This window comes from Salvelinus alpinus, chromosome 9 (assembly GCF_045679555.1).
Source record: "Salvelinus alpinus chromosome 9, SLU_Salpinus.1, whole genome shotgun sequence".
NCBI classification, from domain to species: Eukaryota; Metazoa; Chordata; class Actinopteri; order Salmoniformes; family Salmonidae; genus Salvelinus; species Salvelinus alpinus.
The window spans coordinates 62,041,719-62,145,631 of record NC_092094.1 but is presented as its reverse complement, the minus strand read 5'-3'; the positions used below and the strand labels follow the sequence as shown (position 1 = coordinate 62,145,631).

Sequence of the window (103,913 nt, the reverse complement as noted above, 5' to 3'; positions counted from 1 at the left end):
TGGCGATCACTATTGCTTATTCCCATCATCTGGTATTTCCTTTGCGGTACCTCAAACTTTCAAGATTACCAGCTGAGATGAACTTCTATCAGTTGATTTTACTCCTAAAAGTACTCCTTTAGGAGTTGATTTTACACCCAGAGTTGATTTTACTCCTAAAAGTACTCCTTTATGGGTTGATTTTACACCCAGTTGATTTTACGCCCAGGGCCCGTATCCCCAAAGCGTCTCAGAAAAGATCATAAACATTTTTTAAGACTAAAAACTTCCAGCTCAGAGTAGGCTTTAGGCTGATGTTTAGACACTGCTGAGACAAACTCTGAGCCAGGAGTAAAATCAACTCATAAAAATGTATCACAGCTGGTAATCACGACAGTTTGAGGTACCGCAAGGGAAAAATAGTAATGACGACCATTGACATTGTTGCAAATTATGGGGAATAACCAATCGAGATGAGGCATCGCCGGCTGTGCATGCTTCAGTCAACCAAGGTGAATGTGACTGTCAAATGTTGCAATGGTAAAACGTTTAATAGAATTTTCACCTGCCACAATCAATTTGCCAACTTTAACCAATACTGATGGATGTAAAAAAAAATATATATATATTATAGTACCATTATATAAAAATGCTCGTCTATGGAAGCATTTAGCTGCCAAAACTCAATTGGAAACGCAAATGGAAATATTATAAATCAATTTCATTTTTGCAATTTCTTTTCCTAAATGGGTTTGCACTTTTTGTGACCAAAATTCAAATTGAAATGCAAAAAAAAATATTACATTATAATTTTCATGATTGAGTATGCATAATGAAGGCCAATTGGAAAAAGAAATAGCAAAAAGGGTGTTTAATATTTCATATCCATGGTACTAACCAGTACAACACTGACACATTTAAAACTACATTTAAATGATTAAATGACAAATAATGTCTCACGTTTGCCATGTTATTTCCTAGTGACAGCATGAATTGTGACAAAAATAATTGCAACTGATAATTATTTTCCATACTGAGTGGTTTAATGGTTATGGGCTTAAAAAAAGAACACCTATACCAAAGATTTTTTATAACTAACCCAAGACAGACCACTAGGAGCAAATTAATCATAGTGGGCAGAACAAGCAAGGAGGCGTGCAGAGCAAAGCATGAGCTAACGAGAGTCTATTGGTGCGTTCTAGGATGTATTTGCATATTTCCTTTAGGGAACGCCTACTTTGTGAAGTGCGCGTTTGCAATAACTCAATTCGTCCTTGCACACATTCTAAACAACACCATTTTTTTTTACTTAGGCAAAAAGTAAAGTCGACAAAACTAAGATTTGAAAACAGAAAACTGTATTCATCTTTGAGAAAATTTGCAGAACGTCCATCTCGTTCCATCTTCTCATGCTGCCGGCCAATGGGCTTTTCTTACTACCATATTTGATAGTGGGAGGTAACGCCAACCGGATGCTTCACATTTATACATCCGGTGAAAGATCTTTCTTATTCTTCTATCTGTGCCGGTACCATGTCAGATATAGAGTTGAAATGTATTCAGTTTAGAGTTTGCATCCCAATATTACACTTTATACAGTGCAGTCGGCAAGTATTCAGACCCCTTAACTTTGCCCACATTTTGTTTCGTTACAGCCTTATTCTAAAATTGATTTAATAAAACAATTCCCTCATCAATTGACACACAATACCCCATAATGACAAAGTGAAAAAAATTACAAATAAAAAACAGAAATATCTTATTTACATAAGTATTCAGACCCTTTGCTATGAGACTTGAAATTGAGCTCAGGTGCATCCTGTTTCCATCATCCTTGAGATGTTTTTGCAACTTGATTGGAGTCCACCTGTGGTGAATTCCATTGATTGGACATGATTTGGAAAGGCACACACCTGTCTATATAAGGTTCCACAGTTGACAGTGCATGTCAGAGCAAAATATCAAGCCATGCGGTCAAAGGAATTGTCCGTAGAGCTCAGAGACTGGCTTGTGTTGATGCACAGATCTGGGGAAGGGTACCAACAAATGTCTGCAGCATTGAAGGTCCCCAAGAACACAGTGGCCTCCATTATTCTTAAATGGAAGAAGTTTGGAACCACCAAGACTCTTCCTATAGCTGTCAGGATCAGGATCAAGGCAAAGATGAACTGTGCAAAGTACAGAGAGATCCTTGATGAAAACCTGCTCCAGAGCACTCAGGACCTTTCAACAGGACAACGGCCATAAACACAAAAGCCAAGACAATGAAGGAGTGGCTTCGGGACAAGTCTATGAATGTCCTTGAGCCCGGACTTGAACCCGATTGAAGACCTCTGGAGAGACATGAAAATAGCTCTCCATCTAACCTGGCAGACTTTGAGAGGATTTGCAGAGAAGAATGGGAGAAACTCCCCAAATACAGGTGTTCCAAGCTTGTTGTAACGGCGTTCCTCTCTCTCTTCATAAGAAGAGGAGGAGTAGTGATCGAACCAAGGCGCAGCGGGTTGTGAATACATGATGATTTTTATTTTAAATAAACAAAACGAACAAACACGAAAACGAACTATACTTGAAAATGATACAAAATAACAAAACGAAAGTAGACAGACCTGAACAACGAACTTACATACAACGTGAAGAACGAAATGAACAGGAACAGACTACATAAATGAACAAACCGTAAACAGTCCCGTATGGTGCAAACATCGACACAGACACAGGAGACAACCACCCACAAACAAACACTGTGAACAGCCTACCTAAATATGACTCTCAATTAGAGGAACGCCAAACACCTGCCTCCAATTGAGAGCCATACCAGGCAACCCTAAACCAACATAGAAACAGACAACATAGAATGCCCACCCAAACTCACGTCCTGACCAACTAACACACAAAACTAAACAGAAAACAGGTCAGGAACGTGACATAACCCCCCCCTCAAGATGCGTACTCCGAACGCATCACCAAAAAGTCCAGGGGAGGGTCTGGGTGGGCATCTGACCACGGTGGTGGCTTAGGCTCCGGGCGTGGTTCCCACCCCACCATAATCAATCCCCGCTTCCTTAGCTTCCCCACAATGACCACCCTCCAAATAACCCCACCTAAATTTAGGGGCAACACCAGAATCAAGGACAGCTCTGGGACAAGGTAGTTCAGGACATAGGGATAGCTCAGGACAGAGGGATAGCTTAGGAGAGAGAGGTAGCTCAGGATAAAGAGGTAGCTCAGGATAGAGGGGCAACTCTGAATTACTAGCCGCTTCTGGCTGAGGGACAGCTCATGGCTGACTGACGGCTCTGGACGCTCATGGCAGGCTGACGGCTCTGGACGCTCATGGCAGGCTGACGGCTCTGGACGCTCATGGCAGGCTGACGGCTCTGGACGCTCATGGCAGGCTGACGGCTCTGGACGCTCATGGCAGGCTGACGGCTCTGGACGCTCATGGCATGCTGACGGCTCTGGACGCTCATGGCAGGCTGACGGCTCTGGACGCTCATGGCAGGCTGACGGCTCTGGACGCTCATGGCAGGCTGACGGCTCTGGACGCTCATGGCAGGCTGACGGCTCTGGCTGCTCATGGCTCTCTAACGGCTCTGGCTGCTCATGGCTCTCTGACGGCTCTGGCTGCTCATGGCTCGCTGACGGCTCTGGCTGCTCATGGCTCGCTGACGGCTCTGGCAGCTCATGGCTCGCTGACGGCTCTGGCAGATCCTGTCTGGCTGGCGGCTCTGGCAGATCCTGTCTGGCTGGCGGCTCTGGCAGATCCTGTCTGATTGGCGGCTCTGGCAGATCCTGTCTGATTGGCGGCTCTGGCAGATCCTGTCTGGTTGGCGGCTCTGGCAGATCCTGTCTGGTTGGCGGCTCTGGCAGATCCTGTCTGACGGGCGGCTCTAGCGGCTCCTGTCTGGCGGACGGCTCTAGCGGCTCCTGTCTGGCGGACGGCTCTGTAGGCTCATGGCAGACGGGCGGCTTTGCAGGCTCATGGCAGACGGGCGGCTTTGCAGGCTCATTGCAGACGGATGGCTCAGACGGCGCTGGGGAGACGGATGGCTCAGATGGCGCTGGGTAGACGGATGGCTCAGACGGCGCTGGGTAGACGGATGGCTCAGATGGCGCTCGGGAGACGGATGGCTCAGATAGCGCTGGGGAGACGGATGGCTCTGGCCGGATAAGGCGCACTGTAGACCTGGTGCGTGGTGCCGGAACTGGAGGCACCGGGCTAAGGACACGCACCTTCATACTAGTGCGGGGAGCAGGGACAGGGCACACTGGACTCTCAAAGCCCACTCTATACCTGGTGCGTGGTACCGGCACTGGTGACACCGGGCTGAGGGCAAGCACATCAGGATTAGTAGGGGGAGAAGAAACAGTGTGTACAGGGCTCTGGAGACGCACAGGAGGCTTAGTGCGTGGTGCCGGAACTGGAGGCACCGAACTGGATACACGCACTATAGGGAGAGTGCGTGGAGGAGGAACAGGGCTCTGGAAATGCACTGGTAGCCTAGTGCGTAGTGTAGGCACTGTAGGTACTAGGCTGGGGCGGGGAGGTGGCGCCGGAAATACCGGACCGTGCAGGCGTACTGGCTCTCTTGAGCATTGAGCCTGACCAACCTTACCTGGTTGAATGCTCCCGGTCGCCCGACCAGTGCGGGGAGGTGGAATAACCCGCACCGGGCTGTGTAGGCGAACCGGGGAAACCATGCGTAAGGCAGGTGCCATGTATGCCGGCCCGAGGAGACGCACTGGAGACCAGACGCGTTGAGCCGGCCTCATGACACCTGGCTCAATGCCCAATCTAGCCCTACCAGTGCGGGGAGGTGGAATAACCCGCACCGGGCTATGCACACGTACAGGAGACACCGTGCGCTCTACTGCGTAACACGGTGTCTGCCCGTACTCCCGCTCTCCACGGTTAGCCTGGGAAGTGGGCGCAGGTCTCCTACCTGCCCTTGGCCCACAACCCCTTAGCCCCCCCCCAAGAAATTTTTGGGAGTTACTCACGGGCTTTTCGGGCTTCCGTGCAAGACGCGTCCCCTCATAACTCCGGTTCTTCAACCCAGTAGCCTCTGCTCTCCTCAGTGCCTCCACCTGTTCCCATGGGAGGCGATCCCTTCCAGCCAGGATCTCCTCCCATGTGTAGCAACCTTTACCGTCCAATACATCGTCCCAAGTCCATTCCTCCTTCTTTCGCTGTCCCTTACTCCGTTTACACCGCTGCTTGGCTCTGGATAGGTGGGTGGTTCTGTAACGGCGTTCCTCTCTCTCTTCATAAGAAGAGGAGGAGTAGTGATCGAACCAAGGCGCAGCGGGTTGTGAATACATGATGATTTTTATTTTAAAGAAACAAAACGAACAAACACGAAAACGAACTATACTTGAAAATGATACAAAATAACAAAACGAAAGTAGACAGACCTGAACAACGAACTTACATACAACGTGAAGAACGAAATGAACAGGAACAGACTACATAAATGAACAAACCGTAAACAGTCCCGTATGGTGCAAACATCGACACAGACACAGGAGACAACCACCCACAAACAAACACTGTGAACAGCCTACCTAAATATGACTCTCAATTAGAGGAACGCCAAACACCTGCCTCCAATTGAGAGCCATACCAGGCAACCCTAAACCAACATAGAAACAGACAACATAGAATGCCCACCCAAACTCACGTCCTGACCAACTAACACACAAAACTAAACAGAAAACAGGTCAGGAACGTGACACTTGTAGCGTCATACCCAAGAAGACTCAAGGCTGTAATCGCTGCCAAAGGTGCTTCAACAAAGTACTGAGTTAAGGGTCTGAATACTTACTGTACGTAACTGTTTTATTTTTTTACATTTGCAAAAATTCCCAAAAACTGTTTTTGCTTTGTCATTATGGGATATTGTGTGTAGAGTGACGAGGGGAGAGTAAAAAAAAACTATTTAATCAATTTTAGAAAAAGGCTGTAACGTAACAAATGTGGAAAAGGCAAGAGGTCTGAATACTTTACGAATGTACTCTATGTGAACATGCTTGTCAACAACTTTGCAGTAGTTTTTTTAGTAGATACGGGTGCTGAAGTCACTGCATTGCCCACTTCTTATGCAAAACATATATTTACTGAGTACACTGGCAAGAAGATGAGAGCAACGGGGGTGGGGGGCTGGGGGAGACAGATTTGAAACAGACCAAACCATTATCAATTTCTATTGATCAATTAAGATTGATGCAGGGGTGTGAATAGGCTCCTTTGAACAACCTATTTTAGGCCTTGATGTTATTATGCAACTTGACTCTACACATCTCTGAAGGAAAGGTGACGTGGCGAATTAGATAACTGCAGGGCTCTACAGTTCAGAACCATCCTATTTGGACTACAGAGAAAAAGGAGTGTGGAATTTTGGATACGGAACCAGGGCGCTTCACAGGTGTTGCCCCACCGTGCACAAAACAGTATCCCATCATCAAGGAAGCTATGGCCGCTACTAAAGAAGTGATTCAAGATCTATGGGACATGGGTATTGTTGAAAAGACACATTCTGCCTCTAATAGTCCGGTATGGCCAGTGAGGAAATCAAATGGTGACTGGCAGGTGACAGTGGACTACAGGAATGCAAATTAATCTCCACGTTCACTCCAATGGTGGCCACGTTCACTCCAAACCCTCAACCATTTTTTTCCTCTTTGTCACCTGGTCACTCTGTGTTCTCGATCATTGATATGGCTTTCTTTTTCTGTGGATAGTCAACAGTACCAGTGGACTAGGACTCCTATGGGCCTTCATAATAGTCCTTCGGTTTACCATCAAGCATTGCATCGACATCTCCAAGATCTCCCTCCGATGTCATCTGTTTTCATACTATAGGCTGATGATATATTGTCGGCGTCACAAGATGAGGCAACACATGCCAAGGACCTAAAATCACTGTTTGACCACTTGCATGCCAAAGGCGATAAAGCTAGCCCTGAAAAAGCCCAACTCATGCAATCACAGGTTATCTACCTCGGTCAACTGGTCTCGCAGGGAAAAAGATAGCTGACACAAAGTCGTACTGCCGCCATACAAGCCGCCAAGGAACCCACTACTATTAAAGAACTCAGCTCCTTCATGGGCTTGTGAAACTACAACAAATGCTGCATGGACTCCTTTTCCGAAATTGCACAACCCCTTAACGACCTCCTCGAGGGAGACCCCGATTCAAAAGACCTTGTAGTCTTCACGGAAGAACAGGAAGAGGGTTTTGGCAAGCTTAAACTAGCTCTGTCATCAGTTCCGGCTTTAGGTTCCGACTCAGGCCAACCGTTCACCCTCTTTGTGGCTGAAAAAGATGGCACATGACCTCAGTGCTGACACAACACCATGGTGATTGTCAGAAACCTGTAGGCTACTATTAGAAGAAACTAGATGATGTGGCGATGGGATGGGCCCTAAGGCACTACATCTCAGTTCAAGAGGCGTCCCTGGTTAGAATCCAGGCTGTGTCACATCCGGCCGTGATTGGGAGTCCCATAGGGCGGCGCACAATTGGCACAGCCGGGGTAGGCTAAATGGGAAGGTCCTTATCAAATTTGGCTCATACTGTAATGAGGTCAGCAGTGAAAGTCCTGGGCAAATCATGATGGATATATGTCATTCATTGCAAGGTTGTCAGGTTTTTTCCCCCCTTTTTCTCCCCAATTTCTTGGTATCCAATTGTTAGTAGTTACTGTCTTGTCTCATCGCTACAACTCCCGTACGGGCTCGGGAGAGACGAAGGTCGAGAGCAATGCGTCCTCCGAAACCCAATCAAACCGCACTGCTTCTTAACACAGCGCACATCCAACCCAGAAGCCAGCCACACCAATGTGTCGGAGGAAACACCGTACACCTAGCAACCTGGTCAGCACGCACTGCACCCGGCCCGCTACAGGAGTCGCTAGTGCACGATGAGACAAGGATATCCCTACCGGCCAAACCCTCACTAACCCGGACGACGCTAGGCCAATTGTTCGTCGCCCCATGGACCTCCCGGTCGCGGCCGGCTGCGACAGAGCCTGGACTCGAACCAGGAGTCTCTGGTGGCACAGCTAGCACTGCGATGCAGTGCCTTAGACCCCTGCGCCACCCGGGAGGTGCAAGGTTTTCAATTTTGATGACAAAGCGGAGCCTGGAGAATAAAGAACTGATTAATTAGCAATCGGGGGCCGATCTCGGATGAAAAAGCATAGTAAGTCAATCAGAACCTGTTAAGCTTCTATGTTGTACACCGCAGTTATCAAATTAGGGATATCTAGGTGAAATGTCAACCTACTTTATTTGTTGCATATATAATCAGCACAAGATGTTTAGAGGTCTCTTTTCCGACGATTCCATACGAGTCAGACAGAAGGGACCGTGCTGCACGATTGCTAAGATATTTTTACCTGTGAATAAACTGCCTTATTATACAAATATCCACCTCGTCCTATGTCTCAACTTGATCTCCTGTCTCCAGTAAATGTTTTATCAACAAAACTTGGTATGCAGAGGATGGTTTGTTAAAACCTTTGAATTCGGTCCATAGAAAGTTGATGAGACAGGAGACGAGTTGGAGAAAGATTCCAGAAGGAGGGGTGACCTGTCCGCAGGAGACATCGGAGATTCAACTCACCCAGGAAACTGATCAAAGAGCTCGAAATTAAAAGGTAAGCAGAGCCTGTTTAATCAAAATCTGTATATTGTATTATAGCCAATATCTAAATTGAGATCAGGAGTACTGGCGTGAGTATGAATTGCTGTGAAATTTATGTGAAATTGTTTAGAATCTAAGGCATTGTGTAAAGATATCTAAGTAATAATAGGTCAAAGACTTGTTCACATAGTCTGGCACTAGTCGATATGTTGATCGACTAGATGTACAGTGAGGAATAAGCTTTATAAGGATCCATATAGTCGGGCCATAGGTGAGAGTTGACCACCTAGGGATTACCGTGAGGACTCCACAAAATAAAAAAAAAGGGGATTCATATAGTCGGGCCATAGCTGATAGTTGACCAGCTAGGGGTTACCGTGAGGTAGCCACAATTAAAAGAAAGGATTCATATAGTCGGGCCATTGCTGAAAGTTGATCAGCTAGGGGTTACCGTGAGGTCTCCATAATTAAAAGAAAGGATTCATATAGGCGGGCCATAGCTGATAGTTGATCAGCTAGGGGTTACCGTGAGGAATCCATAATTAAAAGAAAGGATTCATATAGTCGGGCCATAGCTGAAAGTTGATCAGCTAGGGCTTACCGTGAGGAATCCATAATTAAAAGAAAGGATTCATATAGTCGGGCCATAGCTGATAGTTGATCAGCTAGGGGTTACCGTGAGGAATCCATAATTAAAAGAAAAGGTCCATATATTCGGGCAATAGTTGATTTGGCAATCAATTAGGTGTTACCGTGAGGACCCATAAAAAATAAATAAAAATAAGATTCATATAGTCGGGCAATAGATTGATCAGCTAGGTGTTACCGTGAAGAGTCTAATGTGATATTGTATGTTCAAGTTGTGTTAGCAAATCTGGGCCTAGCGGGAATGGCATTCCATTGGAGGCATCAGCAATAAGTCTGAGCTGGACATTTCGAGATTAATGGTAGAAGGTATTAAACCTGAAACTCTCCAAATCAATGTGAGTGATTGAACGTTCCACGAGACCGATTGCTACTAATTATTGTTATGCTAAATTGAGGCTGTGTTGAAAGTGACCGCCGAGTCAAAATGTTTAGGCCATTGTGAAGCTACCGCGCTGAAAGTTGACTTGATTTTTTTCCCTCTTGTGCTGGTGGTTTTGCCTTAAGGACTAGAAATCATTTGATAATTATTCTAGAAGCGCTAGGATATACTAATATATTGTCCCAAAAGGACACGTTTGAAATACTTTGGGAAAGTATTTAATTAATTAGTTGAATATGTGATAATAATATTTTTTTAGAAAAATGAGTCCTAGAATTAATTAAATAATTATTCTAGAAACGCTTGAATTTACTAACATATTGTTCCAAAAGGATATTGCCGAAATACTTTGGCAAAGTATTTAATTAATCGAAAAAGTGAAAAACAATAATATCTTTTGGGAAAAAGTTCCTAAAATCTTTATTCCAATTATTTTAGGAGCGTTTGAATATACTAATATATTGTTCCAAAAGGATATAGCTGAAATATTGTTGGGAAAAAAAGAAAAAAAAAAAAATAGTATAGACCCAGACATAGCTTAACGACAAAATGGCCACGACCACCGTCCCCAAACACAAATTCAATGAATACTTAGATCAGAGAATAAAAGACAGAGCAGGGGGGAAAATTCAGTATAAAACAATAAAAAAGGTGTGGGAAGAAGTGAGGCTAAAATGGACATAGGCAGGTTACCTTAGTGGAGCTGCCCCATCAAAAGGGCAACTCCTCACTATGGAGAAAGAATTAGAGGAAGCAGTGAAGGAAGGGATAGAGAGTGAAGTTGAAAGGAATAAGAACCACTTATTCAAAAAGGAAGGTACAAAACATATGGAGAAAGCAGAGGCAGAACTAAAATTAGGCACGTGGGCGATTGAAGAAATCAGAAGGGCACTCCCATACAGAAAACCTGACATGATGGGGGTGGTCACTGGAGCCCCAACTGACACCAAAGAGGGCATGTCCAACAATAATGACGCCCCACCTACCACCACAGCCGCCCCATCGGCCCCAACCCATCTATACCCAGAACTGCCACAGGGAGAGAAAATAACACCACCTCCCTATTTTCAAAATCCATTTACCCACCTCCCTCAAAACCCTTTTCTGACCCCTGCGGTGGTACAGGCACCGGTGTTTGTGGTGCATGAAGGACACCTAAAAGGTAGCATGACTTTGGGGATCCAAGAAGGGCAACTCGTGTGTGAAGAGAGGCCTGATCATCGAGAAAGGGAGGAAAGGGATAGAGCGTACACACAGGGACGTGGGGGGGGTTCGAACCCCGCCTCACTACAGGGACACGGTGGGTCTCTACCAACCTACCCACAAGGACGGGGTGGTGGGTCTCAACCAGGCCCTTTGAAGAGAGAAGACAGAGAGCTGATTCAGTTTTCTTCCACTCCAAACCCAGACTGGTTTAGAAGCAGAACACGGGGGGATAGTCAAATAGTCACTGAAGGGTCATGGTCGCCACCAGGACAATGCTCCTCTGGGGCCTCATTAAGAGGAAACCACAGCAAGGACGATGAAGGTGAGAACAGATTAGGACAAGATGAAGAGGAGGTGGAGCGAGACATCAGGGACTCAGTGGCACTGGCCAAATCTATGTTAGAAGATGCTGAACGTGGAGGGGGCTCATACCATATAGAAGGGGTAATGTTGGGGAAGGTGACGGATTTGGTCGAACCTATCAGACAGTCCGTACGTCTCAGGGAACAGAACAGCAGGGGTGTCTCGTCCAGGGCAGACTGGGATCCCCAACATGGTGGACGGGGAGGGTCGGAGATGCAGATGCCGTTGAGGCCCACTCCGGACGGAGGGCATGAAGAATACCAACCCTGGAAAATGACAGACCTTACCACTTTGATGGAACAATTACCCAGCCTGCATGGGGGTGCCTCTGCATGGCTCCTTCAACTGCAAACACTGACGTCAGGTCTACGGCTCTGTCTAGGTGACATGAGGGCCCTTCTGGCTAGAGCAACAGACCATACCACCATGAGTGCTCTGATAAGAGATACAGATCTTGCCACAGCCCCGGCTGCACTGGCCCAGGAAGACTTCCGAGCACAATTGTGGGCAGTGTTGAGAAGGGCATATCCCACAGAACGAAACCATGCAACCCTTTCATCATTCACCATCAATCCAGGGGAACAACCGGCAGCCTACCTCGACAGAGCGAAGACCACATGGAGAACTGTTCATGAAGAACCATATGACCATACTGGCACCACGGTCAGCATGTGGAAGGAGATGGTGGTGAGCGGTGCTCCAAATGAGGTCCGAACTAAACTTAGGGCCACGGTGGGGTTAATGGCACTTCCCCAGGCTCAGTTCAACTCCCATGTGCATCACCACATCACCCAATACAATAAGGATAAGGGAGGGGCTGAAACACAAGTCCAGTCCCTACAGGTACAACTTTTGAAACTACAATTGAAAGAGGCCCAGAAAGGAGATAAACCGAAGAAACAAATGGTGGCTGAAGATCAACCAGACATCTCACAAATCATTGAAAAAACGGTTTCACAAATGATACAGCAACAACAACCACCCATGGCACCACAGGGACCTCCCATGCCAGCACCCGGGATGGAACAACCTGTCCCGATGGTAGCCCAACCATACTATTACACACCACAACCAGGCTATCCGTCTACATGGGGACAACAACCAAGGAACACTGGACCCTGGGGGAACTGTTACAATTGTAAGCAGACAGGACATATGGCTCGTCAGTGTCCATACCCAGTGACAGCGGCCCAAAACCAGTGGATGGCGAATAGGGGACGAGGATACGCCCCGAGACCGAGGGGAGGAGTCCGACCAATGATGTACCAACCACGTGCGGCCCTTCAACCCGCATACAACCACCCGAATCCAGACCCAAATCAGCAGCCACCTCCTCCCTTCCAGGGCATGTCAGACGAATATGCCCCATGGCCCTGAAGCTGCCCACCACCACCGGACGGGAAGGGGGGCCAGCACTTCCCCTTACACACAGAACCAACAATCCTGTGTGAGGTGGAAGGAGTGACCCACCAATTTCTTGTAGATTCAGGGTGTACATACTCTGCTATAAGATCCCGTCAACCACTCTCTTCGGAATCAATACAGGTGGTGGGGGTATCAGGAACACCCGAAGCACAACATAAAACCGTTCCGTTGCTCTTCTCCTGGGGCCCATCCAATCTAAAGCATCAGTTCCTATACTGTCCCAATTGCCCAATCAACCTCCTTGGGAGAGACCTGTTGTGTAAACTGAAATGTTCAATTTACCTTACTGAAAGGGGCGTGGAGGTCTCCATTGATCCCATTCCCTCAACACCGGTTCACCCTGTTAGGGTGCTGATGTTACCCATCATCCCAACCCCTGGGTTGTCAGCAACACAAGAAATCTATTGGCTAAAATGCATGGAGACAGGTCCTGGGACTCCAGAGGTCCAGTTTAAGTTCAATCAACTGAAGCCACAGATCTATGCATTACACCCATACAAAACCCCGCAAGCTGGAATCCACTGTACACTGAATGTGACAGAAAATGACGTGAACACATACACCGATGACTGGGATGAGAACATGATGCACCTAACGCCATCCATCAGGTGTTGCACCATTGTGTGTGGACAAGAAGGAGTAGCAGCACCAGTCATCTTACCACCTCATCTGAAATCCTGGTACCTACTAGGGGAGGAGTCGGCTCCCCATGTTACACTGGCGGTGGGAAACGGTTTCGAAGCAAGAAGCCTGGGCCCTATGATCAGACGAGCATCTAAACTTCAGTGGGAACCCACCCAGACACCGGGGATACAAAAGGCCACCACTGAAAACATGTGGAGGTTCATGACTATTGACACTGAAGAACACTGTCTTCCGGAACGACTTACCCTGCCAAGACACCATGGTAAGCCATACACTGACCACCCATCTACCAAAGCATTGATCTCCACCATAGATGAAAGTATATGGACTCACACCCCTTTTGATGTGGGCCAACTACAGGTGGAACCAGTCACCATCACCCTACTAAATCCAGATCAAATACCTATCTACCGAACTCAATACCGTTTGAAACCCGAACAGACCATGGGGATAAAACCGACCATTGATGGGTTACTGAGAGCACAGGTTATCTATCGAACTGTATCTCCATGGAACACACCGATCCTACCAGTGCTGAAAGCTGGAGGAGAAACATACCGGATGGTTCAAGACTTCCGAGCAGTAAATGACGTTACTGCACCGATAGACCTACCTGTCCCTGACCCTCACATTACTCTGAGCAATCTGTCACCAAAACACCAATACTTCACGGTGGTGGATCTGGCTAATGCTTTCTTTAGCATCCCACTTGATGAAGCCTCTCAGCCACTCTTTGCTTTCACATATGAACATCAACAGTACACTTATTTTGTTCTTCCACAGGGTTATAGGTGTTCACCCGGAATATTCAATCACATCCTTAAGACACACCTGGCAGAGCTGAAAATCCCAGAAGGTGTGATACTGATCCAATATGTAGACGACCTTCTGCTGGGGGCTCCCACTTCTGATCTCTGTCTACAGATGACAAAAACGTTACTGGACTTCCTTGCTGTCAAAGGATACAAGGTCAAAATGAGCAAAGTCCAGTCCTGTCGCAGAACTGTCCTTTTCCTTGGCAGAGAAATCTCGGGAGAAGGACCAGGACTCTCTAAAACCCACAGAGACTCGATACTTCATCACCCACGCCCCATCACTGTGTCGGGAATGTTGTCTTTTCTTGGCTTGACAGGGTACAGCCGAACACACATCCCAGACTACACTGCCAGAACGGAGCCTCTGAGAGAAATAGTGCGAGAGGCGGGACCTAGGAACCTACACTCATCATTGACCTGGACTACTGAAGCATCAAAGGCTTTTGCACTCTTGAAAACAGATCTCTCAGTGGCAGCAGCCTTAACAGCACCTGACTACAAAAACAAGTTCCATCTGGATGTTTCTGAAAAAGAAGGATTTACATCATCCATCCTTTTCCAGAAACAAGAGGGGGAGAGAAGAGTGTTGATGTATCACTCCTCCAAACTGGACCACATTGAAGTGGGACAAACCACATGCTCCAGGTATGTGGCTGCAGTGGCAAAAGCTATTGAAAAAACAGCCCACCTGGTAATGTGCCATCCATTGGAAATCCACACCCACCATGGGGTTGCAGCATATCTGATGAGCAAAGAATTCACGTTCAGCGCTGAAAGAAAAACAAAAATCCAGAATAAATGCACACAATCACACATCACTTTTGTCAACACTGACAAAAACATGGCAGACGCACTCAATGCTGAAGAAGGTCTACCCCACTCCTGTGCAGAAAGAGCTGCACAAGAACTGAAACTGAGACCTGACCTGGGGAACGAACCACTCACTAACCCGGACCTATGGTTATACACAGATGGATGCTGCTATAGAGGAGAGGAAGGGAACATAGCAGCATACGCAGTGGTACAACAGTTTCCAGACGGGTCACACGTGACCTTGGAATCTGCCATCATCCCACAACCTGCATCGGCCCAACTGGCAGAAATCATAGGTTTAACACAAGCTTTGGAAAAGGCTGAAGGAAAGACTGTAAACATCTACACCGACTCAGCGTATGCTCATGGAGCAGTCCACACTGATGGACCACAATGGGTTAGACGCAACTTCACCACCACAGGAAACCTTCCAATCAAACACAAGGCACAGATGGAAAAACTGATTAAATCGGTCTCACTACCTGAGAAGGTGGCCATCATGAAGTGTAAAGGACACCAACAACTGAAAAACAGAGTCAGCGAGGGAAATGATGCAGCTGATAAAGCAGCCAAGAAAGCTGGCGGATACACCCCGAGACAAATGGTACTACAGATCCAACCAGCTCGGACTGAGCTCACAAAGCAACACATAAAAGAACTCCAGTTCACAGCAGGACCCTATGAACACTCAGTATGGGGACAGAAAGGGGCCACCAAGGGACCTGATGAACTGTGGAGATGCCATGATGGCAGACTAGTGGCCCCAGCAAACCTACAGTGGGGAGAACAAGTATTTGATACACTGCCGATTTTGCAGGTTTTCCTACTTACAAAGCATGTAGAGGTCTGTAATTTTTTATCATAGGTACACTTCAACTGTGAGAGACGGAATCTAAAACAAAAATCCTGAAAATCACATTGTATGATTTTTAAGTAATTAATTTGCATTTTATTGCATGACATAAGTATTTGATACATCAGAAAAGCAGAACTTAATATTTGGTACAGAAACCTTTGTTTGCAATTACAGAGATCATACGTTTCCTGTAGTTCTTGACTAGGTTTGCACACACTGCAGCAGGGATTTTGGCCCACTCCTCCCTACAGATCTTCTCCAGATCCTTCAGGTTTCGGGGCTGTCGCTGGGCAATACGGACTTTCAGCTCCCTCCAAAGATTTTCTATTGGGTTCAGGTCTGGAGACTGGCTAGGCCACTCCAGGACCTTGAGATGCTTCTTACGGAGCCACTCCTTAGTTGCCATGGCTGTGTGCTTCGTGTCGTTGTCATGCTGGAAGACCCAGCCACGACCCATCTTCAATGCTCTTACTGAGGGAAGGAGGTTGTTGGCCAAGATCTCGCGATACATGGCCCCATCCATCCTCCCCTCAATACGGTGCAGTCGTCCTGTCCCCTTTGCAGAAAAGCATCCCCAAAGAATGATGTTTCCACCTCCATGCTTCACGGTTGGGATGGTGTTCTTGGGGTTGTACTCATACTTCTTCTTCCTCCAAACACGGCGAGTGGAGTTAGACCAAAAAGCTCTATTTTTGTCTCATCAGACCACATGACCTTCTCCCATTCCTCCTCTGGATCATCCAGATGGTCATTGGCAAACTTCAGACAGGCCTGGACATGCACTGGCTTAAGCAGGGGGACCTTGCGTGCGCTGCAGGATTTTAATCCATGACGGCGTAGTGTGTTACTAATGGTTTTCTTTGAGACTGTGGTCCCAGCTCTCTTCAGGTCATTGACCAGGTCCTGCCGTGTAGTTCTGGGCTGATCCCTCACCTTCCTCATGATCATTGATGCCCCACGAGGTGAAATCTTGCATGGAGCCCCAGACCGAGGGTGATTGACCGTCATCTTGAACTTCTTCCATTTTCTAATAATTGCGCCAACAGTTGTTTCCTTCTCACCAAGCTGCTTGCCTATTGTCCTGTAGCCCATCCCAGCCTTGTGCAGGTCTACAATTTTATCCCTGATGTCCTTACACAGCTCTCTGGTCTTGGCCATTGTGGAGAGGTTGGAATCTGTTTGATTGAGTGTGTGGACAGGTGTCTTTTATACAGGTAACGAGTTCAAACAGGTGCAGTTAATACAGGTAATGAGTGGAGAACAGGAGGGCTTCTTAAAGAAAAACTAACAGGTCTGTGAGAGCCGGAATTCTTACTGGTTGGTAGGTGATCAAATACTTATGTCATGCAATAAAATGCAAATTAATTATTTAAAAATCATACAATGTGATTTTCTGGATTTTTGTTTTAGATTCCGTCTCTCACAGTTGAAGTGTACCTATGATAAAAATGACAGACCTCTACATGCTTTGTAAGTAGGAAAACCTGCAAAATCGGCAGTGTATCAAATACTTGTTCTCCCCACTGTATGTCCAGAACTAATACGAGAAGCTCATGGGCCCACACACGAAGGCAAACTAAAGACTTTACAGAAGGTGTCCCACATCTGGTGGCACCCACACATGAAAGACATGACAGATTTATTTTGTGATGAATGCGGCATTTGTGGTAGCCACAATCCAAAGAAACCATATCAAACGCCCATGGGTTCATACCCAGTCCCTAACGCTTGTTTTCAGGACATCAGCATAGATTACACTGACATGGGGCTAGACAATGTGACAAATGGGAAAAGGTACCTTTTGGTAATGGTAGACAGGTTTTCCAAATGGGTCGAGGCAATACCAACAGCAAGGGAGGATGCAAAATCGGTCATTAAGTGGCTGCAAACCGAACTCATACCAAGGTATGGGGTCCCCAGGCAAATCCGATCCGACAACGAGTCCCACTTCAGTAACCAACACCTAAGACAGGTGGAGGAAAGATTTGGTATTGTGCACAAGTTTGGGTCAGTGTAGAAGCCCCAATCGCAGGGCCTCGTGGAACGCTCAAATCAGACCCTTAAGGCTAAGATAGCTAAGGTATGTGCAGGTTCGAAGTTGACGTGGGTCGAGGCCCTGCCCCTGGCATTGATGGCCATGAGAGCCTCGCCAGGTGCAGGCACCCATCTCTCTCCTCATGAGATAATGACGGGTAGAGTCATGCCTGGTCCACCAAGGGAGGGAGGTCATATGCCCGCCCTTGATGTACAACAAATTGTAATGTCTGAATATGTGAGAAAACTGACGGAACTTTCTGCAGCTCTCTCCAAACAGATTCACAAGGTCCAAGAGGGGGAGCTGACGGGAGATCCGGCACCACTGAAGGTAAAAGTTGGTGACTGGTGAGGGTGAAAGTCCACAAGAGAAAGTGGCTAGAACCCAGGTGGACTGGACCGTACGAAGTGAAGGAGGTTACTTCACACTCAGTCCAGGTCAAAGGTAAATCGGGCGCACCTTGGCATCACCTTACACATTGCACACCAGCCCCAACGCCTTCCAGAACTCTGACTGAAGTCAGGGCCGATTTGGCTAATCTCAATTCGACTCCAACCAAACAAACCTTAGTTGGTGAAAATGGGACGCCAGCCCCAGTTTCCACGAACTAAGGCTACTCGCCTAGGACCGGGATATCTCAATCCCTGGGAGAAACTGGGAATTTCAGGTCCCTTGTTTGTTATTTTGATTATCATTACTGGAGTGTCCCTAGGAACTTTCACATGGCTTATACAACAGCTCACACATCCACCCCTCTCACATCTTACAACTACTAATGTCACGTCCAACATTACCCTCGATCTCACCAGTCCCGCCATACACAAACGTAGCACTACAACCACAGACCAACCCTGCACTCCAACAGAGGTCAGAAGCACCACCTTATGTGTACCCGCTAATGTGACCACCACCATTACACTGTCTTGGGGGTTATTGGGAAAAGCTAGGAATGGCCTGGGAGGGCATGCTCTGGAGTACACCAGATTTAACTGGTATATGACAAGAGGGGGGTTTCAGGAGTGGTCATGGAAGAGCCTGGTCGCTGAGACTGGTCCTGACTGGTCCAGTTATTCATTAGGGCAAGCAGTTCTTATCTGGCGACAAAGATTGTCACTGACTAGGACTGGATTGCATAATTGGGGTCTATCACTAATTATCCGACCAGGTACTGGGACGGGTTGTCAGGATTTTATACTAGCACCACATGTAGATTCTAGCGAGGATCTACTCTACTGGCCAGTAAAAATCTGCATTACACAGCAGGCTCAGCCCTCTGCTATACTGACCGATTTACTGTTTTAACATCTAAGGGGAAGGGTGATTGGGGTCCTATTAATATGGTCACCACTCCTACCACCCCTGATGATACCATTCTTACTGCCACCGGAATCTCAGGTTTCTATAACAACTGGCTCCTATTGACCGAACAAGCAGCTAACATGACCCTGCAAAGCTGCGTCGTTTGCATGGGAGCTAGGCCATTGCTCCGCATAGTCCCAGCCGCTATTAGCAGAGACTGTCTAATGCCCCTTATGGACAAAGACAACCCACCTGAGAAGTGTTCACAGTGGGACGCTGTGTATCCGGTAGTCACCACGGTGGTCAAGAAACCGATATTTTCCTCCAGTGTGGCTAGAGCTAACTTCACATGCATAACCATGACAGGTGGAGGGACATTGTTGGGTAAGCTCCCTGATAGTTGGTGCTTGTACACTCACATGCTCACGGCAATCTTTAAACCAGTGTCTAGAGCTGATGTGTGGTGGTGGTGTGGGGGAACTAGTCTGTTGGACAGACTTCCCCACAATGCCACTGGTACCTGTGCACTTGTAACTCTTCTGTTGCCCATCTCTGTTTACCCCATAGGCGTCCAAGATCTGCTCACCCGTATACAAGCTCTGGGTCCTGAATATTGGCCTTACAGGACCAAGCGCACGGTGGGCCCTTCTGCTGGGGACCCAACTTACATTGATGCAATTGGAGTCCCCAGGGGGGTACCAGATGAGTATAAACTGGTTGACCAAGTAGCCGCGGGTTTTGAATCATCATTTTGCTGGTGGTGTACAGTTAATAAAAATGTGGACAGAATTAATTACATTCATTTTAATGTCCAGAAACTGGGCAATTGGACTCAACAAGGCTTTGAGGCGGTCCATGGACAATTGGCAGCTACATCCCTGATGGCATTTCAAAATAGAATCGCGGTTGATATGTTATTGGCAGAACGGGGGGGGGGGTCTGTGCCATGTTTGGTGAGCAGTGTTGTACTTTCATTCCCAACAACACAGCTACGGATGGGAGTCTGACTGTAGCATTGGAGGGACTTCGTACCCTTAATGGTAAGATGAAACAGCATTCTGGAGTGGACACTTCTATGTGGGACTCATGGATGGATGCTTTTGGTAAATATAAGACGCTGGTTTCCTCTATCCTAGTATCTATTTCCGTTTTTGCGGGCATTCTTGTACTTTGTGGATGCTGTTGCATTCCATGTGCGCGCACGCTTGCTAGCCGTGTTATCACTGCCGCCATAGACCCTAATCAGGAAAGGGCCCAAATGTTCCCATTGCTTGATGATGGGGAAGCTGGACCTGTCTATCTATTTGAGGACTAAGAAACTTTTATGTCACGTCTCTTGTGAGACGTGAAGAGGGGGAATCAAAAATTTGTCTTCCTACAAATTTTAACTAGTTTATTCACGTCTATGAGACATGAAGAGGGGGAATCAAAAATTTGTCTTCTGACAAATTTTAACTAGTTTATTCACGTCTATAAGACGTGAAGAGGGGGATTTGTAAGAAATTGTATTAGATACTGGTAACTTGTTTTAACAACTTCTCAGCACTAGCTATACTTGACACAACATGCACCCATCCCCCACTATACCCCCACACTTCGTACCCTTATAATAACCACAGACCCACACACACTCCCCTCCCCCATGAACAGGCCCCTGTTAAAACAAACGCACATGCATTCTGCTCGAGGTTGAGACTCTAAGACAAAGAACTGTGTTAAGAGCCAATGGAACGTCGACATCAGGCCTGGACAGGACTACCCACGACCCAGATCGACCAATCGGAAGGCCAGACTACAAGATCAACCTACTTTATTTGTTGCATATATAATCAGCACAAGATGTTTAGAGGTCTCTTTTCCGACGATTCCATACGAGTCAGACAGAAGGGGCCGTGCTGCACGATTGCTAAGATATTTTTACCTGTGAATAAACTGCCTTATTATACAAATATCCACCTCGTCCTATGTCTCAACTTGATCTCCTGTCTCCAGTAAATGTTTTATCAACAGTATGTTACATTGAAAGTTGCTAATATTGTGTTGATTCATCACAATCCCCACAGCAAAGGGAAATGTTTTTTAACACGTTTTAGTGTTAATAACTAAGAGGGAAAACTCTAGAAAGTTGAGTGATGTTCCATCTTGTGGTTCTCTGCGTGGTTTCTTCTGTGTGGCAGTCCCGGGGAACTGCGTCTGCAGTTTAGAGTGAACATTGGTGAGGGAAGGGAAGTGGTGTCTATGGCTCTATTTCAACTTCTAAGAGGAACAGGAATAATGAAGCTAATTTAATGGCGGTGTATGCACTTTAAAAGTTGGATGCGATCCGCCATCCCAAAGAAGAAGAAGCAAGAGCAGCACGGACCCTGAGGTAAGATGGCAAGATAGATAGCGAAAGTGAATGTTGGGTTCGAATCAAACAGCACGTTGAGCAAAGTTGAAGACAAATGTTCTAAATGGACAACAGGAGTATCAAAAACTGGAACAAAAAGGGAATTGTATAAAATTGGAGTGCAGGATAATGAATCGCTTCTTGTTGGGATGCGTTTGCTGAGTAAGGACGCATATGTGGGAGACCCGTTTCAGGTGTTGAAAATGGTGAAGTATGCATTGGGATAAGTCTTTCAGTGACCAGGAGCGGTCTTATTTAGATTAATTGTATTTCTGAAGAACAGAAGAAGATTGCAGTGAGCCTCAAAAGAATACGAGCAACAGAAGTTTTGTGTTTTGAACTTCGGAGTAGAGCACCCATCAGAGTCATCTCAGGGGTGACGACGGATGTTCAGGTTGAATACCTGAAGAGAATTCCGGTGTAGTGGTGCCTGGCATCTGACCTTCTGGGTGAATGGAGAAAAATAAGAAAGTCTGTCGGTCCTGTGGTTTTTTGATAAAGCGCAAATACCAACGCATGTGAAACTTGGTTATGTAAGATACGCTGTAAGAGCTTTCGTCCCAAAACCATTGCGGTGCAAGAACTGTAAAGAATTTGGCTTTGTTTCAAGTATGTGCAGACGGACAGAGTATACTGAAGAACTGTGTGTAGAAGGATGACGGTGTTGCAATTGTGGTGGGGATCATGATCCTGAGTTCCTGGAGTACTCTGTAAGGGTGAAGGAGATTGAGGTGGCAAAAGTTAGAGCGGTCAATCGAATCTCCTATGCAGAGGTGATTAAGATAATTGAGAAAACAAGTGATGCTAATGAAGATATGGTTGTGGACGCACGACAGCCTGTAGTAAATGTTTGCTGCCAGTCAAAAGATAACCTTGTGTGTTAAAAATGTGGATTTTGTGGCGTTCATTGCCACAGTTATAAACTGTATAGCATGAGTCTCAGAGAAGTCTAAGAAACTGGACATTATTGTGGCTGTGGCGGCAAATCTTTTGGGACTTAATTAAGGATTTTACATTTGAAGACTTGCGAGGAGTACTGGCGCCAGAAGACCTGCCCTCCCAGGTTCCCCTTGAACCTATGTAGGGATCAGATCTGATTTAGTTCATTTATTTTTTTGTAGTTTGGTAGTTTTTTGTTAGTTTGTTTAGTTTTTTTGAGAATCTTGTTTCCATCCTGCACAGTAGGTGGCAGGATGCACATTAACTTGTGCGATTGCCAATTTACCGAAGAAGACCTTGCTGGGCTAAAGATCAACCATCTCTCTTTGCACGTTCAGCTGAAGGCAACATTGAAGTTCTCAGAATCCCAAATGCACGTCCAGAGTGATTGAGGAGAAAGGATTAGCCAGGGGAAAAGGACTGCCCTCGAGAGGGCAAGAACAAGATGTACAGTATGTCAGGAGAAGTGCAGTATTATCATATTGAGACCTATACTTGGAATATGGTGGAGGAATGGAGGGAAAACGAGAGGCAGAGGAGGTCGAAGAAAGATAGTGAGCTTGAATCGGTTAAATATGGAGGAAAAAAGGGATATGTTTTGTTAAAGAAGAATGGTAGAAAGTGTAAGCAGAGTGAGCTGGATTGAAGACAGCAGGAGAAATGGAAGTGAATGAGGGCGAAGTATCGGAGGTGGTAGATGTGAAGTTCTCGAAGCCCGAGGTTTGCACCGAGAGTCAGGATAAAGACGAGTCTGTGACAGTAGGAGTGCATTTTTTGGAAAAAGTGAGCCCTTGCCTTTTGGCTGATCCATTTGTAGTTTCAGGGTTGGTGAAAACAGAGTTGGGTGCTGTGGAATCGGTGAAGGTATCCAGAAGTGGTCTTATGATAATTGTTTGTGATTTTGCTGGTCAGAGGGAGCAGGCACTCTGCGTTAAATAAATGGGGACAAGAGGTGTAAAGGGCGCCATTGAAAGGAGTGATTACTGGGGTAACTGTAGGTGTGAAAGTTGACCAACTGAAAGGGGAGGATTCAGTGTTTGTGATGCTTGTTGTTTGGTGCAACGCAGACAAGGTGACGTGATTGGTGAAACAGAAGAGTCGTTGTCTGTTCTTTTGAGTTTTGATGTTGAGTCTGTTCCTGACAGTTATGTTAGGGTATATAACGTATACTGTTCAAGCTTTTGTGCTGAATACATTACGTTCTTACAGGTGTCAAGCTTATGGGCATGTGGCAGCAGTGTGTAGGAGGGAGGTTCCTAGGTGTGAAAAATGTGCAGAAGGGCATGAGACGAAGGAATGTGTGGCATTGGGGGAAGTAGTGGTATGTGTTAATTGTAGGGGTGCCCATGGGGCTGAGGATCAGAAATGTCCGGTGAGAGAGAGACAGTTTGAGGTTTCCAGGGTTAGAGTAGTGCAGAAGTTGTCGTATGCAGAGGCAGTGAATAGAGTAGAGGAAGATGGGGGAGGGATACTGAGAGAAGTGATGTGAGTAGTCAGTTTAGAAGGATAGACCAACAACTGATATATGCTTCAGTAAGATTGGATTTTTTTGCGTTTATAGCAATGGTTATCAACTGTACTGCAGGGATAGAACGTAAGTCGTAGAAAATTGAGGTTGTGGTGACCGCTGCAGAGAGGTATTTGAATGTGTGAGACTTGACATCAGAAGAGTTACAGGTTGAGTGGTGGTGTTGGCCTCCAGTAGAACTTGATATATTTTAATAGTGGAGTGGTGGGTTTTTAGTGAGTGTAGGTTTAGATGGTAGGGTATTTGTTGATTTTATTTGCATAAAAAAAATACCTAGCTTTTTTTAAAGCAATGTATAAGGGAGTTGTACTCCAGTCTAGTAGGTGGCAGAATGCAACATTTATTGGATGCCAACCGCCGTTAAACCTCATCGAAGATCGTCAACACTGGGGCCCCACAAGGGTGCGTTCTGAGCCCTCTCCTGTACTCCCTGTTCACCCACGACTGCGTGGCCATGCACGCCTCCAACTCAATCATCAAGTTTGCGGATGACACTACAGTGGTAGGCTTGATTACCAACAACGACGAGACGGCCTACAGGGAGGAGGTGAGGGCCCTCGGAGTGTGGTGTCAGGAAAATAACCTCACACTCAACGTCAACAAAACAAAGGAGATGATTGTGGACTTCAGGAAACAGCAGAGGGAGCACCCCCCTATCCACATCGACGGGTCAGTAGTGGAGAAGGTGGAAAGTTTTAAGTTCCTCGGTGTACACATCACGGACAAACTGAATTGGTCCACCCACACAGACAGCGTTGTGAAGAAGGCGCAGCAGCGCCTCTTCAACCTCAGGAGGCTGAAGAAATTCGGCTTGTCACCAAAAGCACTCACAAACTTCTAGAGATGCACAATCGAGAGCATCCTGTCGGGCTGTATCACCGCCTGGTACGGCAACTGCTCCGCCCACAACCGTAAGGCTCTCCAGAGGGTAGTGAGGTCTGCACAACGCATCACCGGGGGCAAACTACCTGCCCTCCAGGACACCTACACCACCCGATGTCACAGGAAGGCCATAAAGATCATCAAGGACAACAACCACCCAAGCCACTGCCTGTTCACCCCGCTATCATCCAGAAGGCGAGGTCAGTACAGGTGCATCAAAGCAGGGACCGAGAGACTGAAAAACAGCTTCTATCTCAAGGCCATCAGACTGTTAAACAGCCACCACTAACATTTAGCGGCCGCTGCCAACATACTGACTCAACTCCAGCCACTTTAATAATGGGAATTGATGGAAATTATGTAAAAATGTACCACTAGCCACTTTAAACAATGCCACTTAATATAATGTTTACATACCCTACATTACTCATCTCATATGTATATGTATATACTGTACTGTATATCATCCACTGCATCTTGCCATCTTTATGTAATACATGTATCACTAGCCACTTTAAACTATGCCACTTTATGTTTACATACCCTACATTACTCATCTCATATGTATAGACTGTACACTATACCATCTACTGCATCTTGCCTATGCCGTTCTGTACCATAACTCATTCATATATCTTTATGTACATATTCTTTATCCCTTTACACTTGTGTGTATAAGGTAGTAGTTGTGGAATTGTTAGGTTAGATTACTTGTTGGTTATTACTGCATTGTCGGAACTAGAAGCACAAGCATTTTGCTACACTCGCATTAACATCTGCTAACCATGTGTATGTGACAAATAAAATTTGATTTGATTTGAAGAAGAAGAGTTGGGGGGGTTTTGGGGAAAATGGAGGAAGCGAATATTCTGTTTGAATTGGATGCCGTGTCGAGTGGAGAGGAGAGTAATAAGAATTAGATTACAGTGGCGAATGCAAAAGGAAATAAGAGAAGTAAAGTGGAAGTGGAAACTAATAAATCCAATAGTCTTTTTTTTGGTTGGAATAAGGGTGTGGGGTCAGTAGTGTTACCTGGGAGATTCGTTTGAAGTCTCTGTTAAAATGATGGATGCGTTGGATGAGGTGGTGTCGATGAGAATAAGGTGAAGTGGGCAAATTTTGTTTTTTGTGTTTCTATGGAAAAGAAGGAGCGTGCTTTGCGCCTCGAAGTTGTCCGATTGGAATGTGTGTGGATCTTCAAAGCAGGGCGCTTATCAAGGGTGTTATCTCTGGGGTGGTTCTAGAAGTAAATGCAAAGGATATACATGAAGATTTTGATCAAGTGGTTGGTACAAAACGACTGATGGCGTGCGGAGGCCCACTCCATCCATTCTATTGTTTCCTGAAGAAGAGTCTCTCCCTTCTCACATGTATTTGGGTTAAATGAGATTCCCTGTGATTGCCTTCATGCCCAAACCAATGCAGTGTGATAAATGTCAATTATTCCGTAATGTGTCAAGTGTATGTAGATGAGAGGAGTATTATATGCCAGCTGAGCCTAAAAGCTTCAATTGTGGTGCCACTGAATTTCTGAAGTGTCATGTTAGGGTGAAGGAGACTGATGTGGCAAGAATAAGTGCTGTCCAGAATGTCTCCTATCCAGAGGCAATGAGAAGAGTGGAATAAAGGTGTTACGTTGAATAAGTAATGGTAGTAGGAGTAGAGACACAAGTTGATGTTCCTTGTCAATGCAGCGGCATTGCAAGGAATCTTGTTGAGGAATGCTCCACCCTCACAGGCACCTGAGCCTGTGTAGGGATGTGACCGAAGGAGTTGGTTGTTTTTGATTTATTTTTGTATTATCTCACCAGCAGCATATCCCCCTGCATCCCACTGCTGGCTTGCTTCTGAAGCTAAGCAGTGTTGGTCCCTGGATGGGAGACCAGATGCTGCTGGAAGTGGTGTTGAAGGGCCAGTAGGAGGCACCCTTTCCTCTGGTCTATATATTTTTTTATCCCAATACCCCAGGGCAGTGATTGGGGACATTGCCTTGTGTAGGGTGCTGTCTTATGGATGGGATGTTAAATGGGTGTCCTGACTCTCTGTGGTCACTAAAGATCCCATGGCACTTGTCGTAAGAGTAGGGGTGTTAACCCCAGTGTCCTGGCTAAATTCCCAATCTGGCCCCCATACCATCATGGTCACCTATTCATCCCCCCTCTCCCCTGTAACTATTCCCCAGATCGTTGCTGTAAATGAGAATGCGTTCTCAGTCAACTTTCCTGGTAAAATAAGGGTAAAAAAATAAATAATCTCGGGTCCCTCTTCCCGCAATGGAATATATTATTTTTGTTTTGTTTCAATACCCTGTACAGTAGGTGGCGGCAATACGTCAATAGATGTAGTCTGCCATAAAACGTTCAACAAGAAGAAGACCCTGAGGTAAGGGAGCAGAATTCGCCAGATAGCTACGTAGCTATTCTCATTGGATTTAGTTATTGTTTGTGTTTCAACACGAGGTATTGAACAGTGAAATGGTAGAAACTGTCAGAGGCGTGTTGCTAGTGTTAGAAGTTACTGTTTGTGACATTTGATTGTTAGCAACAAATGCCTGGCTAGTTAGCGAGATTCCCACATGTCATGTTGGTCGTTGAGTGGGGGCATTTGACTAAAGGAGAAACACGCTTATATGAACAGGTTTTTTCCGTCGTGGACGACTATTAATATTCGTCGTTTGGTAGTGTTTTCTGTGTGTGACGTTAGCTGACTAACTACTTGCTGTCGTGTTACCTGGTTTTTGTTGGCCATAAAATCGGTTTCTGAGGGGCAGCATGTGAACATGCTATCAGCTAGCACGCTAACGTTACTGCTAGCTAACGTTTACTGTCAAATAATTGTGGCACCGCCCAGAGTTATTTGTGTGGATGATATAATTGTCTAGCTACGCTAACAGGTAGGCAACTAATGCGTACAGACAGAAAATGTACATTTCGTTGTTTTGAGGATCTGGTAATACGACATTTCTCTGTTTACGTCGGACCGTGTCGCGAATAATCTTAGCTAACTATTGTAGGTACGCTAGCAACGTAGCATGTCAATCTCTCATTCTTGCCAAAGGCAAGCATAATGCGTGATCTAACTGCGCTCTTGAGGCTTGTTGTGTTCTGGTTACTGTAGCAAGCTAGTTCATTTTGATTTCACAATACCTATTAAGGCCGTCACTAACTTTACATATTCGATATCCAACCAAACAGCAGATCTTAGCTAAATTAGCGTGTCAACTGACAGGCTTGTTTGTTTACTGACAATAGGCTTGCCAGGAACTCTTGGTAGTAACGTTAGCTACGTTAATTTAACATAATGCTAGCAAAGTTACCTAACCATTACTGTTGCACTGCCTATGAACTTAGTATTAACTACCTATCATTCCAGTTATGTTGCACACAAGCATGCCTCGTTTATTAAGAGCATAAATCACTTAATTCCCAGATTGACCCCTGTATCTATTTTGCTACAGAGCAGAAGGAGCTGTTACGATGGAGGCCAACAAAGCTGAAGGCAGAGGTATGTTCTGTGTGATCTAATGTGGTGAAGGAATATGGCAAGTATCTGCTCTGCCCATGTAAGACCAATTATATTACTCATAATCGGTTTACATCAAGCGTCTCAAATCAGACGACACTTGCATTTTCAATTGTATGAAAGTGAGGATTTGAGGAGGATACAACATCTCATTTTAAAATATAAAATGATGAAATGAAGATGTAGGAATTAAACTTATTTCATAAGAATGCAGCCAGCCATCCGGCTGAGTTAGTTGAACCTCTCATCTTGACTTTGATGGCTGGTTATGGAACAATCATGTCTCAATTTGCCATCTGTTTTATCTGACAGCCTCTGATCTAGGCTGTCATAGGGTCATTGATTTTCCTGCACTGTACCGTGCCAACCGTACCTCTGCACCGTGCCAATTGTCTGTCACCTCTGGAAGACAAATACATTTTAAAAGCATCATTCAATTTAATATCTGCATAACATGCCTCTTAGTTGGATGCTGTGGAAATACTTTGTATTTTTCTTCCTTTTGATAATAGCTTTTCAGATACCCTAGGATGTGAACATTGCCACAATAAGTGTTACTTTGAGATTGCTTTGTACACTCAACCCTTTTTCAGGAACATAAGACTCGCTCTTTGTCAGAGTTAACAGGAACTTGGTGCCCTGTGTTTATTTGTATGTGTGTGTGCTTTGCAAATAAGTTCACAACACAAACTGAGCTATTGGTTTAACCCAAGTGCCTCCTTGCCCCACCATTAGATCACTCCTTCTAAGCCTCAGCTCATTATTTCACAACAGACTATTTTGCTTGTAGCATCTCACTGTTTTATACAGAAGTCATGGGCCATGTAATATTTAGTCACGAGCAGGGCTATGATAAGATTGAAAGAGGTATGAACAATCATTCTCTGCATCTTTGCTATCATAAAGAGGGCATTTATTAATATAAATGGGAAGCAAAAGCATGTTGGATCAGCACAAACTGCCAGTCATTCGTCTTAGGCAACGGACAGAAGAAAACGGAATGAAACAGGGAGGGACTGCCTAAACCTGTCGGATTTGAAACACACATTTTCTTTTTCCATCGCCAAATATTTACAAATGTTTTGCATTGTGGGACATGATGAACACGACCCTGGTCACAGAGCTGCTGACATGTTCTTATCTTGATAGCTAGCATCTAGAGATCTGACTAATGGAACATTTGTAAAGGTCCAATGCAGCCGTTTTTATCATAACATCAAATCATTTCTGGGTAACAATTAAGTACCGTATTGTGATTGTTTTCAATTCAAATGGCCAAAAAGAAATGTAGTATCTTAGTAAATAGCAATTTCTCGGGTAAGAATTTGGCTAGTACTGTCTGGGAGGGGAAAACTGAGAACCAGCTGTTATTGGCAGAGGTTTGGAACTCTTTCTTATTGGTCTATTAACCATCCCACCTAAACAGGCTGAAATTCCAGGTGGTCTTTTCAAACAGCTCTTACACTAAAAGGGTTACCTGCCGCCCTAAAAGGGGCTGCAGGTAGCCAAGAGGTTAGAGCGAATCCCCGAGCTGACAAGGTAAAAATCTGTTGTTCTACCCCTGAACAAGGCAGTTAACCCACTGTTCCTAGGCTGTCATTGTAAATAAGACCATGTTCTGAACTGACTTGCCTAGTTAAAAAAAGGTTAAATGACATTAAAAAATTTAAATAGTCACTTTCACAGTATTATTCCAACCTCAGTGTGAAAACGTACGCGATATATATATCTCAGAAAAATAAGAAACGTCCTCTCACTGTCAACTGTGTTTATCAGCATACTTAACTTAAAAATGTGTATGAACATAAGATTAAACAACTGAGACATAAACTGAACAAGTTCCACAGGCATGTGACTAACAGAAATGGAATAATGTGTCCCTGAACAAAAGGGGGGGGGGGGTCAAAATCAAAAGTAACAGTCTGTGTCTGGTGTGGCCTCGTCATGGACGGTACCAGATTTGCCAGTTCTTGCTGTGAGATGTTACCCCACTCTTCCACCAAGGCACCTGCAAGTTCCCGGACATTTTTTAGGGGAATGGCCCTAGCCCTCACCCTCCGATCCAACAGCTCCCAGGCGTGCTCAATAGGATTGAGATCCGGGCTCTTCGCTAGCCTTGGCAGAACACTGACATTCCTGTCTTGTCATGCTGGAGGGTTATATCAGGATGAACCTGCAGGAAGGGTACCACATGAGGGAGCAGGATGTCTTCCCTGTAACGCACAGCGTTGAGATTGCCTGCAATGACAACACGCTCAGTCCGATGATGCTGTGACACACCGCCCCAGACCATGATGGACCCTCCACCTCCAAATCGATCCCGCTCCAGAGTACAGGCCTCGGTGTAACGCTCATTCCTTCAACGATAATCGTGAATCCGACCATCACCCCTGGTGAGACAAAACCGCGACTTGTCAGTGAAGAGCACTTTCTGCCAGTCCTGTCTGGTCCAGCGACGGTGGGTTTGTGCCCATAGGCAATATTGTTGATGGTGATGTCTGGTGAGGACCTGCCTTACAACAGGCCTACAAGCCCTCAGTCCAGCCTCTCTCAGCCTATTGCGGACAGTCTGAGCACTGATGGAGGGATTGTGCATTCCTGGTGTAACTCGGCAGTTGTTGTTGCCATCCTGTACCTGTCCCGTAGGTGTGATGTTTGGATGTACCGATCCTGTGCAGGTGTTGTCCTCGCAGTGGCAGACCACGTGTAACAATCAGCTGTCCATCCTGTCTCCCTGTAGCGCTGTCTTAGGCGTCTCACAGTACGGACATGGCAATTTGAAAGTAGGCCTTGAAATACATCCACAGGTACACCTCCAATTGACTCAATTGATGTCAATTAGCCTATCAGAAGCTTCTAAAGCCATGACATTTATTTTCTGGAAATTTCCAAGCTGTTTAAAGGCACAGGCAACTTAGTGTATGTAAACTTCTGACCCACTGGAATTGTGATACAGTGAAATAATCTTTAAACAATTGTTGGAAAAATTACATGTCATGCACAAAGTAGATGTCCTAACCGACTTGCCATAACTATAGTTTGTTAACAAGACATTTGTGGAGTGGTTGAAAAACTAGTTTTAATGACTCCAACCTACATGTATGTAAACTTCCGACTTCAACTTTGTATGTATGTGGACATCCCTTGAAATTAGTGGATTTGGCTATTTCAGCCACACCTGTTGCTGACAAGTGTATAAAATCGAGCACAAAGCCATGCAATATCTATAGACAAACATTGGCAGTAGACTGGCCTTGTTGGAGGGAGAGCTCTGTGATTTTCAACGTGGCACCGTCATAGGATGCTACCTTTCCATCAAGTCAGTTAGTCAAATTTCTGCCCTGCTAGAGCTGCCCCAGTCAACTGTAAGTGCTGTTATTGTGAAGTGGAAACATCTAGGAGCAACAACGTCTCAGCTGCGAAGTGGTAGGCCACACAACCTCACAGAACTGGACCGCCGAGTGCTGAAGAGTGTTTAAATTATCTGTCCTCAGTTGCAACACTCGCTACCGAGTTCCAAACTGCATCTGGAAGCAACGTCGGCACAATAACTGTTCGATGGGAGCTTCATGAAATGTGTTTCCATTGCAGAGCAGCTGCTACCAAAAAAGTTGGAATCTCAGTGGTACCGACTTCAGACGAGTCTCCTGACACTTGTGGGTGTCGTAGAATAAAAGGGAGAACACCATAGTGTTCTTGAGTGTCATCTTTCAATAGTGGGATCATAGTCAAACAATTTGGGCGCTACAGACGTCTTTGAGAAGACAGATTTTCATGGTCGGACAAACACGGCTTTAGCTTTGCCATCTTTCACTGCAGATGCGGAAGTGAAACATTGGCGAATGCAGTGGATTGAGACGCATCCAATGCTAAAAAATCCATGATTGGGAGTCCCATAGGGTGGCGCACAATTGGCCCAGCATCGTCTGGGTTTGGCTGGGGTAGGCTGTCATTGTAAATTAGAAGTTGTTCTTAACTGACTTGCCTAGTTAAATAAAAGTTAAATATTTCTCTAGTTTAAGCTGACAGATTTTGATAGGGATTTTTTGTTATGTAATTTAGATTCCCAGTGTGTCAATCGACTCTAGGGGGTTAAACGGTTGCAAAATAAATGTACACAATCAAGTGTTATTCAATCTTTTCATCCAAACAGCTCGTGCACGTCAACAGGGTTCTCCGTTTAACACGCTGCAAGTCCCGGCTCTCCCATCTACTCATTGGTTTTAACAAGAATACTAATTGAATGAGGTCCCCAGTTGGTGGTGGTAATGCACCTTAAAGTTTGTTGCCAACTGCCAAATAAAATCCACAGAAGATGAATGAAGAGAGAAAACAAAACTAAAATCGTACTAGGTTTCCCCTTTTATCTGGATTAATTGTTATATTAGAGAAAATACGATTTTGTATGACTCAAAATTCTACAAAGATCCAGCAAAAAAAATGAACCTTATGCATTTCAGGTAAATTTAGCTAGTTAAATGTCCATGAATGCTTTTTTTGTCTCAATATAGTTGGTTTTTGCATTTTAACCTGCGTGTCATGAATGCGTCTGGTGGGTATAGACAAAATACGCACGTGCGGCTCCGGTTTGGTCGAGGTCTAAGAAAAACATATTTAAAAAACATGTTAATTCACAATACAACTGCGCTGCTTGTTGCCAGCAGCGGTTTGGGTGTCACGGTGCGTACCTTTTCAGATGGTGAAGCATTGCACCTGTACTACCATTTCTGTACTTCAATTCCACCTTGCAAAGTTTGCATTTCCTTCTCATGTAACTCTTCAATGTGTTGCTTACAGGACTTCACTGCTGTCGCTTGCCTTTCTCTGCCATTTTTCAACTGTTAACGATGACGTAGTGGTGGAGAGTGAACTCCGAAGTAACTGATTTCTAGATTCTTTGCACATTGACTCCTGGTGTCTACTCCCGTTTCTGAGTGACCGACTCCTGCTGTGGCAACTAATCAGTCTCCTCTGTTCCAAAAATACTGAATCGACTCCTAAGATTCAGTATTTTTGGAACAGAGGAAACTGATTAGTTGCCGTGCTTTTGAGAACACACATCTTTCATGTGAGCTAGCGAGGGACCCTTACTCTAATGCTGGTTATGTTCTTGGACGTAACTGAGCCAAATGTATGCAAATTCAACACTTCCTGTCCTACTATAGGTAAGTTAAGTGCTTGTGCAATGTCTTTGCTTATAAAACTGCTTTGGCTGCCCCCATCTAGTAAACACTTGGCTACTTGACACTGTATTTAGTGTTTATAGAAATGCCTATCTGTTTGCAGTAAAACCGTGCTACCTTCACTGTTACCTGGTGAAATAGAAACTACAGCATCTGATGTGCTCTCCGTGGCATATCTGGGTACTCATTGGCTGAGTGCAGAATTGTTCAGTGGTGTCTTCCGCGCATTCTACACATGGTATACAGTGCATTCAGACCCCATTACTTTTCCCACATTTTGTTACGTTACAGCCTTATTCTAAAATTGATTTTTTATTTATTTAAATAATCCTCAGCAAACTACACACACTACCTCAATGACAAAGCAAAAATAGTTTTTAAATATTTTTTTGTGAATAAATAACAAATATAAAAAATATCTTAATTATTCAGACCCTTTGCAATGAGACTCAACATTAAGCTCAGGTGCATCCTGTTTCCATTGATCATCCTTGATGTTTCTGCAACTTGATTGGAGTCCACCTGTGGTAAGTTCAATTGATTGGACATGATTTGGAAAGGCGCACACCTGTTTATATAAGGTCCCACAGTTGACCGTGCATGTCAGAGCAAAAACCAAGGCATGAGGTCGAAGGAATTGTCCTTAGAGCTCTGAGACAGGGTTGTGTCAATGCACAGATCTGGGGAAGGGTACCAAACAAATGTCTGCATCATTGAAGGTCCCCAAGGACACAGTGGCCTCCATCATTCTCAAATGGAAGAAGTTTGGAACCACCAAGACTCTTCCTAGAGCTGGCCGCCTGGCCAAACTGAGTAATCGGGAGAGAAGGGCTTTGGTCAGGGAAGTGACCAAGAATCCAATGGTCACTCTGACAGAGCTCTGGAGTTCCTCTGTGGAGATGGGAGAACCTTCCAGAAGGACAACCATCTCTGCAGCACTCCAACAAACAGGCCTTTTTGGTAGAGTGGCCAAACCTTACCTATTCCTCAGTAAAATCTACATGACAGCCCACTTGAAGTTTGCCAAAAGGACCTGATAAAACCGAGATTGAACATGTATCACGTCTGGAGGAAACCTGCTTTGGGGATGTTTTTCAGAGGCAGGGACTGGGAGACGTGTCAGGATTGAGGCAAAGATGGAGTAAAGTACAGGGAGGGCCTTGATGAAAACCTGCTCCAGAGCTCTCAGGACCTCAGACTGGGGCGAAGGTTCACCTTCCAACAGGACAAAGACCCTAAGCACACAGCCAAGACAATGCAGGACTGGCTTAAGTCTCTGAATCTCCTTGAGTGGCCCAGCCAGAGCCCAGACTTGAACCTGATCGAACACCTCTGGAGAGACCTGAAAATAGCTGTGCAACAATGCTCCCCATCCAACCTCACATAGCTTGAGAGGATCTGCAGAGAAGAATGTATGGTAAAATCCATAAACTATCATTTCGAAAACAAAATGTTTATTCTTTCAGTGAAATACGGAACCGTTCTGTATTTTATCTAATGGGTGGCATCCTTAAGTCTAAATATTGCTGTTACATTGCACAACTTTCAATGTTATGTCATAATTATGTAAAATTCTGGCAATTTAGTTCGCAACGAGCCAGGTGGCCCAAACTGTTGCATATACCCTGACTCTGCGTGCAATGAACGCAAGAGAAGTGACACAATTTGCCTAGTTAAATATGCAGGCTCTGTGTTGATTTTAAGGCATTGATGTTTATGGTTAGGTACATTCGTTCAACGATTGTGCTATTTTCGCAAATGTGCTTTTGTTAAATCATCCTCCATTTGGCGAAGGTGGTTGCCTTTGTTAGGAAGAAATGGTCTTCACACAGTTCGCAACGAGCCAGGCGGCCCAAACTGCTGCATATACCCTGACTCCTCTGTTGCACAGAACGCAAGAAGTGACACAATTTCCCTAGTTAAAAGAAATTCATGTTAGCAGGCAATATTAACTAAATATGCAGGTTTAAAAATATATATTTGTGTATTGATTTTAAGAAAGGCGTTGATGGTTAGGTACACTGGTGCAACGACAGTGCTTTTTTTTTGCGAATGCGCTTGTTAAATCACCCGTTTGGCGAAATAGGCTGTGATTCAATGATACATTAACAGGCACTGCATCGATTATATGCAATGCAGGACAATCTAGATGAACTAGTAATATCATCAACCATGTGTAGTTAACTAGTGATTATGTTAAGATTGATTGTTTTTATGAGAAGTTTAATGCTAGCTAGAACCTTAGCTTGGCTCCTTGCTGCACTCGCATAACAGGTAGTCAGCCTGCCACGCAGTCTCCTCGTGGCGTGCAATGTAATCGGCCATAATCGGTTTCCAAAAATGCAGATTACCGATTTGTTATAACTTAATCGGCACTAATTAATCGGCCATTCCGATTAATCGGGCAACCTCTAATTGTGACTATCCCTCGCACGTCTGTGAAACATTGCTGTCAATGTGTTGGGCTTTCTCTCTAATGTTCTCCCATGTACTGTCCCACATTGCTTATCTCTGTCTTGGGACCGTCTCCTACTTTTGTCTGTCAGATTAGCCGTTCTCTCTCAGCCTCTTTCTGCCGGAACCTCATCTTTCTTCACTGAGAACATTGTCATAATCTTGTGAATGAGTGAACTCTAACCTGATCTCTTCTGTGATCATTGTTCTTAGTATTTGGCAAGTTACTTTAAGTGATCTCGTCAACTCCCATTGAGTCTAGACTATGGACTTTGATTTCAAATTAAATCAAATTTTATTTGACACATGCGCCGAATACAACCGGTTTAGATTTTACCGTGAAATTCTTACTTACAAGCCCTTAAAGAACGATGCAGTTTTAAGAATATAGAGTTAGGACATTATTGTCTGAAATCAAAAATAAACAAAGTAACTCAATAAAATGATAATGATGATAATGATATAAAGGGGGTACCGGTGCTTAGTCAATGTGTGGGGATACAGGTTAGTCAAGGTAATTTGTACATGTAGGTAGGGGTAAAGTGACCTTGCATAGATGAACAGTGAGTAGCAGCAGTGTAAAAACAAGGGTGGGGGCGTGTCAATGCAAATAGCCGGGTGGCCATTTAATTAACTGTTCAGCAGTCTTGTGGCTTTGGTGTAGAAGCTGTTAAGGAGCCTTTTGGACCTAGACTTGGCGTGCCGGTAGCGCGTGCTGTAGCAGAGAGTACAGTCTATGACTTGGGTGGCCGTCCTTGTCGTTCCCCGAATCCGTATTTCATCGTGGAAGTTGCTCGGCCATGGTTTCTGAACTCCACGTTTTCAATATAATCTTCAATATCCCTTGTCATTTTTCCATTGAGGAATCCCTCCCTTCTGGGTTTCGGCAGTAATTTGTGGCGTATAATCAGGAGTTCCAACACAGTACTTGCGGTTGAAATTAAATCAGGTTTTATTTCCTATTGTTTTACAAATCTAAACTTTGGGGGAAGGGGATTAATAATAATACAGATCAAATCAAATTTATAAAGCCCTTCTTACATCAGCTGATCTCAAAGTGCTGTACAGAAACCCAGCCTAAAACCCCAAACGGCAAGCAATGCAGGTGTAGAAGCACGGTGGCTAGGAAAAACTCCCTAGAAAGGCCAAAACCTAGAGAGGAACCAGGCTATGAGGGGTGGCCAGTCCTCTTCTGGCTGTGCCGGGTGGAGATTATAACAGAACATGGCCAAGATGTTCATAGGTGACCAGCAGGGTCAAATAATAATAATCACAGTAGTTGTCGAGGGTGCAACAAGTCAGCACCTCAGGAGTAAATGTCAGTTGGCTTTTCATAGCTGATCATTAAGAGTATCTCTACCGCTCCTGCTGTCTCTAGAGAGTTGAAAACGGCAGGTCTTGGACAGGTAGCACGTCCGGTGAACAGGTCAGGGTTCCATAGCCGCAGGCAGAACAGTTGAAACTGGAGCAGCAGCACGGCCAGGTGGACTGGGGACAGCAAGGAGTTTTCATGCCAGGTAGTCCTGAGGCATGGTCCTAGGGCTCAGGTCCTCCGAGAGAAAGAAAGAGAATTAGAGAGAGCATACTTATATTCACACAGGACAAGACAGGAGAAGTACTCCAGATATAAGACTGACCCTAGCCCCCCGACACATAAACTACTGCGGCATAAATACTGGAGGCTGAGACAGGAGGGGTTAGGAGACACTGTGGCCCCATCCGATGATACCCCCAGACAGGGCCAAACGGGCAGGATATAACCCCACCCACTTTGCCAAAGCACAGCCCCCACACCACTAGAGGGATATCTTCAACCACCAAGTATAGCCCACAAAGATCTCTGCCACAGCACACCCCAAGGGGGGGCGCCAACCCAGACAGGAAGATCACGTTAGTGACGCACCCCTCCTAGGGACGGCATGGAAGAGCGCCAGTGACTCAGCCCCTGTAATAGGGTTAGAGGCAGAGAATCCCAGTGGAGAGAGGGGAACCGGCCAGGCAGAGACAGCAAGGGTGGTTCGTTCCTCCAGAGCCTTTCCGTTCACCTTCACACCCCTGGGCCAGACTACACTCAATCATATGATCTACTGAAGAGATAAGTCTTCAGTAAAGACTAAAAGGTTGAGACCGAGTCTGCATCTCTCACATGGGTAGGCAGACCATTCCATAAAAATGGAGCTCTATAGGAGAAAGCCCTGCCTCCAGCTGTTTGCTTAGAAATTCTAGGGACAATTAGGAGGCCTGCGTCTTGTGACAGATCAATGTAGTGTTTGCCAAGGTAGAAGAATAAACAATTATCTGTAGAATCTGCTCATTAAGAACTCTGGTGGGGGGGTTGGGCGCAGCCCAGTGGCGCTCTCCACAGCCATGTTGCTAAAGACAGTGGTTTCTCTTGCGCTTGGTTGCGATCACTCGCTGTGGTCCTGAAAATATTCTCTGGCTCACAGGTTATGATTACATTTCTTCATATAGTTGCAGCACCCCTGACCTCCTTGCCTCCTTCTCAAAGCACATTGGAGGAGGAGATGGGACATGAGGAATCATGGAAATACAATTTAGATTCAGTGTAAATTTGCAGATTGGAACGTGGCCAGCATGATTCACACAATGAATTGGTGAGTAGTAGTGCTCAAGTGTGTGTGCTCTGGTTTGATTGACAGGTAAGGGAGACCATGGCATGCAGATCCCAGGAGGACCGTTGGACAGACAGGACAGCCTCCACAACATGGAGAGGTGAGCACTGGTTACAGATCTTTTATGGGCGATTCCAGCACTATGGATGTTACGTTTTCACGCAAAATAAATGTTTTCATGTCTTGCGTAATGGACTAACCAAATATAAACTAACCATTTGATGTGTGTGTCTATAGTAGGGGTGTGCCTAGGGCTGTGGAGGTCATGAAATTTTGTCAGCCGGTGTCACTAATTGACCGTTAATTAACATAAAGGTGTTTATCACTGCGCTTCTACGCGTACAAGCTGCTGCTGCGCGGCTTTGGAACTTCTACATTTTAGGAAATTGAATAAATCCATTTAATATAGCCTACACCATCACAATAAATTCCATGATTTATTTTGATGTGATAGGCCTATAAACCTGAGAATGTCTTAGAAATCAAAACATAAGGGCACTATATTGATGATCTGGAAAAGTTTGCCAAAAAAAAGGCATGCTTTCTGATCCTTTCAATGTGCTCGCTGTGGAGAGGCAGTTGCAATTGGTGCTCCGCTGGACGGAAAGCAAGTTAAGAGATCTAATCGATGGAAGATGGAATTAAAATGACATAATTAAAGGTGAAGTGAGAGGCTACAACTAGGGTTGCAAAAATTCTGGAAACTTTCAACAAATTCCCTGGTTTTCCATAAATCCTGTTTGGCGAATTATGGATTTCCTGTTTATTCTCTTCTGATTCTGGGGAAAACCTCCAACTGGGATTTTGGGAAACCCGGGAAGTTTATTGAAAGTTTCCAGAATTGTGCAACCCTAGGACATTTGCTCGTTGAACATCCCATTCCAAAACCATGGGCATTAATATGGCGTTGGTCCCTCCTTTGCTTCTTTAACAGCCTCCACGCATCTGGGAAGACTTTCCACTAGGTGTTGGAACATTGCCGGGGACTTGCTTCCATTCAGCCACGAGCATTAGTGCGGTCGGGCACTGATATTGACCTTGCTCGTAGTCGGCGTTCCAATTCGTCAATGGGGTTGAGGTCAGGGCTTTGCAGGCCAGTCAAGTTCTTCCACACCGATCTTGTCTGCTCCGCCCATAACCGTAAACCATTTCTGTTTGGACCTCGCTTTGTGCACGGGAGCATTGCTGAAACAGGACCTTCCTCACACTGTTGTCACGAAGTTGGAAGCACAGAATCGTTTAGAATGTATGCTGTAGTGTTAAGATTTCCCTTCACTGGAACTTTACACTCCTCCACCAAACTTTACAGTTGGCACTATGCATTGGGGCAGGTTGCGATCTCCTGGCCTCCAAATCCAGATTTGTCCATTGGACTGCTAGATGGTGAAGCATGATTCATCACTCCAGAGAACGTGTTTCCACTGCTCCGTAGTCCAATGGCGGCGAACTTTACACCACACCAGCCAACGCTTTGAGTTGTGCATGGTAATCTTGGGCTTGTGTGTGGCTGCTCGGCTATCGGAACCCATTTCATGAAGCTCCCGACGAAAACTTATTGTGCTGACGTTGCTTCCAGAGGCAGTTTGGAACTCTAGTGATTGTTGCGGTCCCGTTCTGTGAACTTGTGTGGCTTACCACTTTGCAGCTGAGCCGTTGTTGCTGCTAGATGTTTCCACTTCGTAGCAGGGCAGAATTTTGACGAACTGAATTGTTGGAAAGGTGGCATCCTATGATGGTTCCATGTTGAAAGTTACTGAGCTCTTCAGTGAGGACATTCTACTGCCAATGTTTGTCTATGGAGATTACATGGCTGTGTGCTCGATTGTTTACGCTGGTCAGCAACCGGTGTGGCTGAAATGGTCAAATCCACTAATTTCAAAGGGTGTCCACATACTATTTTGTATAGTGTATGGTCATTATTTGAACTGACTAGCCAGCTAATGAAACGTTTAATAGACCAGACATTTTAGAAATTTACTGGTCCCGTATGCATTGGGTATGTAACCTGTTTAGGGCGTCCACCCACAGTGCTCAGAATGACAGAAATCACATTTTGAATATGGTCATTCATATTAACAGAACATGCAAGTCGAGATTACAATGATGTGCAGTCCTTACCGAATTCTGATGTGCACTTTGAACATTGTAGAATAATTGTCCACATTTACTTTTCCTCAGCCAACTAGACGAATAGTAGAAAAGTTTAAAAGTTCTATTTGTCAGCTTGTCGAGAAAGAAATGACCTATTCCAAACACTCTGGGACAGTTGCGGGACGATAGATCCCAAATTTATACAACCAGTAGGCCTAGGCTACATAAACTAAAAAAGTTCATTTAAAAAGCAATGAGTCTGATGCAACAGATGAGAACGTTTAGCTTAACGTTGACAAACCATTATTTCTATACATTATACGCGCAGCAATGTGCACAAGGCAGTAGGCTACTTTCGAATCTTCGCTCCATAATGCTATTAGCGGGAAACCACCATTGTCAAAATATCACTGCACACGTGAGCAGTTTCATGTGATAGATGAAAATGTCCATTAGAAGTTTAGAAGAGTGATCTAATAGGCTGCTTGGAAGCAAGGTAAGACATGCCTCGTATTAAAACGTTCAGGTTTCAAACAATGCGGTATATGTTTTGGTAAATGCATACTGCCTCCATCTCATTGTAAAGTGTTGTGTGACGCGCTGATGACGCCTGCCTTCCGTTGCCGTTTGACGCCGTGTTGAAAACAACTGAACTGGCAACTCTGAAATCTCAGACTTATGTATAGTTCAAGACAACTGGGAACTGGGGGGGAAAAAGAGCTCCGACTGGTGAAAAATAGTTTTGAATGGCAGTCCAACTCGGAATTCCAACTCGGGACCTCGGGCCTCTTTCTAGAGCTCCGACTTATCAACCTGAATACGTAATGATTTTACCTCCGTATTTTTCAGAGTTCCCAGTTGTCTTGCTCCAGCAGCAGCTCTTGTGCTGTGTGACAGATTTTCCACTCAAAGGCTCTATCTGTATGCTGTACGGATGTGAGAAGATGTATAACAAATATCCTGTACACTCCAAATTTAACTGCACTTAATTATGCAAATATCAGACAAGCCGGCTATTACCGGCTAATGGGCTTCTGAGTGGTGCAGCGGGCCAAGGCACCATCTCAATGCAAGAGGCGTCACTACAGTCCCTGGTTCGAATCGAGGCTGTATCACAACAGGCCGTGATTGGGAGTCCCATAGGGTGGCGCACAATTGGCCCAGCGTCGTCCGGGTTTGGCCGGGGAGGCCGTCACTGTAAATATGAATTTGTTCTTAACTGACTTGCCTAGTTAAATAAATGTAACGTTTAACTGGTTAGGACAGCTCACGAGGTCTCCTAAATATCTGACTAGGTAGGAATCTTATGACTAAAGAGGCTTCATGCATAGTTTTTGATTTGTACCCCCAAGTCAAATGTATATTCTGAGCACTTGCAACCAATTTTCTTCTCTGAGAGACTTTGTTGACACAGCCCCATTTTGCAAATGACAAACTTTATTTTCCATGCTCCGATTGACTTTCCCACAGAATTGCCCTCATAGATATATGCTACTATACTTTATTTTAGACATGCATGGCTCTGGGTTCTGGGATGTTGTATATTCACTCAATCTGTCCTTTCACCTTATGTGTGCACTTTGCTACATGGATTTACCATTTTGTGATGAGTGTGCATGATTATGCCTTTCCCGCTCTTCCCCAGCCTGCTCCCCAAGGCTGTGAAGAGGCGAGTCTACGCCCTGAAGAAGCTACAGGTGCAATGTGCCAACATAGAAGCAAAGTTCTATGAGGAAGTCCATGAGCTGGAGAGGAAGTACGCTGGCCTCTACCAACCCCTCTTCGACAAGGTACAGTCACACCCCACTACTACAGGTGCTACCTTTGTGGCTTCCTCTTCTTGTGTCCTTTCCTCTCCTGGGCACTGAGCTAATAACAGGATTACTGAAAGCAAATGACGGACATATACTAGAAATTTCTTAACAATTTGTACAGACTAAGGACAGGAAACCACTTTTAGATAATGACGCCCCACAGGAAGGGAAAGAGGTGGAATACTTCCAACAGTGACTCACTACTCAATGCAAAAAAGAGGGAGCGCTGCTTTGGCATCAAGTATGAAGACAGGTGCTCATCGGACAACAGGTTATAATTTATAGCGACCAAATGGAGTTGCAGCTACCATTTACGTATAATGCCTTCTGAAAGTATTCAGAGCCCTTGACTCTGTCCACATTTTGTTACGTTACATCCTTATATTAAAATTGGAAAAATATATATAGAAATAAACTCGGTAATCTACACAATACCCCATAATGACAAAGCAAAAACATTTATTTTTTTGACACTTTTGCAAATTTATTACTAATAAAAAAACAGACCTTTTTATTCTGACCCTTTGCAATGAGACTTGAAATTGAGCTCAAGTGCATAATGTTTCCATTGATCATCCTTGAGATGTTTCTAAAACTTGATTGGAGTCCACCTGTGGTAAATTCAATTCATTGGACTTGATTTGGAAAGGCACACACCTGTCTATATAAGGTCCCACAGTTGACAGTGCATGTCAGAGCAAAAACCAAGCCATGAGGTAGAAGGAATTGTCTGTAGAGCTCCAAGACAGGATTGGGTCAAGGCACAGATCTGGGGAAGGGTACCAACATATTTCTGCAGCATTGAAGGTCCTCAAGAACACAGTGGCCTCCATCATTCTCAAATGGAAGACGTTTTGAACCACCAAGACTCTTCCTAGAGCTGGCTGCTCCGCCAAACTGATCAATCGGGGGAGAAGGGCCTTGGTCAGGGAGGTGACCAAGAACCCGATGGTTACTCTGTCTGGATGGTAGAACAGTTCCTCTGTGTTGATGGGAGAACCTTCCATAAGGACATTCATCTCTGCAGCACTCCACCAATCAAGCCTTTATGGTGGAGTGGCCAGATGGAAGCCACTCCTCAGTAAAAGGCACATGACATCCCGCTTGGAGTTTACAAAAGGTACCAAAGGACTCTGACCATGACCACTTTAAACAATGCCACTTAATAAAATGTTTACATACCCTACATTAGTCATCTCATATGTACAGTGGGGAGAACAAGTATTTGATACACTGCCGATTTTGCAGGTTTTCCTACTTACAAAGCATGTAGAGGTCTGTAATTTCTATCATAGGTACACTTCAACTGTGAGAGACGGAATCTAAAAGAAGAAAATCACACAATCACATTGTATGATTTTTAAGTAATTAATTTGCCTATTAAAAGTTCAGGTTTGAAAATGCCAACAGCTAATTGCAAAGTGTTGTGTGACGCGCTGATGAATTCTGCTTTCTGTTTGAGCTGCTGCTGCTGCTGCATCTGAATCTGTATGCTGGTACGGGTGTGATAAATAAGATGAATATACTGTAGCTTACGCACGTGCCAATTTAATTTCACAAAATTAGGCAAAATAACCTGTAGACTAAGCATGACCAGTCAAATGTATTTATATTGACTGGTATTTCCATCAATGAATAGGCTAATATTCATTATTTCTCAATTACATTTTTTTCTTCTCCCGGACAATTGACTGCCACCATTTTTTATTTATCGGCTTTTCAATTTAGTGGCTTGTGGAAACACTGCCTGGGGGCGTATTCATTATGCTGATTCTGTTACAAAATGTTTGTTAAACGGAAGCAAACAATGAAATGGGGAGGGTCCTACCGTATTTTGTCCAATAGAAACTCGTTTTTAGTTTCTGTTTTGCAAATGTTTGGCCTAATGATTACACACCCCTGCTCTTTCTCAGTCTTTGATCTATTGCGTGTAGACTGTCCTAGTCTATTTATTGATTGGCCCTGCTTTGCTGAAGTTGCGAGACATTGCAAGATACAGCTTTCCATTGCGAGATACGGCTTTTGATTGCCGATAGATAGGCCTAGTGCACGGTTCTGACTGTATGCCTGGTGGCCGACCTGCCTATACTGTGCCCCTCCCCTCTCTCTGTCCCTCACTAGCTCGCTATGAAAGATGCAAGTGTTTGTTCTAGGTAGTACGGCAACTAATCATTCTCCTCGGTTCCAAAAATACTTAAACTTAAGAGTTGATTCCTAGCGCAATCTAATCTTGACACACAGAAATGGGAGTCAACACCGGGAGTCGGCGAGCAAGGAGTCGAGGAATAAATTATTTTGTAGTCGACTCCGCCACGAAGTCATTGTCTTTACCAATTGGGAAAATGGCAGAGAAATATCTGTAAGGCAATACTTTTGAGAAGTTAAATGAGAAGGAAATGCCAACTTTGTGAGGTGGAATGGAGTTACAGTAATGGTAGAACAGGTGCAATGTTTAACCATCTGAAAGGGATGCACCATGAGACCTAAACAATTACTGGCACCAGTGCCGCTACGTTGTGAATTCACCTTGATTTTATTACATTTCTTATTTTAATGGAAAATTGTCACTGTCACATCCCTAGTAGTTAGTGGTTGGCTCTTTTAAAAAGTTAGTGCATGCTGTGTCTTGCCAGTCACTGATTTTTTTTATATGCGTGTGTTCTACCCACAGAGACGAGACGTGGTGACAGCCACAGTGGAACCCACAGACGAAGACTGTGAGTGGCACAACGACAGAGAGGAGGAGGAAGAGCTAGCGGTTAGTGAACTGATTGGCTCATGTATCATGCCCCTCAAACACCTTGTAGCCAGTCACAGCTCTGTTTAGATGGAACCTTCAAACTAGGAACCAGAGTATACATTTTTGTTGTTGCAAATGAGAACGCTAACTCTGCTTTCTCGTTAGTCCCATTTCAAATTATACATTGTGCTTGTTTACCTCACCAAATTTTGGTGTACAGTAATCCCTCGTTTATCGCGGGGGTTACGTTCCGAAAATGACCCGCGATAAGTGAAATCCGCGAAATAGAAAACTTTTTTTTTTTTTTACAATTAGCAACTATTACATGTATACAAATACAGTGACTCACGTGTAGGCCGTTTCACTGCTCTTCAGACTGGGCCGCTGCATCCTGACTGCGCTCTGCAGTGTTCTCTTCTTCTGAAGCCCGCGGTGCAGGTGTGTTTGTTCGGGAGAAGAACATAGTGATAGGCAGCTGTTGTCGCTCTTTTTTCTTCTTTGCAAAAAGATCCTTGTACACCGACATGCCACCATCGATTACGTTGGAGAACTGTAATGAACGGCTCATCAAAGGGTCCCATTCCTCAGCTACTCGCTTAAGTTCAGTGGCCATTCGCACCATGGTTGCTAAGCGACCAAGCGTTAGTCCTTCCTTCCTTCCTGGCCAACTTAATGTAAATTTGCCAAGCTGTTTTATGTACGTACACATAACTGCACGAGACGACAAAATGATAGCACAATTCGTAGCATGTTTTGATACAAGAAGCGGGAGTGAGTTTTTAGCGAATCAGAATGCAGAGCACAATGCACCAAAAAAAAAAAAAAAATGCATTATGAAAATCCGCGAAATAGCGAATCCGCGATAAGTGAACCGCGAAGTGGCGAGGGATCACTGTATTGTGTTACCTGTGTTAGATCTAATTTAAATCATTACTAAACATTGAATATAAATTACAGGAGACATGAGAAGTAAATCGGAGAAAGTTTATGTTGCCAGTCTAAAGCAATACTTACAAATGTTTGTGTGTGAGATCTGTCTGGTAGTATATGGAGGGGCATGGCCACCAAGCACACAGGTGACCATAGTTTGCTTATTAAGAAGGGACACACTATTGGTAATTGGGGGAAGGTTTCTGTTCTAGTCCAGCTCTTTCAAAGTAATCTATATATTTCTGTATCGTACAGGTTAAAGTAACTAAACTGTAGAGGTTTTTATTGGCTTAGTTTGACAAAGTGCATTCAATTACAAGTGTTTCATGTCACCTGGTGCCTTATGGGAGAGTAAGATGGTTGCCTGTCTCTGCACGTGTTAGTTGCTGTTTGCAGTCCTGGGGCTAGTCAGACTGATCTTCAAACTTTATATTTATTATTTACTTTGAGCCTGGTCCAGCATCTTGTTGGATGATTTGTATATACCTGCTCCAAGAGCCTTAAAATTAAAAATCTTGCACTGGATCTTCTGCTTCCGGCCTCTGCTTGCTCACCGGCACCAGCCAGACAGCTCGAACTATCCAGGACAAGTAACGGGCCTACCATCCACCCTTAAAATGTGCTGCACTTGAACAAAAGGATAGCTCTCCAGGACAACTGTTGGTAACTGACAACTGCATAGTACATGCACAGATGGGGAATACATGAGAAATCAAAGTGTAGTAACAATTGTCTGCCTGTAGGAGGAGCTGAAGAAGAAGGCTGCTGTTGAGGAGAAGGAAGAGGATGCCGCCCCAGAGGAAGACCCCAAAGGCATACCCGAGTTCTGGCTCACCATCTTCAAGAGCGTGGACATGCTTAGTGACATGCTGCAGGTAAGACTGTCTTACTTTCATGTGGAGCCTAGTCAGTGTGTGATTTCTCCTAACTAGCGCGCACACAGTGGAGTGGTGAGTGATATGCTACATCTGAGTGATATGCTACATCTGAGTGATATGCTACATCTGAGTGATATGCTACATCTGAGTGATATGCTACATCTGAGTGATATGCTACATCTGAGTGATATGCTACATCTGAGTGATATGCTACATCTGAGTGATATGCTACATCTGAGTGATATGCTACATCTGAGTGATATGCTACATCTGAGTGATATGCTACATCTGAGTGATATGCTACAATGTAAACACATTGGAGTGGAGTACTGCATTGAAGCGGTTTCTGTCCCATCAGGAACACGATGAGCCTATCCTGAAGCACCTTCAGGACATCCAAGTCAAGTTCTCTGAGCCTGGAGAACCTATGGTAGGTATTACAATCCAACTGAGTCTGCGATCCATCTTTTTTTCCCAGGATCATTGAATCCTTCATCTGTGTCAATGTCGAAAGTTGAAATTGATAATTGAGTTCCTCTTCTGACTTGTTTTTTTTCAGATCGCATCCCTTTATTCATAGAATGAATACATTTTGTACAATAAACTGATCACATAGCTGATCGAATAATCTCTATATGTGCGAGACAGTGGTTTTTGTGAAGGTATTTTCTGTGTAATTTGTCCCTCTATTGTTTCCCCATGGCAGAGTTTCACACTAGAGTTCCACTTTGAGCCAAATGGTTTCTTCAACAACGCTGTGCTCTCTAAAGTTTACAAGATGAAGTCGGAGCCTGATGACGATGATCCCTTCTCATTTGAGGGCCCGGAAATTTTCGCCTGTGAAGGGTGAGGTTCAACGACATTAGGGAGATTATCACGATTCTCGATCTCAATACTCATAGCAAGGAAACAAAAAACATTTCCTTAGTAAAGTGGTCCTTATGTTGTAAACAAATAATGTTTCCACCAAGAGTCAAATGTCTTTATTTTCTAAGCTATTGCACATGTTTTACATATTCACGAAGTGAATGGCAATATCGGGTCAATTTCTGCAACAACTAATTGAAATGCTAGGCTTCACTTCCCAGCTGTTTCCAGACCCGCAGCTATCAAGTTGTAGCTGTTTAACTTCTCTAGGGTATGTGGGACGGTAGCGTCCCACCTTGTCAACAGCCAGTGAAACTGCAGGGCGCCAAATTCAAAACAGAAATCCCATAATTTAAATTCCTCAAACATACAAGTATTTTACACCATTTTAAAGCTACACTTGTTGTAAATCCAGCCGCTGTGTCCGATTTCAAAAAGGTTTTACGAAGAAAGCACACCAAACGATTGTTAGGTATGAGCCAAGTCACCGAAAAAGAAAGCAATTTTTCCAGCCAAAGAGAGCAGTAACAAAAAGCAGAAATAGAGATAAAATGAATCACTAACCTTTGATGATCTTCATCAGATGACACTCATAGGACTTCATGTTACACAATACATGTATGTTTTGTTCGGTAAAGTTCATATTTATATCCAAGTTTAGGCGGGACGCTACTATCTCACTTGGCAAAAAGCCTGAGAAAATGCAGAGCGCCATATTCAAATTAATTACTAAGAAAATTACTATTAAATAAAACTTTAATTAAATCACACATGAAAGATACCAAATTAAAGCTACACTGGTTGTGAATCCAGCCAACATGTCAAAATTCAAATAGGCTTTTCGGCGAAAGCATACGATGCTATTTTCTGAGGATAGCACCATTGTAAACAGAGAGATAAGCATATTCCAACCCTGCAGGCACGACACAAAACGCAGAAATAAAAATATAATTCATGCCTTACCTTTGACGAGCTTCTGTTGTTGGCACTCCAATATGTCCCATAAACATCACAAATGGTCCTTTTGTTCGATTTAATTCCGTCGATTTATATATCCAAAATGTCAATTTATTTGGCGCGTTTGATCCAGAAAAACACAGGTTCCAACTTGCTCAAACGTGACGACAAAATATCTCAAAGGTTACCTGTAAACTTTGTCAAAAAATTTCAAACTACTTTTGTAATACAACTTTTGGTATTTTTTAACGCTAATAATCGTTAAAATTGAAGACGGGATGATCTGTGTTCAATACAGGATTAAAACCAACCGTAGCATGCTTTCTGGTCATGCGCTTCTAATCTAACAGGACACCTAGAGTGACTCGACTTCAAGATGGCCGTATTTCTTCATTACACAAAGGAATAACCTCAACCAATTTCTCTAGACTGTTGACATCCAGTGGAAGCCGTAGGAACTGCAAGCAGGTCAATTAGAAATCAGGATTCCCAATGAAAACCCATTGAAAAGAGTGACCTAAAAAAAATTATCTTGTTTGTCCTCGGGGTTTCGCCTGCATTGTAACGCATCGCTCATCTGTTACATGTCATATCGCTGAGTCTCTGTTTAATAGATCATAGAGTTCAGTGTTTTTCTTTTTTGCCATGGGAAATTGTGTATCATGGTGTTGTGACAATAATAAACCAAAACCTCAAGGGAAGTTTTCCCGCACGTAGATTAACCCATAAATCTAAGCCTGTGGAGGTGGGGTTCTACTAAACTATATGTAATTGTTTTAGGGTCATACCAAGGATCATTTAGCTATTTGATTTTGAATTTTAAGACTCCTTGAAGTGTCAAAAGATATAAAAAAAATATATATATATTTGATAAAATAATTTTCGGGCCTTGTTTTAGCCCATGCAAACGCATAAAAAAAGATTCACTACGGGAAACCTCTTTTTGTTGGGGGACTATCTCTAGCTTAAACTGACAGGTTTTTATGGGGTGCGGACATCGACTAGTGGTTTAAGGTCAGTCCTGGACTGAAAAGCTATTTCAATGGAGATTCTCCGTTGACAATGCTTTTTAGTCCAGGACTTTGCAGAAACCGGCCCTCAAAGGTTTACTCGTCATGTCAGTCAGCACATAAAACAAGGTCCATTCAATTGTAATTTCTCCTTTCTCTCCCTGCCCTCCCCTCTAGTTGTCAGATAGACTGGCATAAGGGGAAGGATGTGACGGTGAAGACCATTAAGAAGAAGCAGAAGCACAAAGGCCGTGGCACTGTCCGCACAGTCTCCAAGCAGGTGCCCAACGACTCCTTCTTCAACTTCTTCAGCCCCATTAAAGGTGAGAACACACCACAAACTAGTCTATACACCCTTTGCATATTTTGCTCCCTTCTATTTAAATCTAAACGTGGATAAAATTAGGATCCCCCCCCCAGATCTGCATGACCTACTCCACACGTTCAAAGTGGAAGAAAAAATGTATAGACGTTTTTGAAAATGAAGATGCATAGGTCTTCACACCCCTTGGAAGAAGCACCTTTGACAGCAATTACAAATCATTTTGAATACATTTCCTCCAACTTTGCAAAACTCATGGGGCCCCATATCTATTGTTCTTGGCAAAATTGCTCAAGCTCATTCAAGTTGGTTGAAGATCATGGCAGAGATGTCACTATGGCAGAGATGGGAACAAGTCACAATTTTGCTCTCGCATTAAATCCGAAGTAATAATAGGCAAGTCTCAAGTTCCAGAGCTCAGGTCAAGTCTCAAGTCCCTAATTTGGGGTTTTTGAGTCAATGGTTAAGTGTTTTATACCAATTTCAATGCCATTTTTAAGAAAGGTAAGTATTATTTTCTCTTTTCCTTATTCTAGCCTACTAGTACAATACATAGGCTTATGTAATAAACTCCACAGATCATGAAATAAATGTTTCCTTGAATCATCATTACTAATAGAAAGCTTTGTATGATTTGATTTACACATGCCTACCACTTTGAAGATGCAAAATATTTTTTATTGTGGAACAAACAAACAAGAAATAAGACAAAAAAACTGAACTTGAGCGTGCATAACTATTCACTCCCCAAAGCCAATACTTTGTAGAGCCACCTTTTGCAGCAATTACAGCTGCAAGTCTCTTGGGGTATGTCTCTATAAGCTTGGCACATCTAACCACAGGGATTGTTGCCCAAAACTGCTCCAGCTCTTTCAGGTTGGATGGGTTCTGCTGGTTTACAGCAATCTTAATGTCACACCACAGATTCTCAATTGGAATGAGGTCTGGGCTTTGATTAGGCCATTCCAAGACATTTAAATGTTTCCCCTTAACTTCTTATGGCTGCAATCCCGACAACGGGATGATATGACAACAGCCAGTGAAAGTGCAGGGCGCCAAATTCAAACAGATCTCAAAATTAAAATTCCTCAAACATACATGTATCTTATACCATTTTAAAGATAAAGTTGTTGTAAATCCAGCCACAGTGTCCGATTTCAAAGAGGCTTTTCAGCGAAAGCACCACAAACGATTATGTTAGGTCACTGCAAAATCACAGACAAACAGTAATTTTCCCAGCCAAATACAGGAGTCACAAAAAGCAGAAACAGAGAAAATGAATCACTAACCTTTGATCTTCATCATGACACTCATAGGACTTAATGTTACACAATACATATGTTTTGTTCGATAAAGTTAATATTTATATCTAAAAACCTCAGTTTACATTGGCGCCATGTTCAGAAATGCCTCCAAAATATCAGGAGAAATTGCAGAGAGCCACGTCAAATAACAGAAATACTCATCATAAACTTTGGTGAAAGATGTATGTTTTACATAGAATTAAAGATGCACTTGTTCTTAATGCAACCGCTGTGTCAGATTTCAAAAAGCTTTACGGCAAAAGCACAATTTCAATAATCTGAGAACAGCGTTCAGCCACAAAAGCAAGCCATACAGTTACCTGCCAAATTGTGCAGTCAACAAAACTCATAAAAAGCATTATAAATCTTAACTTACCTTTGCTGGTCTTCGTTGGAATGCACTCCCAGGACTCCCACAATAAATGTTTGTTTTGTTTGGTAATGTCCATCATTTATGTCCAAATAGCTATTTTTGTTAGCGTGTTTGGTAAACAAATCCAACGCCAGGAAGCGCGTTCACTAAAAGCAGACTAAATGTCAAAAGGTTCCGTAACAGTCAGTAGAAACATGTCAAATGATGTATTGAATCAATCTTTAGAATGTTTTTAACATAAATCTTGAATAACGTTCCAACCAGAGAATTACATTGACTTCAGATGTGCGTTGGAACAGAGCTCCCGCATCATCAGAGCATGGTCAGGTCATGATAGACCTGACTAATTCCTGTCTCCTTCGGCCCCACTTCACAGTAGAAGCATCAGATAAGGTTCTATAGACTGTTGACATCTAGTGGAAGCCGTAGGAAGTGCAAACTCATCCATATCATAGATTTCCCACTTCCTGTTTGGATTTTTTTCTCAGGTTTTTGCCTGCCATATGAGTTCTGTTATACTCAGACATCATTCAAACAGTTTTAGAAACTTCAGAGTGTTTTCTATCCTAATAATAATATACATATATTTGCATCTGGGACTGAGTTGGAGGCAGTTCACTCTGGGCATGCTATTCATCCAAAAGTGAAAATGCTGCCCCCTATCCCAAACAAGTTAATGACCTCCTTGCCTGGTCTGTGAGTTTTGGTGGGCGGCCCTCTCACGGCAGGTTTGTTGTGGTGCTATATTCTTAGATTTTTTTTTTAATGCCTTTAATGGTGCTCCGTGGGATGTTCAAAGTTTGTGATATTTTTTTATAACCCAACTCTGATCTTTGCTTCTCCACAACTTTGTTCCTGACCTGTTTGAGCTCCTTGGTCTTCATGGTCCTGCTTGCTTGGTGGTGCCCCTTGCTTAGTGGTGTTGCAGACTCTGGGGCCTTTCAGAACAGGTGTGTGTATATATGCTGAGATTGTGTGACACTTAGATTGCACACGGGTGGACTTTATTTAACTAATTATTTGACTTCTGAAGGTAGTAATTGGTTGCACCAGATCTTATTTAGAGGCTTTTTTGAAACAAGTACTTTTTCACTTCACCAATTTGGACTATTTTGTGTATGTCCATTACATGAAATCCAAATAAAAATCAATTTAAATTACAGGTTGTAATGCAAAAAAACAGGAAAACCGCCAAGGGGGATGAATACTTTTGCGGGCACTGTACAGCTACATTTTGGCTGACATTATGAAATCTCCAATTTGAACGAAGTGTTCTTATTTACCCCCTGACCACTACATGCGCGTTGAGGTCTGTGGTTGGCTGAGATTAAACATTCACAGAGACTCTTGCTCAGAGAGCATATTTTCAAGCGACAAGTGTTGAAAATATAGGATAGTGTTCTATTTTTCCCCTTGCCGTTCTGCACCTTCTGGCGCAGTGGCACTAGCCAGAGCCAAATGTAATGGTAATTTCCCATGTGATTCTCCGTTTTGAACAACGGAATTGCATGTTCACTGTAATGACAGAATTTAACAGGAGAGGAAGGTGGTGCTGCTCTTTTGGGAAATCCAAGTCTCTCGAGTGTTGCAGCTCAAGTTAAGTCCAGAGTTATAGACGCTGAATTCGAGTGTCAAGTGTTTATTCTTGTTTATTTCTTATTCTTTTTGCCAAGTCGAGTAGTACTCAAGTCCAAGTCACGTGCCTCGAGTCCACAGCTCAGATTGATGAACCGCAATGTTTGAGTATTGTCTCTGGTTTTCACGTAGATTTAAGTCAGGGCTGAGACCAGGGCAGTGGCGTTAACTGTCATGCAAATAACTGTAGTTAACCGTTAATTAACATATACACTTTTAGCATCTCCTGGCGTCCACGCATAGGTTACATGCCACTGATGCAGACCTTTGGAACATCCGTTTTAAAACATCTAATAAATCCATGTAATATAGCCTACACCGTCACAATATATCCATGATTTTGGCCCATTCCTCTTGACAGAGCTGGTGTAACTGAGTCAGGTTAGTAGGCCTCCTTGCTCACATACTTTTTCAGTTCTGCCCACAAATTTTCTATAGGGTTGAGGTCAGGGCTTTGTGATGGCCACTCCAATACCTTGACTTTGTTGTCCTTAAGCCATTTTTCCACAACTTTGGAAGTATGCTTGGGGTCATTGTCCATTTGGAAGACACATTTGCGACCAAGCTTTAACTTTCTGACTGATGTCTTGAGATGTTGCTTCAATATATCCACATAATTTTCCTCCCTCATTATGCCATTTATTTTGTGAAGTGCACCAGTCCCTCCTGCAGCAAAGCACCCCCACAACTTGATGCTGCCACCCCCATGCTTCAGGGTTGGGAGGGTATTCTTTGGCTTGCAAGCCTCCCCCTTTTTCCTCCAAACATAACGATGGTCATTATGGCCAAACAGCTCTAGTTTTGTTTCAACAAACCAGAGGACATTTCTCCAAAAAGTACCCATGTGCAGTTTAAAACCGTAGTCTTGAACTGTAGGATTGATTTGCACTTTTCGCACAAGTACTTTCATCTCTAGGAGACAGAACGCGTCTCCTTCCTGAGCGGTATGACGGCTGCGTGGTCCCATGGTGTTTATACTTGTTAACTATTGTTTGTACAGATGAATGTGGTACCTTCAGGTGTTTGGAAATTGCTCCCAAGGATGAACCAGACTTGTGGAGGTCTACAATTCTTTCTCTGAGGTCTTGGCTGAATTCTTTTGATTTTCCCATGATGTCAAGCAAAGAGGCACTGAGTTTGAAGGTAGGCCTTGAAATACATCCACAGGTACACCTCCAATTGACTCAAATGATGTCAATTAGCCTATCAGAAGCTTCTAAAGCCATGACATAATTTTCTGGAATTTTCCAAGCTGTGTCATGCACAAAGTAGATGTCCTAACCGACTTGCCAAAACTATAGTTTACCAAGAAATTTGAGGAGTGGTTGAAAAAATAACTGTTTGTGTATGTAAACTTCCGACTTCAACTGTAGATCCTCTAGATACACTTTACAGGAACATTACATATATCCACTGTACAGGACATGATCATTATGTACAGGAATTGAGTAATATTTCAACCAAGAACACATGAACTGCTACATGATCCCATCTACACACACATACACTTCACATGGAGACATGGGCCTACTGATTGCACTGTAGAGGACGTTTTTTTTGTGACCCAACTTTTTATTTCATTGTCTTTTTTTGAGGTTCAAAAAAACATTCAAAGAAATGCATACAAAGATAACCCAAGCCATTCCACCCCTCAGTCCCCATCCACTTGCCCACATCTTCCCTCCCCAACCGGAAACATCCCACCCCGCCTAGCATCAGGTATATTTCCGACTTCAACTGTATCATGGAGTATCAGAAAATGCAGTCTGTCTAGACAGAAACTTTGAAGTCAGATTTTGCAGTAAAAATTATTCCGTAGTGTTAGTGTTTAGCCTTTGTAGAGCAGAATAGAAAGCTGTTGGGCTATCAAAACTCTGTTTTCTCACACAATTCCATAGCCTATAATACATGTTGCGCAACATGGGCTTTTAGGAACACTTATTTCATGCCATGCATAAACCAGCTGCACATCAAACTCAATGTTAGGGCTATCAGGAAGTGTTTGATGTGATTATCCATTGCATTTGCATTGATGTCAGAGTGATTAGAGGGACAATATAGCACTGAGTACCAGGCCATTAGCACCTGATGGAGGGACAATAGAGCACTGAGTACCAGGCCATTAGGACCTGGTGGAGGGACAATAGAGCACTGAGTACCAGGCCATTGGCGACAGGCCGTTAGCAAGTTTGGAAGGCTACTAATGACCATCAGCGGCATCAGAACGCAGATTTGGAGAAGCCTAGTTACGTGACTCAAAGGTCACGTGGAACTTGACGGTCGTGACCCGTGACTGCCGACAACGTAACAGCCCTAGCTGAGATTGGACCAATAAACACTCATCACTTTGTGGAAACTCTTTCAGGTGTGTCTTTGGCCTTATAATTTGGGTAAATGTCACCCTGAAAAATAAAACTCAATCCAATTGTAAAGACAATTGAGGTAGGTTTTCTTTTAAGGCAGGGATTGGCAACTATGATGGGGGTGGGGGGCAACAAACAAATCTCAACTAGTCGAGGGGCTGCAGTTGCACCGCCGCCACCAATAATACATATTTTGCCATGCAGGGTAGAGATTTTGGAATTGTATGTCGTGTCTTTGGCTATGCAGGATTAAGTGATATGACATGCTATTCTATAAAATCATTTCTCTGTAATTAATATTACCTGATTAAGCTAATCAGGTAAATGTAATTAACCAGAAAGTCGGGCCACCACGAAATAATGTTTATAGAGCTGTTATCTTCCGAATAAACTCTTTAAAGACCTGGTAATATTTAACCTCAATAGCAGTCAATATTTAATCGTCACCATAGTCTCAACCAAGAAATTACAACTTTCAGATATCTTCTCGAACCCTGGCTAACAAGTTGAATCAGCACTACAAAATTTGGTTTAATTATTTATTTACTAAATACCTAAATCACACTGGATCATACATTGATTACAAATTATGTCATAAAGGAAAACGTCCCTAGCGGATGGAACAGATATGACGGCTGGTTACACAAAGAAAGGGGGTTGGGTTTTGAATGAAAGAGCGGGAAGACATCGGGCCGTAGGCATTCATGCTATCGTAAATACAGTATCTTATGCATTCTAAATAACCGCCCGTTTGGAAAAGGAAAATGCAATAAATATTTACCCTGAGCTGCGCTTCGATTGGTTGGTCGTAGATCGGAGGCCGGGTTGTCCTTTGAAGTATGTCTGTTGGTAGAATGGATACTTGGTAGTACCTTCGTCGTGTGGTAGAACAGATACTCTGTCCATCCTCTCCTATCCCAAGTCTACAGTTGCTGCGCTAACGCAACGGCTAGGCGGTATCACTTCTTTAGTGAATAAGAGTTCAAAGTTCATACCAAGTTGCCATACTTTAAGCTCATGCTATATTCTGTCTGGTATAGTCAATTCATCCTTCCGGCGTGTAGGTCGTCACCTTCACATTGAAGTTTGATGCTAATTTTGTTAGGTTCTTGCTGAGGTTGGCTTAGTTCTGTAGGTGGTCTTTGTCCTTTCAACGTGGGGATGGTAAGTCCTCACGTCCTTGGAACAGGAAGTTACATTTTCGTAAAGGGGCTTATATTGGGTTCGGAGAGGGCCGTGTTTCATAGTTTACAACCAGTGTCTGTTCACATGGGCCACTGAGTTGAGCATATTTCACTCATGAAAAACAATTCTCTCATTTAGAAGCTAAAATTACATTTAATCTTTTCACAAATAGTTTCATATTTAAATTGCACAATTCCATGTGAATCTGATAACTAGAATGTGTAGACTTTCCCAAGATACAGTTTGTCGTCCTATCATCAGTAATAATGTCTCAGATGCCAACTGATCTGACATCATATTCATTAAGTACCATCGCATATTTTCAACTGGTTGGATTACTGAAATATGGTTCAGTTTCCCACCTTTTGATGTTACCAGACTCTCCATGTTAACAAAAAGATTTTCAATAGTCACATCGGTAGAGAGAAGGAAAAAGGGGAAAGGTATTTATGGAGCTCATAAACCTCCCCCAACAGGCCAACGTCATTACACATATAACTAATTTAATGTAATTCTACAAATTTTTCCATGGTGCGGAGACAGATGTTTGCAGTTTTAAATATGACATCGGAGTGAGAATGACTAGCGAAATCAGTGGGTGCCCCCCGGGCGGTAATTTATCTGGCCGCTAGATTAACTTCTATTCTAACTCGCAACAGTGAGTTGAGACCCCGACTGAGTAAAAAATATGCTTAACAAAAATCTAAACGCAACAATTTCTAATATTTTATTGAGTTACAGTTCATATAAATTAATACATTCCTTACGCCCTAATCTATGTATTCCACATAACTGGGAATACAGATGCCTTTAAAAAAATATGTAGGGGTGTGGATCAGAAAACCAGTCAGTATCTGGTGTGGCCACCATCATGCAGCGCAACATCTCCTTCGCATAGAGTTGATCAGGCTGTTGATTGTGGCCTGTAGAATGTTGTCCCACTCTTCAATGGCTGGATATTGGAGGGAACTGGAACACGCTGTTGTACACGTCGGTCCAGACCATCCCATACATGTTCATCGGGTGACATGTCTGAGTATTCAGGCCGCGGAAGAATTGGGACATTTTCAGCTTCCACGAATTGTGTACAGATCCTTGCGACATGGGGCCGTGCATTATCATGCTGAAACATGAGGTGATGGCGGCAGATGTATAGCACAACAATTGGCCACAGGATCTCCTTTACGGTAGCTCTGCATTCAAATTGCCATCGATAAAAAGCAATTGTGTTCATTGTCTGTAGCTTGTTCCCGCCCACACACAAATCCCCCCGCTACCGTGGGGCACTTGGTTCACATTGTTGACGTCAGCAAACCGCTCGCCCTCAGGACGCTATACATGTGATCTGAAACTCCCCAAATACAGGTGTGCCAAACTTGTAGCGTCATGCCCAAGAAGGCTCGAGGCTTTACACGCTGACAAAGTTGCTTCAACAAAGTGCTGAGTAAAGAGTCTGTATGTAAAAGTTAAATTTTTTTATACAGTTGCTACAATTTCTAAAAAACAGTTTTTGTTTGTTATTGTGTGTAGATTGAGGGGGGGAAACTATTTAATCCATTTTAGAATAAGGCATTAATGTAACAAAATGTGGAAAAAGTCAAGGTCTGAATACTTTCCAAATGCACTGTATGTACAGTACCAGTCAAGTTTGGACACGTACTCATTCAAGGGTTTTTATTTTTTACTTTTTTCTACATTGTAGAATAGTGAAGACATCAAAACTATGAAATTACACATGGAATCATGTAATGGCCAAAAAAGTGTTTAACAAATCAAAATATATTTGAGATTCTTCAAAGTAGCTTTTCCTTGATGATAGCTTTGCACACTCTTGGCATTCTCTCAACCAGCTTCACCTGGAATGCTTTTCCAACAGTCTTGAAGTAGATCCCACATGCTGAGCACTTGTTGGCTGATTTGCCTTCACTCTGTGGTCCAACTCACCCGAAACCATCTCAATTGGGTTGAGGTCTGGTGATTGTGGAGGCCAGGTCATCTGATGCAGCACTCCATCACTCTCCTTCTTGGTCAAATAACCCTTACACAGCCTGGAGGTGTGTTGGGTCATTGTCCTGTTGAAAAACAAATGATAGTCCCACTAAGCGCAAACCAGATGGGATGGCGTATCGTTGCAGAATGCTGTGGTAGCCATGCTAGTTAAATGTGCCTTGAATTCTAAATAAATAAGTGTCACCAGCAAAGTACAATCACACCACGTCCTCCATGCTTCACTGTGCAAACCACACATGCAGATCATCCATTCACAAAGACATGGCCGTTGGATTTTTATTTATTTTTATTTGGATTTTTCAGACCAAAGGACAGATTTCCACCAGTCTGATGTCCGTTGCTTGTGTTTCTTGGCCCAAGCAAGTCTCTTCTTATTATTGGTGTCCTTCAGTAGTGGTTTCTTTGCAGCAATTTGACCATGAAGGCCTGATTTCATGCAGTCTCTGAATTGTTGATTTTTAGATGTCTGTTACTTGAGCTCTGAAGCGTTAATTTGGGCTACAATTTCTTAGGCTGCTAGCTCTAATGAACTTATCCTCTGCAGCAGAGAACTCGGGATCTTCCTTTCCTGTGGCGGTCCTCATGAGAGCCAGTTTCATCATGGCGCTTGATGGTTTTAGCGACTGCATTTGAGGAAACTTTCAAAGTTCTTAATGTTCACTTGACTGACCTTAACCTTTTATGGCTGCAGGCCGGTGTCGGGCTCAATATGACAACAGCCCGTCCAAGCTCAGGGCGCGAAATTCAAAAGATATTTTTTAGAAATATTTAACTTTCACACATTAACAAGTCCAATACAGCAAATGAAAGATAAACATCTTGTGAATCCAGCCAACATGTCCGATTAAAAAAAATCGCAGCACAGGTAGCATGCACAAAACCAACCAAACTAACCAAGAAACAACTTCATCAGATGACAGTCTTATAACATGTTATACAATAAATCTGTTTTGTTCGAAAAATTTGCATATTTGAGGTATAAATCATAGTTTTACATTGCAGCTACAATCGGAAATAGCACCGAAGCAGCTAGAACAATTACAGAGACCAAATTGAAATACCTAAATACTCATCATAAAACATTTATGAAAAATACATGGTGTACAGCAAATGAAAGACAAACATCTTGTGAATCCAGCCAATATTTCCGATTCTTTAATTGTTTTACAGCGAAAACACAATATAGCATTATATTAGCTTACTACAATAGCCAACCACACAGCTACATTGATTCAAGGCAACAGTAGCGATAGCGACAAAACCAGCAAAAGATATTAATTATTTCACTAACCTTCATAAACTTCATCAGATGACAGTCCTATAACATCATATTACACAATACATATATGGTTTGTTTGAAAATGTGCATATTTAGTTTATCTAGTTCTTAATACAATCGCCGTGTTAGAATTCTAAACATAACTTCAGTACGACATGCAGCTTACGTTATAGCGAGAGAGCGCCCAAAATCTGGGCGCAAACTAATAGTAAACATGTTCGACAGATATATGAAATAATATCATAAATGGGTCCTACTTTTGATGATCTTCCATCAGAATGTTGTACAAGGGGTCCTTCGTCCAGAACAATCGTTGTTTGGTTTTAGAATGGCCTTTTTCCCTCTCGAATTACCAAGCAAAACTAGCCAAGTGGCGCTAAGCTGTCCATCGTCACCAAACGCAGAGCACGCAACACGCCTAAACTCCCGAAAAAAATTCAATAATCGGATAAAACTATATTGAAAAAACATACTTTACGATGATATTATCACATTTATCAAATAAAATCAAAGCCGGAGATATTAGAAGCCAATACTGATGACCTTTATGCGCTTCCTGAACAAAGGAATTCGGGGGTCATGTCATTCCAAGCTCTCTCTTTTGACCATAGAAATACCTAGAAACCCCATTTCACCTCTCACAGCCTATTGACATCTAGTGGAAGGCGTATGAAGTGCATGTATACTAATAGATTTCAAGCACATTTATAGGCAGGCCCTGGAACAGAGCCTCGATTTCAGATTTTTCACTTTCTGACAGGAAGTTTGCTGCAAAATGAGTTATGTTTTACTCACAGATATAATTCAAACGGTTTTAGAAACTTGAGTGTTTTCTATCCAATAGTAATAATAATATGCATATTGTACGAGCAAGAATTGAGTACGAGGCCGTTTGAAATGGGCACCTTTTATCCAAGCTACTCAATACTGCCCCTGCAGCCATAAGAAGTTAATGTCTTAAAGTAATGATGGACTGTTGTTGCTCTTTGCTCAAGCTGTTCTTGCCATAATATGGACTTGGTCTTTTACCAAATAGCCCTATCTTCTGTATACCACCCCTAGCTTGTTACAACACAACTGATTGGCTCAAGCGCATTAACATCTTGACCGCATGTATGTGTACATGCAAATTAAATGTACACACAAATGTTATTCAATCATTGCACCCACACTGCTCTCGCGCCTCAACGAGCATCTGCGTGGCCAGGCGCTCAAATTAAAAAAGGTTCTATTTGTGACGCTCAGTTGTGCTGCAAGTCCGGCCTCTCCCATCTCCTCACTGGTGTTTAGGAGCATGTACACTTGTGTGTGTGTGATTGAAAGATGAACTGACGTCCACACTCCAGTCGGTTGTAGTAATGCACCGTAAAGTTTTTTGCCAACCGCCATATAAAGTTCAAATAAGTAAATTAGAAGCCTGAGGAAGGAGGAGAAGTGACAAAAAGGTAAACCAAATTCCTTTCTCTTCTGTGGATTGGATCAGTATTTCAGGTAAAATAACAACCCAATGTTTATCGCAGGACATATTAGCTAACAGCAAGCTAGCTAAATTGCCATAAAACATTAAACATTTTCGACCAGTCCCCAAATTAATATAATTGGTTCAGAGTTTTGATGTTTCAACCTGCGAACACGTGTGTCTAGTTTGGTCAGCATGTTAGAAGGAAAGAAATTCCAATTTTATTAAAGCACACCTGTTAATTGAAATGCATTCCAGGTGGCTAGCTCATGAAGCTTGTTGAGCGAATGCCAAGAGTGTGCAAAGCTGTCATCAAGGCAGTGTAACTTTTATTTTTGTTTTAACTTTTTTTCTATGTGTTATTTCATAGTTTTGATGTCTTCACTATTATTCTACAATGTAGAAAATAGTAATAAAAAAAAAAAATAGAAACACTGGAATGAGTAGGTGCCCAAACTTTTGACTGGTACTATACATACATACAGTCGTGGCCAAAAGTTTTGAGAATGACATGCATATTAATTTTCACAAAGTCTGCTGCCTCAGTTTGTATGATGGCAATTTGCATATACTCCAGAATGTTATGAAGAGTGATCAGATGAATTGCAAAGTACCTCTTTGCCATGCAAATTAACTGAATCCCCCAAAAACATAACCACTTCATTTCAGCCCTGCCACAAAAGGACCAGCTGATATGTCAGTGATTCTCTCGTTAACACAGGTGTGAGTGTTGACGAGGACAGGGCTGGAGATCTCTGTCATGCTGATTTGAGTTCGAATAACAGACTGGAAGCTTCAAAAGGAGGGTGGTGCTTGGAATCATTGTTCTTCCTCTGTCAATCATGGTTACCTGCAAGGAAACACGTGCTATCATCATTGCTTTGCACAAAAAGGGCTTCACAGGCAAGGATATAGCTGCCAGTAAGATTGCACCTAAATCAACCATTTATCGGATCAAGAACTTCAATGAGAGCGGTTCAATTGTTTTGAAGAAGGCTTCAGGGCACCCAAGAAAGTCCAGCAAGCGCCAGGACCAACTCCTAAAGTTGATTCAGCTGCGGGATCGGAGCACCACCAGTACAGAGCTTGCTCAGGAATGGCAGCAGTCAGGTGTGAGTGCATCTGCACGCACAGTGAGGCGAAGACTTTTGGAGGATGGCCTGGTGTCAAGAAGGGCAGCAAAGAAGCCACTTCTCTCCTGGAAAAACATCAGGGACAGACTGATATTCTGCAAATGGTACAGGGATTGGACTGCTGAGGACTGGGGTAAAGTCATTTTCTCTGATGAATCCCCTTTTCGATTGTTTGGGGCATCCGGAGAAGACAAGGTGAGCGCTACCATCAGTCCTGTGTCATGCCAACAGTAAAGCATCCTGAGACCATGTGTGGGGTTGCTTCTCAGCCAAGGGACTGGGCTCACTCACAATTTTGCCTAAGAACACAGCCATGAATAAAGAATGGTACCAACACATCCTCTGAGAGCAACTTCTCCCAACCATCCAGGAACAGTTTGGTGACGAACAATGCTTTTTCCAGCATGATGGAGCACCTTGCCATAAGGCTAAGTGGCTCGGGAAACAAATCATCATTGGGTCCATGGCCAGGAAACTCCCCAGACCTTAATCCCATTGAGAACTTGTGGACAAACAAAAACCCAACAATTCTGACAAACTCCAAGCATTGATTATGTGCAGGATGTGGCCCAGAAGTTAATTGACAGCATGCCAGGGTGGATTGCAGAGGTCTTGAAAAAGAAGGGTCAACACTGCAAATATTGACTCTTTGCATCAACTTCATGTAATTGTCAATAAAAGCCTTTGACACTTATGAAATGCTTGTAATTATACTTCAGTATTCCATAGTAACATCTGAAAAAAATATCTAAAGACACTGAAGAAGCAAACTTTGTGGAAATTAATATTTGTGTCATTCTCAACTTTTAGCCACGACTGTACATACAAACACACAAGTATGTTGACATCCCTTCAAATTAGTGGATTCCGCTGTTTCAGCCACACCCGTTTCTGACAGGTGTGTAAAATCAAGCACACAGCCATGCAATCTCCTCAGACAAACATTGTCAGAATAGTCTTACTGAAGAGCTCAGGACTTTCAACGTTGCGCCGTCATAGGATGCCACCTTTTCAACAAGTCAGTTCGACAAATTTCTGCCCTGCTAGAGCTTCCCTGGTCAACTTTAAGTGCTGTTATTGTGAAGTAGAAATGTCTATATTAGCAACAACGGCTATGTTGCGAAGTGCTAGGTTACACAGCTCACAGAACAGGAGTCTGTCCTCGGTTGCAACACACTACCGAGTTCCAAACTGCCTCTGGAAGCATCCTCAGCACAATAATTGTTCGTCGAGAGCTTCATGAATTGGGTTTCCATGGCCAAGCACCGCACACAAGCCTAAGATCACCATGCCCAATGCCAAACGTTGGCTGGAGTGGTGTGAAGCTCGCTGCCATTGGACTCTGGAGCAGTGGAAACTACTCCCTGTAGTGAGGAATCACGCTTCACCATCTGGCAGTCTGACAGACGAATCTGAGTTTGCCAGGAGAATGCTACCATAGTGCCGACTAAAGTTTGGTGGAGGAGGAATAATAGTCTGGGGCTATTTTTCATGGTTCAGGCTAGGCCCCTTAGTTCCAGTGAAGGGAAATCTTAATGCTACAGCATACAACCTCATTCTAGATGATTCCGTTTGTGGAAGGCCCTTTGATAACAAGCGTACCCATAACATGCCACCACATTACTTGAAAATATTTAGGGTCAACTCTGTGATGTTGGATTTGCCCCAAACCTAAAATATTTCATTTATGCCAAAATGTTTATTTCTGTGCGGTCTTCACTTACAGCTTTGTTTCGTCTGTGGGTATGGGGGGGGGGGGGGGAACATTGCCAAATGTTCCGTTCTTCACAAATTGAACTGTCAGGCCTCTGTCAAAGAATGGTCCCCATTTTCAAGCTAATCTAGCGGCCCTTCTGTGTTTCTGCTATATTAATTTGGAAGTGGGGCTGTGTTGCTGCTAAGTTGTTGCCACCACGCCAACTAAATATTTCTACCGGCGCTCTTTAAAGATACTAGAGCTTTCCTCAGCCAACAAGACGGCTGACGGCAAAATCAGTTTACTATTCAATTGATCAGCTTGTCGCATTCAATGACAAGAACATAATATTCCTCTCGAGGCACTTTCAAGTTGACTGCCATAAGGAGAGAAACATGCATTCGGATAAACCCAGTCATTGCACAACATTCTTAATGCAATCATGGGGAAAAACACAGTTTTGAAAGAAGATTTGATGGCCACTCCTAAAAATGAGACCTGCACAAATAACACAAAGGTATCCATGCTTCAAAGGTAAGATGCATGGGTACCCATTTAAAGGTTAAAGGTTAACTAAGCATGCAGAAAGCAAGATTTTCCTCTTCAGGCCATGTGTAGCATACAGTCGTTTCTCTGCAGTTGTTCAACACAACCAGCAGGTGGCGGTAGACTCTCACTGCTGCACCCTGATCCTGGCAGTGGAACGGCTTTCCCCCAAATACTCATTCTGCACAGACTTCAATGTATCATATTGATCTGGTTACTAAGACGGCAAGCACTTCTTTAGGCATTTTAAATATCTCGATGTGAATTTTGATTAGTGAGTTTAAGATGGTTTTCGTAATAATGAAAAGTGCTTTATAAAGTAGGCCTAAACGTGGTATTATATTTATACATCTGGAATGCGTCCGTACTTAGAGATATGCAGGACAGGGGCTGCTCACATTGCCTCTTACACAATGACTGTCTATTCATGGTTAGATGTGTTATTCACAGCCTGGTCTGTGTAGGCACAGTCTCTGTTGTGGACTAGAATCAGACTTCTGTCCGACCATACGTTGGACTTCAAAGCTTAGCGTGCGTCAAAGACGTGAGCTTTCCATTCTTCGCCAAGGCCGGAACTAAACAGTGTGCTTGTGCGACCCGAGATTTTGTTTTGTTTACTTAGCTACAGCTCATTTACACATCACACACACCTCCAGTTTGGAGTTCTTATTGTCTTGGTGAAGAATGGAACACACACACACAAATACACACACAAAAGTGTGTGTAAAACCAAAGGTGGTAGGACCATGTAAGGGTGCCCCAACTAGTGGGTCTATATCACTGTCACAAGGTGATTTGCATATCTTAGGTAATCTGAATGAGTAAAAAAGCACCTTTTTTATTTGAGCTCTTGACTCCCATATTCTATCTATTAGTCAGCCCTTCCTTTCAAACATGCATGCACCAATCCTGAATTCTCACCATCAAACTCTGAATACCTCTTTGGTGTATCCTAGGTCTGTGATTGGTAGATATTAATATTGTAGCTCAGGTGTGTGCCCTCAGGGTGGGGCCTGTGTAGTCAAGTCTCTGAATCCGCTATCTCTCAAACAATAGATCTTCTTTGTGAAGAAAAATACATAAATTGTACACCTCGCCCTCTCAGACTCACTTGCCGCCCTTCAATGTAAGCCAGCATTTAGTTCAATTCAGTGTAGCCAAAATGTCTTGACATGAATTCAACTCTTTCCTCTGTTCCATCCTCTTTTTTTTTTTTACTTCATTCATAAGTCTCTACCTAATCTTCTTTCCTATTTTTATCTTCCCTTGAAGAAAGTTAAGTCCATTCCATCTCCTATCTCCTCCCTGCAATCAGTGTTGTCTCTCAGGCTATGTGAGTGGGAAATGGGGAGAATGCTGGCTAAGGGCTAACCTTGAATCATCTGACTTTCCCTCCATAGCAAACTCCCTGGAATGCAGCCCTGCCTGCCTGGTACCACTGTGGGAATGTGTGTGCGCACACCCACCCATGTGTTACTGTCAAAGAAGGTTTATAGTTATGCGTGAGTGTTGTCTGTTTGAATGATTGTTTGTTGCACAAGCGTGTGAGAAGTGAATCGTATGTATGTACACTACCGGTCAGAAGTTTTAGAACACCTACTCATTCAAGGGTTTCTTTATTTTTGACAATTTTCTACATTGTAGAATAATAGTGAAGACATCAAAACTATGAAATAACACATATGGAATCATGTAACCAAAAAAGTGTTGAACAAATCAAAATATATTTGAGATTCTTCAAAGTAGTCACCCTTTGGACATCAGGTAGCCTAGTGGTTAGAACGTTGGGCAAGTAACCGGATGGTTGCTGGATCGAATCCCCGAGCTGACGAGGTAAAAATCTGTCTGCCCCTGAGCAAGGCAGTTAACCCACTGTTCCCCGGGCGCAGATGACGTGGTTGTCAATTTAAGGCACCCCCCACCTCTCTAAATCAGAGGGGTTGGGTTAAATGCGGAAGACACATTTTAGTTGAATGCATTGTTGTACAACTGACTAGGTATCCCCCTTTCCCTTGCCTTGATGACAGCTTTGTACACTCTTGGCATTCTCTCATCCAACTTCATATGGAATGCTTTTCCAACAGTCTTGAAGAGTTTCCACATGCTGAGCACTTGTTGGCTGCTTTTCCTTCACTCTGTGGTCCAACTCATCCCAAACCATCTCAATTTGGTTGAGGTTGGGGGATTATGCAGGCCAGGTCATCTGATGCAGCACTCCATCCCCCTCAGTCTTGGTAAAATTGAATCATAGCGCTTGATGGTTTTAGCGACTGCATTTGACGAAACTTTCAAAGTTCTTGAAATGTTCACTATTGACCGACCTTCATGTCCTAAAGTAATGATGGACTGTCGTTTTCTATTTACTTATTTGAGCTGTTCTTGCCATAATATGGACTTGGTCTTTTACCAAATAGGGCTATCTTCTTTATACCACCCCTACCTTGTCACAACACAACTGATTGAATTCCACAAATTAACTATTAAGAAGGCACACATGTTAATTGAAATACATTCCAGGTGACTACCTCATGAAGCTGGTTAAGAGAAGGGTGACTACTTTGAAGAATCTCAAATATAACATATATTTTGATCTAACACTTTTTTTTGTTACAAAAATGTAAAGTTTGTCACATGTTTCATGAGCTGAAATCAAAGATCCCAGAAATCTTACATACACACAAAAAGCTTTTCTCTCAAATTTTGTGTACAAATTTATTTACATCCCTGTTAGTGAGCTTTTCTCCTTCACTAAAATAATCCATCCACCTGACCGGTGTGGCACATCCAAGAAGCTGATTTAAACATTATGATCATTACACAGTCTCACCTTGTGCTGGGGACAATAAAAGGCCATTCTGAGATGTCCGGTTTTGTCACAACACAATGCCACAGATGTCTCAAGTTTTGAGGGAGCGTGCAATTAGCATGCTGACTGCAGGAATGCCCACCAGAGCTGTTGCCAGCGAATTGAATGTTAATTTCTCTACCATAAGCCGCCTCCAACATCGTTTTAGAGAATTTGTCACTGTGTCCATTCTGCCTCACAAACGCAGACCACGTGTAACCACGCCAGCCCAGGATCTCCAGATCCGGATTCTTCACCTGGGGGTCTGAGAACAGCCGATGAAACTGTGGGTTTGCACAAGCAAAGAATTTTTGCGAATCCAGACTTCAGTGTTCAAATGCTCACCTTTTATTGCCCCTGGCACGCTGGAGAAGTGTACTCTAAACGGGTGAATCCCGGTTTCAACTGTTCTGAGCAGATGGCGTTGTGTGGGTGAGTGTTGCTGATGTCAACGTTGTGAACAGTGCCCCATGGTGGCGGTTTTGGTATGGGAAGGTTTAAGCTACAAACACAACTGCATTTTTTCGATGGCAATTCAAATCAAATTTTATTTGTCACATACACCTGTTTAGCAGATGTTAATGCGAGTGTACCGAAATGCTTGTGCTTCTAGTTCCGACAATGCAGTAATATCCAACGAGTAATCTAACCTAGCAATTTCACAACAATTACCTTATACACACAAGTGTAAAGGAATGAATGTATGTATGTATGTAGGAATGTATGTACATCCCAAAAAATATATGAATGAGTGATGGTATAGAATGGCATAGGCAAGATGCAGTAGAGTACAGTATATACATATTAGATGAGTAATGTAGGGTATGTAAACATATGAAGTGTCATTGTTTAAAGTGGCTAGTGTTACATTTATTACATACATTTTTCCATTATTAAAGTGGCTGGAGTTGAGTCAGTATGTTGGCAGCAGCCCCTCCATGTTAGAGATGGCTGTTTTAACAGTCTGATGGCCTTGAGATAGAAGCTGTTTTTCAGTCTCTCGGTCCCTGCTTTGATGCACCTGTACTGACCTCGCCTTCTGGATGATAGCGGCGTGAACAGGCAGTGGCTCGGGTGGTTGTTGTCCTTGATGATCTTTATGGCCTTCCTGTGACATCGGGTGGTGTAGGTGTGCTGGAGGGAAGGTAGTTTGCCCCCGGTGATGCGTGGTGCAGACCTCACTACCCTCTGGAGAGCCTTACGGTTATGGGCGGAGCAGTTGCTGTACCAGGCGGTGATACAGTCCGACAGGATGCTCTCGATTGTGCATCTGTAAAAGTTTGTGTGCTTTTGGTGACAAGCCGAATTTCTTCAGCCTCCAGAAGTTGAGGAGGCGCTGCTGCGCCTTCTTCACCACGCTGTCTGTGTGGTTGGACCATTTCAGTTTGTTCGTGATGTGTACGCCGAGGAACTTAACTTTCCACCTTCTCCACTGCTGTCCCGTCGATGTGGATCGGGGGGTGCTCCCTCTGCTGTTTCCTGAAGTCCACGATCATCTGTGTTTTGTTGACGTTGAGTGAGGACACCACACTCCGAGGGACCACACACTCACCTCCCTGTAGGCCGTCTCGTTGTTGTTGGTAATCAAGCCTACCACTGTAGTGTCGTCTGCAAACTTGATGATTGAGTTGGAGGCGTGCATGGCCACGCAGTCGTGGGTGAACAAGGGAGTACAGGAGAGGGCTGAGAACGCACCCTTGTGGGGCCCCAGTGTTGAGGATCAGTGGGGTGGAGATGTTACCTACCCTCACCACCTGGGGGCGGCCCGTCAAAGTCCAGGACCCAGTTGCCGGGGTCGAGACCCAGGGTCTCGAGCTTGATGACGAGTTTGGAGGGTACTATGGTGTTAAATGCTGAGCTGTAGTCGATGAACAGCATTCTCACATAGGTATTCCTCTTGTCCAGATGGGTTAGGGCAGTGTGATTGCATCGTATGTGGACCTATTGGAGTGGGTCTAGGGTGTCAGGTAGGGTGGAGGTGATATGGTCCTTGACTAGTCTCTCAAAGCACTTCATGATGACGGAAGTGAGTGCTACGGGGTGGTAGTCATTTAGCTCAGTTACCTTAGCTTTCTTGGGAACAGGAACAATGGTGGCCCTCTTGGAGCATGTGGGGACAGCAGACTGGGATAAGGATTGATTGAATATGTCCGTAAACACCAGCCAGCCAGCTGGTCTGCGCATGCTCTGAGGATGTGGCTGGAGATGCCGTCTGGGCCTGCAGCCTTGCGAGGGTTGACACTTTTTAAAAATGTTTTGCTCACGTCGGCTGCAGTGAAGGAGAGCCCGCAGGTTTTGGTAGCGGGCCGTGTCAATTTGAATGCACAGAGCGACCGTAAGGAGATCATGAGGCCCATTGTTGTGCTATTCATCCGCCGCCATCACCTCATGTTTCAGCGTGATAATGCAAGAATCGCAAGAATTTGTACACAATTCGTGGAGGCTGAAAATGTCCCAGTTCTTCCATGGCCTGCATACTCAGCAGACATGTCACCCATTGAGCATGTTTGGGATGCTCTGGATCGACTCGTACGACGGCGTGTTCCAGTTCCCTCCAATATCCATCAACTTCTCACAGCCATTGAAGAGGAGTGGGGCCACAATCAACAGCCTGATCAACTCTATGCGAAGGAGATGTTGCGCTGCATGAGGTGCATGGTCACACCAGATACTGACTGGTTTTCTGATTCACGCACTTACTTTATTTTTTTTAAGATATCTCTGCAGATCTGTATTGCCAGACATGTGAAATCCATAGATTAGGGCCTAATGAATTTATTTAAATTGACAGATTTTCCTTATTAGCTGTAACTTAGTAAAATTGTTGCATTATTCATTTGATATTTTTTCAGTTTATGAATACTGTGCTTGTACAGTAGTGGTTGTGACATCATTTTCCATGGGTGTGGCATTGCCCACATGAACGTTGGTGACCAATCGTGATTTTGCAACATACAGTATCCTTAGAATAATTAATTATACTAAACTAAAATATAAAAGCAACATGTAACAATTTCAAAGAATTTACTTAGTTACAGTCCATATCAGGATATCGGTCAATGTGAAGAAAAAAAAATGCAATCTATGGATTTCACATGACTGGGAATACAGATATGCATCTGTTAGGCACATATGCATTAAAAGAAATAGGTCTCAGGATAACGTCACAGTATTTCTGTGCATTCAAATTGCAGTCAAAATGTTGTACTTGTGTTCATTTTCCATAGCTTATGCCTGCCATACCATAACCCCATCGCCACCATGGGGCACTCTGTTCTCAACATTGACATCAGCAAACCGCTCGCCCACATGACGCCATACGGGTGGTCTGCAGTTGTTAGGCCAAATTCTCTAAAATTGTTGGAGGCGGCTTATGGTAGACATGTTGGAGGCGGCTTTTTGGACAATCTTACAGTGAACATCCAATTGCAAGCTCCCTCAACTTGAGACATCTCTGGCATTGTGTTGACAAAACTGTACATTTTAGACTGGTCTTTTTGTCCTCAGCACAAGGTGCACCTGTAATGATCATGCTGTTTAATCAGCTTCTTGATATTCCACACCTGTCTGGTGGATGGGTTATTTTGGCAAAGGAGAAATGCTCACTAACAGGGATGTAAACAAATTTGTGCACAACATTTTAGAGAAATAAGCTTTCTGTGCCTACGGAATATTTCTGGGATCTTTTATTTCATGCAACGTGGGGACCAACACGTTGCATTTTATATTTTGTTCAGTGTAGATTGAGATCAAGATTATTGGATGAAGGGTGGGTCGCACCAACATGGTTTAAATTCATCTAGGATTAGAGCTAATCTAGATTTTGTAAATCTAGGTTTAATTAATCAGATGTGTTGCACCACTTAATTTTAAATCTGGACCAGGTAATCTCTGATTAACGGTTTTAAACTATGATTAGTGACATGTTACACCAATATACGAGGTATTTCATGAGTTGAAACGAAGTAGCTAGCCTACTTGATAAATCAGGCCACAAAGTTGCTGTTCCTTGATTTAAAATAATAACAATGTAACGTTAGAACTACTAGCTCCATCATGAAAGGTTCTCATGGGTTGGCTGATTTGAAATTAAATCCGGTATTTGCCAGTACTAGACAGAAAACAAATTTGTTAGCTACTGTAGCTAGATGGTTTATATACCAAGATAGCTAGCATACAATATTATTTATTATTGTCATTACTTAACATTATTTAGCCATTTTTTATTTGTGCGCTTGCCACCTGATCATGGCATGTCAAAGATCACATTTCTCCGCTTATGAAAAAAAATCTGGTCGGAGTTAATGGAGGAATTTAGTAACGTACTGGAGGATAAAAAGACAGACAACACAACTGTCAAAAATGAAGACACCTGGGCCATTTTATGCAACAAATGTAATGGATCAACACGGCTTAAAGAGAAGAGGGACCCAAATCGGATGAAAGCGTGCTGGAAAAACTTAAACGCAAAAGCCAAAAAGGATGCGGCAGAGGAGAGGCAGTGGCTATTTCAGTCCGGAGCCGGAGGGGGGCCTCCGTCCAAGGGAATTGATCCTATCACCCAGAAGATGTGCCAGATGATTCCCCAGCAGTTTGCCCCTCTCCATAATCCCTATGATGACAATGGAAAACTTGACCCACCAATATTTAGTAAGCATAAATAACTGGTAAATATCAATGCCTATAATGCACTTTAAAACTAACGTTAATGCTACTTCACTACAATGTTACTGTTATCAGGCCCGTTACAGCAAGTTGCGTAACATCATCTTTCAAACCAAGGCTGGGCATATCATAAGCCCCAATTCAATTGTTGTACAAAATGGGCATGTAAATAGCCTACTATTTATCGCCCTCCAGGTTCCCTTGGAGAGTTCATCAATGAGCTTGACGCCCTGATAAGTTCCTTTCCTGAGGATGGCTCACCTCTCACAGTTCTGGGTGACTTTAACCTCCCCACGTCTACCTTTGACTCATTCCTCTCTGCCTCCTTCTTTCCACTCCTCTCCTCTTTTGACCTCACCCTCTCACCTTCCCCCCCTACTCACAAGGCAGGCAATACGCTTGACCTCATCTTTACTAGATGCTGTTCTTCCACTAATCTCATTGCAACTCCCCTCCAAGTCTCCGACCACTACCTTGTATCCTTTTCCCTCTCGCTCTCATCCAACACTTCCCACACTGCCCCTACTCGGATGGTATCGCGCCGTCCCAACCTTCGCTCTCTCTCCCCCGCTACTCTCTCCTCTTCCATCCTATCATCTCTTCCCTCTGCTCAAACCTTCTCCAACCTATCTCCTGATTCTGCCTCCTCAACCCTCCTCTCCTCCCTTTCTGCATCCTTTGACTCTCTATGTCCCCTATCCTCCAGGCCGGCTCGGTCCTCCCCTCCTGCTCCGTGGCTCGACGACTCATTGCGAGCTCACAGAACAGGGCTCCGGGCAGCCGAGCGGAAATGGAGGAAAACTCGCCTCCCTGCGGACCTGGCATCCTTTCACTCCCTCCTCTCTACATTCTCCTCTTCTGTCTCTGCTGCTAAAGCCAATTTCTACCACTCTAAATTCCAAGCATCTGCCTCTAACCCTAGGAAGCTCTTTGCCACCTTCTCCTCCCTCCTGAATCCTCCTCCCCCTCCTCCCCCCTCCTCCCTCTCTGCTGATGACTTCGTCAACCATTTTGAAAAGAAGGTCGACGACATCCGATCCTCGTTTGCTAAGTCAAACGACACCGCTGGTTCTGCTCACACTGCCCTACCCTGTGCTTTGACCTCTTTCTCCCCTCTCTCTCCAGATGAAATCTCGCGTCTTGTGACGGCCGGCCGCCCAACAACCTGCCCGCTTGACCCTATCCCCTCCTCTCTTCTCCAGACCATTTCCGGAGACCTTCTCCCTTACCTCACCTCGCTCATCAACTCATCCTTGACCGCTGGCTACGTCCCTTCCGTCTTCAAGAGAGCGAGAGTTGCACCCCTTCTGAAAAAACCTACACTCGATCCCTCCGATGTCAACAACTACAGACCAGTATCCCTTCTTTCTTTTCTCTCCAAAACTCTTGAACGTGCCGTCCTTGGCCAGCTCTCCTGCTATCTCTCTCAGAATGACCTTCTTGATCCAAATCAGTCAGGTTTCAAGACTAGTCATTCAACTGAGACTGCTCTTCTCTGTGTCACGGAGGCGCTCCGCACTGCTAAAGCTAACTCTCTCTCCTCTGCTCTCATCCTTCTAGACCTATCGGCTGCCTTTGATACTGTGAACCATCAGATCCTCCTCTCCACCCTCTCCGAGCTGGGCATCTCCGGCGCGGCCCACGCTTGGATTGCGTCCTACCTGACAGGTCGCTCCTACCAGGTGGCGTGGCGAGAATCTGTCTCCGCACCACGTGCTCTCACCACTGGTGTCCCCCAGGGCTCTGTTCTAGGCCCTCTCCTATTCTCGCTATACACCAAGTCACTTGGCTCTGTCATATCCTCACATGGTCTCTCCTATCATTGCTATGCAGACGACACACAATTAATCTTCTCCTTTCCCCCCTCTGATAACCAGGTGGTGAATCGCATCTCTGCATGTCTGGCAGACATATCAGTGTGGATGACGGATCACCACCTCAAGCTGAACCTCGGCAAGACGGAGCTGCTCTTCCTCCCGGGGAAGGACTGCCCGTTCCATGATCTCGCCATCACGGTTGACAACTCCATTGTGTCCTCCTCCCAGAGTGCTAAGAACCTTGGCGTGATCCTGGACAACACCCTGTCGTTCTCAACTAACATCAAGGCGGTGACCCGTTCCTGTAGGTTCATGCTCTACAACATTCGCAGAGTACGACCCTGCCTCACGCAGGAAGCGGCGCAGGTCCTAATCCAGGCACTTGTCATCTCCCGTCTGGATTACTGCAACTCGCTGTTGGCTGGGCTCCCTGCCTGTGCCATTAAACCCCTACAACTCATCCAGAACGCCGCAGCCCGTCTGGTGTTCAACTTTCCCAAGTTCTCTCACGTCACCCCGCTCCTCCGCTCTCTCCACTGGCTTCCAGTTGAAGCTCGCATCTGCTACAAGACCATGGTGCTTGCCTACGGAGCTGTGAGGGGAACGGCACCTCCGTACCTTCAGGCTCTGATCAGGCCCTACACCCAAACAAGGGCACTGCGTTCATCCACCTCTGGCCTGCTCGCCTCCCTACCTCTGAGGAAGTACAGTTCCCGCTCAGCCCAGTCAAAACTGTTCGCTGCTCTGGCACCCCAATGGTGGAACAAACTCCCTCACGACGCCAGGTCAGCGGAGTCAATCACCACCTTCCGGAGACACCTGAAACCCCACCTCTTTAAGGAATACCTAGGATAGGATAAAGTAATCCTTCTAACCCCCCCCCCTTAAAAGAGTTAGATGCACTATTGTAAAGTGGTTGTTCCACTGGATATCATAAGGTGAATGCACCAATTTGTAAGTCGCTCTGGATAAGAGCGTCTGCTAAATGACTTAAATGTAAATGTACTAATAATGAGCTAATTATCATAGAACTCAACAGGATTCAACCTGTCTCTAATTCTTTGAGGAACTCGTTTTGGTCTCCACAGTAGAATTTATCAGTTAAACCATCTCAAGTGGCAGTTTAGAATGAATCACCATTTATTTTAATTCATATGAGCAACAGGCTCAAAGTGAAAACTGTTATTAGATTACAGGAAGGATTTAATTGAACTAGGATTAGTTAAACATTTAGAGAAACCTTGATTTAACCTAGTTTAAGCGTTAATCCATGTTGGTGCAACCACCTGAAGACTCCTAGGTATGTCTTTTAAAACCTATGACATTGATGTTGAGTCACTCATTGCCATGGTTGGCGATGGAGTGATTTCCCAACACTAGATAAAGAAAGCAGTGACATTTCCGCCTTCCTTTTGAAAACTCATCAATGTTTTGTCAGTGAGGGTGGTGCTCTGTCGCTTACCAGGGAGTGACTGCTGTGGAATTCGAGATCAAAGAGCACCTGGGTGATGTCACTAATTTCACGGAGGTGTAGTATAGAAGTTATCAGCGGTGTGAATGTAATTTGATTGTTGTTGAGTGATTGATCTATGTCGGGCTGCCCTTTCAGGTTTGACTTTTGTAAAACGATTGTTTGCGAAATGTACACTTTCTAAATCAAAGTGAAATAATCAAAGGTTATCATTTCCTTTCTCTTCCAGTGTCACCTGATGAAGAGCCGGTGAGTAATATATGATCTGCATTTCAGACCCAAATGCACAATTTATATTACTTTTATCAGTTTCTAAATTTAATGGAAATATTGATAGAGGGCCAGTTACTTGGACAGAAGCCTAATCCTGGACTAAAAAAGTGATTTCAATGGTTTCCCATTCATAAGGCTTTTTTGTCCAGGGCCTGTATTTACAAAACATCTCGGAGTAGGATTGCTGATCTAGGATCAGGTTCCCCTTTCCATTAATTAATATAAAAGCGGAAATGGATCCTAGATCAGCACTCCTACTCTGAGAAGTTTTCTGAGTACTGGCCCTGGTCTGGGCTGTATCTGTGTCTAGGAAAGTGGCCTATGATGTCCAGTCCTAAAAAAACAACTGTCTCCCCAGGACGAGGACACCGAGTTCTCCTTAGCCACAGACTTTGAGATTGGCCATTTCTTCCGTGAGAGGATAGTCCCCCGAGCTGTGCTCTACTTCACTGGAGAGGCACTGGAGGATGACGAAAGTGTACGTGTCAAACACACACTCACACATTTAGGCATACAGCAAGTGCATGTTATAACATGAGTGAAACTATTGAGTCTGTCATTAAGTACATTGATTAAGAGTTTTCCATTTCCACAACTTTGTATGTGGTGTGTATTTCCAATCGGGAGCTGTAACAGAATGTGTAACACTGTCCTATTGTCTGTGCAGTTTGAGGAGGAAGAGCTGGAGGAGGGAATTGAAGAGGTAAGGAGAGGATTGGATATGAATATCTTGTTAAATGTTTGTCGAATGGAACATACTAAGGAGAATTGTCATTATTTACTCTGTCTCTTGTGATTTAGGAGCAGGATGGTGATGATGATGACGAGGGAGACTTTGACCCTAAGGTCAGTATTTATGCAGTGCTGCTAGTGGACATGCTTCTTTTGAGTGTGTTCCCAACTGATGGTTCTCCTCACCCAAGTACATGTGTCAAAGGAAGTAGCCTCCTAGCCCCAACTGCTTATCATATTATTTCCCTTCACAAAACATTGTTATAACGAGGACTGTCAAACTTAATGTGTTAATTACAGGTCACTTACATTTTTATAGCACCATTCATTGTTTTTATTGCATTTAATCATGTCTCATGTCTCTTATTTTATACATTTTTTTAAATGTTGTAGTTCTCAGGTCAATAGATTGTAAGAAAATTATCCCAATTGTAGTTCATAGGCAGCTTATGAATATTTTGTTGAACATTTACAAGTAGGCTAGATATTATTGATATTTTACATTTACTTTTATAATTTTACTATGCTATAATAATAGTATATTATTACACCTTTTGTTGTCACACCTCGTCTTGCCAATTTTGCTTTTGATCAGTAGGATTATGAGCTGGGATCTTACCAATCAATAAAACACATAACATTGTGAGGGTTCACGAGGAGAGCATGTGTTATGCTGTATAAACTGTGGTTCAAACCCTGCATGCTGATTGGCTGGATGCCGTGGTATGGGTTTGACAGCATTTTACTTTTTACTGTTCTAATTACGTTGGTAATCAGTTCATAATAGCATTAAGGCACCTCGGGTTTGTGGTATATGGCCAATATACAACGGCTAAGGGCTGTATCCAGGCACTCTGCGTTGCATTGAACAGCCCTTAGCTGTGGTATATTGGTCATATACCACACCCACTCGGGCCTTATTGATTAATTATGTTGTTCATCACCTTCCGGTGTAAAAAACATGGATTAAAAACCAAAAACGACGTTTGAAGTGAGTCTTTGAAGCCGAAAAAGGAACAACAATGCCTATTCCACCCATGCTCTACCAAGGTTTTCCAGCACACAGCTTTGACCTACTACAGTAGCTATGTAGGTATTGTACTTCAAACTATGTGTAGGCAGGTTGCTTAGGATTCAAACCTTCTCAAACAGCCTAATTCATACTCTTACAAGAGGTGCTTCCACAATAATGTGATTTGTACCACATACAGGGTAAAGTATTGGATTCTTCACACCACAGTGACATTCCATTGCGCTACCTTTTCATGTTTTTCTTTATTTAATGAATTGCAAGCTTTGGTTTTATACTTACAAGACCATCAGGCTTGATTGAGCTGTTTTGTCTTGTAGTAATGTGGTGCATGCCTGTATTTACTTAACCTCTTTTGGCGCATGAAACGCTACCGGGACACCTACGACAACATCCGGTGAAATTGCAGAGCGCGAAATTCAAAATACAAAAATCATATTATTAAACATTAATGAAAATATAAGTGTCTTACATCGTTTAAAAGCTTAACTTCTTGTTAATCCAACTGCCATGTCAGATTTCAAAAGGCTTTACGGCAAAAGCATACCATGCGATTATCTGAGGACCGCGCCCCACACATACTTTTTCAACCAGCACAGGAGTCACAAAATCACAAATGCCGACTAAATAAATCACTTATCTTTTGAAGATCTTCCTCTGTTTGCAATCCCAAGGGTCCCAGCTACAGAATGAATGGTTCAGTAATCCACTCGTTCAACATGCATACAAACGAATCCAAAAAGTTACCTGTAAAGTTCATCCAAACAAGTCAAACGATGTATCTAATTAATCCTCAGGTATTCTAATATCTAAATAAACGATACTATTTAAGACGGAGAATAGTACGTTCAATAGGGAAGATAAATAACGAAGAGCGTGCACCTCATTTACGCGCCAACAAGACTACATTTCTAATGATACACTTTGGCGTTTTTCCCACTACTTGCTCATTTTTAACCCTTTCTAAGACTGTTGACATCTAGTGGAAGCCATAGGAACTGCAATCTGGGTCCTACCTATTTGTATATCCCATAGGCAAGCATCGACATGGCCTGTGACCTCAAATAATTATTTACGGATGGATTTTCCTCGGTTTTCACCTGCCATATCAGTTCTGTTATACTCACAGACATTATTTGAACCGTTTTAGAAACTTCAGGGTTTTCTATCCAATGCTTCCAAGTATATGCATATCCTAGCTTCTGGGCCTGAGTAACAGGCAGTTTACTTTGGGCATGTCAGTCATCTGAAATTCCGGACATAACCAGTATGCTAATGAAGTTAAACCTTTATTTTAGCAAAACATGTCATTGAAAAACATTATCATAATAACATCCTTTTTTTGGTCTGTAGGGGCCTAATATAACAGGTGTGTTGGACACAATAGCTCAGATGGAGCCTGTTGCATTCCTGATTTCTGTAACTGCCTACCTGGTGTAATATGGTCAAGCTCAGAATAATAAACGTGCTACATTTGCTTTATGAGTAGTGCGTGACCCTAGGGTGGCAACGCATACATTTTAAGTGATTTTCAATGGGTCTTTCTCCATTCGGATTGTTTTATACTGTTCAATTCAACCCCTGTTCAATTCAACCCCAGCGCTTTCATACATTTCCTGCACTCATTTGAGATAATTTCTACACTTCTAGGCCTTATTTTTAACCAAGTGTTGCAATTGCTATTTGACTTTTGGGTGAACATTTGGATGAACTGTTGGCGTCATGGAAATGATTATTCTATAGTTAGAGTATAATAGTGGGCACTTTGAATACAGTTGGTAGAAACCAAAATAGTTAAGTGTTTCCTAGGGGACCCAATCATCTTTGGCTACATTGCATGTTTTCTCTTAGCTACTTCTTGTAGCTTACATATTCATGCTTTGCGTATTCCTCTTTTGATTTAGAAGATACTGTTGCACAAACTTGCTGATTTAGGTCTACACCATCACTGGTATTATCGGGCTGTATAGTTAATTACGTTAGCTCTGACTCAGTACATTTATTTGCTAGCTAGCGATTGGCATTAGCGGCTAACAAGATTTAGGCCCAACTTGCTAAGAAAATACAAACTAGCTGTTTGCAGATGTAAGAAACACAAACGAATGGTGTAATTATAGAACGCTAGTAGATTTATATTAAGAAGCAAAGTGATAACAGCATCGTTGTCATTAACACTGTTGCATGTGCTGCATTGACCATGCAGACTGAACGCCAGTGTCTCGTGGTTGAGGACATTCCTTGAGTGACGGGGCGTGGCTAGGTCTGTGGAAAGCGGCGCGGAGAGAGTAGCGAAGTAAACTATAAAAATCTACATTACACACGTCGTATCACATTAAACAAACCAAACATTCAAATACCGTTATAGAAGGTAAAGTAAAAACCCAAACCGGTCCGTGCATCAATACCGGTATATCATAAAATGCCGTATACCACCCAGCCCTAGCTTAGAACCACTTGTGTTTTAAACATGGTCCTGTTTTATCAATTGCTGTGCTGTTCAATGGACAGTTCATTAACTCTGTCAAAAATAACGTGTGACTTTTTAAGCGAATGTTTTTTACTTGTATTTTTTTTTTTGAAGTTGAAGAAATGAATGGACGTATACTGAACAAAAATATAAATGCGACATGCAACAATTTCAAAGATTTACTGATTCATTCCTATAAGGAAGTCAGTCGATTTAAATATATTAATTAGGCCCTAATCTATGGATTTCGCATGACTCGGAGGCTTTATTACAGACCGTAATGATCATGCTGTTTAATCATTTCTTTATATGCCACACCTGTCAAGTGGATGGATTATCTTGGCAAAGGAGAAATGCTCACTAATAGGGATGTGTGCATTTCTGTGTTGAGAAATATTCTTTGTGCATATGCAACATTTCTGGCATTTTATTTCAGCTCATGAAACATGGGACCAACACTTTACATGTTGTGTTTTTGTTCAGTGTAAATTCAGGATGAGTCAGGCAAATTAATAAGAGTTTCACATTTCGTTCAATTTAACCGACCACCATTAACCGGTTAACAAGTTAAATCCGTTCCAAATTGTAAAATGTTGGACCAACAAAATGCATCTGTAGCCAACAAGGAACGGATATTTTTCATGAAGCGCTTAATTGAAACAGGCTTGCCATTTTTGCATATCGTCTCACAGCAATGACTTTTTTATTTTGAAACCGTTCTTTTGATGTGCAATGTTGTGCCTTAAGCCCAGGATGAGTTGTGCCGCTTTCACACACTTTTTTTGTAGGGAGTCCTCGACCAGGGGTTCATCATATTTGGGGAAAAGTTTGAACCCCTGGCCTAGGCTATCCATTTGGCAAATTGTACACATTTAGCTTGTCCAATTAGGAACATGTTGGCACATAAAATCAAATGTAACAAAAACGAAGTGTTGTCTATTTTCAGAGCGACGACGTTACACACACCTTCGTCTATCTGTCTGATAGCTTACCGTATTGCCTATACACAAATTCAATTGATTGGACATGATTTGGAAAGGCAAACACCTGTCTATAAAATGTCCCACAGTTGACAGTGCATGTCACAGCAAAAATCGAGACAGGAGGTCGAAGGAATTGTCTGTAGCGCTCGAAGACAGGTTTGTGTCGAGGCACAGATCTGGGGAAGGGTACCAAAAAATGTCTGCAGCATTGAAAGTCCCCAAGATCACAGTGGTCTCCATCATGCTTAAATGGAAGAAGTTTGGAACCACCAAGACTCTTCGTAGAGCTGGCCACCCAGCCAAACTGAGCAATCGTGGGAGAAGGACCTTGGTCAGGGAGGTGACCAAGAACATGGTCTCTCAGACAGAGCTCCAGAGTTCCTCTGTGGAAATGGGAGAACCTTCCAGAAGGACAACCATCTTTGCAGCACTCCACCAACCAGGCCTTTATGGTAAAGTGGCCTGACATAACCCACTCCTCAGTAAAAGGCAAATGACAGCCCGCTTGGAGTTTGCCAAAAGACACTTAAATGACTCGGACCATGAGAAACAACATAATTGCAAAAGGGTTTTCTAATGATCAATTAGCCTTTTAAAATGATCAACTGGGATTAGCGAACACAACGTGCCATTGGAACACAGGAGTGATGGTTGCTGATAATGGGCCTCTGTACGCCTCTAAAGATATTGCATAAAAAATCTGCTGTTTCCAGCAACAATAGTCATTTACAACATTAACAAGTTAACACCGTATTTCTGATCAATTTCATGTGATCTTAATGGACAAAAAATGTTTTTCTTTCAAAAACAAGGACATTTCTAAGTGACTCAACCTTTGAACGGTAGTATATATCTATGGAAGTGTTTATTTCAGGCTGACTATTAGCATCTTGGGTTGCAATGTACAATAAATTGAATGTTTAAAGCATTCTACAAAATAAGTTTTTGCAGCAACACAATCAAAAAGGTTACAGCAAAACAAAATGTTTTACTGTTCATGATTCACACAATTTTTTTTATTATTACCATGATTCGATTCACTGCGATTTAAACCGAACCCCAACTACTACATTGACGAAGTGAATCATTTCATTTGGCTTTTTTAACTTTTATTTTATGTGAAGCGGGGTCTCTGTTATACAGTAAATTGAACGTGTATGGCCTTACAGAATATAATACAGCATAATGTAGATCCGACATCACTCCCCGTCAGTATATTGCGTTTCTATCTGAATAACCCTATAGTTTTGTTCCTGACCATTGTTATTGTCTCTCCCCTCCCCCTGTACCTCCCATTACAGGCATAAGCAATCAATCATTCTCACCCCATGCATTTCTAGGTAAGGGAGAAATTAAAATGACACTGCATTCTGTACTTTGTATTTCTGTCTTGGCTCACTTCTCTCATTCTCTCCATCCAAATCTTTCTCCTTTTCTCTATCCAGACAATTCTTTATCCATCACTCCATCCTTCATTCTGTTGTCAAGCTTAACCCCCTAGAGTCGATGTCCGCTGCCCCGTGGAAATCTAATTAGCATAATAAAACAATCAAAATCTGTCCGTTTTAAGTTGGATATGTTTTTTTGTTGTTGCATGGGCTGCATCTCAATCCACGTCACATTTCTGCATCTGTTTATCAGACCATGAGACATCCCGAAAATCGTTCTTCCCATGAAAACGTCTGTAGCGTCCAAAAGGTTTACCCACAAACTATTATGACCGCTCTATGGAAAGATGGCGAACACGACGGTGTTCTCCGTTTTGCTCTACAATCCCCACAAGCGTTGCGGGTCTTGCGGTACATCCGATCTGCCAACTTCTGTCTGTAGCATCTGAACCGTTTGGGTTACACACTGTGACCCCTCTGCGAAGATGTGAGTCTCTAGGATGCCTCAAGACAGCCTGGCACCAGTTTTTTTAAAACATGTATGGAAGTATACTGAACAAAAATATAAATGCAACATGTAAAGTGTTGGTCCCATGTTTCATAAGCTGAAATGAAAGATCCCAGACATTTTCCATACGCACAAAAGCTTATTTCTCAAATATTTTGTGCACAAGTGTGTTTACATCTACCTGACGTGTGGCATATCAAGAAGCTGCTGATTGAAACAGCATGATCATTACACGGGTGCACCTTGTGCCTGGGATAGTATCAGGCCACTCTAAAATGTGCAGTTTTGTCACACGACCCAATGCCACAGATGTCTCAAGTTGAGGTAGAGTGCAACTGGCATGCTGACTGCAGGAATGTCCACCAGCGCTGTTGCCAGAGAAATGAATGTTCATTACTCTACCATAAGCCGCTTCCAACGTCGTTTTAGAAAATTTGGCAGTACAGCCAACTGGCCTCACAACTGCAGACCACATGTAACCACGCCAGCCCAGGACCTCCACATCTGGGCTTCTTCACCTGCGGTATCGTCTGAGACCAGCCACTCGGACAGCTGACGAAACTGAGTGTTTGTCTGTAATAAATACTTTTTGGGGGGATAAACTCATTCTGATTGGCTGGGCCTAGCTCCCAGTGGGTGGCCCTACGTCCTCCCAGGCCCACCGGTGGCTCCGCCCCTGCCCAGTCATGTGAAATCCATAGATTAGAGCTTCATTTATTTAAATTGCCTGATTTCCGTAACTCTAAAATTGTTGCATTTATATATTTGTTCAATGTGTACGTGTGTTATATATATATATATATAATATATATATATTAGTTTACTGCCTAAAATAAACTCGAGGGTTAACTCCCGTCTCTTCAGAACCCAGTCTGTTGCTTTCACTCAATCGTTACAATATGTTTATTTTTCTTAGTTGTACCCGGTGTCTCACTCTAAAGGCTTACTTTCTCTTCTCATTACTTGGTCAAAAACTTATTCCAGCCCAATTGAGATTCTCCCCTAGTCACCCTTCTCACTCGTCTCCTAGCTCTCTTTCGTAACTTTTTCTCCTCTTGGCTTGATCTGTTCTTTTGACACTAGTTCAATTAGCTGACTATCTCTGCCTGTTTCCTTCAATCTCATCCACCACTGCCGTCTTCCTCCCTTAACCCTTCCCCTCAGCTCTCATCTCTCTCTCCTGCCTCCCCTCAGAAAGAAGAGCCCCAGCCTGCCGAGTGCAAACAGCAGTAACCGTGGTGACCAGGGGAGCTTGGCCGAGGTCCTGCTGTCCATCAAATCAGTCCTCATCCAATCAGCAGGTCTTCCCGCCCCTGTTGGCTCCGCCCCTTATGAACTCTCATACAAACGCAATAGAACACAACCAAACAGTGTTTTTAATACATGCATGCCCATTTTTCTGCTGTCCTGTCCCCCGCCCTCTTTGTTTTAGCTTCATTCATAACCAATTAAGAAGTGACCTGGACTTTAAACAATTCACCATGGCAACGTAGAGTTAGTCTACTTCACAAGTAGGTGACTAATGCCGAGAACCTCAGAATATTCAAATAAAAAAAATATTGAATGGATGGATCCCGAACTTTAGTTTTGACAGAAAATCAGTTACTCAGGGTTTTGTAAGGCCAATAAGATAAGTGTTAATTTACCAGGAAATTGCTGAACAGGTTTGACTTAATACATCACTGGGGTTGCTGACAAGTTCTTTTTTCTTTCTTTATGGTGTTTTTAATAGACAAGGTGTATTACTCTCAATTTTATTTTATTTTCTAATGTTCATGTCCTTGGACTATTTATTCTGGTTTCATGCAGCTGTATGAAGTGGTGCATTATGGGAAAGTATTTTAGGCCCCACCCACAATAGATAAGGCTCATTCACCATGCAAATGCCCAACAAATATTTGTCCCTTTCCCAAGCTTTGCAAGACTAACAACATGTTTATACTGCCAAATTGTATTTTTTAATATGTGAAATGGTTTTAAGCGTTTTGAGAATTTCTTGCCACACTACTGCTTTGACTGTGCCCGGACTCGTAGGGCTTAACAAAATATGGCTACACTTCTCATGGTCAGCCATTCTAATACATTTGGAAACGATGGCATGATCCTTAACCTATCGTTCCTAAATCCCTATTCGTCCCTTTTAGCTGATCTGAAAGGACCTTGTAGGTTTAAGCAATGTAACAGGTATTATATAGTTGATGTTATAACAATCCTGCCTTTTTAGAGGTTTAGGTGGAGTTATTACCATATTGCGGATACGTGTACAGGGTTATTTGGTTTGAAAGTGCAATTTACACATCGTCACGACACACTTAACCAAGAAAAAGGATAGCAGTACAAGATGGTAAAGCTTAACGTTAGTAGAATATACCTATCCAGTCCTCGGATATATGTTAGGGGAAGGAAATAAGGGTATGTGTGTATAAGTTTGGAATTGGGCCAGAAGGTTGAGGTGTTGTGGCAGTTCATGCAGCCATCATAAACAGTGCACATCGTTACAGAAGGCTACCAATCCAACCCCTCTACCAGCAAACATGTTTTGTCCATATTCCTGCTAACATGACATTTAAACATGTATTACTCCCCTAAGAATGCCTATTTGTCTATAGAATGTCTCCCCAAACGTGAGACAACCGGTTGCCCATGTACTTGATCCTGTCAGCACGTTGATGCTGGTTGGTATGGTGGTCAGCGTGGTAGCAATGGTCATCGTTACAGTGCTTTACCACACATATCCCCCCCTTTTAAAGATTGTAGAGCCCTCGTTTTTGAAAGGACACATCTCTTGAAGCCACGGTGACGTCTTCATCCTCCCCACCTAATTGGACCTTGTGCTAGAAATGGCCTTATCTGGTTCCTCACAATTTGTTACTTGCGCAATATTATTTTCAATTTGTACAGAATTAGTTAATATTCTATTAAAGTTGTGTGACAGACTGTTTCCGGTAATTGTTTTTGTGTCTCCAGCCATGTTTATTGCAGTGGGTGGGTAATATCTGATATACATTCATTCATTAAAGTAATTGTACCACTGAATACTGTTACATTAAGCTCTGCGTTACACATGCAGGTGTTATGAAATGTCCCTTCTGTGTTTTAATAAAGTAGCGATCTACTGGTAGTACCTGTCTCGAGACCACATATAAAGTGTCTCGGTGTCGGATACATTTGTACTAGAAAATTAAATAAAACCGCTCTGCCAGGCTGTGTGTGTGTGTGTGTATATATATATATATATATATATATATATATATATATATACACACACACACACACATACTCCTTTCTTTAAACAGATATAAAGGTTGTTACTTTCTTTAAACAGATATAAAGGTTGTTAAGAAACTATTATAGACCTGCTTATGCAGTGGCGAACCTGTAGGCCTTCAGTGTGTGACAGGTTTGTGACAGCAACCGTAATACCAGTGCACTCGTACACTTTTTGTAAAACAAAGGGCCAGTGGTGTAGTGGATAGCCACTTTTTTTTTCAGTGGGCATTGCGTATATTCAATCCCTACTGATGCTTACCAAAGTAGTGTGGTTGAGGTATACGACTTATCAATTATGCAGTACAATAGAGTAATCATGCACAAAGTAGCCTGCAAAATGTGAACCGTATTCACATGCGCGCTGCACACACAGCCTAGTTTCAACTGAATATCATCTGCAGGCAGCAAGAGTGTTCAGCTCTCAACTGATTTTGGCATGGAGCAGCTCATAGAAGAATGACATGGGTAGCCGGTAGGGTAGGAAAGATGTAAATGCTAACAATGGGTATCCAAACCAGGTATTGGAAAAAGTAGTCTGAAGTCTTTGTTAGTAGGCTATTTGTGATGCGCAGCGGTCGTCATGCGCTGATTGCATCAGGTGCGTATGGGTGGACAGAGGCCCACGCACTGGAGAGACAGGCCCGCCCAATCAGATTGATGAAGTTTAAGCATTGTAGACTTAGACCATCACAACTTTTTTATTTTTTATTTACTACCATGTCTATTAATTGTTCCCACTCTATATTGCTATAGATTTTTCGTAAATGCCTTAGTATACATAATTCCCAAACATGAAAATGACCATATCTAAGTGGTTGCTTGTCATATTTTTTTTAAGTGTCATTCTTTCTGGTGGTGTATATGAACAGATTTTATTAAGATTTCATGTTGCTAAAATGTTTTTAGTTCCGCTTTAAATGCAGCAGTGTTTCACACGCATTCTTTTCAAAGAGATGGCTAACAGCAAGCACGCTGCATTTTTTTTTTAACAGTTCCACTCACCAGATGATTATTTGAAACTTCACTTGTTGAAAGTTATTCTTGAAAAGGGACAAGAAAAGCTATCTATCTTTTGGGTGGTAGGTAGCCTAGTGGTTAGAGCGTTGGGCCAGTAACCGAAAGTTTGCTGGATCTAATCCCCGAGACTGACAAGGTAAGAATCTGCTCTTCTGCCCCTGAACAAGGCAGGTAACCCACTGTGCCCCGGTAGGCCGTCATTGTAAATAAGAATTTGTTCTTAACTAACTTGCCTAGTTAAATAAAAAAAATAGACAGTGGGAAAACTATTGCTTGGTATTGCGCAGTGACCATGCCTTTTTCTAGCTTCTGATTGCCCCAGCCAATGGCTGACTTAGCCAGCTAGATGTATCTCCCCAGAGACCAGCTAAGAAAATTGCTGATATAGATCTTTCTCCCCCCCCCCCCATTTGGTGTTAACCCTTTCCTTTACAACAAAACCTGAAGAGATTAATCTGAACATAATTGAAAATAATACTTTTTCACTATTCTGAATGTGTAAAGAATCCACATGTTCTGAAATATGAACACAGAAATACTGGACATTTTGAAGTCAAACTGACAAAATTACAATCATGGTCTTGAATTGCACTCACATCTGGTCTTGGTCTTGACTCTGTCAATGTAGTGGAAGTATTGGACCCCCCCCCCCCCCCCAAACTATGGTTGCATCTCAATAGTATGAAATGGTTTCCTCTCCTCGTCGCCTGTCCATCTTTACTGATCGGAGAAAGCAGAAGATCTAGCTGAAGTCTATATGGTGGATGGTTGCCAGTACAGACATTTGTTGACACTTGAATTAATGTTAACCTGCTTGTTAATCTCCATATTGATTTCAGCTAACCCCAAGAAGATTAGCAGAGGAAGCCACTTTAGACTATCAAGATGTGGCCTAAGAGCCGAGGACAAAGGAGTTGACTAAAGCAGAAAGAGACTGGTATCCAGTGTAGATGAATTAGACATGCGTCTGGCAAACAGCTAGGCATCTAGAATGCCAGGAATCTCTTAATTCTGATTGGCTGATATAATATGCTTGAAAGGTCCTCTGTGAGACTTCACCAATGCATTCTGGGAGATAATGGCTTGAGGGCTCAGAAATATCTGAAGATGGATGGGTGAAATGCCAAACCTGTGTTTTCTGCAGCGTGAGGACTGGTTCTTGAAGTGATAATTGCCTTGCCAATAAACACCTGAAAGTTTGTGGGGGTTGTGTATTTTGCATAAGTGTGTGTGTTTGGTGCTACACACTATCTTTACAAAAGCTGAGGTAGGATATGGAATAGTAACAGTTTACAGTAAGTGTTTGGAGAAAAAATATCATCCGGGCAAGCATTTGTTGTTGTAAAGTTCCGATACCGCCCAGTTTCACGCTATTTTGGACCGTTGTCTGATTTCTTACAGTCAAACGTTCCATGAGCAATAGACTTCTGCATTGTTGTACAGTATTAATATTGGATAAGCTAACCAGAAGAGAGGCAGTTGGGAGGAGGGGAGTAAGAGGGTTGTTGTCCTGGACAGAATGAGTGGGGATTTCTGGCCTCCAAGGCCAACCAACCACAAGCTGAAACCCCCATTCTCTTACTGCTACTCTCTGGGTTGACATCTGAGGTTGTAAACAAGGCCCTATTCATGGTGTGGGGGACTGGTGGTAGATCGGCCAGGAACAAGAAGCCTGATTGTGTCTGAGCTACGGGACTAATAACGTCCAGTCACTAACCAGGCAAGGAGATGGAAATGAAGAATCTGCCTGAGGATTTTGATTGGAGACAAAACAGACATCTTTGCCTTCTCTTATTGCAGTGTGAGCGATTGCTTTTGTTATAGACGTGAGCCTGCACTAGTCTAGTCGGTAGACATTTGCCAGTTTAGGACTTTTTCAGGTAAAAAATATATGTTGTCATTACTACGCTTCCGGAACTGTGGTATGAACTCACATCGCATGAACTAGACCGTTGTGTTTATTAGGGCACGCAAGGAAAACATTCCACATTTTTGGTCCAGGTAGTCCCTGCCTGTTTCAGTTAGTTTTCCTCTGTTTGGTGCCTAAGGAACACGAGCCAGGCGTGATTTGGGAGTGAGACGGGTCAGGGCTCCGTTGGTCTCGCTGGCCTCCAATCAGACCAGAGCTCATTCAGTCCCAGTAAAAGAGGACAGAGGGTTCTTGTCTTCCTGGAGATCAGTCATCTCACGCTTCTTACATGCACTAGTCTGATGTGGTTTCACATCAGGTGTTTGTGTGTGTGTGTTTTGGGTTACAATGGAAATGTGTTTGAGTTAGCCTGTGTGAGACCACACCGGACAGGCGTGGTAACGTGTTCCTTGTGTTGGGGAGTGTTTATATACGTGTGCATTTTTTGTGTCTGTGTTTGCCACTGTGTGGTCACCGTGTGTGTGTGTGCGTGCGCGCAGCCAAGCCTTAAGGAGTGGCCCAGTCAGAAATTGCAGGGTTATTAGGTCACCCAGGCCATTGTGTTGGGATTGGTCTGGGCAGTCAGTCAGTCTGCCTATCCTGGGGTTAACTCAACACTTTATCCTCTAGAGACACTGAAGGGATCTTGTCTATTTTCTCAATCCAGGTTAACTGTCACAATGTGGAAATATGATGAAGGCCAATACCAGGTATTTCATTCCTTCCACCATTCCAGTTCTTTCTCATCCAATTCAGTGCAGATGGAGGGGAAGCCCTCTTAGAGTATTGAGATACACCCAAGCTCTTTTACTCTCCTGTATTTCCCCTCCTCTCATCATCAGCCAGGAGTGTAAGGGCGTATTCTTCCTGTGTTCCTCCCAGCTGCAGCTGCAACCATCATCACAGTACAGCCTCAGCTTTTGGCAGCAAGGTTTATCTGGCAATGCTTCACTTGAGCTTTGGTGGTGTGTGTGCTCGTGATTGTATTTGGGGTCGGAAACTGGTAAGACCCAAAGAGGGGAGCAAAGAGAGAGACGGAATAGAGTATAAAGGTGCTTTATGCTACTGAAGCCAGCTCTGTTCACATCTGAATGACCTCAACGGACAGCATATTAAAGAGCCCATTACCTCTGAGAGCAGATATCGCCACTAGCACTGACACACACACAGGGATGAATATACACTCAGAGGGATGAGTACACACACAAACACACAGGAAGGCATACACACATACAGTGCCTAGTGAAAGTCTGCACACCCCTTGCAGAGTTTTCACATTTTGCTGCCTTAAAATGACATCAAAAAATTACATTTGATTACTTTCTCCTACTGATCTACACAACCTACCTTCAAAGTGAAAGAAAACTGACATACCATTTCTTAAATGAATTACAAATAAACAAAGATGTCTTGATTGTGTTTGTCTTCGCACCTCAGAGTAAATACTTGGTGGAAGCACCTTTGGCAGCAATAACATCTGTAAATCATTTTGAATACGTTTCTACCAACTTTGCATGGCTCTTTAGGACAACATACTGTATATCCATTGTTTTTGTCAAAATTACTTCTGTGTTTTGGGTCGTTGTCTTGTTGCATCACCCAACTTCTGTTGAGCTTCAATTGGCGGACAGATAGCCTTACATTCTCCTGCAAAATGTCTTGATAAATTTGGGAATACATTTTTTCCGTCAATGATAGCAAGGTGTCCAGGCCCTGAGGCAGCAAAGCAGCTCCAAACCATGATGCTCCCTCCACCATACTTTACAGTTGGGATGAGGTTTTGATGTTGGTGTGCTGTGCTGTGCCTTTTTTTCTCTACACATATTGTTGTGTGTTCCTTCCAAACAACTTAACTTTAGTTTAATCTGTCCACAGAATATTTTGCCAGAAGCGCGGTGGAACATCCAGGTGCTCTTTTGCGAACGTCAGACGTGCAGCAATGTTTTTTTGGACAGCAGTGGCTTCTTCCGTGGTGTCCTCCAATGAGCACCATTCTTGTTCAGTGTTTTACGTATCGTAGACTTGTCAACAGAGATGTTAGCATGTTCCAGAGATTTCTGTAAGTCTTTAGCTGACACTCAAGGATTCTTCTTAACCTCATTGAGTATTCTGACTGTGCTCTTGCAGTCATCTTTTCAGGACGGCCACTCCTAGGGAGAGTAGCAACAGTGCTGAACTTTCTCCATTTATAGACAATTTGTCTTACCATGGACTGATGAACGTCAAGGCTTTTAGAGATATTTTTGTAACCCTTTCCAGCTTTATGCAAGTCAACATTTCTTAATCTTAGGTCTTCTAAGATCTCTTTTGTTCGAGGCATGGTTCACATCAGGCAATGCTTCTTGTGCAATGTTATTGATCCATCCTCAGTTTTCTCATATCACAACCATTAAACTCTGTAACTGTTTTAAAATCCCCATTGGCCTCATGGTGAAATCCCTGAGCAGTTTTCTTCCTCTCCAGCAACTGAGTTAGGAAGGACGCCTGCATCTTTGTAGTGACTGAGTGTATTGATACACCATCCAAAGCCTAATTTATAACTTTACTATGCTCAAAGGGATATTCAGCTTCTGCCTTTGTTATATCAATCGGTGCCCTTTTTTGCGATGCATTGAAAAACTTCTTAGGTCTTTGTGGTTGAATCTGTGCTTGAAATATGCTACTCGATTGAGGGACCTTACATATAATTTTATGTGTGGGGTACAGAGATGGGGTAGTTATTCCAAAATCATGTTAATCACTATTATTGAACACGGAATTAGTCCATGCAATTTATGCGATTTGTTAAGCACATTTTTACTCCTGTACTTATTTAGGGTTGAATACTTACTGACTCAAGACATTTCAATGTTAATTTTTTACAAACAAAATTCCACTTTGACATTATGGGGTATTGAGTGTAGATCAGTGACACAAAATCTCAATTTAATCTCTTTTAAATGCAAGCTGCAAAACAACAAAATGTGGAAAAAGTAAAGGGGTGTGAATACTTTCTCTTAAGGCACTCTATGTAGTAATGAGTGATAAATTGGGACGTTTCAGTACTGGTGAACACTAAATATTTCCTACTCAAATCATGAAATAATGACTACTGTGTAACTACTGAGCTTGTTGGTATCTACTACTTAAAACATCCACATTGCTCCTCAATTCCTCTATGTTCATCAAACAAGAAATAAGCTTATGCAAACTTAAGTGCAATTTATTTGTATTAAATTCATTACATTTATTAAATTCATTAATTACAACACTTTTAATCCATTTGAGGCCTTGTCTTCATCCAGCTTTGACCTAACTATCTTCAGATCCTATTTTTTGTTGCAGCCACATTTCTCCACCACGTAACTTCTTTTTTTTTAGAAAAGCACAAGAGACAACCAATGATAACTTAAGCCATTAAAAATCATACACAATGTTGATAAACAATGTCCATCTTACCAACAATGGCCTCCAGTCCTCTGTTGAGGGCCTCCTTGGCAACAGGTCAAAAGAGGTAAGTAGAATGGGTAAGTATACTAATATGAAAATACTGTACCTTTGCATACAAACACGTACTTACATTTCAATGGGGCTAGCAAGTAAACTACTAGGCTAAACGCATTACATCTCGATGACAACGGCTAACGGCTGAGACCATTTTGGCTAACAATCTTTTTGACATGGTAAAAAGTGATATAAAACGGCTAAACAATGACATGAAAGTATAAATAAAACATTAAGGAAAGTGAAACTTACAGATGGTGCTAGCATAAGGTCTACGAAAGACAGGATGACAAAGGATGAAAGATGATTACATTCGGGAACGTCAAACAGTAGCTAGCTAACCACAACCAACTACGTCCTGTTTCGTCTTCTTCTGTGGTCATGAACACAGGAAGTGCAGCCACGAGCTGCATAACTCTACTAATCACTACTGAAAAGCCAGTGTAGTCTGCCTGTAGTGTTTTGACTACTTATTCACTATACAAACAATTAAAAACAAATACTACTGATAAGCCTGTGTAGTAAAGCTGTAGTGTTTTGACTACTTATTTTCATCAAGTAATAAAAACTATATTACTACTGGAAACACTACTGTTTTCCTACGGAACACTACAAAACTCCACTTTTTTTTTACTTACCCAGAGTCAGGTGAACTCATGGATACCATTTTTATGTCTCTGCATGCAGTTTGAAGGAAGTTGAAGATAGTTTCTGGAGATATTGCTAACTAGCGTAAGCACAATGTCTATGGGATCAGCCAATGTTAGTGCAATTAGCTAGCTGGTGCCATAGACTTCCAGTCATAGCTCCAGAAACTACCTTCAACTTCCTTCAAATTGCACGCAGAGACATAAATATGGTATCCATGAGTTAATTGCCAAAATTGCCAAAATCTCCAACTATCCCTTTAGCCTCATAGTGATGTCCCTTAGCAGTTTCCATTCTCTCTTGCAGCTCAGTTAGGAAGGTTAGCCAGATCTTTGTAGAATCTGGGTGATATGATACGCCATCCACAGATTAGTTACCATTGTCTAAAAATGTATCCCAGACATGCGTTTAATGCTCATTGGTGTCTCTGAGTTTGCATCATTGTTTAACATTTCCTATCCAATTGAGTGACCTTACAATGACAGGGGAAGTAGTTATTAAATCATGACAACCACTATTTTTGCAAACAGATGGGCCTCAACAAATTGTGTGATTTTCATGAAAATATTTGCTAATCAACTTATTTAGATGTGACACAGCAAGGGGTGTGAAGACCTTTGCAATGTTTTTATACATTTCAGTTGTTTTTTATTCTCTCACTTATACATTTTGTAGTAGGTTGTGTAGATCAATGGTGGAAAAAAATCCCAATTTATTTCCATTTTAGATTGACATTTAACCCCAACAGGACGGTTGAGCTAACATAGGCTAATGTGATTAGCATGAGGTTGTAAGTAAACAGGAACATTTCCCAGGACATAGACATATCTGATATGGGCAGAAAGCTTAAATTCTTGTTAATCTAACTGCACTGTCCAATTTACAGTAGCTATTACAGTGAAAGAATACCATGTTATTGTTTGAGCAGAGAGCACAGTTATGAACTTGAAAATGTATTAATAAACCAGTTAGGCACATTTGGGCAGTCTTGAGACAACATTTTGAACAGAAATACAATGGTTCATTGCATCAGTCTAAAACTTTGCACATACACTGCTGCCATCAAGTGGACAAAATCTAAATTGTGACTAACCTGGAATAGTACATTATGGCCTTTCTCTTGCATTTCAAAGATGATGTATTATCTTTTACCAGATCTAATGTGTTATATTCTCCTACATTAATTTAACATTTCCACAAACTGCAAAGTGTTTATTTTCAAATGGTATCAGGAATATGTATATCCCTGTTTCAGGTCCTGAGCTACAGGCAGTCATTTTAGGCGAAAATTGAAAAAAAGGGTCAGATCCTTTTTTTAAGGCAGTAAATATGTGAAAACTGTGCAAAGGTGTGTAGACTTTCACTAGGCACTAGTACAAACACACTGGGTTAGTAATTCACATCATTCACATATTAGTAGCATATTGAAGAAACAATAGAGAAGAAAGACACTCTCTTCCAGGGTATAGGGTTTTTCCCATGAACCCAGATTTAAAAATGGCCTTCAGTTATCCGGTTATTTATGTCAGTCATTTCTTTATTATAATTTTTTTTTACCCCAAATTCATGGTATCCAGTTGGTAGTTACAGTCTTGCCTCATCACCGCAACTCCCTCCAAAACACAACCCACCCAAGCCGCACTGCTTTTTGAAACAATGCCCACTTAACCCGGAAGCCAGCCACACCAATGTGTCGGAGGAAACACCTGGCGACCGTGTCAGCGTGCACTGCACCTGGCCCGCCACAGGAGTCGCTAGTGCGCGATGGGACAAGGACATCCCTGCCGGCCAAACCCTCCCCTAACCTGGACGACGCTGGGCCAATTGTGCGCTGCCCCATGGGTCTCCCGGGCGTGGCCGGCTGCAACAGAGCCTGGACTCGAACCCAGAATCTCTAGTGGCACAGCTAGCACTGCGATGCAGTGCCTTAGACCACTGCGCCTCTCGGGAGGCCCCATGCCAGTCATTTCTCCATCCAGTTTATTTTGCTTTTCCAAATCCATTTGTCCCAAAATCCCATGCCTATGTCTTAGTCGGAGCATTGTTTGGGTCTCACCGGCCCTCTCCTTAAGTAGTTTGTGTACCTCTCGCCCAGCTCCTACCCGAGTACCCAAGTGGACAGCGTTTCCCATGAGTACCCAGCAGGTCTGTATGTACGGAGAGTATCAAGGGTGGAAGTCTGGCCAATCGTGGGACAGACTCATTTGCATGTTTATTGTTTGTTCATTGGCTGTTCGGTGTCCTGGAGCTATCAGGCAGCGTTTCCTCTCCCGGGTGCTTTCACTGGGGATTCGTTTGTGCTGCTTGAGTCTCTTTCCAAACACATTCTGAGGGGGAATGGAGAGGAAATGAGACAGCTTTGTAATGTGCAGTCTTTTGGGGAGAAAGGAAATGCATGCGTTCATTTGGATGTGTAGGGAGATATCTAAAGCTTGGGCACCGGGCTAATTGGAAAAATGTATATAAGAACGTTGTGTGTGGAACGTTGTGTGCGCTTGTCTGTGTGTGGAAGGATATGCTTGTCTGCGTGTCTGTTTGCGTGCGTGCGTCTATGTGTACAGACTCTATAGTTACTATCGGTAAGCTCCTCCAGTCTTATTTAATACATCATTATCATTGCGTGGCCCTGTGGCATGCGTGGGAAAGAATGCAGCACACCCAATCAGGGTGCTCCTCTGGCCGGCTCAATCTGGATTTATGAATGGGGAAATAGGTGTGGCTAGGTTTGATTCAACATTGAATCATGCCCCGGTCTGCTTCCGAAAAAAGGAGAAAGGTTTCAGACCTGACCTACCTGTACTCGTATGCAGTTGCATAAGACATGAATCAGGATATTCACACAAAAGTCTACACAACACTGGCACATGCTGAGATACAGGTTTTGTAAGCACATTGTGCATGTTTCTTCATGTCAAAGTATAGATTGAGTGTTAATAAAACACTTTTAGCCATAAAAATATGAGTGACTACGAGGGTGGCTGTAATAATATTCTGGACGCTAATGCAGCTGCCTTGATGTATTATGGGGGTGCCCACCAAACCCCATAGTTTTAATTCAAACCCAAACCGTGATTTAGCCCATACAGTGTAATAATGTCTTGTCTTCCGGTCTTTTTATAGCACTCATTCATTCCAGACTTCACCCAGATAATTGCAGGGGAATTTCTTTCCTCAACTGACAGAGTTTACATCATTCTCCATAGTTCATACAAGCCACTAACTTATAACAACAGGGTTTCAATGTGTGTCATTATATAAGAATTACAAGCACAGTATACACACATACGCACACAGACACACACCTCATTCACATTGCTTATTAAGGAACTGTTGGAGAACACTAGCCACCACTAAGTCCAGACCCATCATTCAGGCACAATTGGGTGATGTTCAGTAGGCACAACTGTATGGGAGAATAACCTTCTGGAAAGGAAGGGGTACACACTAGTACTTAATGTGTCCAGTGATTTACTCAAATTATTTTCATTTTTATGCCTGTTAACTTGACCCTGGTCTATGGAAAGACTGGTTTATCATAAAGCTTCACTGAGCTATGCAGAGGGCAGAATTCATGGGACATTCCTGGATGGCATAAGCCTTGCAGAACAGCATACCAGCCATTCCTCAGTTCGGATTGTTGTGAATGAGGTGTTAGCACTCTTACTCATTAAAATCAAGATCTCTGGACAACATGACTTTCACTGAAGGCAGCTCACCTAATGGCACGATAGCTCGAAAATCCAGCACCAATAGGCATTGTGTTTTTCCACGAATAGGTACTGGGTCGTGTAATTTCGGTTAACAAGGTCTACGTGTTATGCTTATCACACTCGGCTTTCATTTTTTGAGGGTGACCATTTATGTAGTAATTTTTTTTAATTGGGGGGGGGGGGGGGGGGGGGTTTACAGGCACAATATTTAAATTAATATAATTTAATATTACATATATTTTCAATTCATTATTTCATACATTGCACTTGTGGGCTGCCACAATATACAGTGCAATTGGAAACTATTCAGACCCCTTGACATTTTCCACATTTTGTTACATTACAGCCTTATTAAATCTACACACAATACTCCATAATGACAAAGAAAAAAATGGTTTTTAGAAACCTTTGCTAATTTATTAGCAATAAAAACAAATACCTTATTTACATAAGTATTCAGACACTTAGCTATGAGGTTCGAAATTGAGCTCAGGCGCACCCTGTTCCTATTGATCATCCTTGAGATGTTTCTACAACTTGATTGGAGTCCATCTGTGGTAAATTCAATTGATTGGACATGATTTGGAAAGGCACACACCTGTCTATATAAGGTCCCACAGTTGACAGTGCATGTCAGAGCAAAAACCAAGCCATGAGGTCGAAGGAATTGTCCATAGAGCTCCGAGACAGGATTGTGTCGTGGCACAAATCTGGGGAAGGGTACCAAAACATTTCTGCAGCTTTGAAGGTTCCCAAAAACACAGTGGCCGCAATCATTCTTAAATGGAAGAAGTTTGGAACCACCAAGACTCTTCCTAGAGCTGGCCACCCGGCCAAACTGAGCAATTGGAGAAGGGCCTTGGTCAGGAAGGTAACCAAGAGCCCAATGGTCACTCTGACAGAGCTCCAGAGTTCCTCTGTGGAGATGGTTGTCCTTCTGGAAGGTTCTCCCATCTCTGCAGCACTCCAACAAACAGGGCTTTATAGTAGAGTGGCCAGACAGAAGCCACTCCTCAGTAAAAGTCACGACAGCACGCTTGGAGTTTGCCAAAAGGCACCTAAACGACTCTGACCATGAGAAACAAGATTCTCTGGTCTGATGAAAATGTAACTCTTTGGCCTGAATGCCAAGTGCCACGTCTGGACGAAACCTGGCTCCATCCTTACCGTGAAGCAAGGTGGTGGCAGCATCATGCTGTGCGGATGTTTTTCAGCTGCATGGACTGGGAGACTAGTAAGGATCGAGGGAAATATGAACAGAGCAAAGTGCAGAGAGATCCTTGATGAATACCTCCTCCAAAGCTCTCAGGACCTCAGACTTGGGCAAAAGTTCACCTTCCAACAGGACAATAACCCTAAGCACACAGCCAAGACATTGCAGGCGTGGCTTCGTAACAAGTCTATGACTGTCCTTGAGTAGCCCAGCCTGAGCCCGGATTTGAACCCAATAGAACATCTCTGGAGAGACCTAAAATAGCTGTGCAGTGATGCTCCCCATCCAATCTGATAGAGATTGAGAGGATCTGCAGAGAAGAATGGAAGAAACTCCCCAAATACAGGTGGGCCAAGCTTGTAGCGTCATACCCAAGGCTGTAATCTCTGCTGAAGGTACTTCAACAAAATACTAAGTAAAGGGTCTGAATACTTGTGCAAATGCAATATTTCAGTTCTCTTTTTTATAAATTTGCATTTGCAAATCTGTTTTTCCTTTGTCATTAAGGGGTTTTGTGTGTAGATTGCTGAGGATTTTTTATTTGTTTAATCCATTTTAGTATAAGGCTGTAATGTAACAAAATGTGGAAAAGGCCCCCCAACTTCCAATCCCATCCCGTTCCCCCAACCCCACCCAGCCAGCATGTCTATGCCACACTTGGACAATTGGGGGGGTTGCAAAAAGCCACCCTCCAGATCGCAAGGCATTATTGTGAAATATTGGAGTATGGACATGCCATTTAGGTTTCCAGTCTCATTGTTTTTTATCGTGACACAAGGCGAGACCCATATGCAGACACAGGAGGCAGATGGTTGGAGTTTAAGATGTTTAATAATCCAAAAAGGAGTAGGCAAGAGAATGGTCGTGGACAGGCAAAAGGTCAAAACCAGTTCAGAGTCCAGGAGGTACAGAGTGGCAGACACGCTCGAGGTCAAGGCAGGCAGAATGTTCAGGCAGGCAGGTACAGAGTCCAGAAACAGGCAAGGGTCAAACCCGGTAGGACTAGAAAAAGGAGAATAGCAAAGGCAGGAGAATGGGAAAAACGCTGGTTGACTTAAAAAGCATACAAGACGAACTGGCACAGAGAGACAGGAAACACAGGGATCAATACACTGGGGAAGATCAGCGACACCTGGAGGAGGGGGTGGAGACAATCACAAGGACAGGTGAAACAGATCAGGGCGTGACAGTTTTTTGTGTGAGCAATAATAGGACCAAAGCGTAGTTGACATTGTTTAAGAGATCAGTGAAGACCACCTCTTCCAGGGCAATAGGATACAACATATGTCTCTCTATACACAGACAGGGTGCAGAATCATCTAAACCAAGGTTATTATAGTAAATTAAAACAAACTAAAACCAAAACTAGTCATGAAAAAACGATTTAGTAAACTGAAATAAAATAATCAACAAACCCATTTGACAATATTTTCTTTGACTCCAAAACTACCTGAATAATGAATAATGTTTGGTTTTATTTTTGTTTCTTAATAGGGTTTTCAAGCTTCTGAATCTGCTGGGTAACGACTTATCCAGGTGTTGTAAGATCTGGCAGCGGTCAGCAACGTCTGAGCAGAGGAACATGACCAACATGTTACAGCAATCTGGTGCCCGACTGCACGGTCGATGCCGTGGTAGGCAACCATTGGTTTATGCATGCAACGTCTGAGCAGAGGAACGCAACCAATATATGCTGTACCTTTTCCAACCTACACTGTGAATGTTCAAATTATGTATTCAATATAGACAGGAGAAATACAATCATTTGTGTGTTATTAGTTTAAGCACACTGTGTTTGTCTATTGTTGTGACTTAGATGAAGATCAGATCACATTTTATGACGAATTTATGCAGAAATCCAGGTAATTCCAAAGGGTTCTCTTACCACTGTACATCATCAATTTGGGTACCAGGCATGTCTGTATAGCAGGCCTGGACAAAGGCCGGCCCAGGGGCCGTATGCAGCCAACGACCTAATTCAATACTGCCCGCGGAATCCTGCTCAGATCACGTAAAGAATTTGCGATAGTAAAGTTTTGAAAAACGTATTTCTTATTCAGATTAAAAGCCCAATGAATACTCGCAATGAATACTCACCGCTTGTGGGGCATTTATTTTGAAGGCACGTATAAAGACCAACTGCAAGAGGACAGACAGTGACTGACAGGCTGACACACACGTCACAGTTACAAATAGTAGCTAACTAGAAATTGTGCAAAAATTCGTTTTTCAAAGAAAAGGAAAGTAGACAATGAATGTCGGGTGTTCCAGAAAGAGTGGACATTGAAATATGTTTTTATTGAGGTATCAGGGAAAGCTGTGTGCTTAGTGTGCGAAGAGAGCATCGCTGTCTTAAACAACTACAACTTGTCCCGACATTTCCAGACGAAATTGCGAGAGCTAGCTATGTACTGTCCCACAAAATTGCTAAACATATAAATCCATTCCCTGAGGGCGAATTCATTAAATAATGTTTAATTGACTCTGCAGCAATACTTTCCCCCTACAAGAAAGAGTTGTTTGAAAATGTTTCTCTGGCAAGACGAACAGTGACATGGCGTGTTGAGGACATCGCAGAGAATATGTAACAACAGTTGAAAGACAAGGTAAAGGATTTCACCTATTTCTCATTGGCCCTGGATGAAATCAGTGATGCACGTGACACGGCACAGTTGTTGATATTCTTACGAGGTATAACCCCAGACTTTGAAATTACAGAGGAGCTTGCTTCAGTGCAGTCAATGAAGAGCACAACCACAGGGGAAATATTTATTAGAGGAAGTTAATAACTGTGTGGCAAAGCTGGGACTATCCTTTATTAAAAGGCCAACGTTTTTTCCTGTCAAGTTTGGGCACCCATCAGTGGTCACACTGGATAACTTTTCAAAACTCAGTACAAGATCAAGTAGCTGAGCTAAACCCAGCTCAGAAAAATATTTTCCTGCATTGCATTATTCATCAGGAGGTGCTCTGTTAATGTGTTCTTAAAATGAGCCATGTTTTTTCATTTTTTATATTATTTAACCTTTAACTAGGAGAGTCAGTTAAGAACAAACTTATTTGGGACTGGGGGGCAGTATTGAGTAGGTTGGATGAATAAGGTACCCAGAGTAAACTGCCTGCTACTCTGTCCTAAAAGCTAGAATATGCATATAATTAGTAGATTTGGATAGAAAACACTCTGAAGTTTCTAAAACTGTTTGAATAATGTCTGTGAGTATAACAGAACTCATATGGCAGGCAAAAACCTGAGAAAAAATCCAACCAGGAAGTGGGAAATCTGAGGTTTGTAGTTATTCAACTCTTTGCCTATCCAAGATACAGTGGAAATGGGGTCATGTTGCACTTCCTAAGGCTTCCACTAGATGTCAACAGTCTATAGAACCTTGTTTAATGCTTCTACTATAAAGGAGAGGGGAATGAGAGGGGATTGAGTCAGAGGTCTGGCAGAGTGCCACGAGCTGGTCATGCGCGTTCACATGAGAGGTAGCTTGCGTTCCATCGCATTTCTGAAGACAAAGGAATTCTCCGGTTGAAACATTATTGAAAATTTATGATAAAAACATCCTAAAGATTGATTCTACACTTAGTTTGACATGTCTCTACGGACTGTAATATGACTTAGTCTGAACTTTCGCCTGGACCTGCCAGCACGTCGTCAGTTTGGATTGTGTACTAAAAGCGCGAACAAAAGGAGGTGTTTGGACATAAATGATGGACTTTATTGAACAAATCAAACATTTATTGTGGAACTGGGATTCCTGGGAGTGCATTCTGATGAAGATCATCAAAGGTAAGTGAATATTTACAATGCTATTTCTGACTTTGTTGACTCCACAACATGGCGGATATCTGTATGGCTTGATTTGTTGTCTGAGCGCTGTACTCAGATTATTGCATGGTGTGCTTTTTCGGTAAAGCTTTTTTTAAATCTGACACAGCGGTTGCATTAAGGAGAAGTGGATCTAAAATTCCATGCATAACACTTGTATCTTTTAGCAATGTTTATTATGAGTATTTCTGTAAATTGACGTGGCTCTCTGCAAAATCACCGGATGTTTTGGAACTACTGAACGTAACGCGCCAATGTAAACTGAGATTTCTGGATATAAATATGAACTTTATCGAACAAAACATACATGTGTGGTGTAACATGAAGTCCTATGAGTGTCATCTGATGAAGATCATCAAAGGTTAGTGATTCATTTGATCTCTATTTCTGCTTTTTGTGACTCCTCTCTTTGGCTGGAATAATGGCTGTGTTTTTCTGTGACTAGGTACTGACCTAACATAATCGTTTGGTGTGCTTTCGTCATAAAGCCTTTTTGAAATCGGACACTGTGGCTGGATTTACAACAACTTTATCTTTAAAATGGTGTGAAATACTTGTATGTTTGAGGAATTTTAATTATGGGATTTCTGTTGTTTTGAATTTGGCGCCGGCTGTTGTTGAATATCCCAGAGAAGTCAATGAAGTGGTGATTAAAGAGCTCAGCATGTGCATCTTGTCAGTAACAACCACATCATCAACATTAAGGGACATGTGCAGCTGTGAGGAGGAGGGTTTATTCTCCAGCTCTTTAACCATTTTCCAGAACTTCTTGGTCTTAGACCCACAAAGAGAGAACTGCTCCTTAAAGTAACTAACTTTGTCCTTCCAGATAGCTTGAGTGAACTTATTTCTCGCCTGAATGATAGCCAGTCAGCCTGGGCATGTTTGTTAACAATACCTCTGAAAATATAAAAAAATAAGGTCCAATCATCTTCGACAGAGGGGATCAAGCTGATTCTATACCATTTTACAGAGGCCAGTTCATGAAGGAAGGCTTGCTCATTAAAGTTTTTTAGCAAGTGTCTATGACAAATCAGGACAGGTCGTTTCACTGAGCAGCCATTACGAACACAGGCTGTAAAACAGTGATCACTAAGGTCATTACAGAAAACACCAGACTGATACCTATCAGGATTATTTGTGAGGATAACATCGAGGAGAGTATCCTTTTCTGGGTGTTTGGAGTCATACCTTGTGGGATTGGTAATAATCTGAGAAAGATTTAGGGAGTCCCATTGCTTTAGGACTTGGTCAGGTGGTTTAAGCATGTCCCAGTTTAGGTCACCTAGCAGAACAAATTCACACTTAGTGTAAGGGGCCAGGAGAGAGTTTAGGGCAGGTAGGGTACAGGCCGGTGCTGTTGGAGGACGATAGCACCCAGCAACAGTCAACAAAGAGCTATTTGAAAGTTTAATG

General features: G+C 43.2%; 1 protein-coding gene and 1 long non-coding RNA gene across 7 annotated transcripts; one reads left to right on the top strand and one right to left on the bottom strand.

The window, feature by feature from the left end:
- The first annotated feature begins 27,161 nt into the window (after positions 1-27,161).
- nap1l4a (nucleosome assembly protein 1-like 4a) lies at positions 27,162-86,356 on the top strand. Of its 6 annotated transcripts, none has more exons than XM_071326855.1 (15): positions 27,162-27,234; positions 28,310-28,356; positions 38,672-38,744; positions 42,381-42,525; positions 45,221-45,307; positions 46,963-47,094; positions 47,456-47,527; positions 47,804-47,943; positions 50,109-50,254; positions 76,264-76,283; positions 76,666-76,785; positions 76,975-77,010; positions 77,109-77,153; positions 82,821-82,859; positions 84,610-86,356. In XM_071326855.1, the coding sequence occupies exons 2-14, from the start codon at positions 28,329-28,331 to the stop codon at positions 82,824-82,826; spliced, it is 1,050 nt and encodes a 349-aa protein (XP_071182956.1). In that variant the 5' UTR covers positions 27,162-27,234; positions 28,310-28,328; the 3' UTR covers positions 82,827-82,859; positions 84,610-86,356. The 6 variants fall into 6 exon arrangements, with proteins under 6 accessions (XP_071182956.1, XP_071182953.1, XP_071182954.1 ...); XM_071326856.1 differs by lacking the exon at positions 27,162-27,234 and adding an exon at positions 27,238-27,311; XM_071326852.1 differs by lacking the exon at positions 82,821-82,859 and having other exon boundaries at positions 84,610-84,788.
- A 6,441-nt stretch (positions 86,357-92,797) lies between these two features.
- Positions 92,798-93,540, bottom strand: LOC139584053 (uncharacterized). The gene is made up of 3 exons (XR_011676679.1): positions 93,347-93,540; positions 93,050-93,083; positions 92,798-92,959 (listed from the first exon to the last, which is right to left on the bottom strand). It is a non-coding gene; the product is annotated as an uncharacterized lncRNA (long non-coding RNA).
- Between the last annotated feature and the right edge of the window lie 10,373 nt (positions 93,541-103,913).

Coding starts and splice junctions, on each gene's coding strand:
- nap1l4a (XM_071326852.1), top strand. CDS start 28,329: ATGGAGGCCAACAAAGCTGAAGGCAGAG. Junction 38,745..42,380: donor AGCCTCCACAACATGGAGAG/GTGAGCACTGGT, acceptor GCTCTTCCCCAG/CCTGCTCCCCAAGGCTGTGA. Junction 77,154..84,609: donor AGGGAGACTTTGACCCTAAG/GTCAGTATTTAT, acceptor GCCTCCCCTCAG/AAAGAAGAGCCCCAGCCTGC.